The sequence below is a fragment of the Primulina huaijiensis genome, chromosome 9 (assembly GCF_012295235.1).
Source record: "Primulina huaijiensis isolate GDHJ02 chromosome 9, ASM1229523v2, whole genome shotgun sequence".
Lineage (NCBI taxonomy): Eukaryota > Viridiplantae > Streptophyta > Magnoliopsida > Lamiales > Gesneriaceae > Primulina > Primulina huaijiensis.
In genome coordinates, this window is record NC_133314.1 from 1,582,483 (window position 1) to 1,706,226 (window position 123,744).

A 123,744-nucleotide genomic window follows, 5' to 3' on the forward strand; every position below is an offset into this window, starting at 1 on the left:
TCGAGAGAACTTAGTGAAAATCCTTACGCCTTTTATCTTGTAGATTTGGGATTTGTGCAAGATCCGCCCGTCAGAATTTCAATCCGATTTCAGTACCGTGTTTCTATCGACGCAGGCTACAACTGGACGTAAGTTTTGTTACGTTTAGACATGATTTGAAATTATGATATTGTCAGAATCAAATATGAATCATATATGGTGTTTCTGATACAGTAGACCTCGTATGATTGAAGTCAGATCGAAGAACATATTGTATATGAAATTGTTATGATTTTCTGAGTCTATTTGATTGAGATTCGATACCAGCTTTGTATTGTTATTGAGATTATGAGTTATACCGATATCGATTATGAGTTCTGGTATTATATCTGTGATGTTGAGATTGACGGGGTTATTGAGATGGTATTATTATGCCGTCGAAACATCAGTAGATCGATATTGATCAGATTCAGTATTGATTGAGATTGTATCGTACTTTATTGACATTGATCAGAGTATGTATTGATTTGAGTATTGATCAGAACAGGTTTGAATTGAGTTATATACTGATATTGTATCTATTCGATATTGTCATTGCCAGATTGGGTATGGACAGAGTTGAATTCGAGACTTCGTCTTCGTCGGACCGAGAAGAAAAAGGTATAAATTAATGTTGAGTTGGGATTGCACAACTCGAGTGAAGTTTGACTCGAGTTTCCCAAAATCACATACTTTACTTTATCGCATTGATATTTGCAATTAAATGAGATTGATATATTTGAATTATTGAGTCATAAGCGGATACGCCTAATTGTAAATGAGTAATCTTGTGACAGTAGTGCCGGATAGTGATGGAATCGTCACTGGCACATTGCACATTGTCACAGGATAGGATATTGGTGAAAATGCCAAAGTCTGTGACGGATAGGTCAAGACGCCGGATGTTTGGTCATATCGAAGTGGATAGAATTGGAGTTGCTTCTATTACTGATGTTCGATATGGAAAGGGCCAAAGTCCGTGAATAAAAACGTACCGCCACCCCGATCGGGAGTGTAGGTGGGTGTATGTTCTTACTCAGATCGGGATCCCTAGAGTAGGACTGAGTCGAGTCTGAGTCTGAGAATCACGGAGAGTGATTCATTTATTGCTATTGATTTATGTTCTTGATTTTGGTAAATGTTTAGAATATGACTTTTAATTGATATTAATCCATGTTTCGGATTGTTATACATGCGACGAATACTTTATTCATGTTTTGATTAGGATGCATGTTATGAATATCTTTTATATGCTTTTACATTGATTATATGATTGCATGTGTACATGGTTTATACTGAGAATATAATTCTCACCGGAGTTATCCGGCTGTTGTCTTGTTTGTATGTGTGCATGACAACAGGTGGGACAGGATCAGGGTCAAGAAGAGAACGAGACAGGACTAGTTAGAGTGGAGGCTCCGGACTTGGATTAGAGATGAGGTTGGACACTGGATATTAGATGTTTAAACCTAAGTTGTAAATGCATGTGGTACAGGACTTGTACTTTTATATACTGAGATGTATATATGTTTTATTTCACTACGTTCCGCAATTAAAAAAAATTAATTTTAGACCCTGTTTATTATAATTGATTAAATTGTCCCAATGATGATTAAGAATATGATTAGCGTCCGGGTCCCCACACTCGTTTTGCAAATTTTACAAACGGNGATTAATTTGTTGTTGTATTGGTTCCCTACCGAAAGGTTGTAGCGTATCAGGGTCAAGTTTATGTACCTTAACTAAATGTTTTTTCAAAGTACCGGTACCACCGGAACCACCACCCGTTTTGTAAGAATACCTCGTTTTGCAAATTTTACAAACGGCAAAAGAGTTATTCGTACCTTGTTGTTCAATATCAAAGTGATCCCAAACTTTGCTTCGCTTTGCACGGGCTGTCGTCGTGCTTGTTGACATTGTGTTGCTTGCTCGAGTAGACGATGGCGTCCCTACATCTTTGTTGGGGAGTTCCATGGCTTCTTCATCCTCGTGGCCAGGTTCGACTTCATCAAAGTCGGGGATGTAGCCAAAATGTTCACCAAAGTCGGGAGCGTATTCGCCACCACCACCACGACGGTTTGAAGATGATGCCATTGAAATTCGTAATATTTATTTGAGTAAATTGCGAAATAATAAATAAATAACAATAAAAATAATACGGATTATAGATAAAATTATAACACAATTATTGAATATATTTGGAGAAATGATAGCAAAGAAATATATTGATTGTAGAGAAATGAGAAGTTGAGAGAAAATTGATATGTGAAATATAAAAAATGACTTGTATTTATAGATGATTTTAAGGGTTAAAAACAAAATAATATTTACAATTTGGCCCCCGGGGCCAAAATAAACAAAATTAAAATTCAGTAGCCGTTGAACGGCTATTGAAATTTAAAAAGTCAGCCTTTGGGCCAACGGCTGCCAAAGGCCATTTTTTTATTTTTTTAAAAATTCGGATTATGGGTTTCGGGTCCGGATCCGGGCCGGTTCCGGATACGGACCGAAACCGATTCAGAACCGGTTCATAAAATACTGAACCGGTTCAACCCACAAACCAACGGATTGTACATGGTTTCGAGTCCGGTTCTTCCATACCGGTTCCGGTTCCGGACTTAACGGGCCGGTTCCGGGTCGAACCGGCCCGTTAAGCATGCCTAGCGCCAGCTTCTGTGTTGCGCGCACTCGTACAACAATTCGTGCACCCGCGCGAGAGCTTCTGTTCGGACACCAACAAAATTTATTCTTTTNTAAAAACAAAATAATATTTACAATTTGGCCCCCGGGGCCAAAATAAACAAAATTAAAATTCAGTAGCCGTTGAACGGCTATTGAAATTTAAAAAGTCAGCCTTTGGGCCAACGGCTGCCAAAGGCCATTTTTTTATTTTTTTAAAAATTCGGATTATGGGTTTCGGGTCCGGATCCGGGCCGGTTCCGGATACGGACCGAAACCGATTCAGAACCGGTTCATAAAATACTGAACCGGTTCAACCCACAAACCAACGGATTGTACATGGTTTCGAGTCCGGTTCTTCCATACCGGTTCCGGTTCCGGACTTAACGGGCCGGTTCCGGGTCGAACCGGCCCGTTAAGCATGCCTAGCGCCAGCTTCTGTGTTGCGCGCACTCGTACAACAATTCGTGCACCCGCGCGAGAGCTTCTGTTCGGACACCAACAAAATTTATTCTTTTAAATAAATTTGGTCCAAAAAGATTAATATTGGTCAAAGACCGCACCGCACCACGCCGAGCCGACCGACCGCGCGTGCGCGCGTGTTTTTCCGAGACTTGGCTTACTAGCGTCTTCTCCCGTATAAAAACTTATGGTACCCCTTGGGCGCAAATCCATAGCTCAAACTATGAGCTTATAAGAGAGATTCACCTAAGCTAATTTTTCAATGTGAGAAAACTCCCACTTTCTTTACCATTCTTCTCTTTTATTATTTCATTTATCCAACATATATTATATTACAATAATTTACACTATTTTTAAAATTATTCTGAATTAAAAATTTTAGGTTCAGCATATCAACAAAACGCAAAAATTATAACGTAATTAAAGTAGTATATATATATATCTTCAAACATCAATTTTTCAATCGTATTTGGATAGCTTTTTGGACCATTCATTTTCTTTTTAACTAAAGTCAGATTTGTACTATTTTAATTAGATATTGTCTCTTTCATTACAGCTTATTAAATTGATGTTTTATTTTTAATTAATACCTGAAGATATCCTATCAATTCTTGCAGGATCAGTGTGTCCTCAAATTCGTACACAAGAACCATCTACCTTCTAATAATGCTAATCGTTTTTCAACATTAGATTTTGTATTAAACAAATTATTATAATTAAATGTCGTCAAATACCAGAAAGATAATATAACAATTTTAAATTTTAAATATAAAATATTTTTAAAAATTGTGTTTGCCTCCCCAATTTTATGATGAAGAAGATTCAAAGTCAGCTTCTTCCTTTTAAGTGTTTTCTGGTTCATCTCCCCAGAGAGAGCAATCACAATGTGTGATTTGAATTGCTTTACAGTTTAAAAAAGTTTACATTTATTCATTTTATCATTGGCTCTAATTTTAAGTAAAACGATAAATACTTGATCTTACAATTGATATTTCATCCAAGATCACTTGTGTTCAATTTTTATGAATCACAAGATGTTGTCGTTATTTGAAAAAAAAATTGTCGAAAAAGAATAATTATCATTACAGGTATCTTGTTTATTCAAAGTAGCCGAATTTAATTAAACGACAAGTATGCGATAATGTAGAAAGAACGATCCGTTCCATACAATTATCTTTCTTTTGTACTTCCACTAAACAAAAAAGATGGTATAAAATTTGGTGTTTAGGGAAAATTATACATGCGGGTCATATTTTAGAAACGTACTTAAACAAGGAGAAACGGTCTTTAATTATAATGTGCCATTTTTGCAAGTCAAGGTCATTTTCATATTTGAAAAAGGTAGAGCAAGAACCGATCAAAGATCACTCATGCAAACATATGAAAATAATACATCAAAAGTGAACAAATTTTGGGATATTATCACATTTTATTTTAAATAATTATGCAATTTCAACACGCACGAGTAAAGAGTCGATGGTACAAAGTGCATTTATTTTATAAAATAAAATAGAGTAGGTCTCTTGTGAGACGCTCTCACGAATTTTTATCTGTGAGACCATCAACCCTACCGATATTGACAATAAAAAGTAATGCTCTTAACATAAAAAAATAATCATTTTTCATTGATGACCCAAATAAGAGATCTGTATAACAAAATACGATCCGTGAAACCATCTCACATACGTTTTTGTAAATATAATAATGGGGTCCTCCAATTTCAAAAGAAAAAGCACTTTTAGTCTTCTTTCTTGATCAAGTCCACAAAAATATCTGGGCTGACGTGCATGCAGATAATTAGAGGAAGGCCAATGGAAACTACAAATTGGTATGTGTCACGTTTTAATTAATAAAACAATTGTTTTGTTGCTTGTAGTCAAAGGTCCAACAACGTTTTGGATACGTAAAACATTCTAGAACATCTATAAAATTTCGACATCTGATCGACATTTCATCTCAATCTCGAAAAGACTGGTATTTGTATGTCATAAATTACAAGAAAATAATGGAATCGAGGCTTCCGATAAAAGGTTATTTAAAAAAAAAAAAAAAGCAATTTAGTCTTACAAAAAATCCAAATCATTTTAACAATTTAGGCTCTCTTTTGGGTCAAAATTACTCCAAAATTAATCAACGTTCTTACCATTGGTCCAAAGTTATGGCTATTGGTGAGGACACATTTCACACCTTAAGTCTTTTCATTTTTTTTCTTGAATTTGTTGGCATGAAACTTCACCAAACCTCTCTCGATGTCTTCTCTTTGCTTATTCTAAAGTTTATGACTTAATTATATTCTTAAATATCACCAATTTCCTTCTTATTTCTCACTTACAAGCAAGTGCAGATCTAGGATTTTAGGTTTGAGGGGTCGCATATTAAGTGACGTCAATATACGATGGTGTTGAAGCTACCAATTTCCTATGGAGGTTGTCAATTTCATTCTTTTGACTTGTGGTTTATGCGTTATTTTTCTAAAACTTTATGTGTTGAGTGTGAGAAATATAGAAAAGAAAAAAAAATTGAGAACTAAAGGACAAGAACCTTGAGTTAAGTAAAAAAGATCACGGAAGAAAAAATATTTTTTAAAATTTTCGAGGACAAAAAAGATACTAGCAAAATCAAATTTTTACTTGATAATAATCCTAATTTAATTTTCTTTTTTTTTGTCTTTTTATACTTTATTTTTAAAATTTAATTTAAAGTACATAAGAATTTTTTTAATATTTTTCTTTACATATTTTTCAATATGAAAAAAATAAAGTAAAATAAAATATAAAAATTAGATTTTGGCTTCATAAGAGATGTAACGTCAATACATAAAAAAGACAAAAATTAATTCAACTCAATAATAAAGATTGAAATTGAATCAATTGAAAAATATCGAAGATGGACCAATTACAACACTAAGTTCAAGATAAATAAATAATTTTTTTTAAAAAAAATACGCGAATTGAGGGCTACATGATGAATCGAACCAGATACCACTTGGATTTTAAAAAATATTCAGTATTCTATTAATTACTCAATTCGATTATTCAGTATTCTAAAAAATATACATTATTGAGTTGTTAATGTGACATTATTTATTAACAACAAGATAATACCTATGTTTATATAAAATGACCAATTTTTAGTCAAATGGTAGAAAATATGTATCGAGTGGTTGATGTGGCATTATTTGCCAATAAAAAGATAATATAGGGATTGATATTAAAAGTACTTTTTTATTCAAATGATATTTGTTTCGCCCCTTCGATTATTTGGTGTTCTAAAAAAATATACATTGAGTGGTCCATAAGATATTATTTGTTAATAATAAAATGATTCCTAAATTGATATAAAAATAGTTAGTTTTAGTCAAATGATACTTGTTTTACCCTATAATTACTCAATTCGATTTATTATATACTAAAAAAATCTTCTGCCAGTAAACACATTTAATGTTGGTCTCATATACTTCAAATATTCTCTCCAGCAAACACAATGAATCTCGTAATTTGATATATAGCGTTGGGCTACAAAAAACCGGCATGAACTAAGAAAAAATAGCATAATTATGTCGCTGAATCTCACTGTTCTTTGCGCAACTGGTGTCACGCTGAATCTCATTGTTCTCACTTGCTCATGTATATCACCTTTCCTCGTTGCCGTACGTCTCTATTACTGTTCCGGATGGGGGAGACGATGGTTCTGTCTGGGGGGGAGCAAATGGGTTTGGTCGGGGGGATTCCCCTGATCTTGCGGTGATCACTTGTGGTCTTATATATATATATATACTCGTTGGGGATGAGCGAGGGTTTTTGTTGGGGAGCAGAGAGAGGATATATCAGTAGGTCTGTAGACTGTAGGTGTGGGAAAGAAATTGTATATTATAATTTTAACTTTTACAATAATATGTTTATATTATTAAAGCCCAACAAAGTGAATTTGAACTAGTGAGAGAGTATAAACTAAAATTTAGTGTTCGTCAGTTACCAATTCACAAAAAAAAAAAAAAAAATTATAGGTATTGATATTAATTAAAACATAGGCATAAGGATTTTTCCCAAATTTACTCAACTCTTGCCAAAATATTTGTTTGAACATTTAAGTTTTGGTGATGTAGCCTCCTCAAAAAATTAGTTCAAAAAATATTAAAATTCAGATAACCGAGAAATCAGTAGCCGATAAATTCAGCAGACCACTTGTATTCTTATCAGAAAATTAACTAAGCTCTACCGAACTGAACGAACAACCATCACTGAATCTCAGCTCTCTAATGAATCTTGTAAATGTTCATTTATTAGTTTGACTTATTTATTTAATTAATGGAATATAAATTCAACAAATCAAACATTCAAAGAATGATCAACATTCTATTTAAGTAGAATATATTCTGACATTTGTTTGTCCATGTCATAAGCATTAATTTTTGCCTTTTATTTTTGGATCATGATAAACGATACATGGCATGCTATATTATTGCATTTATGGCCTTGGTAAGAATATTTTATAATCGTTTAGATTCGAACGTTAAAAATCATCTATAAAAAGCCAACTTGTAGTTCACTGAAAAAATAAGACACATACTTGTGCTATATATCATCTATCGACTTGTTATTCTTGCTATACTTATTTGCATTTATCTCATTTTTTGAGTGAGTTATTTTCATTGACAGAAAGAGTTTTCTGACAAGAAGCGTGTTTAAACTAGTTGATATTAAGAGTTTCAGTATGACAAAGTACTACTGAATTTAGTGTTTACATAAGTTGCAAATATCAAAACTTTTTCGCGGATATCATATGAAAACAGAAGAAGGAGAGACGTATAAAGGTTTTAGTTTTCGAACATGTGTTTTACTTACTGCATTACTAATTTTGTATATATTCACAAAGTCTCGGTAGACTCATTTCTCATTGCACATCAATTGTTTGTTGAGCTTTGACGATCAAGATCATACTTATTTTGTAAACGCAAGTAGATGTCACCTAAAATGTTGAAGTGAAAAAATTGTGAATTTTTAATCACCTCCCTCTAGAACACATCTGTCGATTTAAAAAATAACAAATGTTCTTTTTTTTTTTTTCCCAAAAAAATTCCAATCCAAGTACACAATAATACAAATAATTAGTTTCTTTTGTGAAAGTTAATTAGATAAAGCATTTTCTTTACAAAAAATAATTTAGAAAACCCTTTCAAAAACTCAACTTGACAGAGAATTTTTTAACAAATTGTGTTTGACTGCAATTTTATGTAATAATTATTGATCTTACATCAATCAAATAATTAATTATTTAACTCATATGAATCAAATAATTGAATATAAAATCACAACATTATCCTCAATATCTTTTTTTTATTTATATTTTTTAATTATTGAAAATGATAAAATTTTAATTTATGATCTTATTTTAAATTTAGTCAACCAAATTAAATATATTATTGTTTATTCAATATCCTATTCAAATATTTTAATATTCATAATCTATCTATACTATATATTAAGCGATAATACCTCTTAAAAAAACTTATTTTGTATGGCCAATTGCACCAAAGTAAAATTATTATTTTACCACTCACTAAAGTATAATTTCACAAATATAATATTACTCTTGTTGTATAATATAAATCAAATTATTTAAAAAATTGATTAAAATCCAAATAAATTTTTTTAAAAGAAAAAAACTTTACATGAAAATGACACTAATATTACTTTTATCCAAACAATTTCATCAACCCAACTAAACGGATCCTTGAAGGATCCAATTAAGTCGGCCCGATTATAAAGTGAGTTATTTTCTAATAAGTGATACAAACCCAAATTGTAAAATGACACGTGGCCCAATATCTAAATGGGCCCAATAGTTCGACATAAATGGTAATTGGCTTATTAGTTATTACTTAATTTTTCATGAAATCACAAATAATTTGTCACAAATAAAATTATATTCTTCTATTGAAAAGTACGAAATATGATATTTCTCACGTTGTTAGATAATACATTAAACCTACTAATAGCAAGATAATTCCAAAAATTTAATGAAAAAATATAAATAATTTTTTCACAAAAACTCTTTTGAGACAGTCTCACAGATCAATTTCGTGAGTCGAATATTTTATTTGGGTTTATACATGAAAGAATATTACTTTTTATGCTGAGAGTATTATTTTTTTATTGTAAATATCGGTACGATTGACCCGTCTCACAGATAAAGATTCATATCACCTTACTCTAATTTTTTACTAGATTTATTTATTTTTGAGTCGGAGATATCGACTAAGCTTGATCAAAACTCGAGCTCGAATTTGAGTAGCTGAAACTAGTAATCGAGTTGTGTAGGCCCGGGTATCTGCGGGGTGGAACACGAAGTCAAAATAGAGTTGGGAGTTAATCAAAGACACGAGGGTGCAGAGAGATTACTTTACTGGATTTAATTGTCCGAGATGGAATGGCAAAGCGACGACAAGGAGCTTAAGGCCGCCGGCGCCGAGCTTCTCGGTGGCGGAATCGTCGGAATTCGCCTCCGCGGCTGGGAGATCGAGTCCTGCAAGCGTTCGATTCTCAGCTCCTCACTGGTTCAACAGTACTAATTTTATTTCCCTCCCTTAGTGTTTGTGCATATGATTAATATGACTGATTTTGTAGTGTGTTTGTTAGTTTGTGTGATTAATTGCGTATATTGTATGTGCTTGGGACCATTTGTTTAGGGGAAAAAAAGAAGAATATCTGCTGATGCATTTTTAAGGATGAATTGGAACGTGATTTGTTGAGAGATAATTATTTGTATGCTATTGGAATCCTCTGAAAAAAGTAGGAAGTTTAATGACGGAAATAAACGAAGGTGAGGAAATAATCTAGTCTTGTTATCTATCAACTGATCAATGTCAATGCCAAGAGGTGAAGAGGACAAGGTTTAACTTTAATGCCTCAAGGTGCTGTTTTTCTACAGAAAAATCATCTTGTTGCAGTTTCTCATCCATCTTTCCTCGGCTGGAAATAAATGTTAATAATTTAAGGATGTAACACACTTTATCTGGATGACATGGCGTAAACTTGAAAGGGATATCTGCATACGATGAGAAGCAAAGAATAATTAGATAACGGGGTTTGAAAGAGTCATGGACAGTTGTTGGATGTCAGAATAAGAAGGAACATCTTTGAAAGAAATTTTTTTCCTCGTGATTCTACTATTTCCCGTGGATTGATATGCCTGCATACCGGATTTCAGTTATTCTAAATTCCTTTCATTCCTCTGCAACCCCCTTTGAAGTCTGTTAAGTGTTCCTCGTTCGTAAGCAGCTGGAAAAATTGAACGTTTCATGCATACTAGTTTAATCAACTGTAACTGATATCATATATTTCGATGTTCTCCTGAGGACCGTAATTCTAAAACATTTGAAAGTTATTTAAAGTATCCCTTCATATAGTATTTTTTTCCCCTTAAAGTGTTACTACATGAATTCGATGAAGTACTCTCTGATCCTCTGCATCCAAATCATTGTATTCTTTTGTGGCTTACTAGATGATGTTTTGTTTCTCAATGAGTTGAAAATAAATTGGTCGTTTAGCTATGCCTAGTACTCTGTCCTGCTTTGTAACCTGTGTATACGTATACCTGCAGGTGGGAAGAGAAGCTTCAAACATCCCACTTGCCAGAGATGGTTTTTGGGGAGAGTTTTTTGGTTCTTAAGCATGCAAATAGTGGAATTAAAATTTCTTTTAATGCCCTTGATGCTCTATGTGGATGGAAGCAGGAGGCATTACCTCCGGTTGAAGTTCCTGCAGCTGCTAAATGGAAATTTCGAAAGTATTATGTAGCATATATCTATTTTTTTTACTGATCTTTATTACTAATGTACAATCAACCTCAACAAAATCATATGATTTTATATTAGTTTCTGAGGAATGTGGAATTTGTACCAAAGTAATGCATGGCCATCACATACAAGTTTCCTGAGTATTATGGAGTGTGTTTGTTACCCTAGCGGCTTGTGGATGTTAAATTGATCTATGCTTACAATTCTTATGGTTGTAAGTATGTTATATGCACATATGTGCGATCATAAATTTTTAATGGATGTGTCTCACTGTTTTATTTTAGTTACTTTATTTTGTATGCATTCTTACATGTCAGTTACCTTGTCGTGGTTCAGTCAAAAATAATATTGTTTTCTCACAATGTTAATTTAAGATAGAAGATATGATTTCTCACATGGTAAATCAAATACATCATTTCCTCCTCTAACTGAGTCTTGTTCTAGAAAAGAAGCCTAGTTACGTGGACAAGTCTTCCATTTTACTTTTGATATTTTTAATTATCGATGTCGGTATTTCAGAGTTGATTGTGATGTTTCTGTGTTTTCGCCTGTTTTCATGGAGAAATTTACACGTTTAAGGCATAGCCTAGCCATCTTATGGCTTGCAGCACTGATTTTCTAGCTGCACAATTCAACGCCACCAAATCAAGATGTATGAAATTTATCAATACTAATATGATTCAACCTAGTGGCCTTTGGTGGTCCAATTCTCTTTCATATTCATTAACCTGGAGCTTTAGGAGTTATACAAAACCGTACTTTTTCATTCTTTGGAGGGAATCATATTGTCCATAGTATTCCACGTCATTTCACACCTTCCCTACATGGCTACACCTTTTCTCTGATCCGTTTTTTATTTTTAATCTTGCAGCAAGCCTACCGATCAGGTGATACTGGACTATGATTATACCTTCACAACACCATACCGCGGAAGCACTGATATCGAAATGAATCTCGAGGTGTGCCTTCTTTCTGTGTTGCATCCAAGCTTAGTTTTTTTTTTCCTCAAAAGTAATGTGGATTGACTGTAGTAATTGTTGATCTATAGGTTTGAGATAAAAGGGTGATCATGTCCGGTGACTTTGTCATTCCCACCCCTTAATCTGCTAGGACTTGACACGTTTGAATTTATTGTCCAACTTTTGTTCTACTCTTGACAAAATGAAGGTTTCCACAAATCGTGTGTCAGATGCTTTAACTTTGTCTAATTGCTGTTTCATTTGAGGTCCTAATGCATGGTTTTATTCGTTTACAAGACTGGGAGAAGAGCTTCAGAGGAAAACAACCGCAGCCTTCATTGGGAAGACTGCCAAGAGCAGATCGATATGGTTGCTTTGGCAGCTAAAGAGCCTATTCTTTTTTATGATGAGGTTTGTAATCTGTTGATTGGTGATTCATGAAGCTTTAAGGGACAATTCATTGGTATGAATGTCTTTACCTGGTTTACTTGTTTATGCCATATTTAATGACAGATTGTATTGTATGAAGATGAATTGGCTGATAATGGCATCTCTCTTTTGACAGTCAAAGTGGTAAATCTTAATTGTTTTGCTATATATTTTCTTTTTTTCTTGAATGGACCGAGGACACAAATTTCTCTGTATTCCGATGATTGTGTATTCCGATGATTGTGCAGAGAGTCATGCCCAGTGGTTGGTTTCTCCTCTTGCGCTTCTGGGTGAGTCTTTTGAGAATTTTCTCTTTAAGATATTAACTTTGACAGTTGACATCACTGCTTCCAAATTTTGATAACGATTTTTCATTTTTTCTGATATAAAAAGCCTACCAAAAGTTTATGCATACACTTGATGTTTCCTTATTTTAGCTTTGGATGTACAGCGGAAGAGTGATTTTATTAATGCTAATAGTAATTTTACTCGTGTTACAAGTCTTCATTTACTATGGGTATTCCTTGTTTGATCTCTCTTACAGCTCAGAGTCGATGGAGTGCTTATGAGACTGAGAGACACTCGTATGCATTGCATTTTCAGGGAGAGTAATGAACCAATTGTTCTTCGAGAAAGCTGCTGGAGAGAAGCAACATTTCATGCCATGTCATCTGTATGTTGTATATATTATTTCATTTGTCAGATTATAATCTATCTTTTACCAAGTTGGCCTCTAAATTTGGATGTTCCTTACTTCCCACTTGCTATCTTCATTTTTTCCTTCTTTTTAGTTTGTTAAATTTTTTTTTTTGAGTGCAATTCTTTGTTATACTTGGGTTGCATCCACTACATGCCTGTCACACATTCTATTATTAGACAGCGATTTCTGCACTCTATTGATATGCCTTATTTCTTTAATTAATTGTGCAGAAAGGATATCCCAAAGATTCTGCTGCATATAGTGATCCTGGTATCATCAGTGAACGGCTCCCAATTGTGAGGCGTGAAACACAAAAGCTCCAATAGATGTATTTGTCTTTGAGATTATTGTTGAGGATGGTAGCAATTTGTTATGTGAATGTTGTTATACTGTCACTTCCAGATCTTGAAGAACACGGACCTAACCGTCGAAATTGCTTGAGACTAGCAAATGCACTAGGTCAAATTATAATAAACCAAATTTAGATTATGAATGGTTTTCAATTAAATGGGTGAATAAGATTATTAGACTAAATTTAGATTGAACTTAACCAGTAATGGACTTTATCAAATCAAATTGGATGCTGGGAATAAATTGAGGAATAAATGACATTCAAGCAAAATGACAAAGCGCGTAAAGACACCAGACTCAATTATGTGACAGATGTTCTAAATCGATCGGATATTCAAATTTTTGCGTCATTATGGGGAAATTTATTAAATTAATTATTAACCTATTTTGAAATTGATAAATTTACTTTTATTTTACTGTCTAAACTTTTATGTTCATCTCTTTGTCTATAAATTAACGAATCAAGAGCTATAATCATCGGACCTGATAACATTTATTCAACTGTTTTGCTCATCCAACTGTCTCATCCATTCAACTGTTTTGCTCATCCAACTGTCTCATTCATTCTACCCTTCAGCTCTTGGAGCCTAATCGGACCAGCAACCTGCCAGAAACTCGAATATGACCGTTTTTATGTCAGAATCGTACAGAACTTTTTACAATAGTCATATTCTTTTGTTTAATATATATATCACTCTTGGGGGCTATGTATACAACATCTTGAAGATCAAATACAAACTTTTGAAAGAGATTCAAAGTATGACAACCTACATGAAAAATTAGCTAAAATGAGAGCAAATCCAAGAAAGGGAGTAAATAGATATATTAGCTTAATGAGAGCTTTTCCCATTGTGTGTTATGATACTTTTGAGATGATATACACTGTAATGGATTAATTTGCTCACATACAAAATCACTCACATATAAAAGAGATATAAATTTCAAAGTTTAGTATAGTAATAATCTTCACACAAATACATTAAAAATTATTTTTGTAGTCTTGACATAGAAGAAGTTAAACATTATGAGGATTGTGAGGTTGCAGCCTATAATCAAGAGTGTGCTAGGAGTTTCGATTATGCATTGGATAAGTCATAAGTCAAAATGAGTTTTTACAAAAGGTTGTATAAATCAAGGTCTTCTAATGAATCATTCCTAAGTGGAAGAAGGGGTGACGTAGGGGTTTCTAATATCCGAACATACATAAATAAATTCGTGTCTATTTATTTATCACATTTACTTGCTATTACTTCAGTTTTTAAAATACATTGTTAAATCATTTTATGTGTTTTTAAAATGTCAAAATGTTACATACAATGTGTTTGATAAAATGTTTCAGCCAAAAATTTTTTATGCATTAAACTTGCATATCTTTTAAATGTCTCACAAAATATTTAATAGATTTTAGAAATATTATTTTGAGTTCCTAAAGCTTGGTTATAAAACCAAATTCCATTTAATTTTTCGGTGTTCAATATTTCAAGATCGAGCTATTGTAACTCGAGCTTTTAAACAAAATTTAAAATATTTTATTTACCATCCCCATTAACTTTAATCCTATCCTAACAAAGAAAAATGATGTGGGACTTCAAATTTTTCTATTATAATTTTTAATCCATGATTTGGTGTTTTAAAAGAATAAAAATAAATTAATATTTTTAATTTTTTTTTACATTTTTATATAAAGATTTTATCATGAAAATTTGTAACAAAAGAAATATTTCTTTAATAATTTGTAACCTCATTTGAAAACTTTCATTTATTATCTTAATTTTTTTTTTAAGTGAATTACAAATTTACATACGATTATTTTTAAAAAATAAGTGTTATGCGGGGCAATAAGTGTTATGCGGGGCAAAGTGCTACGTGCATGAGAGCTACCTCATAAACCTGCGAGCAATGTGGTACATGACGGGAGCCACCTCTTGAACCTGTAGGAGCCACCTCTAGATTCTCGCAGTTGGTGGATCGAGGAGTCAGGCTGCTACAAGGAAGTTGCGTTCTGAAGGAAGGATGATTGTGACACATCTTGTCCCACATGGTAAAAATTAAAGATTTAAAATGAGTTTATCACGAGCTACAATGTACTTATTTAGAAACTTGGGTTAATCATTTTTGTAAAACGAGAATGAATACGAAGTAGTTGCAATATGAGCCCATTGTACAGTCATGCAAGCACGGGCCTAGGCCCGGGCGTGACAGAATGGTATCCGAGCTAGTCACCGGTAAGGAACACCGGGAAATAAGTACTATACGGGGCAAAGTGCTACGTGCATAGGAGCCATCTCTTGAACTTGCGAAGAAAAGTGCTACATGACGGGAGCCACCTCTTGAACCTGTATGAGTCATCTCTAGATTCTCGGTGCTGGTGGATCGAGGAGTCAGGCCGCGACGAAGACGTCGCATTCTGACGGAGGGATGATTGTGATACTTCTTGTCTCACATGGTAAAAATTAAAGATTTAAAATGACTTTATAATAGACTACAATGGACTTCTTTAGAAATTTGAGTTAATCATTTTCGTAAAACGATGAAGAATACGAAGTAGTTGCGATAGGAGCTCATTGTGCAGTCATGCAGGCATGAGCCCGGGCTCGAGGCATGACAACGTGGTATCCGAGTAGGTCACCGGCAAAGAACAACGAGAAATAGTGTTACGCGGGGCAAAGTGCTACGTGCATGGGAGTCATCTCTTGAACATGTGGGGCAAAATGCTACATGACGGGAGCCACCTCTTGAACTTGTAGGAGCCACCTCTAGATTTTCGGTGCTGGTGGATCGAGAAGTCAGGCCACGACGAGGACGTCACGTTCTAAAGATGGTATGATTGTGATACCTCTTGTCATACATAGTAAAATAAAATATTTAAAATGAGTTTATAATTAGCTACGATGGTCTTCTTTAGAAACTTGAGTTAATCATTTTATTAAATCGAAAACGAATACGAAGTAGTTGTGATAGGGGCCTATTGTCCAGTCATGCTGGCACCGACCTTGGCTCGGGGCGTGACAATTGTAAGTTTCATATTCAATTATTTGATCATATATTCTTCCAAATTATTCAATAGTGTAATTCATCTATTCTTCCAAATTTTTCACAGATAAAGCACCATTACAACATTTACAGCCACCACTTCACTCACTTCCCAGCCAAAACAACAATTTCAGCAACAACTTTTGCAGTTGTTCTTATTTTTTTGACGGTTTCCGGGTTAGGCGTTGCCCCCAAAACATTGTCCGCCCAGGTATTTGCTTCAGCCAAGTCTTCTGCAACAAGGTCCAAGCCCTCAACCGCCTTTGCAGCCCTATTTATTTTCTTTAGCATCTCACCAGCAGGTGGCTTACTGAGGGCCGTGCCTAATAAGTAGCAACCAAGAGCCAACACACATGTTCCCCACACATGTACATCTTTGAGGAAGAGAGATTTGGTTTCTTTATCCTCTTCCAGTATGTTGACGAAGTCATACGAGTCGGATAGCTGAAGAGCTAGATTATTAGCACCCTCGACGCAAGAAGACGCACATTGTAGGTCGAGTTTCGACCACTCCTTCGAGACCGGGAGAGTCGACAACTCGATTGAATGGACTTTCACCAAATATCTAGTAGTAACCATATCCTGTCAAGATCATACATGCATTCAGCATCTTACTGCTTGTGAAATAAATTTGGATATAACAAACAATTAACCCAAATCAAGAACTGATCAAAACTGACATACTTAAAACTCATATTCGAGAACTGCTAAATGTAAGTTTTTGTCATCCGTTTTCCCATTTATTCAACAAGATATATTTACAAGAGAGAAATCAGAATATTCCTAAATGTGTCACGTAATAATTTGAAAACTATAGAACATTTTTCTATGTCAAAGCAATCATCCCTATATAGCCACAATCAACCGACACCTCGAAGACGCAGCAGCACATCTACAAGAAAATCAGCCATCTTGAAAAATTTACTGCGTCTTATTACACCGTTGGATCGAGCTCAAACTTGGGCAGTACGTTCATAAGTACGTAAAATAAATTACGAACGGTGCAGATCGTGTTTAGAAATCTTTTTGACCTGCTTAATGACACAAAACCGTAGGTGTGATGTTCTCGCCTAGAATCTGAGCAGTTTTTTTCCGAATGCTATAAACGAAAAACTAACCGTTGGATTTTGCTGAAATTTGGATATTTTGTTTAAAACATATGAACGCATATTCTGAATGGTGGAAATCGGATTCTGTGTACCCGAGCTAGAGAAACAAAATTTTGAACTTGGGCAGAATTTTGATGACTGCAGCAGAATTTTGGAGAACAAAAATTTCGAAAATTCTTGGGAGCACTTGTGAGAGCAAATTTCATAAATTGCTTGCTAGAATGAGGTTTGAAATTTTAAAGGCTTAGGGGGGATTTATAGGTGCTGGGTGAGAACTCTACCATAAACCGATTGATTTTCCTTCCAAAATTACTAGATAATTATTCTTTAATTATCGAGATATGTATTCCATATTTAGAATTATGCCATAACAATGAATTCGTGTAATATATTGCAAAATTTGAATTTATGGCTTCTAAATTGGAAAATTGATCGTAGACTGCTTTATCGCACATGTTCGTGATGTATCTGGACTATATTGCAAATTTGCTAGCTTCCTTATTGAGAAAGCTGCCTTGCATGCAATATACTCTTCTAAAAAGGTTGATATCCTTCCCAAATTTCGAATTTACTGTGTATCTTGTACTAGATTTCGATTACCATGTATTATTTATATTTTCGAATTTATTATAACTCGAAAATAAATTCTTATATATGTCTATATTTATTTAATTAAATGCACAAAAATTTAGGTTCTCACACTAATACTAAGAATCTAGCTGTCGTGATGTCTGACTTGCATGCCTTCGTCAACCTGCTGGAAGAGGATGAAAAAACAGAGTCCATCTTCCTCAAAGATGTCCCTGTTTGGGGAACCTGTGTTTTGGCTCTTGGTTCTTACCTTGTAGGCGCTGCCACAAGGAACCCGCCTGCTCCAGAGACACTTGGGAAGATAAATAGGGTTGCGAATGCTGTTGAGGGTACCACTCTTCTTGTAGAAGAGTTGTCTGAGGCAAGCAACTGGGTAGGTGAACTTTTGGGGAAGCCACCTAACCCGGAGATGGTCAACAAAATAAAATCAGCTACAACATCTGTTGCTGCTGTGGCTGCTGTGGTGAAAGAGCTGGCTGGAGAGTGACTGGAGTGGTGGCTGTCAGTAGTGTAGTGGTGTTTGTCCATGTTTTAGTCTTGTTCTTGATGTTATTTTGTGCAATTCTTTGATATACTTGGGTTACCATCCACTAATTATCTGTTACACATTCTATTATGAGACATCTATGAACTCTTTTTCATCTAAGATCGATCTTTCCACTCTATTGATTATCATTAATTAAAAGCTCCGACAGCTGTATATGACCTCAAGCTTATTTTAAAAAATGGTAGCAATCTGTTCATTTTTTGATCTTAAGTAATAGGGACAAAAAAATGCTCAAGGAAGCTTGGAACAAGTTTTTATGTGAGAGTCCGTTGCACAACAGAACTTGGAACATGCAACCTACTCTCTCTATGATCCAAGATATGGAGAACATACAATGGACTTCTTTATAAACTTGAGTTAATCATTTTCGTAAAACGATGACGAATACGAATTAGTTGCGATAGGAGCCCATTGTGCAGTCATGCAGGCACGAGCCCGGGCTCGGGGCATGAAAACGTGGTATCCGAGCCGGTCACCGGCAAGGAACACCGAGAAATAATGTTATGCGGGGCAAAGTGCTACGTGCATGGGAGCCATCTCTTGAACCTGTGGGGCAAAGTGCTAAATGACAGTAGCCACTTCTTGAACCTGTAGGAGCCACCTCTAGATTTTCGGTTCTGGTGGATCGAGAAGTCAGGCCGCGACGAGGACGTCTCGTTCTGAAGGCGGGATGATTGTGATACCTCTTGTCCTACATGGTAAAATAAAAGATTTAAAATGAGTTTATAATTAGCTACAATGGACTTCTTTAGAAACTTGAGTTAATCATTTTCGTAAAGCGAAAACGAATTTGAAGTAGTTGCGATAGGGGCCCATTGTGCAGTCATGCTGGCACCGACCCGGGCTCGGGGCGTGACAATTGTAACTTTTATATTCAATTATTTGATCATCTATTCTTCCAAATTATTCAATAGTGTAATTCATCTATTCTTCCAAATTTTTTCACAGATAAATCACCACTACAACAATTACAGCCACCACTTCACTCACTTCCTAGCCACAACAACAATTCCAGCAACAGCTTTTGCAGTTGTTCTTATGTTTTTGACGTTTTCGGGGTTAGGCGTTGTCCCCAAAACACTGCCCGCCCAGGTACTTGCTTCAGCCAAGTCTTCTGCAACAAGGGCTAAGCCTTCAACCGCCTTTGCAGCCCTATTTATTTTCTTTAGCATCTCACGAGCAGGTGGCTTCCTTGTGGCCGTGCCTAATAAGTAGCAACCAAGAGCCAACACATATGTTCCCCACACATGTACATCTTTGAGGAAGAGATATTTGGTTTCTTTATCCTCTTCCAGTAGGTTGACGAAGTCATGGGAGTCGGACAGCGGAAGAGCTAGATTATTAGCACCCTCGTCGCAAGAAGATGCACATTGTAGGTCGAGTTTCGACCACTCTTTCGAGACCGAGAGACTCGACAACTCGATTGAATGGACTTTCACCAAATACCTAGTAGTATCCATATCCTGTCAAGATCATACATGCATTCAACATCTTACTGCTCGTGAAATAAATTTGGATATAACAAACAATTACCTCAAATCGAGAACTGATATACTTAAAACTCATATTCGAGAACTGTTAAATGTAAGTTTTTGTCATTCTTTTTCTCATTTATTCAACAAGATATATATACAAGAGAGAAATCAGAATATTCCTAAAGGTGTCCCGTAATAATTGGAAACTATATAACANCCCCCCCCCCCCCCCCCAAGTTGGAGCATGTAAATCTAAAATGCCCAACTTGTCAAGAAGGGAATCAAACTGCTTCTTTACCAAAGTCTTGGTAAAGATGTCCGCCAGTTGAATCGTCATCGGTACATAAGATAGAGAAATTAGCCCATCTTGGATTGCATCTCGCATGAAATAACTGTCAACTTCAATGTGTTTCGTGCGTGGGTGAAATACCAAATTCTGTGCTATACGCAATGCAGACTAACTATCACAAAAAAGAGAAATCGTCTTTGGATGATGAACTCCCAATCTCAACAGTATACCTTTCAACCATTTTAGTTCATAAGTAATAGAAGCCATAGAAACGGTATTCGGCCTCAGCAAAAGAGCGAGCTACAATATGTCTCCAATATATTGTTTCTTGGTTTTCCATGAAATTGGGGAATGACCCAAAAACACAAACCAACCAGTGAGAGATCGCCTGGTAATAGGGCAGATTGCCCAATCTGAGTCACACCAACCTGTCAAAGACAACTCTCTGTCTGATTGTAATAAAATACCTTGACCCAGAGATTTCTTTAAATACCAAACAACCTGTACTGCAGCATCCCAATGTTCCTGTCTTGGTTCCTTCAGGAATTACGACAGGACATGAATCGAATATGCCAAGTCAGGGCGAGTGACCACCAAATAAATAAGACTCCCAAACAGAAATCTATAGGGCTCGGGATCCGAGAGATACAGCCAGAAATTAGCAAATCATCAACATACACAAGTACATTAATCTGTACAAGGCCTTTAGTGTAAGTAAATAAGAAATAATCAGAGTAGGATTGAACAAAAACATACCCTTTTAAAGCTGTCACGAGCTTTGCAAACCAACATCGGGGCGCCTGTCGCAAGCCATACAATGACTTACGCAAAAGACAGACCAAATTGGAATCCGTTGAATTAAAACCCAGATGGAGTTTCATATACACTTCTTCATCTAAGTCGCCATGAAGAAAGGCATTATGAACATCCATCTGATGCAACTCCCAATTCTTTGATGCTGCAACGGTCAGGAAAGTTCGAACTGTCACCATTTTTGCTACAGGAGCAAATGTCTCAGTATAATCGATTCCTTCGACTTGATAATTACCAAAGAAAACTAATCTGATCTTGAATCTCTCAATGCTTCCATCGGAGTTGTATTTGATTTTGTACACCCCTAGAGCTTTCTTGCAAGGAGGAATTTTTCCATAGGCCAAGTGCCATTATCCCCAAGTGCACGGATTTCTTGTTGTATAGCGGTACACCACCCGACATCTTTTACACCCTCCGTAAAGGATCGTGGCTCAACACCTGTAGTTACAGCTGCAAGGAAATTTTGGTGTTTCGCCGTAAATTTGTCACAATTAGCATAATATGCTATAGAAAACGGCGTACCTGAGGGAGTGTGATATTGCGGATTAGGTGAAGCAAGGGATGGACTTTTCGTGATAACCATATGTGTCATGAAATCTCGTAATTTTACCAATGGGAGCTTCTCCCGAAACCCGCGGCCCAAGTATTCCTCCCCCGAGCCTACTGGAGCTCCATCAGCCCCTACATCATCCGTGGAGGAAGTTGCTACATGTGGAACGCCGTTTAGACGTGGCTCGGACATTGAGGGTGGCGTCTCATTAGGACGAGACGTGTTGCTGGTTGGGGTTGAGACCATTTGAGGAGCAATTATTGCATCGTCATATGGTCGTCCATATCATCAATAAACGCTTCAATAGAAGGAACAACACTATCAAGAGCAGGAGCAAGATTTGTGATGTCCAAATTCGAAAAAAAGGAAGACATTTTCATAGAACTTCACATCCCTTGACACGAAGAATTCTTTTTTCTCAGGATCAAATAAATGTCATCCTTTCTTACCAAACGAATATCCCACAAAAACACATTTATGACTTCGACTAGCAAACTTGTCACCTTTAACTCGTTGATCATGGGCAAAAGCTAAACAACCAACAATGCGTAAGTCGCTTAAAGAAGGAGCACGACCAAATATAATTGCATAAGGAGTCTTGTTGAGGAGAACACTTGACGGAGTCTGATTTATTATGTGGGCAGCAGCCAAAACACATTCCTCCCCAAAAAATATGGGCAAGCCTCCTTGAAATCGCAATGCACAAGCAACGGTCAAAATATGTTTATGTTTCCTTTCAACTCTTCCATTTTGTTGAGGGGTACCCACACAAGAAGTTTGAAATAGAATTCCATTTGTCACAAAATAATCTTTCATACAGTTAAATTCTGTTCTATTATCAATACGTACAACTTTAACTTATGAGAGAATTGGCGGTCAATCATTGCAATAAAGGACATAAACATCTGAAAAACTTTTATTCTATCAATTAATAAATAAACCCACATAGCACGAGAATAATCATCCACCAAAGTTAAAAATTAACTTGGACCACAAAAAGAAACTTCAGCATAAGGACCACATGAATCACAATGTATTAACTCATAAATCCAAGTTGATTTATTTTCACTTAAAGGAAAACTAGTTCTAGGATGTTTAGCACGATGACAAATTGCACATCTGGTATCCAAATGACCCCTAGAATTATGTAAAAAAAGAAGCAACTTCACTACTCTCTCGAAAAGATGACTCAATGATGATGCCATAGCTCCAATGACTTCGAACTAGCAAACGAAACTGCTTGCACTTTTAATCCATGCCATAGGTAGTAAAGTTCATCCCGTCTATGACCCGTACCAATCACCTCCCTTGAACATTGGTCCAGTATAGCACGCAAGTTAGAACTAAATTGGACAAAACAATTTAGATCATCATTCAATTGTGATACCGAAATTAGATTGCAGTGTGATTTAGGAACAAAAAGAACATTTTGTAGCACTATGGTGTTCGTTAGTCTCACTACACCCTCCTTAGTAGCAGCCACCGTTTGACCATCCAGAAGACCCACGAGACATGGAGAAATCACTTTAATATTCAATAAACAAAATTCATTATAAGTAACATGATGAGAGCAGCCAGTATCAATTATCCAATCATCCAACCCCAAGTTAACATGCAACTTGTTAGAAGATGTATAAGAAGAACAAAATGCGGCTGATAATGCCACCCATTGGTCTGCAGTAAAGCTCTGAAAAGGTTGTGAACAGGAGTAGTACTCAATGTTGTAGGAGGTGCACTGTGATTAACGTCGAGTGTAGCGGCATTAGCACGTACTCCGTGACGACCACGACCTATTGAATCTTTGGTGATGGAGCTGTGGGTTTACCCTTCAAATTACCTTTTCCCTCAAGATTAGAACCATATTTTTCCAAGCACCAATTTGGATGACAATGTATGTCGAAGCAAGTAGCAATATCATGACCTGATTTGTGACAATGAGAGCAAATCAAGGCCGCCTTCTCCATTCTACCAAGACATGGTTTGGATCTAGTCTCCATACGCACAGTAAAAATAACGGCATCATGTTTCTCTTCGGTGATGCGTGTGATACCCCGAACCCTCTCATCTTGAGCGATTTTTTGGAATGCCAGATTCAACATAGGGAGAGGATTTTGCGACATTAGAGTCAACCTCAATTGGGCATAGTAATCGGGACACAAACCGAGAAAAAATTGGTGCAGCCTATCATCGACACACCGCTTTTCGTGTTGTTTACCAACCTGACAAGTACATTTACCACACTTGCAAGAAATTAAAGGCTCGTGTTTTTCGAGTTCATCCCATAAAACATTCAACTTACTGAAATAAACAACAACGAGCATGAGTTGTGTTTGCTCACAGCAATTAATATCTCCCTTAAGTTGGTCAATACGCAGAACATTCACAATCGAGAATCGTTCATGCAAGTCATCCCATAAGCGTTTGGCATCATCATAATTCGAGAGCATAGAACGTGCCTCGGGGTCAATCGTATTCGTGAGCCATGAGACAAGCATGCATTGGATCATGACCCAATCATCTTTCGTTCAATGAGGGACGATATCTGTGATGGTCCCGTAAAGAAAGCAAATTTTCTATGAGAGGAGAGAACGACACGAATAGCATGAGGCCAGTCATCAAAGTTGCCAAGCTTCATACGGATGGGAGTAATAAAGTCGCCAGAACGATCTTGCGGCCCTAAGTAAAATGGTGAACTGGGATCAATCTTTGCCGCTCCATCAGCCATGGTGAGAAAAAAATTGTTTCTGAAACAACCTAACCTAGCTCTAATACCATGCTAAACGTAAGTTTTTGTCCTCCTTTTTCTCATTGATTCAACAAGATGTATATATAAGAGAGAAATCAGAATATTCCTAAAAGTGCCCCGTAATAATTTGGAAAATATAAATCATTTTCCTATGTCAAAACAATCATCCATATGTAGCCACAATCATCCATATATAGCCGATCCGTATCAAGAACCAATCAATATTAACCTCAACATAATTAAATAATCTCCTCCAGGATCACCGTTCCACACGCCACAAAATTGTAGATCAATGAGTGCTGCCCCATTCCTCCTCCTCTCTCCGGTGATAAACCCTAGGCCGAACCTATGAATATGTGAGTTTAAATCTGTTTTTGAATGTTCTAACGAAAAATGAAGAGAGAGAAGTGATATGGATTTATATGGGAAAGTCTAGAGAGAGACGGGGATAAGAAATGAGGCGGAGGAAGCGTGACATTGCCAGCACAATGACTTCTCATCATATATAGTTAATATATCACATTAGTGAGATTTTTCTTATAAAAATATATATTTAAATATGATTATACTTAGGAGTTTTATAAATGTATTTTATCAAATACAATATGAGTAACATAAAATGAAGAGTAAATATAATAATAATGTGTAGTTTGGAATGGAACTCTCCATTTATCTCAGTAAAAAAAATACTCAAATATGAAATGTGCACGTGCATGATTTGGAAAATGAATTTTTAGAGTAAATGACAATTATGATATTAAAAATAACATGTGAATGAACGGTGATCCTGGCGGAGATTATTTGATTATGTTGAGTTTAATATTGAACGGTGATCCTTTTTCCTATACATTCAAAATAATTATAACCCTATTAGAGATTATTTTTCCAACATTTAAACATCATTAAAGGAAATTGTTTTTTTGGTATGTTATATCTGTCTTTCTGCGATTTTAGTCTTCTATACTGTCAAATTTCATTGTTAGCCCTTTTAGTTTTATTTTTTGGCGGTTTTCGTCTGATTTTGGCCGAAAAATCTAAACTCGTTAGGATCTAACGATTTGAAATCTGAGTTCACCTACGTGGCAAAAAAAAAATTGAGATATTATCTACATGGCTTAAGACTATGTCTTCTATTTCTAGAGCTGCGTTGGTTTTTTGCGATTGTGGAAAGAGGACGTTCTTGATTGAAAAAACCTTAAGCCTCTCGTGTCTTGAAAAGTTTTGTATAGTTTAGACTATATATTCAATTTATTTTAACATCAATATAAATGTTTTGTTATATTGTATTAATAATTTATTTTCACTTTTCACTTAGATCAGGTGGTTCGTTCTTGATTGAAAAAACCGTCTAGTGGTTCGAAATCGTCCGAACCCGCATATCTAACGACTATATAAAATAAAACCACAATAAAATATATTTATCAAACCGGTTGGTCTGGTTCTTGGTTATTTTGCGCAGTTTTTATATTATATCAATTGAGAAAAAGAAAGACTGAAAGCATAAATAATAACACATGCAATTTTTAAATAGTTCTGCCTAATCTACATGCATCTACATAGGGGGTGATGGCCTAATCATAATCACAAAAAAATTATTTGGCATGGCCAATTACATCAAAGTAAAATTACTATTTTACCCTTTACTAATTAAAGTATAATTTCACAAATGTAATGTTACCTTTGTTTTATACTAATTAAAAATATTGATTAAGATCCAACTAAAATTTTAAAAAGTAACAGACATTACAAACACACGTCACTAATATTACTTTTGTTCAAACAATTTCAAGGATCCAATTGAAGTTTTGAAGGATCCAATTAAATCGGATATCGTATTGGGATGTTCGTATTGGGTCTCGTCGTCATTTATTGACGCAAAATCACAATTTGTTCGGTTTCAGCCCAATTAAAATAGAGTTATTTTCTAATAACTGATACAAACCCAAATTGTAAAATGACACGTGGCCCAATATCTAAATGGGCCCAATGGTTCGACACAATTATTAATTATCTTCTTACTTAATTTTTCATGAAATCACAAAGAATTTGAAAATGATTATTATTTCTATGCCATGTAAACTAGACAAATATATTCTTCTATTGAAAAGTACGAAATATGATATTTTCTGATGATGTTAAATAATATATCAAAACCCACTAATAATGAGATAAATAGTACATTAAAGCATAGTTTGGCACACATGATAGGATAAACATGTGAGGTATAATATAAGGTATAGTCTGGTACATATGATAAACATGTGATATATAATATAAGGATAAGTTAATGATAAATAAGATGTAAGATATTATATTTAATGTTTGGTATGATTTTAATAAGAGTGATTAAATTTATATATTATATTGTAATGACAAAATTAACTTTATCATAATAAATTTTATAATTTCAAAGTTGTTGCTTGAGTTCATATTTCTTATCTGTTCATGCGCCTACAGTGTTTGCATGATTTAATTATTTTTACCTAATTTTATATATTATATAATATGATAATTGAGCCCTTGATTTTGTGAGTCAAGTCAAATATTAATTTTTAAAGTTAATCAAGTGATACTAATAATTTTATTGAGATTTATAAAAATCATTTATATAATTATCTCGAGTTCATTTATATAATTATCATATTATATAATATATAAAAATAAATAAAAATATTTATTTGATTTTAAGTTCTACCTACTAGCAGAGATTTATAAAAATCATTTATATAATTATCATCTAGTGATACTAATTTAGAACTTGATCATATATTGAGGGCAATTAAGTTATTTGTGGTGTTTTGTTATCATTAAATTAAAATTATCACATCTCATAAAAGGGATATTTATCTTTGTATAAAATTATTTATCGCATGCCCATGATATTATCATGAGTTTTTTAAAAAGATATCAAACGTAGGATAAGAAGGATTATTTATCAGTCTCTCTCTTTTCCAATGTACCATTGGTACATTGGAAAAGACAAACATAACATACTGAAAAAAACAATTTTTCTTGCATTTATTAATGAGGTATTTTTTTAAATCGTTCATTTTATTTTTAGAGTTCCAGTCACAAAAATTAAAATTATATTTATTAAATTTTTTTAAAAAGTATTACACTACATAATAAAAAATTATAATATTTTATTGACCTACAAATTTAAAATAATTATTATTTTTAATAAATAATTGAACATAGCTTTTATTTACTTGTGTTGGATTACACCATTTTCTTCGAAAGAAGTGTCGATTTGATGAATTTCAATTTGAACCAGATAATAAAGCTCAATTGTCTTCATCGGCACAAGTTTATGCAGGTGACAACTTTGATCAGCTATTTTGATATTCAAGAACAACAACGAGCAAATGCTAACGCATGGATAAATACCATAGTCAATAGAATGTGGAGCGATGTTAATCAAATTTTCAATAATGATTAGATTTTTTTTTTATATGAAAGTCTACTCATTATTTTGATTGTTCATTTAATAAAATTTTATTTTGAACTTATAAAAATATTGTTAATTACTATGTTGAATTAACTAAAGAATTGAAATTTTGATTTCAATAAATTGGATAGTTCATTTGTCGTTTTTCACAAATTAAATGGATTTAATTTTTAAGTAAGTAAAATTCATTTACATTCATAAATAAAAAAATAATTTAAAATTAAAAGGTTATCTATGTACAATAATTATTTAAAAGAAATTAATAAAAAATTAATCACAATTATAAATTACAAAATTCACATAATTTTATGAAAAAAGTTATTAAAATCTTGAAAAAAAAAATCTATAAGAGTCTATGAAATTTATTTTACAATTCTACGAGATTCTATAAAAGTCCTACAAAAATCTTGAAAAAAAAAAATCAATAAAATTTGTTTTACTATTCTATAAAATACAATAAAAATCCACTAGCTCCACGAAAATCCATCCTTTAAAAAAAATCTTAAAAGCCTTTAAAAGTGTTAAAACAAGAATATGATGTCGAAAGAATTGGGAGGCGGCCCCAAGTTGGCCTTCCCCACGAATTGCTGGAGGTTTTGCCCACCGATCCGTTCGAGCAGCTCCATGTTGCGCGGAAGATTACCTCCATTGCTCTGTCCACGCGTGTCAGCGCACTCGAGTCGGAGGCTTCCGTCCTCCGCCAAAATGTGGCTGACGAGATGCTATCATATCCGGCCTCCATTCGCAGATTTCGTCACTCGGCGCCTCGCTCAACGAGGCGTCAGACAAGCTCGCTCAAGTTCAGCAGGAAAAGGTTCGGACACAAATCCTCACTTAGGACATTGAAACATTGGAGTTAGTTGTTATCTGTTAATGGTGAATTTTTTTTTGTTTGGACTTTGGGGTATGGACATTCTATGTTTGTTTGTCTGGATTTGTTGAGGTATAGGAGAGCTTGATGAAGGAGAATGTGCAACTGAGCGGCACGGTGAAAAAGCTGAATAGGGATGTTAACAAAGGTGTAAATTTTAACTGTTGGCAGTCTACGCTTGTGAATTATGCGAGATTTATAGTGGTTTAACTCTGTGTCATTTCTGGTGCACTTCCTTCCGCAAGTTTTATAGCTTGGTTATGATTCTTTTTGTTTTTTTCCTTCGTTGGGATGAATACAAAATTATAATTTTCGGTTTTTAGTTTGTGGGAACATGGATTTTCCACTTGTTGCAGGAGTTGTACTAGTATGCGTGGGATTTTTGGCTTTGTCCTGGGATCGATGGTTTTCTACAACGAGACGTTGTCTGACGAAGGTATGATTCAACATATATCTTTGTGGAAGGAGTTGTTTTCTGATTATTATTATATTTGCAGGGTTTTGATATTGATATTGAACCAGAGGAGAGGGAAGATAGAGTTAGTCAATTGCCGGACGATGTCATCTGTTTCATTATCTCGCGATTATGTACCAGAGATGCTGTTAAGACAAGCATTTTGTCAAGGAGATGGAGGCATGTTTGCACCCTTATCAATCAAGTCAGATTTTATTGCATGATGGTTCTAAGGGGAAAGAGGTGATCCAAAGAAAGTTTGCTCAAGGAGTGGATACCTTTTTGCAACATCACTCTGGTTTTAAAGTAATGTCCTTTGAATTGGTTTGTTGTTTTCGTGGATGCATCTGGGACAAATTTAGGAAATGGATGAATTATGTTGGCATATTGGGAGTGGAACAACTTACCATTGGATTTTGCTACATTCACAGTCTGCACGATCGTCCTGTTTTTTCTACTGATTTTCTTACTGAAGCTCCATCAGTGAAACATCTATGGCTGTGGGGCGGATCTTTTCTGATACCAAATGAAAATTTTCTCCAAGTTCTTCGATTGGATAATATTGCTTTCACTTCTGAGGTTGTACAGTGCATGTTATCCAATTGCTCGAGCCTCCAATCTTTGAACTTAGAATTTTGTAAGCTCCCCTCCAAATTACTAATCCATGGTCCTGATCTCCAATTGAAGAGTCTGACGATATATCAGTGTACATTAGTCGAGGAGATAGATTTGTCTGCCATCAATCTAATCAATTTTGAAATATATAACAGACGAAGTATGCTGAAATTGTCTTTTTCTCACGTACCATTGCTACAAACTTTAATTATCGAGTTCTATGAGAAACTAGTCACTCCTCATGTATTTGGAAAAATTGCCAAAGATCTGCCTCATCTTGAATCCATGGTTTTTATGACTCAAGCGAGCTTCTTTGAGGTGTGCGAAATGTCTTCACTATTTATATATTCTTTATTTCCTTAGAGAAGTATTTTATATAGTTTTTTTACACCAGTCTCAGGGATGGAAACTGGATCGAGCCGTTAGCAAGCTTAGCAACCTCAGACATTTAGTTTTGATATTAGAACATTACTCCAATGATCTCGATCTACTAGAAGTTGCTGTATTCCTGGATGCTTGCCCCCTTCTATGCAAGTTTACCTTTTCAACCAAGGTATTCATCACCACACATCATCTAGCTACACCATGATAATGCATGTGTTTTACTTTGTGAATACTTGTGCATGTAGGTGGCAAGGTCAACATTTAATCTAAAACAAGCACAAAAGAGAATGGTCTTCGGGCGCAACACTCAATTGAAACAAGTGGAATTTAAAGGATTTAGGGAGAAGGGGAGTGAGTATAATTTTATTCTGTACATGCTTAAAACTGTTGCCTCCCTCAAACGTTTGATACTCTCCCGGCATACTTTAGCCTACAACATATATTCTAGACGTTGGATGTGTTCGGTTGGTGATGCAGGGAATGGCGAGAGGATTCGCAAAAAGTTGCAAGGGCAGGCCATTTCTGAAAATGTTGAGATTATTACCTTTTAAAAGTTGGTTTCAACCTTTGATAATCTTTGAATAAAGAACTAAAAAGATTACAATATCTTCGAACATCCTTGAACTTGTTGTCGGTACATTTTAAAGTATTTTAAACTCTGCCTAAACTTGTCAATATCAATAAGTTCAACTGAGATTGCAAGATTTTTTCTGTGCATAAGTTACATTTCCTTACTTGCATTTCGGCTAGGTTGAGATAAAAGTGACTAGTGTTGCTAACCCAAGCTAGTCAACAGAAAATTTATAGAGGTTTTCACCGATCTTAACATCTACCTGATTGAGCAATATCATTTTTTTTAATTAAAAAAAGTAACTTATATTTAATTAAACTTATAATTGAATATTATGAATAAAATCGTTCACCCATTTAGTGACCTTATTTGATTATTAAAATCAATATTTTGATTTGTTAATAAAATTTATTTTAAACTAAAATTTTTGAAAATGGACTCTTCATACATCAATGTTTTTGAAGAAATATTAAAAATATTATCAAATTTCAAATTTTTACATTATCACTACCCATTTTTTGCATAATGACATCAATTAATAATGCTACCCATATTTGTAATGTTTAATCTAATAAATTTTAGTATGAAATATTTATATTTATATAATTAAAAAATTACTTATTATAATTATTTTTCCGAGTTCATGTATCATAGTAGTTTAGTTGAAACTTTGATATCTTGGATTTTGGTCCCGTATACTTTGGGTGGGATTCTTCTCCCTGGACAAATTCCATCCAAAATAATTTGATTTCGGTCATTGACATATGGACGATGATGCAATTTGCCGCCCAGAGATACTGTAAAAGTTAGGCATGCTGGCTTGTTTCCTGAAATTTTTATCACAATCACATAATCTGGATTTGAGGTAAAATATTCCCTCACATATTCAACTTCATTGGCAGAATACTGTACTTTTACAGCCGCTGTTTCTAAATCCAGCACCCGCTCAAATATTTTTCATCATATGTGGTATCAGAATCATCAAATTTTAGCTTTATATCACCCAGTAGCTGGTAAACCTGTGATTCATTCAATATTGGCAAATGAAAATTTTTATGGCAGAAGTGATTGAAAGCATGTCTCAACAACTTTGAATTCATTTTCATTTGGATTTTGGCCGACCTTTCAAAAAGGAGATTTTATAAAACATTTTTTAAAATAAATTAAAATTGGCTCCAATCTCACAGTTACAAAAAACATCCTACACAAATAGAAAATGAGAGTAATTATGGGAATAAGAAGCATCTTACATATTAGTTGGATCTCCTAACAAATTAGCTGCTGTATTTGGCTCAATGTTTCTATGACCTGTGAGTTTTATGTGATCGCACTAGTTCAAGATTCCTCTCTATTCTGATTCAGTAATGAAAATTATCTTGCAGCACGATGGCACACACTTGCGATCCAATGGTTAAAATATGTAGTTTGTCGTAAAAGAATAATCGTTTAATGGGATTCTAATTTGTTGAATGAAACTGGGGCAATCCATATAATCATGTACCTACACCTTTTATCCGGGAGTTTAGATGGTGCTTAATAGCTGTTAACTTGTGAAACTCGATGTACGAAACTGTTCTTTTTAACAATAAGAGTAAGCTCTCCTTAAGTTTGGCATCCATCAAAAGCTGAACGATGTTATAGATGTGACACAAATGGATCTTGATTCCTGAAATTAATGTGTTCTTACTGGTTTAAAGGCCTTGTTACATGAAATTTTAAGGGAAGAATTGTTGCTTCAATAGCTTTCGGATTGATTAGTACCTTGATATCTAGTTTCCTGGATTTTGCCTATTGGAAGGAGCCAAAAAGGGTGAATGAGGGTTCGATTCTCGTTTCAATGTTACTGTAACAAACAGTGACAGTCCCGTATCAGATTGAAAAAATACAAATTTTATTTATTATTTTTCCAAAAACAAAAGTTCTCAGGAAGAACATGGTATTTTGTTTATTGTGACGCTGAAATTTTAACAACTCTTTTGACAGTGATCCGTGAAGGAACTTTTGCAACGTACGACTATGGCATTTGGAAAAATATGATGCAATACAACCAGTTAAAGCCACCAGTATTTGATCTGAGCTCCATACCCAACTCGTCGCCAATCTGGATTGGCTATGGGGGAAATGATGCATTGGCAGATGTTGCTGATGTCCAGCACACTCTCAAGGAATTGAAATCGAAACCGAATGTGCTTTATCTTGAAAACTACGGCCATATAGATTTCCTTTTGAGCACAAAATCAAAAGAAGACGTATACAACAGTGAGGTTTCATTTTTCAGCTCCCTTGGAACATGCATTAATTAGCAGTTATATATTGACTTCTTTCTGCTATTGCATACGTATTGAACTACATTTTCAGAATTCTGAACTTGTGTTGTACATGTCTACACTCAGCCTTGAGATGTTTATCGACATACACGATGTAAATGAATATTATTGCAGCTTATAGAGCCAGTTTATACGTTCAACGTGCATGCATGTTTCACTGCAGCTTATGAAAGTATATATTGCCACTGCACCTTCGTTAAGACCTTATTTTCATGCTTTTGTTCCGGTTGAAGGATCCCCTTCGTTCGATCCGAGGATAGCTCGCCTCTAATGCACTGGAGTTCTTTATAATGTATTGAAATTATTTTTTGTTTGCCTACAAGCTTTGGATGATATATATGGCCGTAAACAGGTCTTGTTGAAAAGTAACAATTTACTAAGTATGATCAGTTGTCTATTTTTTTTATAACAAAAAAAAAATATTTATGACTTTTATTGTAATTTCGCCTTTTGACAGAAAATCAGTCGTCTTTTCTTTGAATTCTTGGAGTATGTCGTGCTTAGAGACCTATTAGTTCAATTTTGCGGTGGAGAGGGGAATTTAGCCTAGGCTATCACACAACTCTTATAAATTTCTCCACGTACCTGCATTCTTTTTATATATCATTAAAGTTTTTTGTGTTAAATAAACTTTTGGTTCGTGAATTTTGAGAGATTATATTAAAATTTAAAACTTTAAAAACATTTTTTGTATTAAGAGTGATATGATTATTTATTTTCGAGGAGGGTTTGCTTCTGATTAGCCAATTGGTGAGGCAACAGCTTACCAATAATGATTAATCAAACCCTCTTTATAATTAAAGGACTCCTATAATCTTATGATATTTTCAACCTTAGAAACCCTATTTACAACGTTGAGCTTTTATTGAATCGATCAAATCCTGGATAGCCCAGTTGCGCCAGAGAAAATAATAAAAATAGAAGAAGTATCTGACTACTTCAAGCATGCTCCACTTCGCTCGGGTGGATATAGCTCAGTTGGTAAAATTCAAAATTATAGATTAATATAAAAAAATATTTTATTAAGATATGATAGATATAGATAAGATGTCAATTTTAAAACATCTGAACTAAATTTTCTTTTAAAACACCAGAGAAATTTACCAAATTTATGACATGTTTTAGGCCTGATTTTTGTTTTTAATAAAATTTTAAAGTTTTGAAACATCATTTATTTTATATAGAGTTTTACTTTTAAAAGCATATGTACAAATTACCAACTTTGTAAGATATTTTATGCCTAATATTTAAAAACTTCGGATTTCAAAAGATATTTTTTTTACATAAAGTTTTACATTTTTTTTTTTAATTTGTACATAAATACAATTTACTTTCAACACTCCATTTACTCTAAATTGCAATACTTGTATACTCCCATCACCTATGAATGTGGAACTTTAGATGACTTCTCAAAATCTTGTAGGCCATGAAATTAATTTGACAAACAAATAGTAGAATTAGGTCCTACTATGGATCCAAGATCTTCATTGGTTTAAACCCAATTTTTTTGGAGTGGGTTTGGTTTTACTCCCAAAAGTGGCAAAACTTTCTTGAATTGACTGACGCCAACTCTCAATTGTGGATTGACACCTAACATAGGGGCAGCAAAATCATTGATGTTCTTTGCACTTAATTTACTCAATTCCAACCCATTTTGTTTGTTTTGCCAAGTAAAAATTATATCATACTAATACAACAAGTAAACAAATAAATTAACTTCACGCTTTTTATTTAATAAGTTGGGTTATGGGTTTTTTCTATACTAAACAGATTCGAGAAGGAATTAAATATATTTTAGACGAGTAAAACTTGTTAGCACCACCATGTTTTTTTTTTTTTTGCATTCCTTCAGAAGAAAATTCCCCTAACATCTTCATTCTCGATCCCAAACAATCCCAAACATTGGGATCAGTCATAATGAGATGAATGATGAAACGATGAATGATATGATGAAAAGGAAAAAAAAATTATTTTTTAACTTCAATTTATAAACATAAGTCGATCATGTATGAGATGATGCAAGAATGTTGAATATTCATATTCACATAAAACTATGAATATTTGCAATCTTAAGATACATTAAGATTATTGTTCTTATATATTGGGATTGTTGTCGAGTATCGTTAATTTATTTTGGGGATTGTCAGTTAATTTATTTTGGGGATTGTCAGTTTTAATTTAATTATTTAAATGAATCATTATTATTTTAAATGGGTTCGTGCGGAGTCATATTTTCATTTCTCTCCGGATTAGAATTTTCTAAGTTTGGGTTGAGTTAGTATTGACAAATTGAATCCCCAAGCTATTGAGGAATTAGACTAAATTTTATGTATAAAAAATATGAAAAAAGTATGAGCCACCCGAGCTACCGCCCGGGCGGAGCAACCATGGCTCCGCATATGTCTGCAACTGTGCATTTTATGAAGATTCTGTCACGTATCACATAATTTAGGTAAAAGACACTCCTCTTTATTTGTCTTTAATTAATTTTCTCAATTCCATATATTTGGTTTTCTTATCAAATTCATTTAATGTATTTCATGGCTACAGTCTAAGGTCTGCATCATACTTTACTTACCTCCTAATTGATTAAATTACCAAAAAATTGCTAAATAATTTCATAGATGATCATATTATTATTATTATTAAAATTGCATTTTCTTGCATTGGAACTTGCTGATTTGAATAAAACATAATCATATTTATCTTTTATTTATATTGAATGCTCATCTTAGATTAATTAATATATACGGCATATTATAATTACGTACGACATGAGCATGTCTTTCATGAAACGAATTCACATATCTATATATGTGAGATTGATCAACCCAATTCATAACTATCATGAATAATAATAATTTTGGACTAAAAATTAATACTTTCATGAATTGGATCAGGTCAAAGATTTGTTTCACAAAATTGACCCGTAAGACCGCCTCACCTGTTTTTTTTATGCAAAATAAACACTCCATAAGTAGGTACTTAATTTTGAAATATCTTACTTTCCTACTCGATCCAACGCTTCAATTATTGTTTTTACATAACTCATATACACGACTGCTGTTATAGATCTATTTCAAAGATCATACGTGAAATATTTTTAACTCAAAATGAGGATTAATTTATTTATTACTGCATGTGTTAACTTAAACCGAACCTGAATCAAATACATTTTCAAAATCAAAGAAAGATTTTGTATTTATCTTTTCTTCTTTGATGGATCTTTTTGCCCAACTCCAAAGCATTTCCTGATATATCAACGACGTGGAAAAAGTGGTCCTTTGGAAAATTTCTTCACAGCTAGCTTCTTGGTTACAAGTATTAGCAGACTTTGGTTCCTTAAAATTTTTATTGGGAACGTGTTTCTTACAAAATTTTATTTAAAATTCCACGCCATATTTTATGTTATTATCCCTTCAAAAATTTAAAAATTAATTGTACCATATATAATAATATTATTTACATAGTACAAATATGATCAATAAATTTGTATATCATTACAATGGCAAAAACTTGTGTGAGACGATCTCACGGATCGTATTTTGTGAGACGGATCTCTTATTTGGGTCATCCATGAAAAAGTATTACTTTTTATGCTAAGAGTATTACTTTTTTATTGTGAATATCTATAGGGTTGACCTGTCTCACAGATAAAGATTCTTGAGACCGTCTCACAAGAGACTTACTCCATTACAAAATAGTATACAAATATGTAACGAGTGCAATAGGACACTAGTTAAAATTATTTTTGGTACATCCTTTGATTTTTATTAATTTTTTTTTTTGAGTATATGTTTGAAATGGTGGTGCAATTTAATTTGATTTGGATGTATATAAATTGAAATGCTTGAAGTCAAACGATCAACATCAACTAGCAACAATTTCAAATCTATAAATTCATGCACAAAATCATGGAAATTCACATTCTAAAGAGAAAAAAAAATATTCCCTGAAAAATAATCGGAATGGCGAAATCGTACAAAGCATTCACCTATTTTCTTCTTTTTTGTCTCATAATAATGATTTTAAAGCCCGATACCTACCATGCTGCAGCCCGGCCCATTTTCAATAAATCAATATGGGTTGAAGAGCTGGTCTCAAAGAAGGGGGTGAATATTTCCAGTTCTGGGCTGAGCCCAGGAGAAGGGCATGGGCTGAATGATCCAATGAATACTTTTGTTCGGGCTACAAGCTCTGGCCCAAGCCCTCCTGGAGATGGACATAAACTTGTGCATGGTAAAAATCGCCCGGCCCATATAAAGCCGACCCACTAATGAAATTAAAGCATTTTCGCTATTGGGACTTTGGGAATTGAAAATCAAATATTGTGATTTGTGATGTTTTTTAGGTTTCAATGTATTTCCAGTAAGGATTTAAATCATTTGTGAGATATTCGAAACTCAATTCTTTAAAAGTTCGTTCGATTTCGTTTAATGAATCTAGTTAAGATAAATGAATCAAACTCAGACTTTACAATACTCGGTTCGTTAACTCATAAAAAAATTTTTTGGTAAGTTCATGAGCCAGCTCTTAAATGAAAAAATAATATTTTTATATTTAGTATATATATTTTATACTTAACTTATGAAAAATATAGAAAATCTGTTAAATTTATTTCTTAGAATAAAAATACACATTTTAATAAAAATATTATTATATTTTTCTATAAATATATAATTTAGTTTTTAATGAATTTAAAAAATATTTGATCCGAATAAGCTCGCGATCCATTAATAAAGTTTGAACTCGGATAGATTATAAGCGAGTCAAACTCAAACAAATATTTGAAACACAACGATTCCAAATTCTATAAAGGATAACTAGAAGTTTAAAGCACGACATCGCATTAGACGGAATCACTTCACACTGATTGAATCAATACCTCTCTTCCCCCATAGAGAAGAGAATTTAGTGGACCATCTCGTATTTTTTGCTCCACCTTCTCACACAAAAATCCAAATTGTAATCTTTTTCTGCACAAGGAAAGAGTCGATAACCCCAAATAAAGAATTGACAAGTCCTTTAAAGACATCGACTCTTTTAATTGGGTAAATTGGTTAAATAATCTAGGTCAAACATTTTTTTTAAGAAAATGACTTCATCATGTATTTGAAATATACTTGAAAATGTTATTTTCTTAAAAAAAGTGTGGACCGATGTTTAAAAAAAAATACCCCCTCTTTAACCTTGTGGATAACAGAACAAGTGTAAAGAGTGTATCATTTGATCATTGACAATGTAGATTTCATCGTATCTTTTATCAATTATCGATCATAACTTCTGATAGAAAATAGCAATAAAACCATTCGGCCCTGGAGCTTTAGATGAATGCAGATCAAACACGACATTCATTTGATCTCCCACCACCATATTTATGTGAATTCAAGCACTGACTCGATATCCATCGTGGTTGGATTAGAAGAGGAAAATAAATTACCAAAATATTCTTTGATAATATCAGCCAAACTATTTTATATCAGTACTCATAAGACCTTTAATAACATTATTATGGCGGCGCTGAGATGATTTCACATGGAAGAAGTTGGTATGACGATCCCATGCTGTAGCCAATTAACTCGGTCTCGTTGGTTCCAATGAATCTCCTCTTGTTCCAGACAATTTTTCAAGATAACTGATTTTCCGACCCAGTTGATCAAAACTAGTGCCAGCCCGTGATTTGAGAGCATCACTGCATTGAGATAGACGATTAGGCAAACCGGTGTTCCCCTAAAAACTTGTCAATTCTAATTTGACAAATCTGTAAAATCCTCCTCCAGAAGCCACTTGTGTTCAAATATAAATCTTCTCGGACCTTTCCTCTGTTTTTGGAAGAATTCTGGCTTCATGGTCGAGTGATCGATGATCTGATCCAATGTTTGCTAAATGCTCTGCCTCTGCAGAAGTCTTTATCAGACTTAAAAGTTGAACTTTCTTGAATGAAATTGAGGTGTATTTCGATTATTTATTTGTAGTGGGGTTGATTTAATTCTGAGTCCAACTTTAATTTTGTTCTTTAAAAGTGTCGAAGTGTGTTTGGGTACGTACCTTGAAAACAAAATACATATGCAACGAAGAACAAAGAAATTTTGAGTTCATTTACTTCGGACTAATTGGCTCCTTCTTATTCATACTATATTGAAGAAAACTCCATACAAAGTCGGGAATTACACCTCGTGATTTAAATCTTTGTCCCAAAATATGGTCGCAACTGCTCCTAGTTCATCTGACACGATATCAAGTTTAGGACAAAGTCTTAATTCAAACACAATTATAACAAATAAACTCATCCACCAGTTCAAAAAAAGACCACAATAATAGATGTTTGCCCATTCACTAGAACCATCTTACTAATGGATCCATCAATCCAAATTATCTATCCATCATCAAAAATTTGACATTAGACAAAAGATGAATTTGTGAAATTTTTGATTCTTCAGATTATATATTTGATTTTGAAACACAAACCAAACCAAAACAAAACATGAGTTTGGCTTCGATTTATGTTCACGGTTCAAGTCGAACTGTGATAGGTGGTGACATCCATTAGATGCACCACGGAGTATAACCTACCAACATCACAATTCACAACCGATCTCTAGGCTTACTTTGGGGAACCTCATATGCTTTTATAGAACTTCAAGCCGTAAAAGAAACTCAGTATTTGAGACTCTAATCTAAAGCCCGTTTGGCATATACATGAGATAAGAATTGCAAGCAAAATTCCTATGATAACAACAATTCATATTCCCTATGCCCAATCTAGGACAAAAAAAGGTCAACTATTACCTACTCGTTCTTTGCCAAATCGCAGCTCTTTTCCATCTCCTCGTTGAAAACCAGTACATGAACTTACAGATCAACCATCCTCGTGTTCGTGGAATCTTCTTGGGTCATGTGTGGCGTCTGAGATGTTGTTAGACAAATCTAGTGCAACTGGCTAAAGTACATGTTCATGAAATATCTCGATGGATTGAATCCACTCAAAATTACTGCAAAAATGTAAAATATCCATCTATTTGTTGAATAATTCGAAAACATTTTGGAATATAGTGTGAGGATGCTTACAGATGGGGAAGAATACAAGGACGATGCCAATTGGATATAGGAACAAAGTGGTCCTCTCCAAGAAGGGTAATACTGCATTAGGATAGACAAATTATGCGTTAAACTTCAAAAAACCCTTCCGGGGTACCAGTTTCCTATATTATCAAAACTTTGTGAGATATGTGGGAATACAATAGAATGCCATATATTTGTGAATACATTAAACTTCATCGCATTAATAATTAAAAAAATAATCAAACTGACTCATCCATAAGAAGCTTGTTAACACTTATTATTCCCAAGAAAGCTTGATTTGGTTGCATATATTGTCCTACTTTTAAACGGGAGACTATTCTTCGCAAACCAGAATACTTGCAAAATTAGACGAGTTCATAGCATAACATGTGATTTAGGTGGAAATGACTCGGTATTTTTCTTTACAAACTCTGATTTAATGAGCTGAGAGAAGTTTATGCAAATCCCTTAATCTGTTGGACACTTAATGAACGTCATTATAGCCTAAAGTGGAACTTTGACAAAAGATGGAACAAAAAACTTGATGAGGTTCATAGCCTAGTTCGAGGGTGAGAGACAAAAGGACATGATAAGAAATGACAGTCATTATTCATTACCCAAATGAAAAAAAAAACAGCTAATTGGTAAACTCATCTCACCATCATAACCCAAATAATTTAGGTAATGGTAGTAGGAAGTTCCCACCATGAAGAGCAAATTTGATAGTAACACCGGAACAAAACCATGAGCCAGTAGAAAAGGTGATATAAAATAATGAACGACTGCAAAATTCAAAGACATCAGTAAATATATTATCGAAGAAAACCACAAGATAAGGAGCATTTATTTTATGCATACCGTATAGCAGCACGAACATAGGGAAGAAAGAGTTGAGGTGTACATCAAAAGAATACAACCTTCACAAAGTCGGGTCAACATAAAGTTAGCAAGAAAATTAAAGGGTTCTTAGCACAAAAACATCGTACAAATTCAGGTATGAGGCATAATTTACTAACATAAGAAGAAAACAATGCTATCAGATATACAGAAACTAAAGAAATGCAGACTAACTCATATATCCAATAATACAAGATATTAGCAAAAGCAGATCAGAACTTGCCATTCCACCCGTTGTTCAACCACGTGGCTGTTTAGAGCTTCTTCTCGAAGATAATTGTTAGTCAAGAGCCTGGACAAAATTTGACAAATAAAATTTCATCACCTTGTCAAACAAAACTCTATCATCTATGAAAACTGTCAAAAATTCTGAACTAGCTGACAAAGATCTGATGAGTGAAACATAAATCACGACCAAGCATTTTCACAGAAATGTAGCTCCTCAAAAAGTAATAAAATTAAATCAAGAAAATAGAAACATGCAATAATAAGAAAAACCACTCTACCCATATTCATATTTTTCCTTACCAAAAACAAGTTGCCAAAATTGCGCCTATCACAAGGAAATGGAAAAGCAATACTGAAATAACCACAAAAACAGCGTGTCCTGCACTATGATCATACCTGAAATAAATGATAGATGTCAAACAACAGCATTAGAATACACATGAAGTATTGTATTGCAAGAGGTGAAAAGAACACAACACCCAGAGTTTCATTTGAAGAACTGACGATATTGGAATCATTTAAAAGAACATCATGTTGAATATTGAACCTCAGGTGCAATATAATTTATTCATTTTATCTTCAAAAATAAATCTACTTGCTAACAATGTCAACTATACGAGGACTTTACACAAGTTTGTTCAAAACCAAGATCATGAGTGCACTTACGCAGCACAATAACCCATAGTAGCAACTGACAAAAGAAGACTAAATATCACAACAAATGCAGGATCATCACGTGCCCATTGATTCTTTGTTTCTACATGACACAAAAATGGAAAAGTATTAATAACACCTACAGCTTAAAACCAGTTGAATTAAAAATTATCTTGCTTGACAAAATGGAGTGTATAATTTTAAAAAATATCAAAAGAATTAGTAAGAAACCATTCCATATGAAACCATTCATTCAGCAGAAAAAATACATCAACTGCAAAAATTAACGCCCACAAATGAAATACAATGATCTCAGAGAAATGTTGGTTTCATAAGTATAATAAGATACCAAGTAAAAAAACTAACTTACGCTTGTGATATTTGGTGTGTTGATATCTGCATCCATTGAACAGTTTCACATGCAAAATGAACAAAATTATAAATCAGAAATATAAAATTAATAAGCAAGGGACTACTAAAGTTTCCTGGTGCTTTATTAAGATACCATACCATAGACTATTATACTACCAGGAATTCTCAAATTATACCAATGCACAGCTGCTTACATTTACAAAATCTTCTTACCTCTCCAAATATGACAACCCGCCACAGTAAAATTATATGACTTATGAATGTGTATAAACTCTCTCTCTATTTATATGGAAATCTGAGGTGTTTATTTCAGTGAAAAGATGTTTCTGTTCATATATGTAACATGACACTGATAAAATTCGCTTTGAAGTAAACCATATCGTGAATACAGAATTAATAGCGTGTTTACTTTTAACTAATCATGGAAAAAAAAGAAGTAAAAACCTTTGCCAATTATGTTAAATGAGAGGCTTAATGGATTAGCTTTTAATTGGTTGACAAGGTACTTACACTTCTCAGACTATTTACCTATATTCACATATCACAATTATAAAGACACGGGTCCAAATAAAGTCAAGATGCATTAGAATTAAATTTAGGTGACCTTAAGAGCCCTTTTAGAAGTTTCTCGATATACATAGCATCTTATAAAGGTAAGTAAGCGCCAACTCAAACTAAATATTAAATAACAAATATCAATTTAAATGATTATGGAACACCAACAACCATCTGTGGAAAGATAGAAACTCACACGACTTTTGGAGAAGTGCATAGATGAAGCATTTGCCAGAAAGTATATTCAATATCCATTTGTTGCCACTACATTGAGCCATCCAAAAAAATTGTCACTGATTGAAAATCAAAAAGAGGCATTTATAGACTATAAATAGTCAACTATAGACAGCCAAAAGTATCAGCAGGCTTCTGAAAATGTTAATGTAAAAAATAAAAATAAAGATGAAGCAAATTCCATGGCCAAAAGAAATTGATTTGATAATAGGCACGCCATATTCGAGGTTAAATCAAGACACCACAGCTAAGATAAAAGTTTCAAAAGCAATATTCAATTCACCCACAAAGTAAGCAAAGACTTAGCAATCAGATACCCACTTAAAAAACCAAATACACACATGCATACTTGAAGTGTATTTCCAACTCATTAAAAAATTAATGTTTAGATGGTGTAACACCACAATAAAGAGTTTGTGCATTAGTTAACCAGAGATTATTTTCCAATTTATGTCCCTCATCCCACAACACAGCCTTGACCTCCCATGATGACCTTTGAATCATAATTTAGTCTCAAATAAGTTGGTTTTAGGGTTCTGGATAGTAACTACATTACAACGACTAGCGAGGATAGCATGGAGGGATGATCATGTGAGTAGCTGTAGAACTTCCAATAAATCAATATGGAACAGGCTGTATCGAAATTAAATATGAAGAAGAACATTTTTCATTAAGATAAGTACATTAATTTGTATTTAAATAATAAAGTAATTAAATACAAAGAAAGGAATCATTGTGAATGTTCCGCAGCATTACAACGAAACTGAAATAGCGGCAGAACAAGACGTTCCAGCTCAAGTCCCCAAAATTTCAACTTCAAGCGCAAAAGAACTCCCATCACCTCAACAAGTAGAAATAAAACGAACTGAAAACAGAAACGATACACATAACCTTTTACATTTGCTCCTCTATTAACTCGATCAATCTCGGGTCCTTCACCCACATGATAATAACAGGTGGGGAAAGCAAAATCACCGAATCAAGCCACGAATTCCTCACAACAAGGTAAATTTCACCACCAAAGATCAAGATCAGATCTGCAAAAATTTTCGTCCAAAAATTACCTTGACTATTCTGCGGAGGTACTGGGGTAGGACCGAATTGGGTCGGGCATGAGCACCCGAACGTCCCTTCGCCGATGAAGAGGTGGGCAGCATCTTCTTCTTCACTATTTTCTTCCCTTATGTTTTTTGATCGATTTACAGCAAGTTTTGGTGCTGCGAATTCATGGATGCAGAGATCTCTCTGTTCATTTCTGGTTGAATGGAATACGCAATGCAATACGGATTGGGCTTCAGCTGGAGTAAATAATAATAGGCCCATTAGGGGCGAAGTCTTGGATTAATTAATTTTTAGGGAAAATTAAAATATTTTAAAAAAATTATTCGAGATGATTATCCATACATACATGAACATGTATTCATTATTAAATCTAAAACATGAATGATGCGCACAAAGGTTTTTTTCCCCATTTGGGAAATTTTGATCAAATCAACAAAGATTATACATTCACCTTGCAATATGAAACCAACTATTCTTGGGTCCAATACAACTTGTTTCCTTTGATCAGATGTCCTATCTTACACAACATTGACGCAACACCATCAACCTACAATTCATAGCAAACAACCTTTCTTCTTTTTATTATTGGTTAGCTCGTTTGGGTTCGGAGCCTAAGCATCGGACTTGTCTTTCCTTGCCTCTAAGTTTCATCATTATCTGAATCTCCATCCTCGTCTGATGATTGCTCATTCGGATGCTCTTCTCCACCTTCATTCAGTTTGCTCTTTTTCCCTTTCTTTCTCTGTTTCTTCTTCTGACGTTTAAACGTTTCTTCAGTGTACGTTCCTCTGCAGCCTTTAATCTTTCCTCTCTTCTCTGGTTGAATTCTGAGATTTCTTTCCTTTTCTGGTAGTCGACGTCCATCCTTGCTAGCCGATCTTGTTCCTTCCGCCTCATTTGTCGATACTGTCACCATCAATAACCCAACAAAAAATTTAAATATTTGTAATTATAATTTAGCGAAAGGGGATGAGTGTAACTAGATAACGTTGTACAAGATAAACTATAGTAAATGGTTTCTGTTTGTTATCTTAAGATTCGCTCTGTTTTTTCGTTATAACTCCAATTTGCCTCCACCTTTTCTTAAGAAAAATATTTCTCTATTATTTTCCATACAATAGATCATTCCACGTAAATCAAATCATAGTTTTGAAGAAATCAAAAAGACATGTCGAAACAAGACAATAGTTTCCAAGTTTTTGCATTAATAAACATGGATATTTGCTATATTCCCTCTAGTTTATTTTCCTTGCTTCAGATGATACCATGTATGAACCCACTTGAAACTGCTAGCTATATCAACTTAGTTTAAAACAAATGAATCGAACCAACATGGTGAATATTGCCTATGCAGCCAACGTTCCAAAAAGCGAAATTCATCAAAGCTTAAGCATGAAGTGAATAAAACACAACGATTAGGCCATCATCGTGAAAAAAGCATTCAACCCATAAGTACCATGGTATATAGTGGTATATACTCTGGTTACCTTCACTGTTTCAGCATACAAAATCACTCCAAATTTTGTTTGATAAAGCTTCTGAACAACCAAGACAAACAAGCTCCAAGGCTATGACTCACTACAGAGAGGCATGAACTCCAAACACTTTTCAGTTCAAAAGTTGCATTTTATCGTTTTCATTCAAATTCTGAAATGTTTGATAAAGATTTTTCTTGAAAGTGTAGTATAGAAATGTGTTTTAGAAAATAGCGCTTTTGTGCATACAAATAGGGTCGGTAGTTACACTTTGTACAGAACAATCTTTTACATTTTCTAATTAACAGAAAAGATGGAGCTTTTCATAGCAATTTGCTTGCTCTGTTCTTCTCGATTTTAACAATTTTAAATAACAATTACCAGCAGGTTCCTATGTTTATCATGAATAAAAGTGCACAATATGAACCTCCACCATTGTAGAAGAAACTTATCCATGCCCAACAACAGTCTAATGGCTGTATACTTGAGATTGAGTAGGTCGATCTGTAACTACCTTCTGAAAGAGAAATATCTCATCGATGACTCGGAATATTACTTAAAAGATAAACATAACGATGAAAATTGCATAACACAAATCCTTGATATGGCCTTGGGATTACGTTTCTTGGAAATTATGGTGATTAATAATTAGTGGTGGTTACAATGTACATATCATATCAATTGCAGAAACTAGAGGCATCCAGTACCTGATGGAAATCACCCGATCCTGAACCGGCAGAACTTCCTGAGGTGTTGTTAACGCGAACCGGAACACATTCAATAATGCGGCGTAGCTTAATTTCGAGATCCTCGTCTTCTGGCGCAGCTACAGGCGGTGTGTACTCTACTAAAGCAGATGATGACGAAGAAGAAGAAGGTGGAGGCCGTGGAGGAAGCGAAGAAACCGCCTTCTCCGCAACTGGAACCACCTGATAATTTCCGGCAGCTATGGAAGCCGGCCTGCCAGACGAAGACGACATTTTCGGGAAGTCACTACAAACCCATAAACCCTAGATTCTGGATCTTGGATAGTTGATTTGGTATTGATTCCTGGGGAAGAACACTGAATCATTTGATGATGGGCTTCAGGGCCCTAACCCGAAAGCCCGGATCATACCAAATTAATATATTATCTTATTAATGAAACTTCAGATGAAATTTACAATTTTATCTTAATTTAATTGTAATTACAACTATTAAATAAATTGATAATTTCAACATTTTTATTTAATTATGAAAATGTTACAACTCTTTTTTATTTGTCATGGCTATTTAATTACAAAAATGCTACATTTGATATTTAATTTTAAAAAACATTATTTTTGTATTTTTATATTTTATCATTTATTTATTTTTCTTTATTAGTTTTTTCTTAAAAAAACATAGTGTACACACTGAGTACCAGTTAATATTAAAATATATAAATATATTATGACACGATTTTTTATTTTTTATTTTTTATTTTTAGCTACAACGTCCACAAAATTTGATTTAGAATTAAAATTGCTAATATAAATAATATTCATAAATAAATTATATATAAAATAAATATCTCATTATGATTCAATTTAAAGTAGGAGAAATGGCAACTTTGTTCGGAAATTTCAAATGTAACCATGTTATTAGGTGGTTACTAGGTGTTTATTTAACATTCAAAAGAGTAATCAAACAATCTTGCCACTCGCATTTACTGGACTTGCTCAATGCATCAATAGCATAATTACGAACTTAAAATGGAAAATATAAAAAGATTTCCTTTTTCCAAATGCTGGCTATGTGATGCACGTTTAGCAAGCACGAATTCAACGTAAAAAGGTCCACCTATAAAAAGATTCAGGCTCGAAGTTGGATACAATTTCTTAGGCCAAATACCAACCATCGAAATGGCTTGTGAACTTCATTTTCAACTGTTTTTCTGAGCATACCAATTACCTCATGCAAGCTTAGGACTCGGAGCACTTTCTGAAGGTGGCAATGTGACGGATCGCAGTAGCTCCAACGAGCTTATCAGTCCTAGAAAATGTGAGAGTATAGTATTTGCAGATGCCTGTAAAACAAGCAAATATAATGAGAAGATAACCGACTTACAAGCCAAGGTCACAAGGATGATTCTAGTAGGAGCCAATCCTCTCGTACCCCTTGAGAAGAAAATTTCAAGTTTCAGTGTAGTATTTCTCAAATCCATTTTTCAAACCCATATCCCAACCAACCTGATTTCCTAGCTCTTTCTGTAAGCATCCCAACACTTTTGACATAAAATGCATAAATCAGATGATCATTAAGTCTGAAGGATACCTGCACCAAGAAAACATCCAAGGCGAGAACTGGACTACTCCCAGGAGCGGAACCTTGGTAATAAGGATTAGCTGAGGTTGTAAGAGCTTTGGCCACCAACAAACCTACAGTTGCCTGCATGCCAAGTATTGCCGCACCCATGCCCAAGAGATTTATGATGATACCATTTTTCAGACTTCTTACAACATCCTCCCGAGGAGGCGCCTAAAAGAAAATTCAGCTTGCAATAAGTTGGCAGGACAATAACCAGCGCACTGAGTAAGTTTATACCAAATGGACTGATATATTGAGTTTCTTTTATTGGTGCATCTTGGAATTCGAAAGATGAGACAAAAATAGATGGGGGTGAGGAAGGGCGACTGAACGGATTTTGAGGGGGCCAGAGTGACACTATCAAATTTTAGAAATTACAAACAAAACTTTAAAAAATTTATTTTAAGAGGGGCAACTGTCCCCAACCCCCTGTTGGGTCCACTCATGGTCAGTTCATGGACGGGGCTACCAAGTTATAAATTATAGTGGGCTAGGGAAGCTCTGGAAGTATTTGAACTTAGTTTGATAGTGGTTAGTGGGAGAACAAGTCCTAGCACAGGCTGTTGGCTAGAGACAAAGCTCCACTTGGTTCATCAAGTTTGCGTAGTGATTGAACTAAAATTGAGGCTAAGTCCAGGATTACAATGGTTCATGTTAACCAGGCATAAGAGGCTTGCGGACTTGTGAACTTGGAAAAAATCTAACCTTAATATTTAGCGTATTATAAAAAATAAAATCTTCTCAACTTATGGATGAAAAAATTGAAAGATTGATCTCATATGAAAGAATTTGACAAGTATAGATTTTATTAGGGTTGTCAGCATCCTATAATATTTTTTTGGTAAATAATACAATATAACACAACTCCAAAATACTCTTAGATTATCTCGTCAATTTGGATGTGTCAAGGAAAGTAGGTTGGTCCCTCTAAAACACCATCTTTTTTGGCTCCCTAAAGATCTTCGGTTCAGGAAACACTTTTTGTTAAATTTTTCAGTATTAGTCGTTAGACAAATCATGTTAGTTATTTTCAGACAGATAAAGAGTATAACTTCTTATGAACATTTAAGGTTCCACCCAAGTAGTTAAACGTGGAATTAAAAATTAAAAAATCAACAGATATATACAAATCATAACAATGGGATCACATATTGCTTGAACTAGAGGGAAATATGTAACACAGGCCAACTGAAGCTCAAACATTAAATCTAATGCCACTTGTGCATAATTGTACATTACCTTAGAAGGATCATTGGCTGTTTTCCGGAGTTTCTCGGATAACCGAATATAGCCGAATGACCAGAACACAGAAATGAATGCAGCTGCTATACCACCAGCAGTGGAATAAAAGGTAGCAGGCGACGTAATCTTCCCAGATATAACGACAGAAAATGAAAGGATCGTGGCGGCAACTACCGTACAAACTAGCTGTCCCCAGAAACCAAAACTTCCCAACCTCTTGAAATTCCTCGAGGTGCTCTCTAATCTCTTTGAAACCTAATATGGCCATTTCAAACTGACGTTTTTATGTTCAACATTATAATTGCTTCAACAATTGGGACCCCTCATTATTCTAATATTGTAAGTAAAAATGATAAGCAGGATACCAAATACTGGATCAATTTGCATTTCCACTTTTTTAAAGATCATTCGTCTTTGATTTAATGGATTATTACATAATTTCAACCGAAGACCCTAAATACAAATTTCATCAGCTTCCAAGACATCTTAATAAAATGTTAAAAAAAAACTCAATTGAGAACAAAATCTGACCTTTAATTCTTATAAAAAAACCTAATATGAAATAATTACAAGTTCATCTCCAACAAACCACAATATCACAAACCCTAAATTCAAAACATGATACATGAAATGATAAAAATCTCAACTCAGCCGTCACTAGAGAAACATCAATTAAGGAAGGCTATTGCAATTCCCATCCAGGCAAAACACACGAGGACAGATAGGGAAAGGGAAACAACATACCTGAGCGAGTTTTCCATCTTCAGAATTACCATTACTAGAGCTATAGGTAGCAGAAATGGGAACCGAAGCTAGGGGTTTTCTACTGTGGCTATTGAGAATAAAGTAAGGAGAAGATAAACTTCTAAGACATTTCAAAGAAAAAAGAAATGAATGAGGACCTATGATGCTGCTGAAACGGAGTGATTGAGGGGGAAGTACACACGACAAGGGCTTAAGCCGCGCCGCCGCACACGGCGGAGGTGGTGGTGAGACAGCGGAGCGAGCTGCAGGCAACAATAGAGTAGGCATAGCTTATATTCGCGTTTCGAGAAGCAACCAATCATTCAGGTCTTCCGCCATTTTAACGTCTTTTTTAATTTATTTTCAGAAAAAGGTTATAAATAGGAAAAGTTTTGGTACTATGTCATACAAAATATGATACACTTCATGTGGAAATATGGTACATTTCATGTGGAAATGTGTTATTAAAAAAGTACTCAGGGACTGAACACAAAAAAAATCGACGGCTGGGAACTGAAGGCCAATTTCTCTTTATAAATACATACTTTATTTAGAAATTTCTTTTTTAAAAAATATATATTTAAGATAATTTTGTAATTTCAAATATAAATTACAACCCAACATATAATTTTATTTGTATATGCTTTCTTTTTAAAAAAAAATTGAAAATTGAGGATGCCTAGACCCCTGCAAGAAAAAAATATCATTTGTATACATATTTCAAATATATTTTTGTTATTTAGATAATTAAGATTATAAAATTCAAATTCACTCTTTGCATATTTTTATAATATTTCGTGTTAACAATAATGAATTTCAAGTTTACTTAATAATAACGTCCTTTATACTTTATATTAGTGATGTGTAAATCAGCAAGATATTGATTTAAAATTTAATATGTTATTATGATAAATAATAAAACTAATTGAAATATATGAATTAAATTAACCTTTTCAAGCAGACTCAGATGGTGTTAAAAAAATTTTAAGATATACTATATTTCAAAGTACCATATAATTTCCACAAGTCAGTCTCCATCACACTTTTTAAAATTAATAATTAGTTTCTCTAGTACAACATCTGCTCCTATTTATACTAACTTTGCTATAGTACTTTTAACTTACTCAAGGTCATTAGACATGTGAATTCGTTTTATATTTCGAAGATTTAATGAATTGGACTATATTACAAAAAAAATCTGAAGTTAATAGCGTATTAATTTCCTATTTAAATCATTTGGAGTTGGTGGCTTGGTGCTTGAGTTAAAAGGACCAATCCTTATTTTCTTGCTGATGCTCCCTTAACTTCCAACAAATTCTCTCAAATTTTCCCATCCCTTTTAGTTCACCAAGAACAAACATCTCCATACTTGCTTTAACTTCTAATTCCTTAGATCATCATGAAATGTCTTCTCTCGAAAACTGTCTCCTATTTGTGTCAGTTCTTCGAAGTGCTAACTATCTTCATTTTTACAGGCTTTTTTTGTTGTTCATCTGAATAACTGGAACTATTTTGATGCTACATAATGTTTATGGACTGGTGTAACATGTGCTCGAGTCGAGTCCTACTTAATTTGATGTGCCAGATGTTCTTCGAGTTGTAGGCTTAGCCCTCCCAAAATTGTATCTGCTAGGCGCAATCCTGAGGAGTTGTGATTTATTCCATATCTAAGAGTTTTTGATCTTACGAATAATTCATTGAATGGAACATTGCCTTGTTCGTTTTTCAATAATCAAGAACTTCAGGTCCTCTATCTTGCAAAGACTGAAATCTCTGGTGTGATTCCAAAGTCCTTTTCAGGGCTTAATGGTCTCAAGTTTCTCAATTTATCTGATAATTTCTTGTCTGGAAATGTACCTCAAAGTTTGACTTCCTTGAAGAATTTAACAGTGGTTTCTTTGAGGGGAAATTCATTTTCAGGCTCCGTTTTAAGTGGGATCCAATCTCTTGAGTTCTTAGATCTGTCTTACAATTTGTTGAATGGATCTTTGCCTAAAGACTTGATGGGGGAAATTTGAGTTTCTTGAATCTTTTCATCCAACAGGATTTCAGGCTTATTGACTCAAGAATTTGCTGCAAAAATACCACCAAATGCTGCTGTTGATCTTTCATTCAACAATCTTGTCTGATCAAAAAACTGAGTTTTTTTACGGAAACACGGCCTCTGTGGCAAACAAATCAAGAAATATGTGTCGTTCCTTCGGCTTCTCCAGCTATCGCAGCCGTGCCGCAGATGATCGAATCAACACCACTTCAAAATCCTTCCAACAACGGGCTAAAACCAGGTGCAATGGCCTGGATTGTGGTAGGGTCCTTAGCTGCGTTCATACTCTTTTCTCTATTATTACTATGCATCTACCAAAAGGAGAAGAAAGCAACTTCCTATGATTATGAACTTGGAAAGATTCAGACTTAATAGTGCAAAAAGGATCAAGAAATCTCCCCTCTTGGTCATGTTGGAACATCGAACATCAGACCGAAATTCAGCATGAAACGTTCAAAATAGATAAAAAGTCCCTTGTGATGGTTGATGGAGAGACTCAACTAGAACTGGAGACATTGTTGAAGGATTCAGTGAGCCTACGTTCTTGGATCCAGCAATGTTAGCATTCTATTCAAAGCTCTCGGATTTTCTGTGATAAATCATTAATTTTTTTGTTCAAAGTTCTTGGATGTTGATATCGAAAGAACGTGAGATTGATAATTTTGGTCCAGCTGTTAAAAATTTATTACAATTAACATTTGAAGCTCGACGCAATATAGCAACAGGTGTAGCCAAGGGACTCGGATACATCCATGAAAGAAAACACTCACATGGCAACATAAAACCGAGCTACATTCTAGTTACAACAGACATCGAACCCCACTTGCTCATACATGAGCACAAGTATGTCCCCAACATCGACCCAGTCGAGGTTGTGGAGTCCACATGTCTTTACCGTGCACCCAAGTCACTCGAGAACCTTAAGCCTAACAACAAGTGGGATGTCTACTCTTTTGGGATATTGTTGCTCAAGCTCCTAACAAGAAAGGTATTCTCAGGTCAGGAGTTGGATCAATTAATTGCCAATTCAGTCACGGAAGATCCAGACAGGGTTCTATGTATGGCCGACGTAGGGGAGACTTGGCCGGTCATGAGGAGTCCATGTTGTAATGGTTTAGGCTATGGCTAAGTTGTGCTTCATTGATCCCACAAAAAAGGCCTAGCATGAAACTTATTTAANTGTGGCGAACCTTAGTTGGTAAGTTGAAAAAAATGTTGTCTTTTTTTATTGATTAATTAATCAATTTGGTATATATTAATATAGAACTAGGAAAAAAAATATTTGAAAAAGAAATCAATCACCAAAGCCACAAAATTCAATGAAACATACGGATCCCATTAAAAGTAGAAACCAGAACAAAAGGGTATCGTCCAGACGTCAATTCCGTCAATGGATTTCTCAAACTCGATCCAGACAAATGAAGCCAACCCCACCAAACAGATCTTCATCTTATCCGGTCAGAGCAACATGGCCGGCCGAGGCGGCGTTGACAAGAACCAGCACTGGGACGGCGTAGTTCCACCTGAATGCGCCGCCGATAGCTGCAAAATCTTCCGCCTCAACGCGCACCTCAGCTGGGAGGTGGCGCGTGAGCCCCTTCACCACGACATCGACACCAAAAAGATTTGCGGTGTGGGACCCGGTATGTCGTTCGCCAATGCGGTGAAGGATTCAGCCGGGGTGATCGGGTTGGTGCCTTGCGCCGTCGGCGGGACAGCCATCAAGGAATGGGCGCGTGGCGGCCACCTTTACGAAAACATGGTGAATCGCGCCAGAGCCGCTGTGCACAGCGGCGGAGAAATCAAGGCGCTACTGTGGTACCAAGGGGAGAGCGACACGGCGTCGCAGGATGATGTGGATTGCTACAAGGGGAATATGGAGACGCTTATTCACAGCGTGCGTGCTGATCTGGGTTTGCCTTCTCTTCCAATCATTCAGGTCTGTTAATTAGCTTTATACATCAAACTCATTATTTTGTATTAACCTAAACATCTTCGAATATAATTGACAATATGTTTAATATTTTATTAATAAACAATTTAATTCTTTATTTTTAACAATAATTGAATAGCTCACAAACAATCATATTCTGGGTCGGACTTGAACTCGAGCTAAATTTGATCAAAAAATGATTTTATCATTTGAGTTTGGAATCTAGCTTGAGTTAAAACTTGAATACATTTATTTGAGATAGTCTATATTATATCAGGAGTAAGTTTCGATTTTTATTTTGTATAAGATGATTGATCATTTCATCTTATATAAAAACAAAAAATGTGAAGTAGTCGATATTTTTTTACTTTAGGATGAAATCGATCATCTTATACAAACATCAGGAGTTTTATTGCTGTGTAGCATAGACTCATCTCACTATTGTTGTTGTTTTTTTTATTTTCGATTAAGTTCGGTTCGATTTGATTTGATTAGCTGATATTTCTATAATAATTCAAATAAATATTTCATGTTTATTTTGGCAAAAATGTTATTGAAAGTGAGATGAAATCATAGGTAGCAATAGTTTCTGGGGACAAAAAATATTTGGAGAAGATGAGAGAGATACAAAAAGGAATTGATATTCCAAATGTGGTGTGTGTGGATGCTGAAGGCTTGCAGCTCAAGGAAGATAATCTGCATTTAACAACAGAGGCCCAGGTTCAATTGGGCCATTCTCTAGCCCAAGCTTATCTCAACCTTTTTCTGGCCCAAAACTAAACACTCTTTCCACAAAACATGAATAAAAAAGGCCTAATTTGTTGGTTGTTTGTAGCCAATTATCAATTATGCGGTACTAGTATAGCAGATTGATATATTAATAAATAATAATTATGTGCATTAAATAATCATTGTATGTTATGATTAAACTGTACTGATATTAAATACTCTCTGTATTGATATTTAATTTTTTTTAAATCAAATTTATTAATTATTTTAAAGTAATATAAATATTGATGACATATAATTAATAATGTGTAGAAATTATAAAAATAATAAATCACTTGAAGGAAAAGCACGATCATTTGATATTAGATGAATAATATAATACAAACACAACATTAAATATTTGAATTTCTATATTTTTCCCACAAATGCTCAATTTATGTATTACGTAGTTCGTAGTGAGCATTTCTATTTTATTAAAAAGCGAAACATTCTTGAATCTTACATTTTCATCATTGATCATCATTTCTACGTCTAGAGCCGGTGTTTCATTGCATCTTGTGTTGGTGCACTGAGGTCATGTTGATATTTAATAATCATGTTGTCCATGATAATGCAAACTCTCATTATGTAATGTGAATCATTTTTACGCAAAGAACGTACAGGAGATACCACGATCGCAAATTGAGATTGAAGAACACAGAATGCAAGCTCCACGTCTTTTCTACAGTACTTTTTTTATAGCAAAATATCTCTTCTTCGGCCTAAGTGGTTCACGAATAGTTTTAACAATAATTGACCACTCTGAGTAGATACCATCAGCTAAGTAATAGTCGATACCATATTCTTTTCTACAAATAGTATAATATATAGGGGAGCAATGCATTGAGCCAAATTGGAAAACAAAGAGGATGCCTCCAAAACATTCATGCAATTATTTGAACCAGGCATATCAAAATACGTGTGTCATATCCAAATATATAATCAGTTATTGCTTCTAAAATAAATGTTGGAGAACCACTACGACCTGAATATTGTCCAACCCAATCAGTAGTACAATTTTCCACTTTCAATGCATACAATTGAGATTTCTCAACATTATCGGAAAGCTTCTTTGTTTACCAATAAATAATAGTCAAGCAACATCATTGGCATTTGGATATCGTAAGTACTGGTCTGCAAAAACTTTCACTACTGCTCGACAAAAGCGTTGCAGTATTCAATCACAATTGACTCTCTTATTTTGAAGTATTCATCAGCCGTATTCGCGGGTAAATGCGTATGCTAATAATCAAATAGCAGCTATTGTTTTTTGATTTTTTGATGACCCAATTAATAGTCCCAAACCATCACTCCATTGTATAAAGCTGCTATCATGATTCTTGACAACATCAACGATACAAAGAATAGATTACGAGACATCCGAAATTGTTATAAAAAAAGACAATAAAATCTGGGATTCTAAAAAAAATAGTCATTGAACTTCGGCTATTTCTCTATTGCGATGGACTACAACATGACTTGGAATTGATCCTCTTCGCGTGCCTTCGTTAACTTGTTGATTGCTATAAGCATGCATCATCATATTGCGTGCATGAATATGACTAACAATTTCTCCTTGAATTTTCTCATCACGGGCTTTAGAATCTTTAAGCAAAGAATTAGTTATTTCATCTTTATTATCGGATAACGAAGATGAACATGAAGAATAATTCATTTTCTTTTTTATGGTGTTGTGAATTAATTACAACAAACATATAACTTCTACTACTCTATATAAAAGTTTGTAAGTATAATATGAATGAGATTTCGGTAGATTGTCTAACGGGTAAAATTTATAGATAATATTTCAATGCATGAGATCATCGGAAATCTAATCTTTTTTCACAACATGCATATGAGATTTCAAAGGATCTCATCCATTGAGATTATGTGATTCATTGAAATCTTATCTACATATTGGATCTCATCAAATGGATGATATATGGACTAGATCTCAATGGATAAGATCTATAAAGGATACCATTTTTTTTCATATTTCAAATGATAACCCTAAATGTTATAAATAAGTTCATATCTATTCAAAAACATATTCAACACAACTACAAACATCTTATATCAAGATTGATAGATGAAAGTTTCGATAAATAACTAATACATTGTTGATGAAGATAAATTCTTATGCATGTTTATTTTGATGTTTCACAGAATCCCATGATAGGTATAAGCCAATCGATAGGTCAACTTTGGTCTCGGGTTGCATAGAAGTACAAAAAAGAAAGAAAAAGTGATTTATATCATCGTCCTCAAAGATCAATTGTGAAACGCATCGGAAACATACTCACTTCTGTTGCACATTTGTGATTATGGATTCGAAAAATTGAAAATCTCAATAGAGTGATGCATCAATACAAGATATTGTGAGTTATTTTTTTAAAAAAAAGTTCAAGTTATTAATAATCAAAATTTTATAAATATTTTTTATACTTTTATGTATATGAACCGCACAAAAGTACTACATATGCAAGAGAGTATATATACAAAGCATTTCCATTCGATTATGTGTGGAACATTGTCAAGGATTGTTCAAAACATTCTGGAGACAAAATTCCTTCAACCAAGAAATGTAGAACGTGTGCTACTATTTTGGATACATCACAATTTGATACTCTAGTTAAAGAATCGCCCCAATCAGATTCACTTATATTTTTTACATTTCCAATAAATTTAAGTGATGCAATGTATATAACAGCTCTCAAAGATCAGTTGGAGTGAAAAAAGCCAAATTAAAGAAGAAAATAGATGAAGACATTTATCAAATTCAGCATACAATGGAAGAACAACATCACGGGCCTTTGAAAAATTTAAAACAAGGAACTGTCGTAAGACAACAAAACTCTGACCTTCAAAATATCAGACTTGAACAAGAGAAAGGAAAAATGGAAGATATAATTTTATATAAAGATTTGAACAAAATTACTTATCCAAATATGCATGAGTACACTAAAGCTCAACAACAAAACAATTTGTAAAAAAAACTTGAAGTTGAACGTCGAGATAATGACAACTTTGGATCTTATTTTAGAGATATTGAATGGTAAGGGTGCAGTTTACCTGATTACTAAAAATTTATTTATTTTCATTATTTTTATTTTTATGTTTCGTAATTTTGTTATTTGTTAGTAATATTTATTGTTTATCGTTCATAATTTATACCATTTTTATCGTATTAGTAATTTAATTTGGTTGTTTGTTAACTTCTTTTTTTTAGTCAAAGTATTAAAATTTTTAAAATTAATATCCAAAATTTTCAAGAAAATGTACTTAATATTTGTTTAAATTATAAAAATTATAATTTAATTAAAATATAAAATAATTAATTAAACAAAATTATTTTAAAAAATAAAAATAAAAATGTGGTGTGCTACGCCACAGTCTCACATGTGAAGCTATTTTTGGTGTTAAGATGGTCTCAAGGCGCTGATGTGGTACGAGGGGAGAGCGATACGGCGTCGCAACATGGTGTGGATTGCTACAAGGAGAATACGGACCTGGGTTTGCCCACTCTTCCCGATCATTCAGGTCCATTAATTAGCTTTATGCATCAAAGTACTTTTTTTGTAAAGTACTCTTCGAAAAGTATTGATTTGTATTTGAAAATATTTTCAATTCTTGTTTTCGAGCAATAGTTCGAAAAGAAACGAACATATTAGTGTTGATCAGCCTGGAATAATACGAAGAGTAGGTTCTTTCGGGTGGATGTTAGCTTAGAAGGCAGTATCCACACTTGACAAAAGTAGGATCTTTCGGGGTAGATGTTAGCTTAGAAGGCAGTATCATACTCTGCCGGCAAGTTGATCAGCCTGGAATGATACGAAAAGTTGGTAGCATTCTGGGTGAGGGGAATGTGAATGTAAGCTTTATGAGTGTTGGAAAGATAGCTCCGAGGAAGCAAGCAATAATGGCTATTGGAATCGATGAGGAACCGAGCAGACAGTCATTGAGAAGGATTGGTGAAATCTCAGCTGTCGAGGAATTTGTTTACCTTAAGTTGTAGAGCTTCATTCATTATTCTTTTGTTGTATAGCACCCCATTTTGTGAAATATAGCACAAGGAAAAAATCAACTTCCATCATTCATTATCCTTTTTCTGCTTTCAAATTCAATATATCTGCCAAAAAGGAAACCGCCCCTTTCAGTAGTTCGAACTTTTCCTATCTCATCATAGTTTAGAACATGAAATGTTGCTTAACTAAAGTTATGACAACTAAATTGTTTGAAACTATACAACAGCTCAGACACCATGTTTTGATTCATACAAAGCAGTTGACAGCCATTAACTTCGTTACTTCATATTTCACTACTAAGAAAAAATGCATTCTCTTTTGCAATTTTCTAATCACAAAAGCATTATTAAGATTACGATACAGTGGCAAAATGCTACCAAGAAGCCAACAACAAACAATAGTTCCCACCTACGAACCAGAGAGGAATGGGACATCAGCAAGAGTAGTCGGAAGGGATACGGGGAGATGATGAGCAGCCAAATATGCAGCAATACCAGCCACATAACCAGCAAAAGCAAAGCCACTTACCTGAGGATAAAAAAAACAGAGTGGCTCAGTTTAAGGAAGTGAAAATTCATTTAGTGTAGTAGATAATACTCGTCTTGCAGAATATACCTTCCGCAGGTACCAAAAGAAATCAACCTTCTCCATCCCCATAAATGCAACACCAGCAGCAGATCCAATGACTAACATGGATCCACCTGTACCAGCACAATATGCTACGAGCTGCCAGAATTCAGAATCTTGAGGGAAAGAAGATAAATCATACATGCCCATTGCTGCAGCAACCAATGGTACGTTGTCGATAATTGCTGATACAAATCCTATTGAACTAGCAATCAGCTCGACACTCGGAATATTAGCGTCAAGGTAATTTGCTAATTCCCGCAGAATGCCTGCCGCCTCCAAGCTATGAAGTAGAGCAAGTATTTTTAAAACAGAACAAGAATTATTGCATTTTAGAGGTGTTTCATCATTCGAGATTAATGAAATAAATGAATTGAGGCGTGGCTATTCTTGGGAAGGAACATAAATCATAAACTATAGATCATCGGTCACAAGCACAATCAATTCTAATGGTCCTTGTGGCTGAAACATATGTAGGCTTTTGCTGAGAATCCTATAAATCAAGTATTCAATTAGTGTTTGGAGCAACAATTATCTCTGCTGCACAGCAGCCTATGTGGCATATTGATCATAATGTGGCACTTAGCTCGATGTACAATTAAAAAAAATTGACTTGTACCTTGACCGCCAGCTTAAAGTTTTGTATAGTTACAAATGCTCTGTCCACAGATAATTATTAAAGCAAATGGACCTATTAGTTTCCATGATTCAACTTGGAAACCTTAGCTTCAACATTTAGAGTCGACATATAAGATACACATGTAGAATTGTATTTCACTTACAACCCAAATAGGACATGATAGCGATAAAGTATTTATGCGCACCTGCTGACAGACAGAAGGATACCGAGGAAAAAAAGGGCTCCTTGAGTGTCGATACGCGATAAAGCTTGAGGTACTTTCAGTCGCTGCCTCTCAGATTCACCATAGTGAATGGCATCCGTGAGAATCCAAAGAACTCCGAGTCCAAGAAGTATGCCCATATAAGGGGGTAAGCCAGTCAAAGCCTTGAAAACTGGGACAAATACTAGAGCGCCAAGGCCCACAAACAAAACAAGCTTGCCACGTGGAGCCATCGTTTCAGATGCCAAAACATCTTCAGCACTCTGTCCTTTCCCATTCACCTCACTAAAGAGAGTTTTGATACTTGTTACACTTTTGAACATTTTCAGAACTAAATATGCTTAAACCGTGCTTTCAGTAAGTAAAAATTACCTAGTGAGCGACATGAGAGCCAGAGGTACAGCCAGAGAAACGACTGATGGTAATGCTAAGTCCTGTTCCACGATAAAACAAAGATAAATACTGCTGCTGAATCGACCAAAACACATGTAAAATTGCTACTGTGAACCAAGTGAGAGCCCTAAAGAAAAAACAAAAAAATGCAGAAGTTGAATTGATCATTTCAACTGTATACAAGGCACGTATAGGACCCTCTTACGTGCTGTTGCAAATGTTTTAAAAAAGTGATTATGAAATTTTTCTTTACAAATTTTCAAAACTTTATAAAGGAAAAGTTCATTATCACTTTTTTTAAGTAATTGCAAACATTACTTTAGATATATTAAACAAGAAGTTGAAAAAATTCTCAGTATACTTTATTTACACTGAATTTGTCGTCTTCAAACACTTGATAGAAAGAGTTGCCCTTACCTGGCAAGCGAGAATATTCCCGAGCAAAAATTAAGCTTCAATTTGTATTTTTACCATTACGATATATTTATATGGACACCACAAAGTTCAAGAATTGTAAAGTGAAGTTTTTTCATCAACAACTTAATGCAGTCAAGAAGCGCTATGATGATTTTTTTTTTTTGAAAGTCGCTGTGATGAATTTTATTATTTCATAAAAACCATACTCAAATTGTTACTTAATTGCCAAGTAGATTCTTCTGAAATGCTATTGTGCATGTCGTACCTTTCATTTAAAAAAATCAGCCTCTTTTCGTTATTTCGTTATTTTAAAAATTGATGCAGCAGCGATGATTGCTCTAATCAAAGAATCAGAAAGTCAGAAAGACATTAGAGTAGCACAACCTTCATGGTGGGCAATGTCGATATTTGACCATGGATCCAGAGCATGGTAGTAGTAACATCACCAATGGGAGTCCATGCTCCCCCTGCATTTGCCGCTATTACAACAACAGCACCCAGAAGCCTGCGAAGACAATTTTTTATCATCACATTCTCGAGATCTATATAGCTACATGCAATGTAAAATTCAACAGATATTTGCTCAACCAGGCTGATATCACTTTCTAATTGATGTTTTTTAATCTCCAATCCATGTCCCAGTGGATTAAACTTTAACTATTAAAATCTTTAGACATACTCAGTAGAAAAAATCGTGTGTCATGTTGATATAGAGTGTTTAGTGTTTGCAACTACATTTTGCTAATACAGACTTTTGAAAAGCTTCTTATTGAACTTGCAAAAAAGAGCACAATATCAATCAAAGAGAAATTTAGTTATACATTGATTCGATATGAGGAGACGAAGGTATATGATCAGATCTTTCGGCCTCAACTAATATTTATGTGAGTATAGGAAGAATGAATGATCAAATTGTAAACTCTAAATGCTACAAGTTGTTCTTTCAAGAAGCTTTTCACATTTTTCCATCATGGAATGATCTGTGGGTAAATAATTATATTCACTCCATGCTTTTAAATCATCAAAAAAGCTATAACGTAACATGGTCAGAGTAACTGAATACTTCAACAATTAGTTATTATAATTACCTCACACACACACAAAAAAAAGTTAAAACTTACTTCCGATATTCAGAAGGAGGTACCAATTTTCTCAACAATGACACCATTACAATGGTAGAGGTCAGGTTGTCAAGGATTGAGCTGAGGAAAAATGTTGCAAAACCTACCTGGTATTATTAGGATAAATAAGTCAAACACTACATGATCAATCCTGAACTAACATAAGAAGTTGGTGTGAAACATAGATATCATAGAACCTCATCTCAAGAAGAATAGACACTCTCCACGAAACACGTTTAATTTGAACTAAACTTCGCCAAGAGTCTATGCCAAAATTTAAAATGAAAATAAAGGTGAGCTTGCAAAAGCAATTGAAAATCACACCGAGTACTTGTAGTTTTCTGTCATCTTGGACTCCGGGAGTCTGATGACAGCTTTTAATTGCATACAGATTGAACAATGAAATACAATGAAGGTAAAATAAAATGAGCTCGGTGACACAATTAGACATTCATTAGTATAAACAATTAAACAAAGTCACAATAATACACGCTATTTAATATAAGTATGGTGTTTCAAAACATTTACCACCCAAAGCAGAGTTCTTGGTTTACGAGTGGTAATATTGTCAGTGACCAGCTTGAATCCTTGATGAGCATCGACTATCTCAACAATGGTCATTGCACCAAGCAAGAAAAATACTATTTCACTGACTTCAGCAGATGCATGAGACAACTCTGCAATAGCTACCTCGGTAGAAGGGGCCTGCCCAATGACATTGGATGGCCTAGATTCATTATGTTTGATTGAATGAGAAACGGCGACCGATAATTTGCCAATGTTTACTTGTAACGTACATAATATATAACAGAAAACAATTAGGTAGGAGATAATATTTCCCAACTAGTCAAAGATATCATTTTTATGGATTACAGGATTGAAAGATACCCTTGGATACTGACATCCCAAACCAATGGATACTACAGTTTTTTATGGATTGAGAAATCTAGAATAAAAAGTAACCTCACGCCGTAGAGAACTGAGAAATGATAGACCGAGGCTAAGACATGGTATATATTCATGATCCAAGTGGCTAATATCTTACCCCAATGCTCCGTACCACCCACAAACCGACAGCCATTAGAAGTCCTACTCCGCTTTTATTGAATGCCAGAGATTCTTCAAATATTATTCCAGCATAGCCAATTCCAAAAAGCAATTCCATTGCAAAATTCTGAAGCACATATTAGACCGGTCCAACCACCAATTTTCATTAAACTTTAATTCATTCAATGGCCAACATGAATGACGAAAAACTTCAGAATGCCAAAGATTAACCTGGTTTTCTGCCACCCACGAATGATTTATTGCCAATGCTCCAGTTCCGGCAACTGCAAGAATTGCAACGGCTTTCAGAAGATCTGTCTTCGGTTGGTAATTGGCTGCATAATCTTTAGAGCTTGTTTCATCAAGGGAACATAAAGGATCACATGTTCCAGATTGATTCAAGTCCTAGCATAATGATAAATATGTTCAAACATTGCACCAATCAACTTCGAATTAAAAGAGGGTAAAAACAGGACATTGCAAGTAGTTAGCTAAATTCATGACCCAGAAGCTTGACAAAATTAGTTAGTAACACCTGTGAAATGCTTTTGGAAAACATAACTAGGAAACCTTGACGACCAGCAAGTCTCATAAGTCACACAAAGAATTATTTCTATTTGCAGTATTTAATGACAGAGAACCCAGCCTGTGATAGTATCCTAAAAAACTTTAGATATTTAAAAAATGTATTGCTTGAGCCTCCCAATTTGATCTCCCACTTCTCTAAATCTAAAATTACCAAGCAAGACTAATTAGCTGGTGCTTTATGATTTATGAAGCAGGACTTTTTTTTTTATTCGAAAAAAAAAAACGTTCCAGAAGAATCGCTTTCATAACCGAACTCGCTTATCATTTCAACGAAAGCTCTTTTTTTAAGCTTCGTTATATAACTACTTCAACTGAACACAATCAGACACATAACTACATAACTTCAAATGCAAATTAGAACTAACAGATTGTAAACTTCCAAGAACAGATATTCAATAACGACAAAAAAAAATCAAGTTTTAGGAGAACCTGAAGCGGGTTGTCTGAATTGGATTGAAACTGGTTTTGCTGCTGAGCCGAAGAAGCAGAAAAACTATCTCTGGCCTTATCTTCAGCCCGTGCAAGAAGCAGCCCATTTCTGTGCAATACAAATCTTTTGCAATCTCTTTGTCTCAACCAAGATACAGTAGCAGATAAAGGCCTTTCATTTTTCTTGAAATTGTCAAACGACGGATTACAAAAGTTAGTTTTAATTGGATGTGAGAGTACTGCAGCAGACATTACTGTAAACATAAATATAAAGATAGGAACTTGAAAGGTGACAGTGAATGGAGTGGAAGGAATTATGGAAAGGGCTTCATATGCCTCAGGTGGAAAGAGGAGATTCTTGACTCATCACTTTTCCGGTCAAATTAAATAAGACGTAGATGAAAACCCGCTTTTAAAAAACGCGCCTTTTTATATTCTCGTGAATTATACCAACCAAAAATTGTCTAGATCTTTTAAAAATAAAATAAAAATTTAGATGTGTAATTGAGAGTATTTAAAATTTTATTAACGCCATATTCAAAATTTAGAGATGATAAATTAGTAACCTCCCCTATATAAAATGTAATTTAATATTATCTCTTTTGTCGTGTAATAAATATAAGTGTCAAATACAATAAATACATTATATGTGAATGCAAAAAATTAATTTAAATCAATTATTTTAAGCAACTCTAGAGGCGAGTAGATCGTGACATACACGATACATGTGGTAAGTGAAAATAGAGAAAGAAGTTTTCTTTATTATTTTAAAATGGAAATTGTCAATTATTGAAATAATAGTAGAAGAGAAAATAACATGAATTATAAAGAATAGGTCTCTTGTGAGACGGCCTCACGAATCTTCATATGTGAGACGGGTCAATTCTACCGATATTCACAATAAAAAGTAATACTCTTAGCATAAAAAAAATATTTTTTCATGGATGATACAAATAAGATATTCATATCACAACACAAGTTTGTGTCAATTATTATAAAATATGAAATTGAGCCATAAATAAATAATTTGATATTATAAAAAAGTTTCACGAACATATAAAAAATTAGGTACCCTATATTTTAATTAATTCATAGTGTGTGTGTTTATATATATATATATATATATATATATTGATAAACATATATTTTTGTTTGCAATGAAATTTCTCATGGTGCATTTGGGTTATTAATTTAAAATTTATGGATTTCGATTGTTTTTATGTTTAAAACGAAACAATACATCAAATGTTAAATCCACATTTTACTTATTTACATATTAATACAAACTATATTGAATTTTTAATGGTATTATTATTATATGAACTTAAATTTCATTTTTTTAATATAAAATATTATATAAATATATTTAAAAAATATTTATCTAAACAATTAAAATATATTTGAAATTCGACCCACAAACCGACCTAATTTGCATGAGTGAGTGAGAGCTGCTTCAAAAAGGCTATCGTAATTTTAAATTTAATGATCGATATTTTGCCACATCAACGATAGCATACGTGTCGAAATTTCCTTTCCCGAAAAATCGTATTGGTTTCTACAAATAAATTGAGTTAAAATCCTAAATCTTGATAGCAATTGGAAGGCTATGGCGGCCGCGACGCAGATTTCTTCTCCTCTCTGTTGCTACTTTCGCGGTAGATTTCGTTGCCGCTTTGCTACTGTTCACTTTTCAAAGCTCTTTGTTCTAACTACCATTCTCGCTGCTCCGAATTAATTCCATTTTGCAGATGTTGGCGTGATTATTCCAGCAGACACTGTTGCCTTTACCCGTGTCCCGCGCAAATTCGGAACCGTATTTGCCACCGGCTCTCCTCTCTGTAAGATATATTTGCTTGTTTTTTGCTGTCCCCGATAAGTTTTGATTGTAATGTATGCTTGCTGTAACTTTCACAATTCGCGATTGTTGTGGAGAAACGGAAATGATTATGCTTATCTTTCTCTCGCTTCTCGATTCAGTTGATCGTTTTGGTACCTTTTTTTTGGTTATTTAAACTGCCAATGTTAAAATGGAGCGGAACTGAATTTTTTAATAGTACCGATTGATGTATTGTGTGGCTGTTTATTTTATTTATGTATTTCGTGGAGTGTGGAGAGAAGCTAATTGTTTTCGAAAAAATTCCATTTGAGGTTAATCGTGAGCTTGTAAATAGAACAGTTGGTCGTGCCGTCGTGGGGCTAGACTTCGCAGGGAGCGATAAAGAACTCGAAAAAATTCTCTGCTATAGGGTGGATGGTTTTGTTTCTTCGCTGAGTAAATCAATAGCTACAGTCTCGTGGGTTTGTTTGTGGTCATGTTCTCGATTTCAAGTATTATCATCGGCAACAGTAGAAGTTTTTTAAGAAAAAATTAGACAAATTTAATTTTTTTTTTTTCTGGTCTGGGGTTCTCTCATGAACGCATGGCTCAGTTATTTACTTATTGGGGTCTGTTGTCATGTGCTTCAGTTCAGGTGTTATCATAAGAGATTGTGATATATTTAGAACACACTTCTGCTTAGGCCCTGGTGAAGATGGACTTGGTTCAAGGAATTTGATAGTAATCTCGCTAATGTTTTATTTCTTTTCCAGTGATTCAGAAACCATTTTACCAGAGATTTACAGCTCAAAATTCAAAATATGTTTCCATAAGATGTGAGCAGAGCACCAAGGAGGGGAATGGATTAGATATATGGATTGGGAGACTGGCAATGGTAGGCTTTACTGTGGCTATTAGCATTGAAGTCGCGACAGGCAAAGGACTTCTAGAGGTATTTCATCTGTACAAATACTTTTGTTGAGATTTTGAATCTTCTATGGACAATTGCTTGAGTTTGAATTTTCTAATTCTTCTTAGTTATTCTGGGGCAGAGCAGGCGGCGGGGCTATGGGCACACGTTGGGCCCTCTTAAACGAAAAAAATTAAATTTTATATGTGATATTTTCGGAAAAAAATTCACGTTCCGCCCCCTCTTCCAAATCTATTGAATTGCTCTCTCTTATTCGGCCTTGCCCCTTTCGTCCCCAAATCTTGGGTCTGCCCTGGTTATGTGCTTTGTAATTTTGGTCCGAGTAACATCGTATATACTCAATGTAAGGCATTTCTTATGATAACCTTAGTTGGAAATGAGGATGCACATGATTTTATATGATCTTTTAAGTTCATTGTATGATAATCTCTTCTGATTATGTTCTAAGTGACTTTAATTTGTTCTTTATCCTAAAAGAAGGGAGATACTAGATAATACCATTTGGCTTTAATCATTAGTATAGCATAGAGTAAAAATGAAACCATAGCTGTGGAGGGTATTTGAAAAGACCAAAAGAAAAGAAAGAGTTGACATTTTATTCGGGTGTTTACACACCACGGCAAGCTTTTTGTTCAGGCACAGGCGATGCATGATTCAGCACCCTTGATGTCTCCATATCCTCCCCCATCTTAGAAAGCCTAAATCTGTGAGGCTTTTGCGGAGATTCGGAACTGTTGCTTGTATTATATATCACAATCTAAGTCACATGGGCACGAGCAACAAGACTTTAAATAATGGACTCTGCTAGAAACTACTTGTTGTCCTTGTTCATTTCGCAAATAATAATTGCTGGAAGAGTCCATTGTATAGTTTTATAAAACCATGTCCACCTCTTCTGTAATCCAAGAAAGGGCGGGAAAACTTTTTGCTCCGAAAAGTGACGAATTATAGTGAAATATTGACTCTTCCTATTTTCAGAATGTTGGGCTGATAACACCATTGCCCATAGCAGCATTGGCAGTTACATCACTGGTGGGAGCTCTACTCGCAGTCTTCATCTTTCAATCTGCATCCAACAATTGATCAGCTACATTTCTTTCTTCTCTCATTTCGATTTTCAAATCTTCTTCTGTTGAGTTACTATTTTTTGTCCATGTATAATCACTATATATACATATACTGGCCAATTAATATATCATATTTGTTTTTAACATTTTTGTGATATTTGTGTGCATGCTCGGGCAAATTATATTTCAAAGTGAATACTTGAATTTTTTTTAAAAAAAGCTACATTTAAAATCTGCAGTAGTCGATTTGTTAGGATTAAATTGGTGATTAAACCTAATAACTCACGTTGGAGGTTCATCAAAGTTTTAATTTACCCTCAAATTGAGTCAAAGGGGAGACGGGTCCAACTGAGAATGATAAATTTTCATTCTAAAAGTTGAATAGGAAAATGTCAGGATCTATTGAGATTTCACATAGTTGTAGTAATATTTGTATCATAATATAAATATATTTTTAGAAAACATTTATACAATGTTTATACAAACGTTGAAAATAGTTTTTGTTTTTATTTATAAATTAAAGTAGATGCAAAATCTAAAAAGTCATCATTTCTAAAATATCACTTTTTTAAAAGAGTTTTTGTGACCAAATAACGTACTGTTTTTTTTAAAAAAAAAAAGTGGAACGGCTTGGTTGGAGAAACAACGGACTAAAGGTACTTTTTTTAAAAAAATAAATAAATAAATAAATTTCTCCAACCAAACCGTTTCAAAATGAAAGTCACAAGTTAAAATTGCATCTAAGGCCAACATCAATACGAATTTTCTTGAAATTAATATTCTGTCCTTATTTATCAGTCTTTTTCACAAGCATCGAATTAATTTGAACAAGATTTGTTAGGGACTTGATTTGATGTATTTCCCCCCAAGTATCAGGCTTACATACAGGGGTGTCAAAATCATACATGATCTACCAACTCGACAAGTTTCAACCCAAAAAAAATCAGATTTGAGTTTGAGATTTTCGGGCATGAGTCAGATCAGGTTGGACCCGATAGCTGACCCGAAAAAAATGATCGGGTTAGATTGGGTTGATCCGAAAATTTTAAATTTTTTTAAAAAAATATAATTAATAAATATTACCTATATTTTTATATATTATATATCTGAAAAAATATTTATGGTATATTTATATCATAATTTTTCATAATTTATTATTTATTTTGAACATTTTTTATTTTTTAAATAATTGTTTATTTGATTTAGTAAATATACTTTATTTTTCTACAATTAGATTTTCAAATTTAAATCATATATATGAGATGTATTTTATTATCATGTGTTTAAATTAAAATAAAAAATTCAAAATCAGGTTATACGGGTTTATCGGGTTGAGAGTTTTCGGGTTGACTTGGATTTGGGTTGGGTTGAGCAATTGTTGAATAGTACTATTGCTCAATCCGACTCAACCCACCAACCCATCCGAATTGACACCCCTACTTACATGTGAGAAAACATGTGAAGGCATCACTATGGAACTCGAAAAAGATTANTATATAAAAGAAAATCAATAAGAAACGACTAGGCATATTGTATATATCAATCGCCATTAAACTAACTAATAAGTCTGTAGATATTAGAGTTCCACAATTAGTACTCACTGATAGTGTAGTATTCGTCATTCCAACACTTTTTCAAATTCATGATTATAAGCAAGCGAAACAAGTTCTTACCAATGATATTGTAATAAAAGAAATACATTATATCACATCAATTCGAAAAATTGAGAGAGAAAAAAACAATACATGTTTTTCTCAAATTTCAGGAACTTACACGAAATTTTGCTTCACCAGAAGCCAATATTCTTTAAAAGGAAAAATAAATGAGCAATTTTTGTTTTCGGGAAAAATTTTCTCCGAGGATTTAATCAGTTCAAAGAACCAATTCTACTTTTATATGTTTTCACTTTTTACAATGTCCTTGCAACATTAACAACTTTCAAAAAACAAAAGGTGAAGAGATATAATAGAATCCGCACTACAGAATACCCCAGATGGTGAAATAATAGAGTAAAAATACTTCTACTTGAAGTTAGCCGTTGCGGCTTCCATTGTCATAAAAAAATACTTTTAACAACAAGGCAAAACACAAATTCTAGCTCTGGCTCGCAAAGCTTGTATCAGTAGGGTGGAGGATAAGGTGATGGAGGGTACAACCCTGTCACAAAAAATCATAAATTCCGTAATCTTTACACGTTTTCAAAGCAATGGGATTCCTGCATAAGTGAAGAAGCGGAGAAATCTTACCAGGAGGATGATGATGTGGATCGTGCGGTGGTGGAGGATACATTGAAGGCGATGGCCCAGGGGGATAAATTGGAGGATAAGCAGCGAGCTCATGATATGGGGGTGGGGGATATCCCGCTGGATTAGGAGGATAGGATGGATAAGGAGCTGGTTCTGGGATACTTTTTGGAGGATATGGTGGAACATGTGCAGGGTAATGAGGGGATTGATGTGCTGGCATAGCCGGGTAAGGAGGAGCTGAAGGTGCCAGGGGTTTAGCTGGTTTCTGAAAACGTACAACATGCTCGTAAGCTTCCGATACTACAATAATTTTCCGGTACTTGCACGAAACAAAATGGAAGTTTAGCTTACATTGGCGGTAGAAGAGTGCATGATTAACTTTATTTCTCCAGCATGCCTGTAAAAGAGAGAGACATGCATCAGGTCTCCACAAATTTATTCCAAATACATGGTGAGTAATCATGTAGATACGTGGCTCTGATCAACTTATGCATTTATCGGATTTTGAAAGATAGCGGCACAGTGGCAATATCACAACATCGACAGAGATCAAAGGGAAGAACGATGTAATATGTGGAGTATATTGTAACCCCACAAGCACCGAAAACAAAACGAGCCACCGCCAGAAATTTCAATGAAAGTTTATATGAATAATGAACATCCAATTTCACGCTATTGCTTAAACAAACTCATAACGAGTTTCTGAAAAAAAAAATACATTCATCTGACGGGCCCGTGGCACTGGAATGCTCTGGAAAAAGTGGGATGGAGGTGGCAACTAAATACAAGCAGAGCTAAATAAGATCAAGATAACATTCTTGGAGCAAAATCGATCTTCATTCTAAGAAGATTCACAAGGATACTCGCAGGCATACCAAGCACACTCCCAATGCAGATAACAAGATCCTAATTATACACATTCACTCATAATGCTGCAAGGGAAAGTTTCAATTTAGTCTCAAACAACAAATACAAGCAAAAACTTTTACATGAAAATGACAAGCTCGCACAAAATTCTTTCAAGCCAGTTCATAAAATACACAAGCTCACTCTCAGTGCAGCAAAAGCGGCTCGTAAAGCAGCCTTAAAACGATAATACCAAACAGTAAACACGATAACATGGACACAAGATCGCACAAAATGCTTTAAGACAGAGTTTGTTTAGTGGATTATACCTGCCTTTCTTGTCCTGAAGAGGCCATGAGCTGTCGTCATAACCATTCGAGAGAACTTTCTGCAACAGAATCCTAAACACTCCCAATTCAAGATCAAAACTCGACTTACAAATATATCAAAAAGAATCATAATCAGATCAACAAAAGTCATAAAACATTTACTTTCCGCCGCCGATGAAATCATCATAAGTCAGAGTATTGCTGTTCCACACTACAACATTGATCTCCCGCAAACCTTCTATCAACGTAAGCACGAATTTCTCTTGAAAAGTCGGATTTTTCCCTCCATCTACGCAAAATTTCTCCAAAATTTTTTTTAAAATAAAAAACAAAACAAAAATAGCAAGCTGTATTACACGAAAACGGTGCTGTACCTGTACAAGTACGAGTGCGAAACTTGGTGCTACCATATTCGACACAGACGTAGGGATCTTGCCTCGAAATCCATTGAGTATCTTTCAACTTGGTACAAGCAACAACTGAGATCCGATCCAAAACATACCCGTAAATAAACATAAAGCAAGTAACTTCTAACCACAAAAAAGGGGAAGACTTCAAAGGGAAAAAAACAGAAACAGAATAAAAAAGGAAAAAAAAAAAGAAGAAGAAGAGAGAAACAGACCGGTGACCTCCAGAGGTTGACCTTGGATTCCAGAAATCGACATTGAAGAAATAGATAAAGATGGTGGATTTTGGGTTTAGAGCTCCAGCGCTTGTGCCTTTATAGATAATTTACTTAGATGAAAAATTCAGAAATAAGGTTTGACTATGAAAATTATTACATACAAACGTGGAAATAATGCTGCTTGTGGGAACGTACAAGTCAGATACAGTGGAAAATTTGTTTTAGACATATCTATATTTGATAAGACAAGTTATTTGACAACTCAAAAAAAAAAAAAAGACAAGTTATTTGATACATATTGCATTGAAGAATAATAATTTCGATTAAAAATTAATATTTTTTTACTAAAATCATATTATATTATACAACATATTTTATATATATATAAAATAATATTTTTCAATTAAATTACATATATTACACTATTTCTCACAACATAACAAAAAAATATTTTTACAGTCAATATAATATTTTTAAACATAAAAAATAATATATTTCATGGATTCAATCGAATATCCGTGAGAATCAAATGAATGATTGTTTTTCTGAATATAAAGGAAAATAAATATTGTTAGTTGCAATAATTATCCATGTTGAGTAGCACAATCGAAATGTGGTACTTGTGCGGCTGTACAGTTTAAATGATTTGAATTGCATCATTACCATCAGTTATAGATTTTGGTAAAGCGACAATCGTTTGATCCTATAATTTACATCAGAGTCAATGTCACGTGTTCAATTCACATTGATGGCAAGAAGTGTAATTATTGTGAGAGACGTTGGGTGTAATAATTGTCTCTGCTAGATAGAGTAATCGAAACGTGATGCTTGTGCTGTTGTACGATTTAAAATATTTAAGTTACAATAATATCACCAAATAACTTTTGGTAAAACGACAAACGTACTATTTATTTCAATAGTCAGTAATAAAATAAGGGGAAATGAAATCAAACGAGGAAATGATATGACNGATAATATTATCATTATCTTCTGATATTTCTGTTTTAGCCCATCATAAAAACAGAAATTACACTTATGTCTCTACACATTAAAGGCCCAACAACCTATCAGATACATTAAAGCCCAATAACCCGAAATCTTATTTGATCACTTTATTTTGGGCTTAACTTAACAGACAACCCACACACATAATTATTCACATATAAGCCCATATAAATTAAAATTGATCCAACAATCTCCCACTTGGGCTATATGTGCAACCTTATAATTATGTTTGTGAAATAACCTTATGAGCTCAAAATTGTTGTCATTCTGAAATGTATCTATAACCAATCCGGTCCATCAATCACATCAACATAGGATCAAAGCAGTCTTCGCTACACTCAAGGTAGCTAGACCCATCAATGGTCACATATGCCAACACAACTGAATGACATGGATCATGAAGTGGATGTGTAGCATGGAAATTTCATGCAATGTGACCGTAACATACCTATTTCCAACTGGTCCTCCCTTAACTTTATTGAGATCAAACTTTAAACCATAATCAGAGTGTAACTTAACTTGAAATTTATTTCTGCAGAAAATAAATATACATAACTGTAACTAAAAATGTCTACAACTGAAAAGCATTTAAAATAACAAACTCCCACTAAAACTGAATTTCATCAATTGACATAAAACCCATACTAGCAATGTGCTCATGAAACTGTTTGGGTGGTAATCCCTTAGTAAGCGGATCCGCAACCATGGAGTTTGTACCTATATACTCAATAGACAACTTTCCACTCTGAATTCTTTCTTTAACAACCAGAAACTTGATGTCAATATGTTTTGACTTCGTCGAGCTCCTGTTGTTATTGGAATACGTAACTGCTGATTTATTGTCACAATGTAACCTTAGTGGCCTTTCAATGTCATCAACAATGCGCAGTCCCGTGACAAAATTTTGCAACCATATTCCATGATTGGATGCCTCATAACACGCTACAAACTCAGCTGCCATGGTGGAAGAGGCTATAAGTGACTGTTTAGCACTCTTCCAGGAAATGGCACCTCCAGCAAGGAGATAGATGTAGCCCGGCGTAGATTTCATACTATCTTGGCATCCAGCAAAATCGGAGTCAGTATACCCAATGCTCTCAAGCTGATCTAACCTCCGATATATGAGCACGTAATCTTTTGTTCTCTGTAGGTACCGTAAGACCCTTTTGACTGCTTTTCAATGTTCCACTCCTGGATTACTTAAATATCGTCCCAACATTCCTGTCACGTACGCAATATCTGGACGTGTACAAACCTGAGCATACATCAGACTCCCCACTGCAGATGCATAGGGAATCTTCTGCATTTCTTTTTCCTCAAAATCATTCTTTGGGCATTGTTTGAGACTACATTTGTCTCCCTTAGCCACAGGGGTATCCGTTGGTTTGCAATCTTGCATCCCATATCGCTTGAGAACTTTCTCGATATAGCCTTTCTGAGATAATCCAAGAATACCTCGAGAGCGATCCCGATGTATCTGAATACCCAGTACAAAAGATGCATCACCAAGATCTTTCATCTCAAAATTCTTAGCTAGAAATCTCTTGGTGTCATGCAACAACTCTATATCGTTGCTAGCGAGCAGGATGTCATCAACATATAAAACCAGAAAAATATACTTACTCCCACTGAACTTATGGTACACACAATCATCGACCAAATTCATCTCAAAACCAAACGAGATGATCACTTGATGAAATTTGAAATACCATTGTCGAGATGCCTGCTTGAGCCCATAGATGGATTTTTTTAATTTGAAAACCATATTATTTGTGTCTTTGGACACAAAATTTTCTGGCTGCACCATATAAATCGTTTCATCAATGTCACCATTTAGAAACGCCGTCTTTACATCCATCTGATGAAGCTCAAGATCGAAATGCGCCACCAAAACCATTATAATCCTTAAAGAGTCTTTCGAAGAAACCGGAGAAAAAGTCTCTTTATAATCAATGCCTTCTTTCTGTGTAAAGCCTTTAGCGACAAGCCGAGCCTTATATCTTTCCACATTGCCTTTCGAATCCCTCTTAGTTTTAAATATCCATTTACAACCAATAGGCTTCGTACCTTTAGGCAATGGGACAAGATCCCATACGTCATTGTCCTTCGTGGACTTTATCTCCTCATTCATGGCATCATTCCACTTTTGAGAGTTAGAACTTTCCATGGCTTGACGGAAGTTAATAGGATCATCCTCCATCAATTCAATGTCTGCCTCATGTTCTTCAAGAAATACAATGTAATCATTTGACACTGCATTTCTCCGCTCTCTAGTGGATCTCCTTAATGGCATAGGTTCTGGAGGTGCTTGAGTTTGTTCATCTGGAATGGGAGGATCTCTAATATTATATTCCTGTATTGTGTCTTGGTCAAAGTGAGGAATGTAATCCTGATCAATTTCCAAGACACCTGTGGGAATATTTACATAGGCCTCTTCAAAGACAATATCTCTTACTTTATCTCCCCTCGCAAACTCAACATCCTCAAAGAACCGGGCATTTCCTGACTCAAAAATCGACTTACCTGTGGGATCATAAAACTTGTACCCCCTGGATCTTTCAGAGTATCCAATAAAATAACAACTAACCGTTCTTGAGTCCAGTTTCTTTTCATTAGGCTTGTAAGGCCTTGCCTCAGCTGGACATCCCCAAACGTGCAAATGCTTAAGACTAGGCTTTTTACCCGTCCAAAGTTCATAAGGGGTTTTGGTCGATGCTTTAGTTGGGACCCTGTTAAGGATATATGTTGCGGTCTTTAGTGCTTCTCCCCAGAGTGATTCTGGTAAGGTAGAATGACTGATCATACTCCTCACCATATCTTTAAGCGTTCTGTTTCGTCTTTCAGCAACACCATTCATAGTGGACGAACCCGGCATAGTGTACTGTGGGACGATACCGCATTCCTCTAAGAATCTTGCAAAAGGTCCTGGACGTTGTTCACCTGAACCGTCATATCTACCATAGTATTCACCACCACGGTCAGATCTAACGCTTTTAATCTTTAAGCCAAGTTGATTTTCAACTTCAGCTTTATAGTTTTTGAACACATCCAATGACTGTGCCTTTTCATGAATGAGATAAATGAAGCCATATCTTGAAAAATCGTCTGTGAACGTTATAAAATATTGTTGACCATTCCAAGAAGCCGAAGGAAATGGTCCACAAATATCAGTATGTATAATTTCTAAGACGCCTGAACACCTGTTGGCTTCAAATCTCCTTTTGTTGGTTTGTTTTCCCTTTATACAATTAACACAATTATTAAAATCTGTGTAATCTAAAGGTTCGAGAATTTCATCTGACACAAGTCTCCTTATTCTTTTTTCAGAAATATGACCCAGTCTTTTGTGCCATAACGTAGCTAAATTCTCACTGGTTAATTTTCTTTTAGTGCCTCTACTTGTTTGCATGGATTCATTAAATGAAGCAATAACATCCAAAGAATAAAGATTATCGTATCCTGATAAAGAGCCAGAACCAACCAATTTTGAATCGAGAAACAAACTAAATATTCCATTTCCAAAAGAACAAGAATAAACAAATTTGTCCAATGCAGAAATGGAAATCAAATTCCGTCTAAAAGACGGTACGACAAATGTTTCATAAAGATCCAAATATATTCCAGTCTTTAACAATAATCTAAATTTCCCTATTGCCTCAACTTCAACTTTGTTGCCGTCACCAACATAGATGAATCTTTCAGCATCACTTGGTTTTCGGCAATCCAGGCAACCCTGCATAGACACACTGATGTGAGTTGTTGCACCAGAGTCTATCCACCACGTGTGTCTAGACACTGAAGTTAAATTAACCTCAGAACAAACCATATTCAGAAGCATACCTTTCTTAGCACGCCAAGCGTGGTAATTACTGCACTGCTTCTTCATATGCCCATTACTGCCACAGAAAAAACAACCAGAACTTTGAGAATCACTAGGATTCTTCTTTTGTTTCTTCGGAAGCTGTGTATCCGCAGCTTCTTTATCCTTCCTTTTCTTTCCTTTAACCTTCGAAGTAGAGGCATAATGAGCACTTTCTGTCTTATCTTGCTTCAACCTTTCCTCTTCTTGGACACAGTGCGAGATGAGCTCATTCAGAGACCAAGTCTCTTTCTGACAGTTATAGCTCACCTTGAACTGGTTAAACTGAGGAGGAAGAGATATCAAAACCAGATGCACTAACAAGTTCTCAGAGAGGTCAAGCTTCAGTGCTTTCAACCTTGAAGCAAGATGAGACATTTCCATAATGTACTCCCTGATGTTGCCCTTACCCATGTACCTCATTGAAACCAGGCTTGCCAAAAGTGTGCCAATTTCAGACTTTTCACTTTTAGCAAACCTCTTTTCGAGGTCTTGAAGGAAAGCCTTAGCCGTAGCAATGTCGCTAGACATTGTGCCCCTGAATGTTTCTGGAATGGCCCTCTTCATGATCATCATACACATGCGATTCGATCTCTCCCACCTTTCAAGCTCCCTCTTTTCATCAGAGGTACTCTTATCCGTAATGGCGGGTAGAGAGTCAACCCTTTTCGCCAGGTCCAAATCCATGACTCCGAGAACTATCAATAAATTCTCTTGCCATGATTTAAAATTAGAGCCATTTGACATAGGAATAGAATTTATGTTGGAATGAATATTTGCAGTAGTCAAATCTGAACAGAGAACAAAAAAAACCAAATATACATGCTCAACCAAATATCCAAATAAAATAATCAATAAATTCAAATAATGTAAACCCCCATAAGCAGAATATCGAACAATCCATTAATGTTTCATCTTTGGACAAAATATTAACTTGTAAGTGATATCCTAGCGCAGCAGTCAAACACTGATAGTAACTATCATGTCAAATAACAATCTTCCTTTGGGCCGATTTATTATTCACATGAAAAACCGAATAACTATCACATGTTTACCACCACAAATGCAAATGTAATTATATTAAATATTAACCTTCCTTTGGGCCGATCAATATTCATATAAATCACATATACCCAAAATCATTTTGTATTTCAAAATAAAATTAATTTCCATAAAAGAGGTCACTTTGACGACATTTTATTTCAATTAATCAATTTTAAAAATAAATATAACTTTATCATTATTTGAATTAATGAATATTTAACCTTAACCGAATAAACCGAATCCCAAAAAAAAAAAAAAATTTTAAAATTTTTTTTTGGAAATTTCGTACGGGCCGGGCCGACCCGGACCGGGCCCGTACGAATCGACCCGGCCCGAATTCGTATGGGTCGGGTTAGCGAGTCCGTACGACCCGACCCTAACCCGTACGGGTCGACCCGAATCCGTACGGGCCGACCCGAATCTGTACCTTTTTTTTTAAAAAAAAAAATTTTTATTCCAAATTTTCAATTTTCCTCTAAAATATTTTTTTTGAACAAAAACTGGAAGGAAAATCGAAATCTTATACCAAATCCTTAAAATCTTCAACCAAATCTTTTTTACCAAAAACTAAAACTTTAAAAGATTTGATTTTCTCTAAAATATTTTTCCAGATCTGAAACCATATCAAAAAAAAATTTTCAGATCTGAAACCATATCAAAAATTTTTCAGAACTGAAGCCATATCAAAAAATTTAAACCAAATTTTNTGTTGGGGAAAACCCATAAACCGCAGAATCCATCATGATAAATCATTAAGAATTTGACTGAAAACTTAAGCGGAAGCGTACCTGATGCCATAATCCTGAATTCTTTAGAACGTGCCTTGATCTTCCAGATCTACGCGCTCTTTCTTTGAGAGAATCCTTTAATTTTCTCTTCAGAACTATTTTCTTAATGGGAGAGAGAATAGTGAAAGTGATAACGCGAGATCTGGGGACCATGACCCATATATATAGATAATATTATCAATATTTTCTGATATTTCTGTTTTAGCCCATCATAAAAACAGAAATTACACTTATGTCTCTACACATTAAAGGCCCAACAACCTATCAGATACATTAAAGCCCAATAACCCGAAACCTTATTTGATCACTTTATTTTGGGCTTAACTTAACAGACAACCCACACACATAATTATTCACATATAAGCCCATATAAATTAAAATTGATCCAACAATATATATCTCGTTTCGTTGCTTGGTATCACCGTGAATGGAGTTGGAAATGTAATCATCATTCATTAATATAGATAGATGAAATCGGTAGCATGTATTCCATAGGAACGAGGATTCTCTGATAAGGGGTTTTATTGGACTGGGTAAACCATATTTGAGGTTCGTTCGAGAAAATTTTGATAAGAGGAATCGAAAAGTTCACCGACGCCATTAACTCAAACACATACATGTTATTCTTATTTTTTGGTTAACTTTGATGGTTTGGTTGACTTTGATTGTGATTTTTGGGTTTTGATTTACGTTTAAGGTTGACTTGGCACGATTGGTTGACTATGTATTATTCGACTAAATGCAACCATGGAAAACTTTTACAAAAATGGGTTATTCATAAGATTGACAATTTTTCTCGTAAGTTTAGGATCCCAAGGGTTTGGGTTCAATAATTTTTTGAATATCCGAAATAGTTCAGGACGCGTATGGAGATATTATCTTCATCCCCGAACACATTCCGATAATGATAATAATAATAATAATAATAATAATAATAATAATAATTGTGAAGACCCAAAATTTTGCGACAATAAGACTTGAATATGCAGCTCATTTTGACACAACATTTTCGAGTTTCACGTAATCATATTCTTGGAAATTTGAATCACCACTTCCCTCATTATTAACCATTTATATTATTTTAATGACTAATTCAAACCATAATAAATCAGTCATTAAACTATCAATATTAAGAACAAAATAATGGCAATTAAGAGAAGATAAATGACCTTGAATAGAAGACTTTTCACCTCACATTTTGAGAACGAGAAATATAGACTTTGGTTTAGTGTAAAACCACACAAAAAATTCTCACAAAAACTCTCGAACTTTCGAGAAATATGATGAATAGTTAGACTAGTTAGACTAAGATTCTGCAGAAATTCAAGCAAAGTTCCTCAAAGTTTTCAAGCCGGAGTTTAATTTGTCCAATATGTATGCTTTAAAATCATTATATTTTTGTTTTTAAAATTCGATCGAATCAATATAGGCTTTCTCATGCTTCGTTTCCTTTACTTCTGCTCGTTCTGTTCCGATTTGATATTCTCACTTCGTCATGATTTGAATAATGGTGCATGAGAAAGCGTGTGAAGGAGAAAGCCCCAAAGAGAGCTCATGATCGATCCTTTCATGGGAAAAGGCCCCAAACATAATCTAATACCAGGATAGCTCATGATTATTATGATAATCAATATTTGTTTCGTGTCTCTCATTTCCACTCGTTATGTTCTGAAATGATACATTCGATTCGTTATGATTTGAGTAATAATGCATGAGAAATCCCATAAGAGAAAATGCCCTAAAAGAGCCCAAGATCGGGATAGTCTATGCTATTTACAAATAAGAACAATATGAATTTCTATTCGATTCATTTCATTTTGTTAAAATATATTCATTTTCGTCTCAAGCATATTATAAATCAAAAGCACTATTATAATTTAAATCAAAAATGGTAAAGGAAATTCCAATGTTAATATGTTTTGTTATGACCCTGAGGGGATGTGGATTTGATTCCCGTGGGTTCATGTTCGGGGATTCCTCGAACCCGAAAGAAATGGGTGTAGGGGTAGTGATACAATTCATGGGCGGGAATGAGGATGAGAATGAGGATGAGGATGAAAAACCCACTTTTGCTCTCTCGCATTGCCATCCCTTTCTCATTCAGTTGATGAACACCGTTGATAAGTGACTAGAAATAGGGAAGGGATCGGGTAAGGACACATTTCGTAATCTTCTTATCTAATTGTTGTCCAAATAAGAATTGAGTATTTTCATCCCGATTCCGTATCTGAAAAATGTTGGGGCTCAAATGTTTGGATTCCGTCGGGTAGAGAGAGGATATCCAAAAAAAAATATTTTTTAATTCATGAAGACTATAAATTATACCAAATGGAAAAAGAAATGACTGTTTTTGGACAAAATAACAGGAACTAAAGAGTTTTGTAACGAAGTTGAAGAGATTGGAGTAAGATGGTGAAATTCTTTCTTAATAACATATTTTATTTTCCATTGAAATAGGAGGAAAATTCCTTTAACACACTACTTTTTTTGAGATTTTTTTTTTGTGTTTGACTAATCAAGATTTTTTTCCTCAAAATAATTCCATACTGCAATAATTTTCCTCCTCTCCCTAACACGGACAACCAAAATCAGCAAATTATGAAGAAGAATGAAAATTATTTAGGAAAATTTTCAGGGTTCGGAACAAATTCAGGTCGGGTTGAGATTCTCACCGGGTTGAGTTTATATGTCTGATTTCTCTTTCGACATTAATTGGGATGAGAACAATGAGATTCTCATCGGGTTGAGTTTATACGTCTGATTTCTCTTTCGACATTAATTGGGATGAGAACAAAATTTAATATGCTCCCACCGCTGACACAGACGTGGTAAATAATTTTTTTTTTAAATATTTTCAAAAAGTTTCAATGCCCCGCCTGTTGTGAAATATGTAATTTATGTATATATATTTATATTATATTATGTATATATATGTAATATGTATTATATATTATATATGCCTACATAAATTATATTATTATATATATAATAATCATATATTTGTCGTTTTATCAAAAAAATTATTTGGTGTACGGGTGGTTCGGTATGATATATCGAAATTTTCAAAGAAAACTGTATATCATATAAAAAATTCTTTATAGAAAAAATATACGGATACTGTATCGAAATTTCAGTACGGAATAAATTTTATATCAACAATTTCGATACGCTATCGATATAATACAATCTCTAATGTATATATTTTTTTAAATTCTTTTCACATTTTAATTTATTTTTATATTAATTACGTAAAAGCATTATAATTTTATAATTTATAAGAATTTCGTTCATTTTGAGATTTTAAACTTTTCGATATTTTTGTAAATAAATATATTATTTTATTTCCAAAAATTTCATGGGTCTTCTCCATCTAAAATATATTTTTTAAAAATATTTTTTCTAAATTATCATGGAATACGAGTAAATATTTATTTTGACATATAAAGTATCTATTATAGGGTTTGAGATACTTGATTTCGCTCTTTGAATACTCCAAATGTATAAAAAAATATTATATTTTCGATTAATCACCACAAATGCAGTCATTGTTAGTTTTTCATGAAAAATGCATTAGGATGACTTATTCATGTCATTTTATTTTTTTAAAAAAAACATTGTTAATCACTTATCATGAAATAAGATTAAATATTTATTGAAAACTTTTTTCAATAAAGGGTTCGGGTTAGGTGGGTTCGGGTTAGTGTCAGGTTAGACGTGTTTCGGGTTGGGTCGCGGGTTGACCTGAATTTTTTTTTATTTTTTTAACAATTGTTTATTTGATTTAGTAAATATACTTTTAATTTTTTATAATAAAACTTTCAAATTTAAACCGAAAATTTTGTTATTATATGTTTAAATTAAAATATTATTATTATTTTTAGTTTTTTTAATTAATTTTTTTAAAAAAAATAAATAAAATTCGGGTTAAACGTGTTCGTGTTCGGGTTGGTTTGGGTTCGGGTTGAAAAAAAATCGCGGGTTGACCCGAAACCCGACCCACCTGACCTGATTGACACCCCTAAAATATTTCGATTAGGTTAGCAATACTGAAATTTGATTCTTGTTAATTAGGTTTTGAGCAAGTCAATCATTTGACCTGTGCGGAAGTAGGGTTGATGAAAATGATCGAACGAATGACTCAATAAAGTTTGATGAGGAATGTTTATTAAAATGCAATAGTAAACTGAATGCGAAATTGTTTCTGGATATTCGAAGATTTCAATATTTCTACATCACCCCTTCTTACTCAAGAAAAGCTTGTAGTAAAAGACTTTGATAATTACAAGTAGTTTGAAATTACCCACTGCAACATGACTTTAACATTGTCGGACTAAAACTCTCAATAAAACTTTGATTTAAAGCTTACTTTCAATGACAAATAGTACTGAAAACTTATAAGCGCGAAAGTAAAGATCGAGTAGCTTCCACACTTGACCATCATCACTCGTTAGCTGAATGCAAACAGCTTTCAACTATAATTATATTCCAATTAATTATACCTCCCAAAATTTTCATTTCAATAACCATCGAAATTGAATGGCCAGTATATATGTTGTGAGGTTTTATAGAAGCATTGAGGAATGTTTATGTAGGATTTGGATCCTATGTTATGTTAAAAACACAACTCTTTTTACATAAACTGTTCATCTGGTGGATCTCACACAGTGTCAAATAAATTTGAAAAGTCATCATCTCGTGTAAAAAAATACACAATACATGTTGTGTTTTCAGCCACTACAGATTATCCAAATCCGTTTATATAACACTTGGTTTGTGATGTAGCAATGAAATAATATGATCTGAACGAAAGTTTCCAAGTGATTAATCAATATGGATGATCAACCGATCCGGGTAGATAGCCGATCCCAGTGTTCAGCAACTCCGAGTGAAAATCCAATTCGGATGAACAGCCGATCCGGGTGGTTAGAAAATCTGAATGGACATCGATCCCATTTGATGGACAGTCATTCCAGGAGGCCAGAATACGGGCGGACATTCACTTTAGGTGGCCCTAAATCTTACTGAAATTTTCTTCTCGGACTAGTAGATATCCCGGGACAAAAATTTACAGATAACATATTGAGTTGTCCCATGACAAAAAAGCATCTATAGAAAAAGGGGATTTGCTAGCCAACAATCATCCACTGGTCCGGACTTCCTTCCCGCATATATACCAAACAAAAAACCAGTCTTTTTTTTTTTTTATAGCACTTCTACTAAGTATTGTTTTTGTGTATGCCAAAGTAGAGATGAAGTTCCATTATATTGTTTCTTTTATCTTGGCCAATCTCTTGTATCGTGTAACTTGCTTTCGCAATGTTACCGATGATCATATTGTTGGAAATAGTAGAGAGGCATTAGAGATCGTCGTCAGCGGCCGCGGCGGGGGTGGGGCGGCAGCTGTGGATGTGACTCTCCTCCTCCGCCACCGATTCCATGTCCTAGGGTACCATCACCTCCACCTTTGCTATTTGAAAGCAAGAGACTCGAATTAGTGTACCCCGTAATCCAAAGATTCAAGAACAAGATAAAATGCGCCCCGTTGGGCATCAGTGCATCACCAAGACATGGGTCGGCCCATATATTTAACAAGTACAAAGGCCATTTGCGGCCTCTTTCTAATCGAGAAAGCACTAGTGAGAGTAGTGGCGGAGCCAGAATATGGTTTTTCCTGAACTAGAATTTTAAACTCTACAATCTTTTAATATTTCAAATTGATCTACCCCAACTAATATCATATTAATAAAAAATTATACACAATTTACATATAAAATATTTTAAAAAAAAATTGACCCGGGTGTCATGGACTGTGGCTCCGCCACTGGCCGTAGCGACATTCAACGGCTTCAAATTCAACAGTCCTCGACTCACCCTGGACGGATTCATCGATCAACTTCCGGATATTTTCGTTTTCCATGCAAATTCCAATAATTTTAAGGGTACGATTCCTTCCAAAATTTCCGAGCATAAGTACTTATTCGAACTTGATCTGGGCAATAACAAGTACACTTGTGAGTTCCGTATCAAGTTCTCGGTGCTACCAAGTTAACTTTCTTGGATCTTAGGTTCAACACATTTTCAGGCTTGGTTCCGCCCCAAGTTTTCATGCTAGATGTCGATGTGCTTTTCATCAATAATAATTTCAATCAGCGGCTGCCTGATAATTTGGGCTCGACTCCGGCTCTCTACTTGATCTTGGCCAACAACAACTTCACCGGTCCCATCCCGCGAAGCATTGGCCAAGCAGCCAAGACTTTGCACGAGATTCTATTACTTAACAACCAACTGTCCAGATGTCTACCACGTGAAATCGGGCTTCCAGAAAAGATGACACTCTTTGACTCGAGCCGAAACAGCTTGACGGGCCCAATTCCGCAATCTTTGCGTGCTTGACCCAGATACAGATTTTGAACTTGGCGCAGAACCAGATATAAGGGACTGTTTCAGAGCTTGTTTGAAAACTGCCCAATTTGGGAAACTTATCGTTGTCCTACAATTATTTTACATAGGTAGGCCCGGAATGTGTGAAATTGATCAAAGAAAACGTGCTTGATGTGAAAATGAATTGCATTTCGGGCCTACGGGGCCAGAGATCAGAAGCAGAATGTCATGATTTCTTATCCAAAACCCAATCTTGCGGTGATGAAAGATATTTCACTTGGATTCCAAGTACTGTGTTTCTCACCAAATTTTTTTGAAGTCATCGCGCTATGTTCGTGTGGGTCGGGTCGGGTCGGGTCGATCATATAATGCTTTGAATCCTCATTGATTATGTGAATTTTGAAATTTTTTTTTGTGTGATGAATTAGTTAAGATATTTCCAATGTTCGTGCGGGTCGAGTCTTGTTTTTACATGTAAATATGAAATATGACCGGTGTCCATTGTTTCACAAGCCTTTAGTTTTGGTTCAATATTGGGTATTTTACTTTTGCAACTAAATAATCTATTTTGTGCATCAATATATTTAAAATAAAAAAATACTTTTGATATTAAAAAAAATATTTTTTTTATAGGATACCTAAATAAAATATTCATCTCACAAAATTAACTAATGACACCATCTCACAAAAAGGGTGTCACATTCAATGCTTCTTCAGAACGTGACATCATCGCTGCGACTTGAATATCAATATACCAACACCGAGAATGTAGAGTTGACTCATACAGATTCAAGATGTGGTTCTCATACATGTAGCATTTTGTCTCACAAAGTAAAGAGGTGAGTCTCACCCACATATATAACATTTTGTCTTGCATAACACTTATTTCTCAGTGTTTGTGCTGATACTCGGCTCTGATGTCATTATGTCATGCACAAGGCCGATCCTAGCAATTTTTGGGCCCGAGTCTAACTTTTTTAAAAAATTCTCTCATCGTTTGTTTATATTTTTTTAGTTCCATAACAACTTTTTCGAATTAAATCAATATATTAAAATTAATATAAAAATAAACGAATAAAAAAATAAACATGTCCAAAATGATAACTAAAAAAAATCACCTTATAGAGCAGATTTATATATTTCGCCGAACAGATTGTAGACAACATATGGAACTGTCGGATACTATAGTAATACTACTGATCTAGTGCTATGATACAAAATTTTAGTGCTCGATGAAGCAAAACAATCTTGTACGAGAAAATAAAAAAGGAAAACCAACCGCCCAAAATAGTCAGATACGTTAAAGAATATAGCGGAAGATTCGTGATTATCTAAAAAGATCGAGAAACTTCATGGTTTAGATTTTCTAGGGAATTCACTATTAATCGAATAACACCGAATGAATCTCGATTATAGGCGCGGCTGTACCGCTTGCTGATGACAAGAAGCGGTAGCGAATGTTTTTTTCAATAGGTCCTCTGTAGTCAAATTTTTCATACGAACTAGTAGTGTTTGGACATGAGGATTGCGCGAGTTAAAAAATAGAGTCATAAATATTTTGTCCACTAATTAAACATTGAGTAGGCAGAGCAATTTTTTTCTTTTATGCGGGTTAAGACGTAAGAAATACTAGTTACTCTGCACACGCGATGTGTGTGTACAGTCTTTTTTATCATTATCGATGGACTATAGTGAAATTTGACAAATTATGGAGGGACTAAATTGATATTTGAATTGTTGAAATAAAAAATATATAAATAAAAGTGTGTGTTGAAATTTAAAAAAAAAAAAACAAAAAACAAAAGTGTAATATTATTATCATATAAGAGTAAAGTTAGAAGAAAAAGTTGGTGTCCTTCCTAGGTGGTTACTATCATGTCCTCAACTTTAATAAAATAGAATAGATACATGAAATATTAAATTGAAATTAACAAAAAGAATGATTGTTATTTTCTACCAAAGGTAGTTATTATAATATTGGAATGTGTGGAATAAAGTCTGAGGAAGACAATGACTTTATTATAAAAAAACCCAAAATTATATATTTATGTTGGAAAAACATATACTAATATATAATAAAATTTTCAAAAAATTATAGGTCCCATAAAATAAATGGGCTTGAGTCAATGGACTCTCGTGCCTCTACACAGGCACAGGCCTGGTCATGCACAAGGCCCACGTCGGCACAAGTTTGAGTGCATAATAAGTTCTTATAGTAACTACTTTTTAGATATCTTTATTTTACGACGATGGTTAACGCAACTTCTTGTAAGAACTCATTGTAAGACATTATAAATTTATCAAAGGTGCTACACTTGTCTTAAACGATGATGCGATAGAAAACCTTCAATCAAAATAACTAAATTTTACATGCAAAATTATGTCGCTCTCAGATACATTAAATTGTCGCGTTACTCTCTCCCATAATACTAGGATTTGTTCATCGCACGTCAACCTCCAAGTACTCGGGGAAAAATTCCGACCATCGAAATATCATAAAAAAACACCAGAAATAAAAATAAAGTGGTTGCAGATTTCATTGCCATCCTAATGATTTTTTTTAAAAGAATTGATTAGTGCACGGGCATTATTCGGGCAAGTGCAATTTATACAGTCCATCGACGCCTCTAGATTTTGTTATGCATAAATCTTTGTATTGCAATAAATTTTTTGGGAAAATAATAATTTTATGTAGATATGCCTCTTTTCAAGTTGGGTCTTCTATATAAAGTAGGCCTCTTGTGAGACGGTCTCACGAATCTTTATCTGTGAGACGGGTCAACCCTACCGATATTCACAATAAAAAGTAATACTCTTAGCATAAAAAGTAATATTTTTTCATGGATGATACAAATAAGATAACCGTATCACAAAATACGACTCGTGAGACCGTCTCACACAAATTTTTATCTTCTATATATTGTCAAATTTTAGTTATTGTCATTTATCTTTGAATATTTTTTTCAATTTGAGTCATTTTCTAATATTCAAATTTGAGTCATTTTCTCCGACAAACGTTCATGCGAAAAATGATTAAAATCATCAAAATTTGAAAAATAAATGATTAAGAGTCCTAAAATACATATTAATATGATCAAAATTTTAATATTTTTTTTCTATTTCTTCCCCAAAAATATATACAAGTTTTTAAATAAACATTCAAAATTATTGAGTTGTTTATTGGTTAAAAGGGGCCAAGAAAGAATCCAAATCCGAAATGGGGTCACGTAAATCTCAACGTCGAAAGATTTCTTGGTTTTGAATTAATTTTCTTTGGGAGATTAGGTGACATGTTTAGTTAAATATCTACCAGAAAATAAATAATAAAAACGTAATAAATGCTTGGGCACAAAATTTGTGAACGCCTTGCATCTTTGCCCAACTCTGAGTACCGAACATTAATATGCCTTTTTATCAAATAATAATTTGTCGATAAATGAATAAATTGTTTAAGTTTTAAGAAATATAAATTTTAATTTAAAAAAAGTTCCAGTTGTTTAATTTTTTTTCTTATTAACAAATATTGCATTTCTTTCGTATCAAAAATTTCAAAAAATTAAGATTTTTGTTCCGAAATATCGCTAACTTAATTATGTGTTAATAAACTAATAAGATATGTTTTGAATTTTTTTTTAAAAAAAATAATCCTCTTCATTTTTATTATTTTCAAATATTAAAATAATAGTGTTTTTCACATGAATTAAACTCGTTTGAAAATAATGTGCATCATTAACATATACTATATTATGATAGATGGGATGTATGTGGAGTGACCAATTTAGTATAAACATATAATCCTAAAAAGAAATTTTAATTAATTATTAAAAAAAATATCTAAAGTTCTTATTTTTAATATGTTTTTTTACATAAAATTACTTAGGCAAAAAAATATTGTACATACAAATATATGATTTAAATAATATACATTGAAATTTGGAATTGTTGGTCTTCTCTTGTATATGAGGAAAATAAGAGTAGGTCTCTTGTGAGACGATATCACGAATTTTTATCTGTGAGACGGATCAATCCTACCGATACTCACAATAAAAAGTAATATTCTTAGCATAAAAAGTAATATTTTTTCATGGATGATCCAAATAAGAAATATATCTCATGAATCTTTATCTGTGAGACGGATCAACCCTGTCGATATTAACAATAAAAAGTAATATTTTTTCATGGATGATCCGAATAAGATATCTGTCTCACAAATACGTCCTGTGAGATCGTTTCACACAAATTTTTGACAAGGGAAATAATGATGTAAACTTTGCTATATATTTAATAATCCCATATATATTTGACAATAAATATATTGTTATTAAAAAACGAGATCTATTAGAGGAATGACTCGATATGTTTTTGCTAAACAAATTAAATTTCAATTTTACATAATAAAAAAAATAAAATTTCTTAAATGATTTATGGAACATATTATTTTGCGCACACACAATTTCCTACAACATTGTCTGTTACACCAATAATGAGTTGTCATATATATCAAATTTTAACTGATTTTGTAACTGAATCATAATTTATATCAATAAAAATTTTACTCGAGATCATGTTACAAGAAATATTACATAAAATGTTTTGCAAGATTATTTCCATTGGTGAATGAAATTTTAATGCAAAATTAAATTTCGTTAAAAGGCAAGTATTTATTGGTCAGACAGCTTTAGTCACTCTAGCCACGTGACATCGCATTTATCTCAAAGCTAAGCATCAAGTTACTAGATTCATTTCGTCATGTAACAGATTGTGATCACTTGCAAATAAAANATTTAAACTTGTAATATTATCTTTCGATACGTATTGATAAAATCTTAGACTAACACGATCAAGTAAACCACGCTAGTCATGTATACTAAAGAATATCTTGTAATATAAGATGGAATAAAATCTCTCATGATACATTTAATATAAGTTATTATTGCAAATTAATGATTTCAAGTTCCTTTGAATACTTTGGATAATAAACTTAATTTTAATGAATATCATATAAATTATATCCAAATCAAAATTTTATACTAATTAAATTCATAAAATCCAAACATTAATGTGATCAAATTGATTACATATTATTTTATAGTACACACATCAAACACACTTGAAAATGTATTACACCTAGAATGTTTCTGCTAATATGATACAGAAAAATACGAGAGATTCATATGATCATCCAATGATTATAGAGATATGTGATAATTATTCGAAGTGTAACCGAGAAAATATAACCGACCTAAACTGTTTAGGATGAAAAGAAACTCGATCGATTTCTTATCTGAAATTCAAATATTTACATTGGATTATTTTTGGAAATTTGATTTATAGCATAGAAATACAATTGAAAATTTAAAATTACTTAAATTTTAGACAAGATCTTGGCAGATTTTCAAGGTTTGATTTGGAAACTTGACTGAAATATAAAAATGAAACCTAGAGAAGTTCAGTTCGGAGAAACTGATGATGAATCAGAAGTGGGACAAAATTCGAACCGATTCAGATTAGCCTCCATTTTTCCCACGACAAAATGCCCCAACCGATCCTTCGTCTCAACTGAATTATGCCTGCACAGAAACTCCTCACTGCAAATCCGCTCGACTTCCCTCTCAATTTCATGTACGAACACGTGGGTTTGGGTTTCGCCGCCGGTTTCGACCCTTTTGCTCCTTGCTAGAACTCCGGCGGTGAATATGGCGGCCATTCTCCCTGGTGCCGCCGCAAAATACCCACGAGGCCCGTCGATGAGGATCACGTCCCATGGCACATCGTACACGTGGTTGGGCAGGTCGTTGATCGCCAATCTGCAGTCTGAGAACAAGAGGTTCTGGACTGGGCGGCATTCGTTGCTGATTTCTTGTTTGTAGTGCTCCATCAAATCGTACAGTTCGCTTACTTTCGTGGTGAATTGGACGTCGAAGGCATTGATGAACGGGTGTTTTTCTTCGAGTTTGGAGACCAGATAAGAGCTCTCGTCGATGAAAACCGTAAGGCCATTATGGTTGAGGGAGTTCCAGAGGAGGGTCTCGTGTGTGAGCCCGAACACGAGGAAGTTGCAAGGAGGGTTGCAGCGACGTAGGACCGCGGCGACGGACTTCACCTCGTCCGCCGACATGCGGTCTGAGGAGCTAGCATTCGCGGAAGCATAGTGAAGAAGCGCGTCGAATACGGGTTTAGGTAGCTGAGACTTCGGTTTGCCGTCGGAGGCAGCGGTGTTTGTGGAGATCGGTGGTTCTCTTGTGGTGATGATAGTGAAAGCAAAAGTGAAAACAAATACAGCTAAAACCGCTAGCCAAGCGCGGTGTGAGGGGACAACTGGGCCAACAGCACCGCCGGATTTGTGGACGGAAGGGTGGAGGACGATGAATTTGGCGGTGGGCTTCATTTGCCTTGAAGTTCAAGTGTTTGATAAAAGCTGGGAAAGATAAAGAGATCAATGGACAAAGCTTTCAGCTTCTTTTAAAAACCTCACATGGAGGAATTTAAGACAGTGGCACGAGTTCATATGTAAGTTGTCCGTGCACTGTACTCCTACATTTTTTTACCTGGCTTTTAATTTTTTTTTATCTTAAAATTTGTTACAATTGAATATCGGATTAAATATCTTTTTAATCGTAACAAATTTTATATTTTGACGCAGTCTTGATTCGTTTTTTAAAATACCATCATGAATCAAGTTCGATGTGGATTGTTTTCTATGTGTTTATGCATTATTTTGGTAATGGATGGATAAAATGTTATTTATCATGTGCAGAATAGAGTATTGGAATAAAAATTTTAAATATAAAAATCAAAATCGAGGCCAATTATATGTGTTTTTAATTAAAAAAATATCTGTAATATATTGATACAATAAGATTTGAAATCATAACGCAGAGAAAATGGAGGGTTCGGAACCGATAAATGGCACTATGTAGGAGAAAAAATCCAACGACTATATTCGCTTTCAAAAATAAAATTTTGGCTTATACAATTTGGAACAAAGAGAAAAGGAGAATATAATCTATTCTCCTTTTCTCATATATATAAGATAATAAATTTTTATGAAATCAAAATTTTAGTGTATTTTTGAGTGTGTAAATTAAGAAAGCATACAAAGTTTTAGAATATTTTTAGCTAATGTATTGGAGATCGAGTATGGCCACAGATTTCAAGAAAGGACATGCTTTATTCCCGTTTGGTAAATTATCAATTTGAAACACACTACTATACTTTTTGTGAAATATTGAAAATGTGCACTTCTTTTATTTGAGTTTTATTTTTTTTTATTGATCATTGGTCTATTAGATATCACTAAAATACTTCAATTTGTCATATTTTCAGTTAATGTAGGAGATGTTCGTACAAATTTTATAAAATGTTAAGATCTAAGATCTCTGTTTAATGTTTACATGAGAAAGTGTGAATTTTCGATATTTCAAAAGTGCTAAAAACTCTAACATAATATAAAATAATAACATATATTTAATATGATTAATCATTTAATTGAGACAGAAATTTAGATTTTAGACCGAAATATAAAGTGATTTGAAATTTATGTTATGACGTTAAGATTATGAAGTATGAATATGTTTTATGATTCAAATTATGTGATGTTATCTCAAGATTTCGAAATAATATATATACGTGTATGTTTGTTGTTATATATCTCAAACATTCCTCACTTGCTGAGTATTTCACATGATATTCACTTCTTATATTCTCACTTTAAATAAGGACGATAAACAAGTTGAAGAAAAAAAACAAAAATACCTTTGGGAGTAATGATGATAATGAATCTTTGTGAAGTTAAGACCAATTTTTTTTATTTTTGTTATTTAATTTAAGTTGTAGAAACGCTTCCACATTTATTTTTTTTTTCATTTTGTAAATTCAGTTATAAAGACAATGTTACTTTGTGTTATTTATCAAATATACTGACATTGTTTATATCGTATTACGAAACTTGTTAATTGTTGATTATAATATTCCTCTACAATATCGTGTCAAGTAGATAATGATTTTATCAAACTTTGTACGCAATCTGATTTTTACTGGGAAGAAGATGTGATCTCGTCAATCAAAGCATCAACATCTCTAAACGAATACCCTCCCTTCCTTCACCGCCCTCCGACCCTCCGCCGCCAGATCCTTTGCCCGCCGCCTCATTTCTTCCACCTCGCCTCTACCATCGCCCATCAACCTCCGCACCGTCACCTCCACCTTCTCCCTCCTCACCACCACCTTCCTCTCCATATTCCACGAAGCCCACTCCTCACTCCCAACCCTCAGCCCGATCTTCAACACCTCAGTCACCAGCTTCTGATGATAAACTGCTCCGCCGACAGAGGCAACGTGATCATCGGCACTCCAGCACAGACGCACTCCAGCGTCGAATTCCATCCTCATAAATCCACCAACTGATTCGTATTCCAAGATCAACATCGTAGTGTCTGTCAGATGACAAAGATGAGCACTAGGCTAGGATTTAAACTAAAAAAGAAATCATTTACATGAACTATCCGCTTCACCAAACAACTTTCAAGGGTATAACGACAGGGTTTCATCAATTGGTCCTCTTCTCTATGAATTAATTTAGGCAATTGCAATTGGGTTCAAAAGTTGAGAAAATTACACCATTTGGCAGCATTTTAAAGCAGATGATTACGATTCACGGGTCCATTTGCTAGGGAATCAGAAGGTAGTCACCAAATGAATTACCAAAACAGCTGGTTAGGGATAACGGATTGGTACAACCCAAATGGTTAGACTCGGCAGATCCATGGGGAATGTCAATAGATATTTTCGCTCACCATGGGCAAACTAGACCATATATCTGTAATACAAATGGCTAGAGAATAAATTCCCAACAATAAAAAAACATGAAGAAGCAAGAGAAACATGCAATACTAGGGGTTCAGCATCGAAGCAACAGATAATGATCCAAACTGATTGACCGAAAGAATAAGTGACACCATATAAGACATGCCTAGAGAGAGTAGAGACTGCCTATTATTTTTAGATGACTGTGCTCTCTATGTTGAGACAACGTTTCTTACTCAGATGGCCATATCCAAGTATAACAATCGTTCTAAAGAGTTCCATCCACTCCAAACAAAAACATAATTCACTTTCACTGTGTAGAAGTCGCCACGAAAACCTTAAACCTGATTTTTTTCTCCGATTGAACCGTGTCAGGTTGGTGATTGTGTCTGATTTTGACATCCTAAAAGTCACCACGAAAATTTATGGTTCTCGAGATTCAGAAAGTTTAACCATTAAACACTATCTATATGTTGAAATTAAACCAACTATACGTCAACACTGAACTCAACTCATGAACGCAACCAAAATTTTGATATGCGACAATAATGTTCGGGTTGGATAAAAATAGGCAAAAAAATAATAATTTCCCCAATTGAAGATCCCTCGCGGGTTGAATCAGCTCAACGGTACCCAAACTTTGAGAAAAAAAATTCACCACAAATGATCAGTTTGGGGCGTATTCTTTTCTTCTGTGGAGTGTGTGTGATCCAGCCTTGAATATTTTAATCCGAATCTGGATCACCATCGACAATATCTGGGATTGAATCTGCAGATTCATTGTCTGATTCCAACGTTTTGCCTCTCTTTTTTTCTGAACGTGATAGAAAAGCAGATAACCTTTCGACTATTGGAGAAACATCATCATTCTTGGTCTCCAACACAAGTTGTTCCGACATAGAAGCGTTCATCTCATCTTTGGCAGATATCCCATTATCAAAATTACTTTCAACTGTTGTTTCTTGGCCGAATGGTTTGAATGCAGCGCGTTCTGAAGTAACCACATCGGATTGAGCACCCGTTGGCAGATTTGATGACGTAGTTGGTGCACTATCTCGTCTTTGTTTCTTGGTAGTTTCCGAGATCGGTGATTCAACTGTAAAATCATTCCCACCAATCACCATTTTCTCAGCTGGATTGCCAGCCGGCACAACTAAATATTTTTCCTCCGAAAAAACTGAAACAGAAGGTACAGTGGTCACGAGAGGTTCCGTGGCATCATTAGCATTCTTCTGTGTTTCGGTGACTTGCATTTCCATATCATCGTTATCATTGCCAACCCAGTTTTCGTACAGGTCATCGTCTTCGGATTCAGGCTCAGGTGGGTCTATCCCTTGTATCCCGACTTCAAATGTAGACAACAGGCTCTGTCCAGTGGCATAAGAAGTATCGGGAAATTTGTGGCCTTGACCTTTGTAGTCACTATCGCTCAAACTGGTGCCTAACATAGGGTCGGTCCTCAGGGATATAAGCCTGTGCAAGGCACGGTCACAGTAGTCAGCAAGCTTCGTCCCTCTTTCTTCGGTTCCTGCAGTACATGCAACTTCCAGAGCAGAATGAGGGGATCAAATCATAATACAGCATAGCAGAACCACATAACCAGGACTGGGTGATGATTTGGTCAAGCTTATGATCGTGGACATAGAAAAGTCAAAAAGTTATGCCAAAACAACTGTGAGAGAAGTTTCTATTAAGTTAATTTATCAAAAATTTAACAGAAATGACTATTTAGATGTTCCTTATTAGGCCAATCTCAGTACGAACTAGAGATTAGTCTGATGATTATGCCTTTTCACCTTTACGGCTTAGAAAATATACTGAACGGATCACCTGAACGGAAAAGTTCCAGACCCGAGGCTAAATGTGATGGGCTAGTACAGCCTGGAGAAATAAGAGATGCATAAAGCCCCCGTAACGAAGCTAGTTGAAAGTCAGTCCAGACAAGGCTAGGTTCAGCAGAGATGAAGACATTTCTTTCTTCCTTGAACCATCCTCCTTTACAAGCATTTTCAGCAATAGCAATAAGAAGATGATTAACTTTTGGTCTCCAGCGATCAAATTTTGAATAACCACCCTGGTAGTGACAATTTCAGTAGTTATATATTAAAGAAAAACAAAGAGAAGGATCAAAAAGGCCGTAACTGATGTCAGTTTATTTAAAATTATAAATTCTAACTCAATTGCATTATTTGTGATAAAATCAATGTATTTTGAGTGGCTACGTCATTAAGAATGGTGAGCTCAAACTACAGCAAATAGCTCATTTGAAAAAGAAAAAAAGTAATACTATTATCAAACCTCAGGAATCATCCAAGCGAGATAATGAAATTATCATAGAGAGGCAGCAATAACTCAAATAATTAGAAACAGATTCTGATTAAAACAAAATTGAGTAATGCGTTTAGAAAAAGAATAAATGGATTATGTTTCTTACTGTTATTTTACCCATGACAGGTGTTCTATAGTTATTTTTGAAGGTTGGTATATTGGGGTAAGCTATTAATTAGTGTACCATAATATGGTTATACAAGGAGACTGATATCACATCTGGCAATGACAACCAAGCATCTTCAACTTGGAGGTTATTAAATTTTTGGGAAGTGTCTGCCAGAATCTGGTTTGGGTCCTCAAATTAACAAATACATCGATAGATTTCAAATTTATCTAGAAGTACTTGTAAAACTGAAATAAAGTAGGGTTCTGTTCTAAGACTTTGAATGATATTGATCTAGATTATCGGAGACTCTAGAAATATAAACAAGCCCCTTTTGCAAATATTAGACCATCTTAATGAACAGTTTTGTAAAACAGAAAAATCACGAAGAAGAAAAGGGGCATTGTTTCTTGCTCCTTTCATCGGAAACTAGGTTCTCTTAGTATACAAGTGAAGGTTCAAGTACAGTTCCATAGAAGATTTGCGCTAGATTAGCCAAAATATAAATTCATCCAGTTGCAATCCACCATTCTCAGTCAAGTCAGTCATAAGATTCACTTAAACCAAATGATCATAAATGAGACATACGAATGAGATTTCCCAAGGAAGAAATTGAAGAGAGATCATAACTAATGATATGCTCATAGATCGGACACATACCACAATTAGAAGAGCTTCTAACACCTCCAATGCAGCTATCTTCACAGATGTCGGAAACAAAGTCTGTGGCATTTCAACTTCTACACCTTTTACAGGCTGTTCTTGAAATGATCCTGTCGTACTAGAATGCTTCTTTCTCTTCCGACGAGATTTAGTCACTACCTCCGAAGCAGCTTTGGAACTTGTTCCGTCCTTATAAGCAAGGGGATCTAAATCAATAAATACAATGTTGATAACATCTGGGATCACATGAATTGCAGTTCCTGAAATAAAAAAGCTTAAATTAGTCAAGATATAATAACCCAGTTGTCTGATATAAGGTACTAGCTCATTACAAATGTCGCCTATTCGAAGGGACTTGGAAAAAAAATATGGATAAATGATTACATTTTGGCACCACCATCAAGAATAGAAAGAGGACAGAAAGAAGAGTTTGGCTGAGTTAACAGGCAACAGCCTGTGTTAGAACATGTTCGCATATAATAAGGGCATTTAAACAAGAAAATCATGTAAACAAGTCCTCGCTTTTTATAGCAAGATTTTATTTTCAACATGCTCTCTGATTGCATATGACCACAATGCAAGGTTCCTTCCAGTCACCCCAACCCTGTCAATGAGCACATAAAGCCTCCAATCACAGCAACTTCTATTCTCTCAAACAAGTTTCAGTCTGTAAAACACAGAGGCTATACGATCTACGGATCTCAAAATATAAGATCTTACCCTTTCCTAGTTTCTAAAGTGCTGAACAAACAAAATGACGCCCAATCAAAAGCTCAAACAATAGGATGTGATGGCTACAGTTTCAAGACAAGATTTCACAAATGAATTATTAACTTTTGATGTTATGTGCTCTATCAAGCTGCCAGAACTACGAGAACTATCAAAGTTCCCATCACATGGATCCATTTCACGGTTAAATGTGAAGCACCTATAGCTAGTTAAACGTGAAGCGCCTACAGCTAGGATATTTAGAATTTGGTAAAAGACGTGCATATAATATAAATGCCCCATGCTTTATATAGTTATGCGCAAACTTCCTCTTAGCCTTCTTTCATCCTTTAATACTTCGTCTTCTAATAGATTCATCTTTAGTGATGGTTTTAACAACATTGATGACAGAAACAACGAGAATATCAAAGACATCATGAAAGTAACAGACTGTAAACTCTCCATGAATAGAAAATGCTCATAGATCCACTCTACATAACATAAAACAGTATTTCCCAAGAATTTTGTGCACTGGAAATTTAAAGATCCAATTTGTTTTCAAAAGCTTCTATTATATCTTTCATAGAAACGCACATGAGCACACACCAGAGATACAGTATACTTGAGTGTGATATAATGATTACCGTTAAAAGCAGTTGAAACATATAAAGAAACTGCTTTTGCAAACCAGACAAAAAATAAAAAGAACTAACAAATATTTTGGATGCATACCGAAGCCCCCTATTGATATCATGACTTTCATCATCGAGTATGCTCTCACTCTCAGCTCTGCAGAAATGCATCTCCTCATGTATTCCATCAGCAGTCGTAAAATATCTGCTGCATGTGGTAATACTTTGCTGCACAAAGAATAGAAATTTCCTGGTTTAAACAACTTATAACTTGACGAAATTGAGATCAAAATGAAGCAGTTAGGACTTAAGACTTTCTTTTCAGAGAAAAAAAGGGACAGAAAAAGGAACTGTGCCAATTCTAAGATTTTAGCTGCAGCAACAAAATCAGTCCATCTACCCATAAAAATATTTCAATGATCATTAACAATTCAACTCCAAGAAAGGAAAAAAAAAATAGCTGCACTAGTTGCAAATCAAGAAGGTGAACTAAAATCACAGTGCAAAGCCAAACTGCTATCATAAATATTTATACTAAATCAGACAGCATCATTCTGCACGGACAACGCTTAGGTTCACTCTTTCAATTGGATTTAATATCAGTTTTCGCATTTTCTTTTACCCACCGAATAACTAGTTGCCTAGAAACCCACCAATTAACTAGAATACTTCTTGTCGAGAATCTTAGGCCTCGACAGAAAGACTCGAAATTGTCAGTGATGTTTATATTCCCATTTTTTTTTACGGGGGGATTTGGCAATCCTAAACTCTTTTCAGACCTGCATAATTTAGATAGCTTGATGGCCCATTTGAGTAATTAGTGGAGAGGAAAACTTCAAGCAAGATTGCATAAACTTAATACTGCTAGAGAACTAAAACAGGAATTTGGTATCTGTAAATAGTGAAAGACAATAACAGCATTCACCTTCTTAAACCGTTGATAACTGCTGTGATAATCTCAAGCATATGTAACTGCAACCGTGGAAGTTCTGAACATATAAATTCTTGTTTCAGGGTAGTCCCGAAAGGAAGTGGACTTTGAGACAATGAGCCATCAACCAGCAGAACTCTCCATGCAAGAGTTACTAGAGCACGAATTGGCACAGGAACCTGCCATTCAACACCAATGGTATTTAACATGCATCAGTTTTGAGATCCTCACCTGCTGCTCTTAATGTAAAAGCATCAGCAAAGAAGTTATATGCTACCTGAACAGGGTAAAAGTTTTTTAGCATCGTGCTACAACTACTCATTAGAGCACAAATTTTAAACCCCAGCAGTTGCTCAAGCCTCCTGGTTGAAAGATTAGAAGTCTGCTCAGATACCACTAATCCTCCTAGTGGTGGTGGGGATTTTTTATCTGAAAGAAGTAATACCTTCATGGCCTCGCTGCTTCTGGAATCTGGAAGAAAATAAATAAGCTACAAAGTTTGAACCAAAATTGACAACCAATTGGGTAACTCCTCTGGTTGATACCTTCTTCTAGCCCATGGAAGGCATCATTCAGATGACTTTCAATTGACAGCAAAATTTTCGTCATCATCAAACACCAGCTATCCTTGTCTCCTCTTGATTTCGGAAGCAATGACAAGCCACAACTAAGTTTCTGCAAATGAAGAACTCCAAATGAAGCCCACTGGTTTGGGCAATAAAATGCTGTATCGAACCATGGGAAAACTCTCTCACCTTTAGAACACTAGCACTACATTCTCCAGACATGATTTTTGAGACGATAGCAGCTTCAACCTGCACAAAAAAACAGTTTATTTTCGAATATCATGAACTTAAAAATCAACAGTGTATTGAAGCCCACCATTGAAAAAAGTTAAATAGCTGACACAAAAAGCAAAAAATGGAGAATTTACATTGTCATAATGTCGGTGGATAGATACTGGGAAGAAACTCATCAAGGTGCATAAAAGACTAAGTAGTTCTTCCTGCAAAGTGAATATGCCAGTGAAGGAGAGTAAATGTAGCAAGGAAACTTTTCCCACAATAGAGATGAAGGCTAACAAAAATAAATAAGAATATTGTAAATCATGAAATAAAACATTTACAGACATATAAACACAACAGAACTGATTTAATACATAAAACAATGTAAAGCAGTGATATATATATACATACAGCACCAGAGCTATCCGCATTTAACATCTTCAAAGTTGACTCAATAACTTTCGAAGCCAGTGAAGTACCGTCTTTCTTTGCTTCTGGGAATCTACTCAATCTAACCCATATTATGAGAAAAGATCAAAACAATTAACCACTCACCTCCATATCTTAGTATAACAGAAGAAAATTAAAATTTAAAAAGAAAAACAAACAAACTGGAGAAGAAAAGATTAGCATGAAAACTTTATTGAAAATATATACCATGTCACTAAATAGAAGCAATCAGCTACGTTAAATTGGTATAGAGCAAGCTAATGAAAATGATAATTTTCACTCGATCTTATGGCCAAACCCAAGTCAAATACAAAGCAGACTTTGAACTCTAACCAAAACACAAATATAAATGTCAACTAGTCACCTCACAAAGTTGATGTAAGACCCCTTCTGCAAAGATCAAATTTTTTATCTCACCTCTGATCCCATGAAAAATGAAGATCATTTAAGAGCAATAAAGATGAAAATTTAATGACACCAAGATAAAAGTATGAAGGCGTGCAATTTTTCCTAAAAATATCCCTCGCGACTCATATTGATAAATAAGTAACATTAATATTTAGATTAGTCACTCATATGCTTGAATTCTTATAAACAAACATGAATGATGACAATTGACAAACAAATTCACCCATACATCTAACTTTTAAAAAAATCGCCATAAATATTTTTCACGGGTAACCAGAAGAAACATATAAGAAAAATCTAGCATTTCTTTAAAAAAAATATTAATGTACAAACCTGGTAAACAAATCTGATAGAGCCGCAAAAGCAGCCACCTTCACAAAAGGAGAAGCCGCAGGAAGCTACTAACAATGACCAAAGAGACGGTATAAGATTTAACAACAAACAATACAGAGTTCATATAAACTGCACCATTTATAAAAAAGTGAATAACGATTGACATTTTTTAATGGTATTATATGTGTATGATCCCTCCACCATAGAAATGTGTTACAAAAGAATCTCTACAAACCCCAGGAACTAATTGTGTTAACATTGAAACTCTGCATATGACATGTAAGCTATTACGATAAAAAGCTGTCAAGGAACTTCTGCATAACTTCAATTAGAAGATCAAAGGGTAAATTTAAAACTCTTCAACAACCCTTTTCAGGATATTGGTACATTTCCATGATTTCAAAGGGTACTTTAGCAAATGAAAATGAGTCATGATCTTAAAAGCCATTTCAACAATTTGAACCTCGGAAGCGACAAGATAAATTTGTCAGGGCAATACAAAGATCAACGCCAGCAGTCAAAATAAGCAATCCTACCAAAACTTGCAGTGCTCGAAAGTAATTATACCTGGATGTGATTGAGTAGCTCAGCAAACCACGAAAAATATGAAGCTAAGAAACGTTGTGAACTGCATTCTTGACATGTCACCGCAAGTAAACTTATCGCAGCCCAACATTTATCTGTTGGCTAAAGCACATTAACAAAATCGAAACGTTTTAGAGCCACAATAGTTTCTCTTTTTAGTCTACATTCAGTAGAAAGAAAAAGATCTGTTATTCCAAAAGTTTAAGAACCAAGTATGTCCATCAATAATAAAAAGCAATTAACCCAGCATCAAATTTCTACACAGTGTCATAACAAATTATTTCTTATTTCAACCTCCAGCACAAACATGTTCCTTGTCCATTCTTTTTTTTCAAGTATTAATGAAAAATAGAAAGGAAAATTTAAACCAATCGTTGCTACTTGAAGTGGAGAAATGTACAGGCTAATTAAAGAAATCATAAAAATTGTGCAATGAAACTAATAGATGCTTCCACCCATAAATGTTTTTCATACAAATACTCTACTGGACTATGATAGAAAAGCATGATTCATGTTACCATATGGCCAGCCAAAAGAAATTAAATGAAAAAAGAAGTAACATTGGCACTATTTGAAGTAAGAGCTATATACAGCTAATCAAAGAAATCACAAAAATTGTACAATGAAATTAATAGATGCTCCATCCTTCAATATTTTTCATACAAATATTCTACTGGAATATGACGAAAACACAGATTTGTCTTACCATATGGCCAGCCAAAAGAGAACGCACTCGATGGTCCCAGGAATCCACAGCCTTTTTCCAGCAATCCATCACCTCTTGTTTGGCTAGACCACGCTCGAGCAGCAATTTGTGAGTTTTGACAGTCGTCACGACGTATGACAGGTCTGAAGGGTCGAGAAAAGGGTGTTTGACATCGGGGACATACTTTCTCAACAGAGAGAGAATAAGCTTTGCTTTACGTTCATCATCAGACAAGCCGCCAATGTCCTCTCCAAATGCCATTCTGTAAAAGGATTTACATTAACCAAAGATGCTCAATAGGGTTTATCAAGGATTTTGATGTGGATTCAGAACAAAAACCGGAACAACAATTCTACTATATTCAAATCACTTTGACACGAAATTCGATCGATTAACACCCATTAAAATCAAAGCAATAAATCGAGAAGCCATATCCATCATTTACTTCGTTACCTTGCTTATTCACAATCGACCCAAACTGATTTTTGCTGCTTGTTTCTCCACCTGAAGGTTGAAGGCAAGAATATGGCTTCGTCTTGAAGTTGAAGGTGGAAATTGGACTTTCAAGGATGAAGGGTTTTCAACGGCTCAAGGTAATGGGCTAAATATTGAAGGCCCACGTTCCTTCATCCTTTTTTTTTTATTTTTTCTTATTATTTATGTTATTAGAAATTTTATATCAACGCGATGAGATTCAAAATGGAATTGGTATTTGATGGAATTTAATTTAACATTTTTATAAAATAAAAAAGTTTTTTATTAGACAGTCTCACAAATTTACATTCATGAGACGAGTTTGTTTGATCCATATTTATAGTTTTAAGTTAAAAATTTGTTTCACAAAATTAATAAGTAGATTGTGTTCAAGATATTTATTTCTTAACATCGGTCAACTATTTTTTTAAGAAAATGACCTCCTTAAGTATATTTCAAATACACTTAAGGAGGTCATTTTCTTAAAAAAAAATAGTTGACCGAGGTCTCTCGTAGTTTTGTGTTATAAAATTGTGATGAGATTTCATAGGATTTGATCTATATAGAAAAGAAAAATAATTCTATAACATTAAATATTGTATATCTATATTTTGAGATAAAAAAATCAAATAAAATATGTTTATATTTAAATTTAAAATTTTATTTTTGACATTAAATGTTTAATTTATCAAACTTCATTCACAAACTTATGGTGAAAATTTTTAATAACAATACGGTTTTTTCTTGTTACTTTTTAAAAATATTTTTTCCATATGTATCATGATAAACAATATAAAAAAAAAAATTCATAAATGTTATTGATAAACAAGATATTTTAAAAAACTCGCCATTTAAAAATTTGTTTATTTCAAATAATATCATTTTTAACTGTCAAATTCAATTCTTAAATAACATTTTAATTTTTTCCCGTAAAACACCGAAATAAAATTCAAATCCCATTACATTGAACCGAATTCATGGAAAAATTTATTCCCAAATCCGATGCAGTACATAACATGATCCTTTGATGCTGTTGATCAAAGTTCAAATTAAATATATTTCGATATGATCAAGTGAGTTTCAAGGATACGTAATTGCCTCGGCAGCTTCCTTCATTTGGTGCAACGCATCTTCGAAACACTTGGCTAGAAGTTTTGGTTGTGGGATTATATCTTTGGCCACCAGAATTTGCAAGTCAGCCACTCCTGCGTAACTCACCATATGCAAAGTGATTGCCTGCATTATCTATCATCAGAAACCAACCAACAAATTTACTTTAAGGAGGTAATTAAGCTTCTCATCTCACACAATCGGGGACCGGAAGTTCTGACGTGGCGCCGAACATATAACATCCAGCACCATGTCAGTCAACACCAAAATGAAAAATGTGCTAATTAATTAGATAAAAACTTCGAAGAAAATGCGGAGCGAAAGAAATCGAGAATGTATGTTACATGAGGTAGGCTGCTGGAAGTGGCTCTTATGTGCTTCACAGGGTTGCCCCCTAAAGTGATCTCTTCTCGAGGGCCAACTACGTTCGATATAGTAAATGTGGTATTACAAATAATTCGGTAATTGAGGATACCCGCAACCTACAAGAAAATGAAACAAGAATATCGTGCCAACATTATATGGTGTCACATCAATAATTCAATGAAATAGGACTGAATAAATCTAACTTGCAACACGAAAACAAAAATTTGACAATATAAAATGCGAAAATTAAAAACAAACAAAATTTGTGATGAATTTTGCTATTTTGCGAACATCCGAATATCAAACAAATTAAATTTTAACGAAGAAAAACATTTCAAGCACTCACACTTTTAAAAATACACACACATATATACTACCTCCGTTTGAATTATATAGGAAATGTTTCTTTTTTTTGTTTGTCTAAAGTATATAGGTTTGTATCATATTTTCCAACTTTTTTACTAGTATAGCCCTATTAACTACGTTTTGAAAAACATGAAATAATTTTTTGAATGAATTAAGTACGGATAAAATATAAAGTTTAATTGGTATATAATTTGTTTTTTCAATGTTTTTCCTTAGTCTGTGAGACGGTCTCACGAATATATATATATATATATATATCAAGTCCAATTTCTTCACCTTTGGGCCGAAAAGAGACATGATGAAGTTGCCGATTCTATAGGAGCAAGGAGCCTCTAACGAGAGCTTTTTCTGGTCGATCATTGCCTTGGCTCTCTTCACAAAGTGGAGAGGATTTGAACTGCTTTTGTAATAGTAGACAGGAAGGAGAAGTATACCAAATTTGTTACCCCATTGAAGCCTACTTTTTTCGCCCATCAGCTCGGTTAGGTCCTGTAATTAATNCGAACTCGAATCGATTTGAACCTGTTATAATATACAATAAAATTACCTGTAACCCTGGCTGTGGTCTGAGGTTCACCATAGCAACACCGGTCATTTTCAGACCTTCGGGAAGAGCTATCGTATCGTCCAATATTCATGAACAATTAAAGCTTGTGAATTGAGTATATGTATATGTGTGTGTGTGTATATATATATATATATATATATATGAATCAATAGATTTGAATATTACCTTTCGGACATGTGCTAATGTACATAGAAAGCCCCGATGAGACTACTCCGAAAAGGACATCATTAATGGTCTGAAAATGATTGATAATTGTCATATATTTGTTTTGTCCCATTTTGATATTTTTGACATAAAGATAAAAAAATATATCAAGTTAAATAAACTAAAACACAAACTTAAATTGGTTCAATAAACTATTAAAATTAAATCCAATTTATATGTCATATCAAATTTAAGGTGTATCTAGAATTAAAATAATAAAGATTGAGGTTAATATTCTTATTATTATTATTATTATAAGACAAAAATAATGATTAATTCGTAAAATATAATTATTATATATAATAGTTAGGGTGAAAAATAATGTAGGGTAGGTTTAGAAATTAATTAATATTTAGGAAGGATAAAGTGGCAATTAATAAGATAACATGGCAAATTAATTTTGAAGTGAAAATGTTTTCCAAGAAATGAAGCAAAAATTTATGGAAGAAGAGAATGGGAAAAGATCAGAAAAAACTTACTGCATCTGGAACTGCTCGCTTCACAGTCTTCATATCTTCCAGCCGCAACCTCGCCGTCGCCAATCCCCGCGGCCAGTCCTCCACTCCGGAACCACCGCTCAAGGCGGTGGTCCTATCCCGGAGCCACAACCCTCTCAACACAAACTCCATCACAAAAACCAACGTATACCAAACCACCTTCACAATACTCCAAGCACTCCACCTCCTCCTCAGCGGCGAGCTCGCAGTCCCAACGCCGCCGATACTCGGCAGCTGCTCTGGATCATCAACCCTCCGGCAGCACGTCAGCAGCAGCGACATCAACGAAATCCCGTCTCCGAGAGCATGGTGCACGCGGAAAACCGCCGTCCTGTGAGCTGCGAGTATGTGAATCTCCCACAGCGGTTTATCCTCGGAGAGAGGCGACGAGACCGAGAGATCAGCCATGTAGTCGTTGACAGCTTCATCGTCCGAGATAGAAGCATCCTCGGAGACGTGACGGAGTCGAATAACGACGTGTCGATCGATATCTACTTCCGTTTTTCTCCAGTGTTCGCGGCCCAAGGAATCCCTTACCATGAGGCTACAGAATCTGGGATGCTTCAGCATGACTGAGTTTTGAACTTGAGCTTTCACGGCGGCGACGTCGATTGGGTGTTTCCCGGCGATGGCGCAGTTGATGACTTGGTTGAGCCGGGGCTGGAGGAAAAGGCGGCCGGCAGGGGTCAGTGGCTGGTCTCTTTCTACAGAGTGTTCCATGTGTTTAGGCTTACAAAACTCTTTGTTTTGACTTCTTATAATGGAAAAAAATGGGACACATGTAAGCAGGTGCGGAGTCAGGATTCATGAGTATCTGGGGCTGGCTTCATCCTGTATTAGACAGTAATAGGTTCGATTAAAATCGAACCGAATTTTCTAAAATCGATTAACTGAACTTTTTTTTCGACAAACTTTATTATGAATATCTAACAAATCAAATCGAAAAAATCAATTATTTCGGTCACTAACACAATTAACCGAAATTTTATAATTTTTTTAAAAATAATCATGTTTTAAATATAAAGTCCAATATAAAAATTAGATTAAATAAATTTAAATTTTATTTATTATAAAAAAATTTTTAAGTATAGTTCTATTGTCCAACAAATTTTATTAGAAATTGCAATATTTAAATCTTTATAAACTTTATTAGAAAATTTAATAATATTAATTTTATTTATAAAAGTTCAATTTGTTATGTTAACCGAAGTTTTAATTTAAAACTGAAATCGAACGGAACTAATCTATATTTTCAAAAATTTAAACCGAACTTCCAAATGTAGGACCAAACGCTTGTCGATTTACCAAAAATTATAGCTGGTGGTAATGTTGCAACTCAAATATTTTGAATCGTACAGTAGTTCAAACGTCATAGTTCGATCACTCTACCTAATAGGGACAATTATTGTACCTCAACACCTAACCAAATTTTCAAATTAATTTATTTCGATCTATTATTCTGGTTGAAACTGATATTTTGTTCACCATTAGATTGTAATTGATGTTTGCTCGTTATTTGTGGATATGTATTTTTTGGTTTAAAAATAACTTAGACAGTTTTTATTTTTTTCGTTCTCTGAGTTATTTAGCTAGAAATATTCAATATTCCCAAAATTTTACAACAAAGAATTATTTTTCAAATTTCATACTTATTCAATTTTCGGTTATTATAAATAGAAAAATCACAAAACAAGCCCAACAATAATTGCACATCAATAATCATCAAACATTTCAACCAATTAATTATTATTTTAAAAATATGCAACAACAGATTTTTATGGTGAAAATTTAAACTCCAAAATTCATATACATCATAAGACAATATTATTGTAATTCGAATAATTACAACTAAATATTTAACATAATTTTAGAGTCGTCGAATTTTTATCTCAAAGTTGCATAATTTTTAGAATATACGACAATAAACCAATCAATATACAATAATTAATTATGATTTATGATAGTTGTCTTATTTTTAGATTTTAAACATGAGACTAAAAAAATAAAAAATTAAACTGATGAATTTGTTCTATTTTTAATATGGGGCTGAAAATAATTTAAAATTTTTAAATAATAATTTTTTAAAAAAAAAATAGGTGGGGCTGGAGCCCACCCTAACCCAAGGGTGGCTCCGCCCCTGCATGTAAGATAAAAAAATTTTAAGTGTTGTGTGAAGTGATGAAATGGTATAAGATAGAAAAATTTTAAGTGTTATAAAGTGGTGAAAAAATTTTAAGTGTTGTGTGAAGTGATAAAATGGTGTAAAAGAGAAAAATTTTAAGTGTTGTGAAGTGTTGTGGAGGAAAATGGAACGGAAATAGAGATATTTATAGACAGTTTGCGACGGGTTTTGGTTAAACCGTCGCTATTGACGACGGTAAATGATAAACCGTCGCATATTTTTATTTGGCAACGATTTGGATTCAAACCACTACAAGAAAAAAGGCCTACGACAACGGTTTTTCCTCGTTGTTGTTGGTCTTTTAAAACTGTTGTTAAAGTCCCTGTGGTTAAAGGGTGCGCTCAAAGACAACGGTTTTTTCCGTTGTTGAAGCTACAATTTGCGACGGTTTTTAGCAAATCGTCGCACATAAATATTGCGACGGATTTTTGTTAAACCGTCGCTAAAATTAGCGACAGTTAGGCAATGCATTCCGTCGCTAATTTTAGCGACAGTTCATTCATGATTTCCGTCGCTAATATTTTCAGTAAAATAAAAAAAATTACCTTTAACAATTTAATAATTCTAAAAAAACTTGTAATTTGAATAGAATAAGATCTTAAAACTAAAAAATTTAACAAAAATAAAACGAAAAAATTTACATAAATAAGCGGGGATTTCAAAAACTTGGAACAATTTTTTAAAATTACCGAAACTAAAATTATGTAAGAAAAATTTTAAGTGTTGTGAAGTTGTGTGTTTTAAAATGGACCGAGTGAGTGGGTATTTATAGAAGAGTTGCGACGGGTTTTGGTTAATACGTCGCTAATAGCAACGGGTTTTGGTAAAATCGTCGCTATTTCGCTAATAGCGACGGTTTATTAATGACCCGTCGGCGATCTATAATTTGCGACAGTGTTTTCTAATCCGTCGCTAATTTTAGCGACGATTATGCTAACTTCGTCGCAAAAATTAGCGACGGTTATACTAACACCGTCGCGAAAATTAGCGACGGTGTAATAATAACCGTCGTTAAGTATAAATATGCAACAGATTTAATTAAAACTGTCGCTAAATATAGCGACATCTATTATACCGTCGCTATATAGAGCGACGGTTGTAGGCCAAACCGTTGCTATTTTTAATTTTGCGACGGTTTTATGACGATAGCGACGGTTTCAGCAAATCCGTCGCTAAATACGTTTTACATCACCTTTTCCACAACAGTTTAAGAAAACCGTTGTCAATTGTCAAAAAAAAAACACGCTAATAGACAACGTTTCTATAAACCGTTGTCTTTGACCCTAAAAAATGCTCAAAAGACAACGGTTTTACAAAAAACCGTTGTCATTGACCCTATAAACCGTTGTCTTTGACACCTAAAAGACAACGATTTTTATAAAACCGTTGTCTTTTGTTTAAAAAACACACCTACGACAACGGTTTTTACTAAAACCGTTGTCGTAGGTGTGTTGTTAATGGTGATTTTTTCTTGTAGTGAACCGTCGCCAAAATTAGCGACGGTTTCAAAACAATGTCGCTAATTTTAGCGACGGGTTTGTCAAAACCGTCGCTAAATTTAAAGATGCGACGGGTTTTTTTAAAACAGTCGCTAAAATTAGCGACGGTTATTTTAAAACCGTCGCGAATTTAAACGTAGTGACAGTTTTTGAAATAACTGTCGCTAAATATTGCAACGTTTTCCTAAACCATTGTTGTTTGTCAAAAAAACCACGCTAAAATTAGCGACGGTTATTTCAAAACCGTCGCAAATTTAAACGTAGCGACGGTAGCGACGGTTTTTGAAATAACCGTCGCTAAATATTGCAACGTTTTCCAAAACCGTTGTAGTTTGTCAAAAAAACCACGCTAATCGACAACGGTTTCTTCAAACCGTTGTTAATTGTCCAAAAAAACACGCTAATCGACAACAGTTCATAGAACCGTTGTCATTGACCCAAAAAAAACGCTCAAAGACCGTTGTCATTGATCCTAAAAACCGTTGTCTTTGACCCCCCAAAGACAACGGTTTTTAAAAACCGTTGTCTTTGACCCCCAAAAGACAACGGTTTTCGATAAAACCGTTGTCAAAAAACAGAAAAACCGTTGTCGTATGTGCGTTGTTGTATGCAGAATTTCTTGTAGTGTATGTGAAACGGTCTGACAGATCTATATCCGTCAACCGGTCGATCAGATCATACTTGCGGTAGGAAGTAATATTTTTCATGGATCGAGTGGAATCAGAGATCTGTCTTTATAAACAATTTCACAAGAATTTTCGTGTTTATTAATTATATAATGACGTTGATCTCACTCATACGATCCAATTCTCATCGACGAAAATTTCAGGACTACCCTAAACGTGTATCTAAACATTGATATTTAATAATACATACATATATTATAAATTTTCACCATTAAATAAACTCTATGGTACTATCATAAAAATAGGATCTCATTACTCTTTCATGGACTACATGTTATACACAGGAGCAGGAAGCCATGTTCTTTATGCAGTGATACTACTGAAAGTTATTCGAGAAAGGTAATTAAAGCATGCATATATATCTAGTAAAAAAGCTGCACTAATTACTTTATTCAGTAAAATTTTGAAAAGACAAATTTCCTATTCTTCACATGGACTCAATCCATATGAGTCAACCAATGGAATTTAATTATTTTAGCAAAAAAATTAAGTGAATTTAATTACTTTATGATGAACTATCTTTATGATATGATATGATATGCCTTATTTGTTTAATGATAACGTATGAGCCTGATCAATCAAATATTTTAATTGCTAAATATATATTATTTGACTTTATTTAGACTCTACCAAATGAATGATAAATTCACATTCGTATACGTAGTTGATTGGTCTATGCTAATGAATAGAGAGTATCACAAAAGGGGTGAGATTTTTTTTCCTTTTAAGTAGACTAGAACCAGCGCAGCTCCCATGTTGGGGGAGGTTTAATTTACGCCTGAAGGTGAATGTTCTGCAAGTATTTTTATATGAAAATTATATATCTAACAAATAGAGAGTATTAATAATAATTTATGGTGACCAAACGAGTAATACTACTTAGTAGATGCGTTTGACGGAGGGATTTGAAAGTGAATTTGGAATGATATTAATCTCGGTGAATTTCAAAATTCATCGTAATAATCATTACATTTACATAAATTAATGTAGTGATAGATTTGAAATTCATTCAACATAAATTCTATCAAGAAATCAGATGGGTTTGAAATCCATGGATTTGAAGCCTAAAATAAATGAAATGATTTTCTTAAAAAATTTGGACTTCCATGGTATAATGCGGATACTAGAGTGCTGGATAAGAAATATTTTTCATGAAAATCTTTTTTTTTAAGGATATAATTATATTGATATAGACTACATATTATATCATTTTTTAAAAAAAAAAAATTTGGTAAGTACATTAATCACGAAATATCAATGGTTCACCTATGCTACGATAATCCAAATCAATGAATACTTACTCACCAGCTAAATTTTTTTAAAGAATATTCAAATGTACGTACCATTTGTTTTTTTTTTTTGTCTTACACTTTCTTCTTCGAGTGTTGAAATATACTATTGAGAATTGCGAGGGAAACCATAGAAATGTTTCCCCGTATAATTATTTGTAGTAAAGAGAAAAAAAGCATATTTTAGGTTTTAGAAATTCAACTACCAAATCAAAAGGGTTTAAATATTTTGTTGTTTCAAAAATAATGTGATTACCAAATCGGACTCGACAGAGTAATGAATCCGGTACACGTGAAGTTGTTTGGAGTTCAAACTATGAAATAGAATGAGACCATACATAACCAAAAAACAAAAATAGATACTTGTCTCGAACTCGAGTGGCTTGGTCAGCACCCAAGCTTAGAGAGTAATGAAGCCAAAGTTGGTTATTGCAACTCACAAGCCTTACATCATGGCTCATGAGTCATGAACGGTTTGCAAGTCTAAGCTCAGTCTCAACTTTTTAAATCAATTAAGCTGAAGGTGCTAAAGATAGGTACGGCTGGGTGTTTGGGTCGATTTTTTTAGGTTATTTTTTAAAAAAAACATCGATTTCGGGTGATGTCCAAACCCGATATAAAAAAATTTGGGTACTAATTTCTTATCCACGAGCAAATGAATCAATAAATGAAGTTCATGTTTTCAAAAGGATCTTTCAATCCGTTTTTATGTTATTTTGTACTGTACAATTCTTTTCTTTGGGTAGATCATTTTCTCCCGAGAGAAGATTTTTGTATCATTTTGACAGCATGGCCGAGATGCTTTGTGAACCGCCCCCTCTGTTCAATACAGGAACGCAGAATGAAACTATAGTATATTTCGACTTATGGACTAGGCATCTTATTTTTAAGAGATTTATAATAGCGACATCCCCGATCCATGCCGAAAAGATATTGTATCTGAGAACTGAAAGCATATATTCGTATTAGGTTATCTTTTTTTCAAAAATATCGAGTTCGGATGATACCCAACACACAATATAAAAAATTTGGGTAGCAAAGAAAAAGTTCAATCAAAAATATAAATAATAGTAAGCTCCACCATGCTTTCTAGTTCTCAGTGTGTAACCCAAATTTACTTGCATCTATGAGGTAGTTTTGTCCGTGCTCCAACAGTTGATATGATGCAGTCACAGGGATTATTACACACTAAATCCGGTGAGCATCGACGTTGTATTGGTGTGGAGTTCATCCAGTGTAGCACACTCGATGTCAACATAGAATAATCCGAGTTGTGTTGCATAAACTAAGCTTTTGTGTTTTATTACTCTTCTATATTTTTTTCTAAATTAGGGATAAATATTACGAGTCTTAGTTGTCCAAAACAAACATTTGTCGACGAGATTCACACAAGAAAAACTATTGGGTGGAAGAGAGGAAACGAGTGCCCAACTCATTGCAACCAAAATTTATTAGGTATCTGATAGTCGGGTACCAAAAACATCAAAACAGGCAGAAAATTGACCTCTACCTAGACATCATGTGGTGTATCCAACCCCAAGCACCCGAAACCACAAAACCATATTCGAGAGAGATAAATTAATAAACTAATACCCCGTGTGTGTCACAAAATCTCGAGATGAACAATTTAGCTCTAATCAATTCTTTACCAAACATTTCGGATATATAGCATATGGAGTTTGGCTACTTGATTCTGTTTCCGTGAGAGTTTTCGCATTTACATCCCCCTACTTCCAAGTATCAATGGTACGGTAGAGATTGTGAGAAAACTAAACCTACCCCAAAAAATAAGTCTCGAATAACCGCCCGAAAATGATAAATAAGATCCATGGCACTTCGAAATCATCCAGGATCAAATGGGCAATGTATCATTCTGTGTGAAAATAAACTTGGGAGATCTTGCTCATGAACAAATTGATTATTGATCAATAGAAACCATCTTTGATAAACTCTCAATGATTACAAAGAAATTTAAAGCAATAAAGCGGGGCAACACATTCTCCATACTGTGAAAGAATATAACAAATTTAAGGAATCCGATTCAAAGAAGGCAGAGAACCAGGGGTTGAGATAGGCTTAGCTAATCAAATTCCAAGTTGGCAAAACCTAAATTTTGAAATTTGAAGATTTTTCCAAGCATGAGAAGAAAAGCATTTATCACAGGTTCTCAAGATAGGAGAAAACCACTGGGAAATTAAAATTACCCTATCCATATGCTATCTCATAAAAGTTCGCAAATATTAGAAAAGGCTATTTCACATATGAAATGAAGTTACAAGCATTGAGAGTCTAGTTACAATGTTAAATGCCCACAAAATGCAGATAATTAAAGAACACAACAGGTTCAGATGACAATTGGATTCGATACTATAACTTGAAGGGAATATTATGCAGAACAATACCACAACTCCACACAACTTTTGCTAATCTTTGGCTTTCCGCGAATCCTTGAACCCCAGGTAATAAAATCAGTTCCACAATTCTCCATTGTGGAACGATTTCGTTATTGCAGCATTAAATCACAAAAGTCCAAAACATACAGAAACAGAGGGGCCATGGACAAAACATGAAAGATTCAAAACACACAATTAACACAAAAAAGGATAAAATACAAACACGAGACTTCGTTAGAAACTATGAACTAAAGGCGTCTTAAAAAACCCCATACAATCCTTTCTCGTAAAATAAAACAAACTGTAAAATACCCAAAACATGACAAGAGCAATATCTCAATTTCATTGAAAAATAACGTAGTGACAGAAGATTATGATGTAAAATGCATAAAAACTACCAACATTTCAACGGTAGGATTTCTGGAACCTCGCACGAGCACCGCGTCCACCAAACTTCTTCGGCTCACAGCGCCTTGGATCAGCCACAAGTAAAGTCCTGTCGTACCTCACGAGAATATCCTTGATCTCCTTCTTTGACTGCTCGTCCACGTACTTCTGGTAGAATGCAACAAGCGCTTTCGCGATGGACTGGCGGATGGCGTAAATCTGAGAAGTGTGACCGCCTCCTTTAACGCGGATGCGCATGTCGACACCGGCGAAGCGCTGGCGCCCGAGTAGAAGGATCGGTTCGAACGCCTTGTAGCGGAGTATTTCTGGTTGGACGAGCTCGATCGGAACACCGTTGATCTTGATCAAGCCGCGACCGCGCTTGCAGTGGGTGACTGCTACAGCTGTTTTCTTACGGCCGAAGCACTGGACGGATTCGGTTGACGCCGCCATGGCTTAGACAGTGACTCTACTAGCTACTCTCTAGCTGCGGCAGAGGGAAAATCAGTGGTGGTGGTGGTGGTCTAACAATTGGAAGTCTCCACTAGGGTTTTATTCATTGTGTGAAATACTTACATTTGGCCCTTATATTGATGGATCAAATATTCTGGCCCATTAATAATATTAGTTTGGGCCTTTCTATTTGGTTGTATCAAAAGGCCAGGGCTTGTAGCTCGATCCAATTGTTGGATAGTTGCTTACTCTAATTGAAACAGAGATTCACCAATAATTATTTATTTCTCCTGAACAAGGACAGAACCCTGATCCTCTAAGCCCTATTACAGTGCTCGGGCTAAGATGAGAGCCCGAGTTAACTCGAGCATGTGCTGGTTTGATCAGCTTCCTTGGCATCACAAACCCAAGGATGGTTTATAAAACAGTACTTCCTTATTATGTGTTGGTTCTTACCCCGGCTTCCCTTATATTTTCGACACATCTCCATCCCGAATTTTAGGATGATTCAATGACCAGGACGCTTCCCAGAGTGCATGTACGTGTTTCATTAATCATTCCCATGTAAGTTTCCAACTTCTATACTTTTTAATAGTAATTAAAATCACAATGTTTATTTTTTTACGAGTTTAATTATCTATATTATTAAAATTGAGTTTGATTAATCTGCAGGTTTCAAATTTATGTAATCTTCAAAAGATTGCAATTGTATGTATAGTTTTTTTCCCATAATAACTAATCTCTTTTGAGTAGGTATTTTGTGAGACGGTCTCACGAATCTTTATCGGTGAGATGGATCAACCCTACCGATATTCATAATAAAAAGTAATACTCTTAGCATAAAAAGTAATATTTTTTCATGAATGGTCCAAATAAGAGATCCGCCTCACAAAATATAATCCGTCAAACCGTCTCACACAAGTTTTTATCATCTCTTTTTTTCGTTTCAAGCACTCGATTGCCCTCTTCTCTTGCATAGTCTCGCGGCTCGAACCAAGCGCAGTTGGATTTTGCATGTAAAATTTGATGAAATAACCTTGAGATAATTATTAAGATTTAGTAAATAGGAGACCCGATGACTCTACCAACCACCAAGACATTTAATATTTTATTAGACGTATCTTAAATAATATAACACTCCTAACATACACACACACCCCAACACATTAGGCATCCATAGGTTGGCAATAGAGAAATCAATAACCCTTGAAAATATCACTGATTAAATCTTAAAATATTTTCTCGCGAATATCTTAAATCATACTTGAGAACAATATTCACCTACGTAGTGCTTGGATCGATGAATTTCAAATATATCGATTTCAAATGCATGGACTTTTTTAGATGGACAAAATTGAAGTGAATTTCATCTCAAATTATCCAATTTCAATAATAATCGTTTCATTTGAAATATGTCATTCAAATATTTCAACAAATGAAGTCTCTCCCTCCAAATGAAATATATCGGTTCAGACCTATACACACAACTTAGCACATGATCGTGTCATTTAATAATATATATGATATGTATGTATTTTTATGTAAATGTATAAAACATGGGCCACACTTTGTTGAGAACAAGTCATTATATGCCTAACAGTCCGTTTGTGCGCATGCGCCCCCCCACCCCAACAACATTATTCTGGTCAAAGCAAGCTCAACCATAAAATTTTTGCCCAATCAATCCTCTCATCTGATGTTCCTACTCTAATTATTACACAATCCGTTTAAGTTATTGATGATGTCAAAAATTTCATATATTTTGGGTTCGATCTCGTGGGTAAAATACTATAATGTTCTTTAAAGTTTTATGTTATCAGAGCATAGATGTCTGGGTCAGGAGGTTACTGATCTGAATATGTCCAAGTTAACTATAGCCGAGCTTGATCTTGCGGAGACGAACAAACATTAGAGGACACCGTAAGTGTTTCAGGAAATTTATGAATTTGAATGGTATATCACGACTTCCTCTAGATTCTTTCCTTACCACAGAAGATTTATTCAAAAGTTTTATATGACTATGACTTTATTAACCGCCATACTTTTCTGAGTTCGGGTTGGTGCATATTTGGATAGGTTGATCGGTTATCCCGAATTAAACTGACTGACATGCTCTTTATCGAGGAATCACTTCGAGTCGACGCTCCCATAATTTGGCTGGTCTACCAAAATATGCTCGGATGTTCAACGCCTATTGTGCTATGTCCATCCCCGAGGAGGTGGTCACAAATCGTACTTCAAGTTGCTTATCGCACTCATACTCTAATCTTAATTGGATTCAATATGGCCATTTTTACTTTGGCTGATGGGTCGCAACGCCAATCAGGTCGACTTATCTCGAGTCTGGGTTGGGTCAGAATTACAGACTTTTAGTTATCATGCTCATTCTGTCCTAAATATAAAAAATGTATTTTTTTTTTCATCTCTATAATTTATAATCCAGTTTTCATAGTTAATTTTGTTTTATTTATTCTTTTATCAACATATTCTGATCACTAATTACATTTACTACTGGTAGTAATTTATATTAATATTTTCAATAAATAAAGATAAAATGAAAATTTTATTTTTCAATAACTCTCATTTGTATAAAAACACACATAATAAGACTAGAGATATATAATAAACTACAATCTTGCTTATTTTAAAATAATTATCATATAATGACGTGACAATATCTACACAACAATGCAGTATAACATAAGACGTCAACTCAAAATGTGAAGTTTGAGAAGAAATCTTAAATCAGAAAAACGTTCAAAAATATTTACCATAAAAGATAAATTAGGCATAATAATGTTTAAACTTCATAAATACAAAAAAAAAAATCATATAAAGTTGACTANAAAAAAAAAAAAAAAAAAAAAAAAAAAAAAAAAAAAAAATCATATAAAGTTGACTAGTTGTGCGACGTCGCTTCAGGGGAAAGTATCCGAATTGGCAATGGAGTCATCAGGCCATGAGTCCCGCAGTAACTTCAGCAGCGTCTGAGCTTTACGTTTCGCCCTCGCCGTGCAATCACTCTGAACCAGCAGCACCATCTGAGTCAACACGCCGGCGGCAACGGCGTCGTTTTGAGCACTCTCCGACGCCGTGCACAGCGACAGAAGTGCCCCGGTGGCGTACTCCGTGGCACGGCCGGAGATCTTCAGTATAATCTTCACCAGCAATTGCACCGCCATCTCATTTGACGCAAACGCGACACAACCGGATGGAACACGGCAGAGGAGCTCCACCGTCGCCAGCGCTCTCTCCGCGTCGCATTTCTCGAACACTGCCAACTTGTCTACCAGGACGTCCACTGCACCAGCTGCCAACGCCTTGTGGCGGTGCTGCTTCACCAGGCACAGAGCGAACAACGCTTTGATTCCGATCTTAAGCGCCCTAGGATACGCTCGTGGATGAGTTAAGATAGAGATCATACCTTCGAACACCTCTCCTGAATCGCTGATCTGCGATCGGAGCTCCGGCGACCTTACCCCTGTCACAACATTCTCTATAATGGCCGCCGAGTTTACTCGAACTTCAATCGATGAATGGAACAGTAAATTCACCAGATATCCAATACGACTCGAATCGGCTGCCACATACGTACACTCAGCCTCGGTTAGCGTGAACATCGATAGAACCGCGAGGGATTCGTGACTCAAATCGGATAAATCCGACCGAACATTAGCAAACACGATATAAAGCAAAACCTCTCGACCATTACTAGCAGCAATGACCGCCCGGTTCTTATCCGAGTCACAAGCCAGTCCTCCGAGCTTCCTCAAAGCAGAAACCCTCACCCCAAACAACGCCGATCCAGACGACGCCTGCTTCAGCAAAGACCGAACCAAATCCGGGTCCGCCGGCTGCTTTGGCGTGGGTATCCGCTCCACCCCAAAGGATCGGTTCGCCACGCACCAATCCTGAATCAACCGCCGGAGAGTATGATTCGGGATAAGGGTGAAATCCGTGAGCAGGACCCGCGTAACCGGACACGTTGTATTCCCGGTCGCCACCCATGATTCGATGCTCGAACGGTCGTACGTCTGACCTGTACAAACGGTAACCGGGTCACTCATCAGCTCTAAAGAAATCGGGCACCTGAAGTAAGACGGAATCTGCACGCCTACATCCAAAGGCTCCAAACCCACAGGCATGTCTCTTCTCTGCTATACTGTTTTGTGTACTCAACCAAATTTCTCTTCGACCAAAAAAAAAAATCACAAATCAAGAAATATAAAGAGGGACAAGAAGTAGAGAGGCAGCGAGAGAAGAATTAATGCTAAAAATGAGTGGGGGGCTCCAAATTCTCTTTCTTTCTTTGTTGGGTGGTGGGACTATTGGATTTTGATTATATATTTTATAAAGAAATTGGGACAAAGGGACATTTTCTCAGTTTTTATTCTGACCAATTTGTACTACATGTATGCATCCACCACACGTGTGGTTCTTTACTCTGCCATGGTTGGTTTAAGGTCGGGTGGGGTAGTGCTGGTCAAAGGGAATTTGGTGAGTGGGGACTCGGTGGGTGTGTGGCCTCCACCTCTCTAACTCCTGTTTGCATGTACACTGATTGAAATGGTTATAAATAAATAAAATGGAATTTTATCGTTTTGAGGTTGATTGTGTTACCTCTTCTGTTCTTGCCTGGTTTGGTTGGCCCATTTTGCTGTATTCTTCTTGTTCCCACATTTCAATTCATGGAGATGGAAGCCAAGTGGTTAAAATTTTGGATACCAAACACATATTTCCAGAATCATACAAACTGTTGAGAGTAAACAAAACGTATATATATATTAGTTCCCAAATTTTACTTGTACAAGTTTTTCTTGTTAATTTTCAAATTTTTAACGAGGTTATCCTTAGATCGTGTTAATGCCTCGTAGGTATATTAATGGTTCAGTAATCGAATCACCTCTGATAAGATAGAAAAAAACTCTTAAATAACTACATTCAAATGTCTATATCAGTTTTCGCAAATTTTACTTTTCATACAATTGTTTCTATGTGATGAGAGGCTATTATTATGGGAAAAAATTTGTGTGATACGGTCTCATGGGTCGTATTTTGTAAGACGGATCTTTTATTTGGGTCATTCATGAAAAAATATTATTTTTTATGCTAATAATATTAATTTTTATTGTGAATATCGGTAGGGTTGATCCGTCTCACAGATAAAGATTGGTGAGACCGTCTCATAAGAGACATACTCGCTATTATGTTGCATTTGGAATTTTACATTTCATGGTTTCAAAATCATTACATTGTGTGATAATCTCAAATTTTACGAGGTATCTATACATATTCTCGATAACCCCATAATTAGAATTTTGTCATACTATATGGATCGATTATTCACTTTACCCACTCCACCTTCTGCATGAACTACCTAATATTATATAGGCAGCCATTAAACTCAGGCACCACACAATTATTGAATGTGGTTAGATAAAATCCCGATGGTCAAGGTTGTGACTCGTGAGGCTGAAAATGACCCAATTTCTGATGTTATTAGGACTGTTCTTTGACCTATGAATTGGGTGTACTATTCAACTATTGTACATATTTAATTGCATGTAACAAATATAATAGTGTATATATATATATGGTATGACCAACGCCATTTATTAGTTGAAAACAAAACCTAACCGAATTCAATAGATTATAATCTTTTAATATAAGAACAAAAATTGTAACTGAAAAATTATTAATTAATTGGAGTTACTTTTTTGTGAGGATGAAACCAATACACTGATAAACTTTCATGTTAACGGAATAACATACAAACCGTGTCTGAGAAAATGTTGGTAAGAATTATAAAATCTATGTTCAACTATTAATTTCACCAATTCAGACAGTCCTATTACTTAATTGGGTTAATTAGTAATCGACCTCTAAGTCCAAACATGTTTTATGATTCAGTCACCGTGTCAGAAAAACTTAGTTTTGACTCCATGATCCGACATGTTTTTCATTTCAACTCTCTGAAATTAAGAATCCGAATATTATATTACATATATCTAATTTAACTTGATTGATATTAAATCTAAGTCACTTGATAGTTGAAATGCATACATTTGTACAGTATTTTCAACCATATATACCTTATTGTCCCAAAAAGATATTAACATTTAATACCTATAAATTATAACTGTGTACATCATTTGATTCAATTGATACTTAAAATTTGTATATATGTGCTTTATAATCTCAATTATTTATACATATATTTATTGTTTTTATTTCTTTGTCTTGCGTATGACATAAATGATATACTCAATTAAAATTTATCGATACGTGAAATTCATAAATTATGTCACAATCTCAACGATTTGTACCTATTTGGACCAAAAAAAATAGATTAGGTCTCTTGTGAGACGATCTCACGAATCTTTATCTTTGAGACGGGTCAACCCTATCGATATTCACATTAAGAAGTAATACTCTTAACCTAAAAAGTAATAATTTTTCGNCAACCCTATCGATATTCACAATAAAAAGTAATACTCTTAACCTAAAAAGTAATAATTTTTCATGCATAACCCAAATAAGATATCAGTGTCACAAAATACGATCCGTGATATCGTCTTTCATAAGTTTTTACCAAAAGAATATATCATAAAGTTGAAATGGTAAAAAAATGCAAAGTCGGACAGATGAAACTTAGTTATATCTGATGTCAATTAGTGAATCTCGAGATGCTCTCAAATTTGGGGAGGGCGGAAGACATTGTTTTGTCGGTAGTCAACTGGGTAAGATATTGCCACCACAGCTTATTAGCCTTTTCTTTTGGTTCCCAATGACGCACGTGAAAGTCACTCCTCCTTCGCACGTGCTCTCCAGCTAAGCCACGTCAGTACTAGGAAATTATACTGGCATCATATTTATTTATTTTTATTTATATATGTGGAGTTCGCTTATGTTTAAAGAAAACAATATTTATAATGGTTCATCTTCAAATAAATACAGACGTGTTCATCGTCTATATATATTTCGATTATCCGCTACCATATTTATGATAGTATATTTATCTTTGAAATGAGTCGTTTATGGTCAATGTCAAAAAATTTGTGCTATTGTTATAAATATATCTCGTAAATTAATATTTTTAAAAATTGGGAGATGGTTGATGTGATATAATTGTTGGATTACTACTATAAGTATGAATTTTATATATAACCATTCATGTGTGTAAGTGTGTTGAATGATCATATAATATATTTGACATGTACAATTTTCTTTAAATGGATTAAGATAATTATTGCATCTCAAAATATATTTTTTTAATAGAAAAAACTATGAAGAATTAATTTTACACAATTTCCAAGGATATTTAAATGAAATGGTATTTATTATGGTAAATGTATTATATTCCAGGTGTAGTCTAATATGCATAAAAATTGCCTTAATCGACGTACTTGGGAGGGACCATCTCTTTATTCCCATTTCAAACAAAGAAATCAAACACGAGATTTCATGTCTGTCTTGTCTCGAAACAAACATAATTGAACATTCAATTGGGTACGTTTGAGGTGAAAAGAAAGTTAACTGCTTTAGTTCAATAATTAAAGTGTAGAACATATATTAAGGGTGTGTTTGGTTAAGTGGATTAAATAAGGATAGATTAATAGTCAAATATTTATCGTTAAAATTTTAAGATGTTTTAATAATCATTTTGACCCAGTTTAAGATCCAATACTATTGATCAAATAGTTATCCATAAAATTGGATATTAAATCGGGTCAAAATGATTATTAAAATATTTTAAAATTTTAACGATAAATATTTGACTATTAATCTATCCTTATTTAACATACTCAACCAAACGGAGCCTAAATATATAGAAAATATCAGGTGTAGAAAAGGTGAAAACAAATAACGAATTCTCGATATCTTGAGATTATGGTACAGAAAAATATAAAATTAATCGAAATTTTTGATACAATAACGATATGAAATTTAAAAAATTTATACGTACCGAAATAACGAAATAACATACATAAATTAAAATATATATTTTTTAATTAATAAATTTCAAATTTATAAGGTATTGTTTCGTTTTAAACAATATATACATCATATATTGATATCATATCAAAATCTCGTTATACCACACATTTCGGTTTAATCGATATACTAATTATACATTCCGATTTTACCGAGTCTCGGTATATCGGAAATTTCGATACAGTGTCGATATAAATATTTTTAATATAGTAATTTTTGATACGATATATGGAATGTATTTTTCTATAGAGTGGGTCTCATGTGAGACCGTCTCACGGATCTTAATATGTGAGACGGGTCAACCCTACTCATATTCACAATAAAAAATAATACTCTTAGCATAAAAAGTAATACTTTTTCATGGATGACCCAAATAAGAGATTCGTCTCACAAATACGATCCGTGAGACCGTCTCACACAAGTTTTTGCCTTTTCTATATGACATATCATTCTTGGGTGTATACTTAATGTTACTGTCAGATTTTTCATTTTATATTATAAAAATATCATTAAATCAAATTAGATTTTTTTTTTCATTTTTAATCTCTATTATCTTGAAAATAAAAATATATGAAATGTCATCTTGTGTCTC

At 34.4% G+C, this 123,744-nt stretch overlaps 13 protein-coding genes and 4 pseudogenes across 17 annotated transcripts; 7 read left to right on the top strand and 10 right to left on the bottom strand.

The window, feature by feature from the left end:
* The first annotated feature begins 9,479 nt into the window (after positions 1-9,479).
* On the top strand, positions 9,480-13,579 carry LOC140985401 (TIP41-like protein). The gene is made up of 8 exons (XM_073453254.1): positions 9,480-9,723; positions 10,762-10,947; positions 11,829-11,916; positions 12,214-12,327; positions 12,430-12,489; positions 12,594-12,635; positions 12,890-13,018; positions 13,276-13,579. The coding sequence occupies exons 1-8, from the start codon at positions 9,584-9,586 to the stop codon at positions 13,369-13,371; spliced, it is 855 nt and encodes a 284-aa protein (XP_073309355.1). The 5' UTR covers positions 9,480-9,583; the 3' UTR covers positions 13,372-13,579.
* A 14,940-nt stretch (positions 13,580-28,519) lies between these two features.
* On the top strand, positions 28,520-30,958 carry LOC140985151 (uncharacterized). The gene is made up of 5 exons (XM_073452917.1): positions 28,520-28,811; positions 28,947-29,304; positions 29,366-30,255; positions 30,332-30,490; positions 30,567-30,958. Exons 3-5 carry the CDS (start codon positions 29,497-29,499, stop codon positions 30,870-30,872), a joined length of 1,224 nt encoding a protein of 407 aa, XP_073309018.1. The 5' UTR covers positions 28,520-28,811; positions 28,947-29,304; positions 29,366-29,496; the 3' UTR covers positions 30,873-30,958.
* Positions 30,959-39,823: 8,865 nt separating this feature from the next.
* On the bottom strand, positions 39,824-44,510 carry LOC140984920 (uncharacterized). Its single transcript, XM_073452615.1, has 10 exons — positions 44,286-44,510; positions 43,184-43,251; positions 42,431-42,456; positions 42,073-42,163; positions 41,707-41,802; positions 41,402-41,470; positions 41,140-41,198; positions 40,941-41,063; positions 40,288-40,359; positions 39,824-40,211 (listed from the first exon to the last, which is right to left on the bottom strand). Exons 1-10 carry the CDS (start codon positions 44,376-44,378, stop codon positions 40,147-40,149), a joined length of 762 nt encoding a protein of 253 aa, XP_073308716.1. The 5' UTR covers positions 44,379-44,510; the 3' UTR covers positions 39,824-40,146.
* A 158-nt stretch (positions 44,511-44,668) lies between these two features.
* LOC140984052 (uncharacterized) lies at positions 44,669-46,872 on the bottom strand (annotated as a pseudogene).
* A 622-nt stretch (positions 46,873-47,494) lies between these two features.
* LOC140984064 (protein TIC 21, chloroplastic-like) lies at positions 47,495-50,411 on the bottom strand. The gene is made up of 4 exons (XM_073451227.1): positions 50,073-50,411; positions 49,326-49,583; positions 48,054-48,257; positions 47,495-47,805 (listed from the first exon to the last, which is right to left on the bottom strand). Exons 1-4 carry the CDS (start codon positions 50,358-50,360, stop codon positions 47,692-47,694), a joined length of 864 nt encoding a protein of 287 aa, XP_073307328.1. The 5' UTR covers positions 50,361-50,411; the 3' UTR covers positions 47,495-47,691.
* A 97-nt stretch (positions 50,412-50,508) lies between these two features.
* LOC140984652 (receptor protein kinase-like protein At4g34220) lies at positions 50,509-52,201 on the top strand (annotated as a pseudogene).
* A 394-nt stretch (positions 52,202-52,595) lies between these two features.
* LOC140984653 (receptor protein kinase-like protein At4g34220) lies at positions 52,596-53,295 on the top strand (annotated as a pseudogene).
* Positions 53,296-53,410: 115 nt separating this feature from the next.
* On the top strand, positions 53,411-55,016 carry LOC140984125 (probable carbohydrate esterase At4g34215). 2 transcript variants are annotated; one of them, XM_073451332.1, is made up of 2 exons: positions 53,411-54,055; positions 54,610-54,682. In XM_073451332.1, the coding sequence occupies exons 1-2, from the start codon at positions 53,507-53,509 to the stop codon at positions 54,610-54,612; spliced, it is 552 nt and encodes a 183-aa protein (XP_073307433.1). In that variant the 5' UTR covers positions 53,411-53,506; the 3' UTR covers positions 54,613-54,682. The 2 variants fall into 2 exon arrangements, with proteins under 2 accessions (XP_073307433.1, XP_073307432.1); XM_073451331.1 differs by having other exon boundaries at positions 53,414-54,055; positions 54,626-55,016.
* Positions 55,017-59,047: 4,031 nt separating this feature from the next.
* On the bottom strand, positions 59,048-64,668 carry LOC140984713 (sodium/proton antiporter 1). The gene is made up of 10 exons (XM_073452269.1): positions 64,307-64,668; positions 63,521-63,694; positions 63,288-63,416; positions 62,771-62,947; positions 62,243-62,349; positions 61,506-61,626; positions 60,684-60,745; positions 60,294-60,596; positions 59,458-59,752; positions 59,048-59,370 (listed from the first exon to the last, which is right to left on the bottom strand). The coding sequence occupies exons 1-10, from the start codon at positions 64,568-64,570 to the stop codon at positions 59,251-59,253; spliced, it is 1,752 nt and encodes a 583-aa protein (XP_073308370.1). The 5' UTR covers positions 64,571-64,668; the 3' UTR covers positions 59,048-59,250.
* Positions 64,669-65,828: 1,160 nt separating this feature from the next.
* Positions 65,829-68,266, top strand: LOC140985418 (stress enhanced protein 1, chloroplastic-like). Its single transcript, XM_073453282.1, has 4 exons — positions 65,829-65,961; positions 66,055-66,144; positions 66,896-67,074; positions 68,032-68,266. The coding sequence occupies exons 1-4, from the start codon at positions 65,913-65,915 to the stop codon at positions 68,134-68,136; spliced, it is 423 nt and encodes a 140-aa protein (XP_073309383.1). The 5' UTR covers positions 65,829-65,912; the 3' UTR covers positions 68,137-68,266.
* A 1,822-nt stretch (positions 68,267-70,088) lies between these two features.
* LOC140984103 (elicitor-responsive protein 3-like) lies at positions 70,089-103,777 on the bottom strand. 2 transcript variants are annotated; one of them, XM_073451295.1, is made up of 8 exons: positions 103,771-103,777; positions 72,164-72,214; positions 71,916-72,020; positions 71,704-71,830; positions 71,542-71,613; positions 70,718-70,763; positions 70,367-70,631; positions 70,089-70,277 (listed from the first exon to the last, which is right to left on the bottom strand). In XM_073451295.1, exons 2-8 carry the CDS (start codon positions 72,204-72,206, stop codon positions 70,240-70,242), a joined length of 696 nt encoding a protein of 231 aa, XP_073307396.1. In that variant the 5' UTR covers positions 72,207-72,214; positions 103,771-103,777; the 3' UTR covers positions 70,089-70,239. The 2 variants fall into 2 exon arrangements, with proteins under 2 accessions (XP_073307396.1, XP_073307394.1); XM_073451293.1 differs by lacking the exon at positions 103,771-103,777 and having other exon boundaries at positions 72,164-72,315.
* LOC140984656 (uncharacterized protein At4g06744-like) lies at positions 84,112-85,620 on the top strand (annotated as a pseudogene).
* On the bottom strand, positions 90,522-91,707 carry LOC140984123 (protein IRX15-LIKE-like). The gene has a single exon (XM_073451329.1). The coding sequence runs from the start codon at positions 91,629-91,631 to the stop codon at positions 90,693-90,695; it is 939 nt and encodes a 312-aa protein (XP_073307430.1). The 5' UTR covers positions 91,632-91,707; the 3' UTR covers positions 90,522-90,692.
* Positions 94,457-103,319, bottom strand: LOC140984387 (uncharacterized). Of its 2 annotated transcripts, XM_073451772.1 has the most exons (14): positions 103,137-103,319; positions 102,684-102,945; positions 101,960-102,079; positions 101,393-101,457; positions 100,613-100,712; positions 100,351-100,422; positions 100,172-100,231; positions 99,962-100,091; positions 99,694-99,887; positions 99,411-99,595; positions 98,586-98,713; positions 97,143-97,405; positions 95,879-96,122; positions 94,457-95,576 (listed from the first exon to the last, which is right to left on the bottom strand). In XM_073451772.1, the coding sequence occupies exons 2-14, from the start codon at positions 102,942-102,944 to the stop codon at positions 94,774-94,776; spliced, it is 2,625 nt and encodes an 874-aa protein (XP_073307873.1). In that variant the 5' UTR covers position 102,945; positions 103,137-103,319; the 3' UTR covers positions 94,457-94,773. The 2 variants fall into 2 exon arrangements, with proteins under 2 accessions (XP_073307873.1, XP_073307874.1); XM_073451773.1 differs by lacking the exons at positions 102,684-102,945; positions 103,137-103,319 and having other exon boundaries at positions 94,458-95,576; positions 101,393-101,460; positions 101,960-102,053.
* A 295-nt stretch (positions 103,778-104,072) lies between the features above and the next one.
* LOC140984928 (wax ester synthase/diacylglycerol acyltransferase 11-like) lies at positions 104,073-107,015 on the bottom strand. Of its 2 annotated transcripts, none has more exons than XM_073452628.1 (6): positions 106,251-107,015; positions 105,733-105,802; positions 105,547-105,602; positions 105,276-105,488; positions 104,612-104,749; positions 104,073-104,393 (listed from the first exon to the last, which is right to left on the bottom strand). In XM_073452628.1, the coding sequence occupies exons 1-6, from the start codon at positions 106,986-106,988 to the stop codon at positions 104,238-104,240; spliced, it is 1,371 nt and encodes a 456-aa protein (XP_073308729.1). In that variant the 5' UTR covers positions 106,989-107,015; the 3' UTR covers positions 104,073-104,237. The 2 variants fall into 2 exon arrangements, with proteins under 2 accessions (XP_073308729.1, XP_073308728.1); XM_073452627.1 differs by having other exon boundaries at positions 104,075-104,393; positions 105,547-105,614; positions 106,251-107,012.
* Positions 107,016-114,531: 7,516 nt separating this feature from the next.
* On the bottom strand, positions 114,532-115,246 carry LOC140984038 (small ribosomal subunit protein uS9). Its single transcript, XM_073451196.1, has one exon. It carries the CDS (start codon positions 115,155-115,157, stop codon positions 114,723-114,725), a length of 435 nt encoding a protein of 144 aa, XP_073307297.1. The 5' UTR covers positions 115,158-115,246; the 3' UTR covers positions 114,532-114,722.
* A 2,794-nt stretch (positions 115,247-118,040) lies between these two features.
* On the bottom strand, positions 118,041-119,590 carry LOC140984767 (U-box domain-containing protein 26-like). Its single transcript, XM_073452381.1, has one exon. It carries the CDS (start codon positions 119,300-119,302, stop codon positions 118,076-118,078), a length of 1,227 nt encoding a protein of 408 aa, XP_073308482.1. The 5' UTR covers positions 119,303-119,590; the 3' UTR covers positions 118,041-118,075.
* Positions 119,591-123,744: the final 4,154 nt, after the last annotated feature.

What these genes read in the sequence shown, in the direction of transcription:
- LOC140985401 (XM_073453254.1), top strand. Translation starts at nt 9,584, where the DNA reads ATGGAATGGCAAAGCGACGACAAGGAGCTTAAGGCCGCCGGCGCCGAG. An exon ending in CTATTCTTTTTTATGATGAG is followed by an intron (nt 12,328 to 12,429) that starts GTTTGTAATCTG and finishes ATTTAATGACAG; the next exon opens with ATTGTATTGTATGAAGATGA. An exon ending in TTCTCCTCTTGCGCTTCTGG is followed by an intron (nt 12,636 to 12,889) that starts GTGAGTCTTTTG and finishes TCTCTCTTACAG; the next exon opens with CTCAGAGTCGATGGAGTGCT.
- LOC140985151 (XM_073452917.1), top strand. Translation starts at nt 29,497, where the DNA reads ATGGAGGCATGTTTGCACCCTTATCAATCAAGTCAGATTTTATTGCAT. An exon ending in CTCAAGCGAGCTTCTTTGAG is followed by an intron (nt 30,256 to 30,331) that starts GTGTGCGAAATG and finishes TTTTTACACCAG; the next exon opens with TCTCAGGGATGGAAACTGGA. An exon ending in AGTTTACCTTTTCAACCAAG is followed by an intron (nt 30,491 to 30,566) that starts GTATTCATCACC and finishes TTGTGCATGTAG; the next exon opens with GTGGCAAGGTCAACATTTAA.
- LOC140984920 (XM_073452615.1), bottom strand. Translation starts at nt 44,378, where the DNA reads ATGCTGCCCACCTCTTCATCGGCGAAGGGACGTTCGGGTGCTCATGCC. An exon ending in ACTATGGGTTATTGTGCTGC is followed by an intron (nt 41,803 to 42,072) that starts GTAAGTGCACTC and finishes CATTTATTTCAG; the next exon opens with GTATGATCATAGTGCAGGAC. An exon ending in AAATTATTTGGGTTATGATG is followed by an intron (nt 40,360 to 40,940) that starts GTGAGATGAGTT and finishes ATCCTAATGCAG; the next exon opens with TATTACCCTTCTTGGAGAGG.
- LOC140984064 (XM_073451227.1), bottom strand. Translation starts at nt 50,360, where the DNA reads ATGCCTACTCTATTGTTGCCTGCAGCTCGCTCCGCTGTCTCACCACCA. An exon ending in CAGCCAATGATCCTTCTAAG is followed by an intron (nt 48,258 to 49,325) that starts GTAATGTACAAT and finishes ATTTTCTTTTAG; the next exon opens with GCGCCTCCTCGGGAGGATGT. An exon ending in TGGATGTTTTCTTGGTGCAG is followed by an intron (nt 47,806 to 48,053) that starts GTATCCTTCAGA and finishes CTTGTTTTACAG; the next exon opens with GCATCTGCAAATACTATACT.
- LOC140984125 (XM_073451331.1), top strand. Translation starts at nt 53,507, where the DNA reads ATGGATTTCTCAAACTCGATCCAGACAAATGAAGCCAACCCCACCAAA. An exon ending in CTTCTCTTCCAATCATTCAG is followed by an intron (nt 54,056 to 54,625) that starts GTCTGTTAATTA and finishes ATGAAATCATAG; the next exon opens with GTAGCAATAGTTTCTGGGGA.
- LOC140984713 (XM_073452269.1), bottom strand. Translation starts at nt 64,570, where the DNA reads ATGTTTACAGTAATGTCTGCTGCAGTACTCTCACATCCAATTAAAACT. An exon ending in CAAGAACTCTGCTTTGGGTG is followed by an intron (nt 62,350 to 62,770) that starts GTAAATGTTTTG and finishes TAATAATACCAG; the next exon opens with GTAGGTTTTGCAACATTTTT. An exon ending in CCTCCTTCTGAATATCGGAA is followed by an intron (nt 61,627 to 62,242) that starts GTAAGTTTTAAC and finishes TTGTCTTCGCAG; the next exon opens with GCTTCTGGGTGCTGTTGTTG.
- LOC140985418 (XM_073453282.1), top strand. Translation starts at nt 65,913, where the DNA reads ATGGCGGCCGCGACGCAGATTTCTTCTCCTCTCTGTTGCTACTTTCGC. An exon ending in TCTCTGTTGCTACTTTCGCG is followed by an intron (nt 65,962 to 66,054) that starts GTAGATTTCGTT and finishes TCCATTTTGCAG; the next exon opens with ATGTTGGCGTGATTATTCCA. An exon ending in CAGGCAAAGGACTTCTAGAG is followed by an intron (nt 67,075 to 68,031) that starts GTATTTCATCTG and finishes TCCTATTTTCAG; the next exon opens with AATGTTGGGCTGATAACACC.
- LOC140984103 (XM_073451295.1), bottom strand. Translation starts at nt 72,206, where the DNA reads ATGTCGATTTCTGGAATCCAAGGTCAACCTCTGGAGGTCACCG. An exon ending in TGCACTCTTCTACCGCCAAT is followed by an intron (nt 70,632 to 70,717) that starts GTAAGCTAAACT and finishes GTACGTTTTCAG; the next exon opens with AAACCAGCTAAACCCCTGGC. An exon ending in TCCACATCATCATCCTCCTG is followed by an intron (nt 70,278 to 70,366) that starts GTAAGATTTCTC and finishes TTTTTGTGACAG; the next exon opens with GGTTGTACCCTCCATCACCT.
- LOC140984123 (XM_073451329.1), bottom strand. Translation starts at nt 91,631, where the DNA reads ATGAAGCCCACCGCCAAATTCATCGTCCTCCACCCTTCCGTCCACAAA.
- LOC140984387 (XM_073451772.1), bottom strand. Translation starts at nt 102,944, where the DNA reads ATGGCATTTGGAGAGGACATTGGCGGCTTGTCTGATGATGAACGTAAA. An exon ending in TCCACCGACATTATGACAAT is followed by an intron (nt 100,232 to 100,350) that starts GTAAATTCTCCA and finishes TTTTTTGTGCAG; the next exon opens with GTTGAAGCTGCTATCGTCTC. An exon ending in AAAACTTTTACCCTGTTCAG is followed by an intron (nt 99,596 to 99,693) that starts GTAGCATATAAC and finishes GTTGAATGGCAG; the next exon opens with GTTCCTGTGCCAATTCGTGC.
- LOC140984928 (XM_073452627.1), bottom strand. Translation starts at nt 106,988, where the DNA reads ATGGAACACTCTGTAGAAAGAGACCAGCCACTGACCCCTGCCGGCCGC. An exon ending in AGCGAGCAGTTCCAGATGCA is followed by an intron (nt 105,803 to 106,250) that starts GTAAGTTTTTTC and finishes AATCATTTTCAG; the next exon opens with ACCATTAATGATGTCCTTTT. An exon ending in CTTCCAGCAGCCTACCTCAT is followed by an intron (nt 104,394 to 104,611) that starts GTAACATACATT and finishes TAGATAATGCAG; the next exon opens with GCAATCACTTTGCATATGGT.
- LOC140984038 (XM_073451196.1), bottom strand. Translation starts at nt 115,157, where the DNA reads ATGGCGGCGTCAACCGAATCCGTCCAGTGCTTCGGCCGTAAGAAAACA.
- LOC140984767 (XM_073452381.1), bottom strand. Translation starts at nt 119,302, where the DNA reads ATGCCTGTGGGTTTGGAGCCTTTGGATGTAGGCGTGCAGATTCCGTCT.